The sequence below is a fragment of the Canis lupus genome, chromosome 12 (assembly GCF_011100685.1).
Source record: "Canis lupus familiaris isolate Mischka breed German Shepherd chromosome 12, alternate assembly UU_Cfam_GSD_1.0, whole genome shotgun sequence".
NCBI lineage: Eukaryota > Metazoa > Chordata > Mammalia > Carnivora > Canidae > Canis > Canis lupus.
The window spans coordinates 2,831,071-2,965,060 of NC_049233.1; the positions used below are offsets into that span (position 1 = coordinate 2,831,071).

Sequence of the window (133,990 nt, forward strand, 5' to 3'; positions counted from 1 at the left end):
CCTGTTTCCGTCGCCCTTCGTGCCCCCACCCCGATCCGCCTCAAATTCCTGCGGCTTCTCAGTTCTCTGCCCCGCTGGCAGAGGAGTCAGCCTCGGTGCGACCCACAGACCCGAGGGCGCCCCACCCCACGCTTGGGGTTTCCTGGTTTTCCCCTGGTCCCTAGGACCTTCAGAACCGACCGGGCATCTCCCGCCCGCGCAGGTCCCGCAGCCCTGGCGGCCCGGAGCTCACCCCCGCGGCCCTCTGGCCCTGCAGACAAGGACACGCGCTTCACCCTTGCAGGAGCCCCTCCCTATACCCTCGCCCGGGAGGGACCCTTGACCCCGGCTCCCTCCTCCCCAAGCCCAGCGTTCCCGGGACGGTGGGGCGCGGGAGGGAGGTGGGCGTCGCTCCCGGAGTTTCGGAGAGAAACAGCCGCGGAGGAGTCGGGAAGGATACCGAGGCGGAGGATGGAGAGTAGGGAACGAGCCCGGCTTCTCCTCTGGCTCCAGGGACTGCTGGGAGTCACCCCCTCACTTTCCTCATTCTCTCCAGGCCTGACGGACCCGCGGCCTCTTCTGCCTCCGTTCCCGCCCTCCCCTGAGTCCTGGAACAGCCCGCGGCCCCTCGTCCCTGTCCCGGCCCTCGATCCCTCCTCGGACCCCACACAACAGCACCCCGCCCTCCCCTTCTCTCCACTTCTCACATTTCTGCCGCTTGTCCCTTCTCTGCAGCCCCCAGGACTGCACTTCGAAGATGCGCCTGTTTATTTCCGTGACATCATGTGGGAGACAGCCCAAACTGTTGCCCTAGGTGTCTCCCTCACCCACGCAGGAAGGAGAAGTAACTACCCTCCTTAAGCAGGTGTTCTCCTTCCCTAGTGCCGGGAGAAGGAACTGTTGGGGTGGGGGGGAGCAGCAGCTCAGATTCTCTTGCACCCTGAGCTTCCCTGGGTTAGTTTCCCCAAATCATTCATGTCTCATGTCAGTTATGCCCGCATATATAGGCGAGGCAAAGCCAGAAATACAAAGTACACAAAAAGAACTGGACTATTTTGTTGAGGACCTAGATACATGCAGGAGAATAACGTTGCAAAGGAGCAAGGTAGAGAAAGAGAGGTCACTGGAGGCAGGGTGGGATTAAATCTCCACCCTGCCAGCATGAAACTCGGGGTGGGGGGACATTATAACAACCCCTCCCGGGGATTCTGATGTGCACCAAGGCAGAGAGAAGCAGTAGAGCAGATGCTCCATGACATGTTAGCTCTGTCCTTAAAGGGTGAACGCAAGTGCCCCATACAGAAGGGGCTCCACACCTGTGGAGCAGGGGGATCGCTGGGAACCCTTGGGGTGGCTGGGAAGGGCCTCACAGAGGAGGTGGGATCCAGCCAGGATCCACGTGAAGGGAAGAAGAGAGTCTGGAGAGGGTGGGGAGCCTCTCTCTCCCTTACTCTTCCATAATCCCACCTCTTCCCTCCCCCGGGCTTCTCAGTCCCCAAACCATAGCAGATCATGTGTCTGGACGTGGCAGTGAGAGCACTGTGTGAGACGACACACATGAGACATCTCAGAAAAACTTAGGACCGCCTCGGCTACAAATGTCGCCAGGGAGACGGCTCATCCCTTCTTCTGTTTTCTCCCCACCCCCACCCCATGTTGTCACGCTCCAAAACTAGCACTAGCACTTCCTGCCCTGCTATTTGTACTTCTTCTACAAAATTGTTTGCTCACTGTCCTCTTCTCATGCTGGGCAACTGATTTTGGCCAGTCAGCAGGAAGTCCCACAGAAGTGTCCCTCCAGATGGTGCCCCTGGCCCCAGCCTGGTGCCGGGGAGGATGCTATTACCATTCACCCTTGTAGAAGGTTCTGTTGGAGGAGTTACTCCCTTGGGCAACACTCGCAGTGACATTATTGTTACTATTCATGTTAAAAGATAAGGTAGATCTGAGTTCTTGCATTAACTGCCCCTAAGTATACTCTTTAGAATTTGGAAAATTTCTCCCTACTGAGGCATCCAAGAGGCTGATTACTGACTCGTGCAAGGACTGAAAGAACTTTAGAGGTAAAAGGATCACCTGGGAGACGACTAGTCAGTTTCACCTTTTCAGGAAGTTCTACTGATGCCACCACCTAAAGGGGGCTGTTCTGGGACCTGGGGATTACAAACAGGTGTCTGATTGGCCCCTGCCCTGGAGGGATGGGATGTAGAGGTGTTCGTAGTGAGCATCTCAGTACTGAATCCACCTGCACTCCGATCAGTTGTATCCACTATACTATCTCTCAAGTCTGTTCCCCTTCTCCGTCCCTCCACTTCCCTGGTCCCGCCACCAGCTGAAACATCTGGCTCTCCTGAATCCCCGCGGTAGTGAGAGAGCCTGGGAATGGCCATCTCTAACGCGTGCCGCACACCTGAGTTAGAGGCCTTTTTGAAATGCAAATCTGATTGTTTTAGGCTCTCTGCTTAACCCCAGCCAGCGGCTTCCCATTGATCTTAGGTTAAAGACCCAAGTCCTTACCCTGGCCCCTAAGGCCCTGTCAGGTGTAGCTCTGCTGGTCTCTCCAGATTCTTCTCCCGTCACTCTCACCCTCTGTGTGAGGGTCCACTTCCTGTCTGCCCAGTGCTTCCTCCTGCAGAGAGCATTCATGCAGGCTGGGCTCTCAGCCTGAGAGCCTCTTTCTCCCATTTCTCTTTTAGCTAGCTCCTCTTCATTCTTCAGATCTCAGCGTCTCTGCCACATCCTCAGGAAAGGTATCCTGCCCTTCCTTCCTGGATCAGATTCCCCTCTTCTGAGCTCCCACACCAAGGGGCACCTTCCCTCCGAGGCACTTGGCGCGACTGCAGTTCTGTATTTGTTCATTATTTGATGGAGGCCTCTTTTCCCCAGAGGATGTAAGCTCCCTGAGGGCAGGGATTGTGGCTGCAGATGCTCACTCTTGTCATACAGGGGGGACCCTGAACTGGACACTCCAAAAATATTGAGTCGAAATATTGGTTTAATGGAGGCATGGGTGCCAGGATCCGGAGTAGAGGGCCAAATATTCCAGGATCTCAGAGACGATGGTTTGAGGCCATGATTTTCCTTCCCTCCAGCAGCTGCAGCCCAGGAGTTCCATATGCCATTTTCTTTCGTCTTTCTTTCTTTCTTTCTTTCTTTCTTTCTTTCTTTCTTTCTTTCTTTCTTTCTTTCTTTCTTTCTTTCTTCTTTCTTTCTCTTTCTTTCTTTCTTTCTTTCTTTTATGACATCTTATTTTGTTTTTTAAAAAAAAGATTTTAGGGACGACTCGGTGGCTCAGTGGTTGAGCATCTGCCTTGGGCTCAGGGTGTGATCCTGGGATCTTGTGATCGAGTCACACATTGGGCTTCTCATGGGAAGCCTGCTTCTCCCTCTGCCTGTGTCTCTGCCTCTCTCTGTAGGTCTCTCATAAATAAATAAACAAAATCTTTTAAAAAATCTAAACACACCATCACCTGGAAATACTGGATAAAATATGGGGAAAGGTAAGCAAGACTGAGTTCTCAAAAGGAAACTAAAATCCCAAGTGCTAGACAAAGAGAAAACTGAAAGCCAGAGAATAAGCGGATCATGGCAATGGTTGCTAGAAGGGGACTGGGAGAGAATTGGTTCTATTAACCAAAAAGTGTTTTAACTAGCCACCAAAGGATGAGAGATGAGGTCTTGGTTCTTTTTTTTTTTTAAGATTTTATTTATTCATTCATGAGAGAGAGAGAGAGAGAGAGAGAGAGAGGCAGAGACACAGGCAGAGGAGAAGCAGGCTCCATGCAGGGAGCCTGATGTGGACTCGATTCCGGGTCTCCAGGATCACACCGAAGGTGGTGCTAAACTGCTGAGCCACCCAGGCTGCCCGAGGTCTTGGTTCTGACGAGGTGTAGAAATCAGATGACAAGTGATCAAAGTTGTCTCAAGAACTAGAAAACCTGAGCAGATCTATAAATTCTAACAAATTGAATGAGAGGTTAAAACACACACATGCCCCCATCTAGATGGTTTTATGGATGTATTATCCTGCCAACTCTTTTTTTTTTTAAGATTTTTATGTATTTATTCATGAGAGACACAGTCAGAGGGAGAAGCAGGCTTCCTGCAGGGAGCCGGATGTGGGACTCGATCCCAAGACCCCAAGATCACCACTGAGCCACCCAGGCATCTCTATTTCTTTTCTTTTTTTTTTCTTTTTTTTTTTTTTAAATAAGCTCTATACCTAATGTGAGGCTTGAACTCACGACCTCAAGATCAAGTCACATATTCCACAGACTGAGCCAGCCAGGGGTCCCTATCTTGCCAACTCTTAAGAACCATTTGTTTATCTACTTATACAAACTGTCACAGACAATGGAAAAAAGGGACAATAGCACTTATAAGACTAAAATCCTAAATAAGATATTAGCAAACTGAATGTGGTGGAGTTTGTGCAAGTCTGTGTGTGTGTGTGAGAGAGTGTGTGTGTGTATGCTTGACCAAGCAGACTTTACTGCAGGAATGCAAGGATGGTGTACTTTAAAAATCTATTAATGATATTTATATTTTTTCATACTAAAGGGAAAATATGATTGTCTCAGTAGGTGCAGAGAACATACTGGGTAATGTTTAACACGAATTCATTTTTCTTAAATCTACCTAAGATTCGAAAATAACTTCCAAAGTCAAGTATACTAGTTTTTACTATTTCTTTTTTTAATTTAAATTCAATTAATTAACATATAGTGTATTATTAGTTTCAGAGGTAGTGTTCAGTGATTCATCAGTTGTATATCAAAACACTTAATTCTTTTTAAAAAGTTTTATTAATTTAAGTAATCTTTACATAGACCCAACATGGGGCTTGAACTCATGACTCTGAGGTCAATAGTCACTTGCTTTTCTGACTGAGCCAGCCAGATGCCTCCCTAGTTTTTACTGTTTCTATTCAACTTGTGCTAGCGGGTGTGAAATGGAGCAATAAGAAAAAGAAGAATCAGGGATCCCTGGGTGGCGCAGCGGTTTGGCGCCTGCCTTTGGCCCAGGGCCCGATCCTGGAGACCCGGGATCGAATCCCACGTCGGGCTTCCAGTGCATGGAGCCTGCTTCTCCCTCTGCCTATGTCTCTGCCTCTCTCTTTCTCTCTCTGTGACTATCATAAATAAATAAAAATTAAAAAAAAGAAAAAAAAAAAAAAAAAAAAAAAAAAAAAAAAAAGAAAAAGAAGAATCAGGAGGATCCCCGGGTGGTTCAGCGGTTTAGCGCCTGCCTTCGGCCCAGGACGTGATCCTGGAGTCCTGGGATCGAGTGTCTGGATCAAGTCCCTGGATCGAGTCCCGCCTGGTTCTCCCTCACTCTGCCTGTGTCTCTCCCTGTGTCTCTGCTTCTCTCTCTCTCTCTCATGAATAAATAAAACCTTTAAAAAAAAAGAAAAAGAAGAATCAAAGTCGTCATTATACATAGATAATTAATTAATGACAAAATTTACGAGAAGCCACAAACAATTAGAACTAATATATCCCTTTCCAGGGACAAGATAATATGCAAACATCAATTTGTCCATACCACACCAATAAACAAATAGAAGATTCTGTCTTAAGAAAATGCCGTTTATAATAGCAACAAGGACTATAGAATACTGAGAAGTAAATATGACAAAATATGTGCATGATCTTTATGGAGAAAATTATAAAACCTTATTGGAGAACATTTTGAAAAGAAGACAAAAAAGAATGGAGGGATATTCTATGCTCAAGAAGAGGAAAATTCAATATAAAGCTGGTAATTTGTCTCAAATCTATAAATGTCAGTTCAATTCTAATTGAAACCACAACAATATATTTCATGGCACTTGACAAACTGTTCTTAAAATTCTTATAAAGAAGTAAATGGCCAAGAAAAGCCAACATGAGTTTGAAGCAGAAGAATACCAGAGGGGCTACTCATGCCGTATATCATATATCACAACTTTGCTATAGAAAGCCAGAGTGATCAAAGCATGTAGTCCTGGCACATGGGCAAGTACATAAACTACTGTTACAGAGTAGAACTTCTTGACTCAGACCTTCAAAGATATGAGAACTTGGTATATGACAAAAGTGACATAAATCAGTGGAAAAAGATGGACTGTCTGTTAGATTATCTTGGGTCAGGATCCCTGGGTGGCGCAGCGGTTTTGGTGCCTGCCTTTGGCCCACGGCGCGATCGTGGAGACCCGGGATCAAATCCCACGTCAGGCTCCCGGTGCATGGAGCCTGCTTCTCCCTCTGCCTGTGTCTCTGCCTCTCTCTCTCTCTCTGTGTGTGTGTGTGACTATCATAAATAAATAAAAATTTTAAAAAAGATTATCTTGGGTTAATTGACTATGCAAATAGAAAAAAAAAACGACAACAACAGATCCCTACATTACAACATACACCAAAATTCAGATAGCTTAAATATGTGAAAAACAAAATTTTAAACTGCTTGAAGAAACTCTAAGACAATATATTGATGGTATCAGAGTAGGGAAGGATTTCTTAAGATACAAAGAACAGAAGAAATAAAAGGAAATATAGACACATATGACTCTATCTTTATTTTTTTTTAACTTTTACAAGATAAGAGACATCACAACAAAATAAAAATACAAGCAAGCCACAGACTTGGAGAATATTTACAACCTAAAAGATTAATGAAGATTTGGTATCCAAGATGTATAAAGAACTCTTGCAGCTCACTAGGAAAAGGACAAGGCAGTAGAAAATGAGCAAAAGCTACATACCGGCAAGTCACCAAAAAAGGAAACCCAAATGATCAATAAATACATGAAAAGATGCTTAACTTCATTAGTAATGAACAAATGAGAATCAAAACCATGAGACAGTATTTTACACATACTAATTCAGCAAAATTAAAATCTCTCTGATAGGGGCGCCTGGCTGACTCAGTCCATGGAGCTTGCAACTCTTGATCACAGGGTTATGAGTTCGAGCCCCAGGATGAGTGTAGAGATTACTTAAAAATAATATCTCTGAAAAAACAAAATAACTCCGAAAACGCCAAGAATTGACCAAAATGTGGGACAATTAGAAACTCCCACATTTTGGGTTGAAATGTAGACAGCTACGAGACATTTGAAGAGAAATGTGGCTATAAATATAGTTGACCCTTGAACAACACAGCGGTTAGGGTTGCTGACCCACCACACAGCGGAAGACCCACATACAACTTCTGATTCCCCAAAATTTAACCTCTACTAATAATAGCCTACTGTTGACTAGAAACCTTACCAATAACATAAACAGTTGATTAATGCATATTTTGTACAATCTTTCTTACAGTAAAGTAAGCCAGAAAAAAGAAAATGTTATTAAGAAAATCATAATGAAGAGAAGATGTATTTACAGTATATAATGTAAAAAAATCTGCATGTAACTGGACCCACACAGTTAAAATCCACGTTGTTCAAGAGTCAACATACTTAACGCTAAAAATACACATATCCTAATACCCAGCAACCTTGCTTTGATATGTGTTCCCCAGAAAAGTATTTCTACACGTGCACAAAAAGGCAAGAATCAGAATAGGCACAGCAGGATGATTTCACTGTCAAGAAAAGTGAGCGGAGGTATCCCTGGGTGGCGCAGTGGTTTGGCGCCTGCCTTTGTCCCCGGGCGCGATCCTGGAGACCCGGGATCGAATCCCACGTCGGGCTCCCGGTGCATGGAGCCTGCTTCTCCCTCTGCCTGTGTCTCTCCCTCTCTCTTTCTCTCTCTCTCTCTCTCTCTCTCTCTCTCTGTGACTATCATAAATAAATAAATATTTAAAAAAAAGAGAAAAGTGAGTGGAGGGCAGTCCCGGTGGTACAGCGGTTTGGCGCTGCCTGCAGCCCAGGGCGTCATCCTGGAGACCCTGGATTGAGTCCCACGTCGGGCTCTCTACGTGGAGCCTGCTTCTCCCTCTGCCTGTGTCTCTGCCTCTGTGTGTGTGCGTTTCTCTCTGATGAATACATGAATAAAATATTAAAAAACAAAAACAAAACAAAAAAAAAAAAACAAGACTCTGATGCCTGATGCTACGTAGGTGGAGAGAGCTGGCATCCCTACCTATTCTCATCTCCTCTTTTACCACATGAGGTCTCACTCCTATTTATGCCTGGTAATCTTAGGCAAGTTGCGTCATTGCTACATGCCTCAGTTTCCTCATCTATAAGATGCACATGTTAAAAGTGCCTGTCTCCTAGCTTTGCTGTGAGATTTAAGTAGGTTAATAGAGCTTGGAACAGTTCCTAGCTTAGAGTAACTACACTAGAAGGTGGTTGTTGCTGTTGATGATGATATTAGTGTTCTTGGGGATCACCTTCAGCTGCATATAAATTCTTTTTTAAAAAAAGATTTATTTATTTATTTGAGAGTGTACTCATGCAAGCAGTGAGGGGGGGTAGAGTTGGGGAGCAGCGGGAGAAGGAGAGAGAGGCAGAGAAGCAGACCCTTTGCTGAGTGCAGAGCCCGATGTGAGGCTCCATCCCAGGATCCCAACATCATGACTTGAGCTGAGACCAAGAGTTGGAGGATTCACTGACTGCCCATGTGTAAATTATTTTTTAATCTCAGGTTTTATTTATTTTTAAATATTTTATTTATTTATAGAGACACAGAGTGAGAGGCAGAGACACGAGCAGAGACATGGGCAGAGGGAGAAGCAGGCTCCAAGCCTGACATGGGACTCGATCCAGGGTCTCCAGGATGATGCCCTGGGCTGCCGGCGGCGCTAAACCGCTGCGCCACCTGGGCTGCCCTAATCTCAGGTTTTAAAATCTCTTAAGAACCTTATATTGCAATGAAAGTGCCCGCTATCTGAGATGCCCCAGACTCTGCCTTCAAGGAGCTACATTAAGGCCTGAAAACTCCCATCTCTGTGAAAGCCAGGCAGGTAATGTGCCAAGTGCAAGGTTGTCCAGAGAGGCAACAGCTCGTGGTTCGGTGTTGCCTTGTAGGAATTCAGAGCTAGCATTGCCACATTTAAAACTTTTTTTTTTTTTGCAATACTATAAGTCCCAATTTTTCTGTAAAATTTCTCCATTTTGAAGTGTTGCAGTTAATTCAAAAGAATCATAAAAGCACATTGTGAACCAGATGAAATATTTGAGTGGGTTGCCAGTTTCTGGGCTCTGAGACGGAGGCTACCACAGAGATAGATGTAGGAGCAGGTCTTAAAAATACAGTGTAATTAGGGAGATCCCTGGATGGCTCAGTGGTTTAGCGCCTGCCTTTGACCCAGGGCATGATCCTGGGGTCCCGGGATGGAGTCCCGCATCAGGCTCCTGACGTGGAGCCTGCTTCTCCCTCCTCCTGTGTCTCTGCCTCTCTCTCTCTCTCTATCGTAAATAAATAAAAAATAAATCTTTAAAAAATACAGTGTAATTAAAGCTACATAAAGGCAAGTGACGAGTGCACTCAGAGCATGGGGGATTGAAGATGGCAGCAGATTCTTTGTCACTCTTTCCATTAAGATGTACAGTCTATCTTCCCTTCTCTTGAGTCCAGGCTGGCCCTGTGACCTGTTTTGACCTACAGAATGTGGCAGGAGTGAATGTGTAACTTCTGAGATTGGGTCTTATGAGGTCTGCAGCTTCCACTTTTGCCACCTGGAACATTCTCCTTGGAACCAACCCAGTCACCATGCTGAGAGGAGCCTGAGCAGCCACCGAGAGACCCATATGAATTAGACCTAAGGCCCCCAGATGCCAGCAGTGGCTGAGCTGCAGCTGGCAGCCAGTATCAACTACTTGCCAAGTGATGAGGCTGCTTTGGAACATGCAACCACCCCAGGGCCCTGGCCAACACTTAGTGAAGCAGAATTGCCCAGGCAACCTGCAGAATTGTGAGAAACAATACACTTCTGTTAAAACACTAATATTTAGGGTGGCTTGCAGAACAGGGATAGATAACCAAAACAAGGCAGCATTAGAAAAAAGGTGTCACTTTACCTAGAAGAGTCAGAGATGGGTTCATAGCACTTGAGTTTTGAGCTAATCCTTGAAAAAGACATACATTGGCCCTTTGTGCGGAGGGGGAGTGGATCAAAAGTAGTGAACTTTCCAGAAGGAGGAAAAAGCATGCCTACAGCATGGACAACGAAAAGCATGACATACTCTGTGATTCCCAATTAAGTCAGTTTTGCTGATTGGAACATAAAGTGCAAGGACTGGGGTGGGGGAGGCGGGCAGGCAGGGAACAATCACAAACATTTCTTGAGCACTTACTACCTGCCAGGCTCAGTGACACACACTTCACAGAATCATAAATCATGAGTCCTGGGATGCCTGGGTGGCTCAGCGGTTGAGCGCCTGCCTTTGGCTTAGGGTGTGATTCCAGGATCTGGGATCGAGTCCCACATTGGGCTCCTTGTGGGGAGCCTGCTTCTTGCTCTGCCTGTGTCTCTGACTCTCTCTCTCTCTCTCTCTCTCTCTCTCTCTCTGTCGTTCATGAATAAATAAATAAAATCTGTTTAAAAATAAATAAATCATTAATCCTCACAACATCCCTATCTCCATTTTACACATGAGGTTGCGGTCCAGACTAACTTATCAAAGATCACAGAGCCTAGAAATGGCAGAGCGAGGTTTAAAGCCGCTCGTAAAAAGTGTGCTCTTCCCACCATACTTCATATAGTAAGTCAGATCCTGAAGGTCCTGGTGTGCCAGGTGAACAAGTGGGGATTTTACCTGAAGGGGAGACACAGCCATTAAGGAACTGTGAGTAAGTGAGAGGCTCTGGCTTTCACTTTAGAAGCATCTCTCTAGGGCAGCCCAGGTGGCTCAGTGATTTAGTGCCACCTTCAGCCCAGGGCATGATCCTGGAGACTAGGGATCGAGTCACATGTCACACGTCAGGCTCCCTGCATAGAGCCTGCTTCTCCCTCTGCCTGTGTCTCTGCCTCTCTCTCTCTCTGTTTCTCATGAATAAATAAATAAAATCTTTTTAAAAATGATTTAGAAGCATCTCTCTAGCAGCTGGGAAGAGCAAGGGCTAAAGAGGGGGTGGCAAACTAGAAGCAGAGGACCAAGTAAAGAGACATCTTCAAAGGTCTGGGTGGGGAGTGCTGCATTCCCTCCTCATGGGGACTAGCAGAGGACACCTGTGGCTGACCAAGTGGCTAAGTTGGGGGCTAGGTTCAGGGGGAAAAGTAGGATGAAGATTGTCTCCGAAGCTCATAGAACACTGAAAACCATGCCACAGTCCAACAGTGAAAACTGAGTCAAGCCCTAGAATCCAGAAGTCCAGAGATGAGATTTAGGTTGGAGCTCTAGAGCTGAGAGTTAGAAGCTGGAAAGAAGCAAGACTGGGGGAGTAGGTGAAGAATGACCAGGAGAGGGGCACCTGGGTGGCTCAGTCAGTTAAGCTTCTGCCTTTGGCTCAGATCATGATCCTGGGATCCTGGGGTCCTGGGATCAAGCCTCACATTGGGTTCTCTGCTCAGCGGAGAGCCTGCTTCTTCCTCTCCCTCTGCCTGCCGCTCCCCCTGCTTGTGCTCTCTCATGCTCTCTCTGTCAAATAAATAAAGGAAATCTTTTAAAAAAAATGACCAGCAGGGGTCCTAAGCAGAGGCCCCAAAGCCCAAGGAGAGCTTGTGATTCATCTGTGAAGTGGGTGGGCACATGGTGCTAGGGGCTTGGGGAAGGCCAGAGGTTGGTAGGCAGGCAGTGGCAGCAGGGTTGGTAATGTAATGATATGCTGATTAGCTAGACAGTAAAATCACTAGGACTTGGTTATAGAATGGGAGTGGGATGAGGTGAGTCAAGAAAGAGTGTGACTTGGGAATCCTTCCAGGTTTCTGGCATGGGCAACTAGGTGGTTGATGATTCTGTCAACTGAAACCAGGATTAAGGAAGAAGGAGCAGGTGTGGGAGAAGGCACAAACTGCAAATTAGGGAATGTCTGCTCAATAGGTTGAAACTGAAACATTAATTTTTAAGCAACTGGGGACAGTCAAATGGAAAGATTCATGAGAATCTGATTCATGAGAATCAGGTATTTGAGAGTAAAGGTCAAAGGAGAGATCTGGGTTAAAAATACACATTTCAGAGTCAACCAGCATAGCAATGGGCATGAGAGTGCCTAGGGAAAATGTGCAGATGAGGAGAGAAGAGAGCCTGGACCAAGAGATAGAAAGTAGCTTGAGAAAGGCTGGGAAGACAGGCAGAAGGACAAATGAGAGGAGAGAACACAAGAGAGTGATTTTACAAAAACCAGCAGAGAAAAGAATTTTATAGGGTAGTCAACAGGGTCAACTGCTCCAAGAAAGAAAAACAAAACAAAGGTGAAAAAAATGTCCATTAGATTTGCAAAGAGAAGATCTACTGTGTGAAAGCAGGTTCAGTGGAAGGGAAAGAAGTAGAGTGGATGACAGTGAATTGAGGAGGTTGTATTAGTTACCCACGCAGCATAACAAAGTAACAAACAGTAGCTGGTTACAACTTAATAGTTTACAACAGCAATAACCATACATTATCCTGTGGATTCTACAGGTAGGAATTTGGGCAGGGCATAGCTAGGGCCTCCTGTGTCTTCCCTACAATGTCCTGGGACTGCACTGAAAGTGACTGGACGGCTGGGAGCTAAATTGTCTGGAGGCTTTTGCTTGCATGTCTGCCAGCCAATGCTCGTAGTTGGTTGAAACCTTAGTTGAGGTTGTAGGCTCCCACCCCTGATGGCTGGGTTCCTGGGGAGCAAGCCTCCTGAGGGGAAGAGAGAGAAGTTCTGACATTTGAGGGGGTACAGATAAAGAATATGAAGTTGCAAGGACTTAATCTTCTGGTTCAGCTTGTGGATTTGAGAAAAATGAGCAAGAAAATGATTTTATCAAATCTACAGCTTGAACAAATCAGATAAAATTACACAACTTCATATTCTTTATTGATTTAGTTACAGATCACAACAATGAAGATACACATGGTCTTCATTTGTACTCTTTTCTCACTTTTTAAATATCTCAGTAAATTGCTTCCTTGGAGATGCTCCATTTTTCTTTGAGTTCCACATTCATAGTTTCTACTTCTATCTTTTTTAAAAAGATTTTATTTGCTTATTCATGAGAGACAGAGAGAGAGAGAGGCAGAGACATAAGCAGAGGAAGAAAGCAGGCTCCATGCGGGGAGCCTGATGTGGGACTCCATCTCAGGACTCCAGGATCACACCCTGAGCTAAAGGCAGACACTCAACCGCTGAGCCACCCAGGCATCCCTCTACTTCTATCATGATTTGAAGGTGTACTCATTCTCAATCATCTATGATTTAAATATATATATGCATATAATTATAGCCAACGTTTACAAAATTTAAATGTATTTTTATCAAAATATGTAAATGTAAAAAACTTAAAATCATTTTAGATGTTATATTTTCTTCTAAAATACTCAAAATTATGAATTGAAAAAGGCAAAATAAAAATTATAACTAATGACTATTAATATTCTAAATCAAATTAATTTAAATAAACTCTTTTCTGCTTACTTTAAAAATCCTATCAAATAGCTTTATAGAAATCAAACTATTTGCAATCTAGTATTCAATGTTCATTCGCTTACCAAACAGAAAATCAATATGATACTGCACAAAAGTTATGCCTAGACATACATGTATACTAGTTTAACAGTAATAAAAATCATTTAATATTGCAAAATGTTCCTCAGTTGTCATTTGCAACTGTCATTTGTGAATGCAGCATAATATAAATCAATACCTCTGGAACACAAAGAGAAGCAAGAAAAATGGATACTCAACACTATTAAAAAATGATACTTTATCATGCCATTTGAAAGCTAATATTTGACAAATTAATTAAGTTGCATTTTCTCTTACCTAAGTGTTTCTGCCACTTAAATCCTGCTTACACAGCAACCCAGTGTGCACCTCTGAATCTGGCAGAGGCATAGCCTAAATTTTCACAGGACTCAGTTGTGGTCATCTTTTGTTTCCAGGATACAGGGCAAAAGATTGCAGAAGCATTTCCCTGGGGCCCAGATGGTGTTAATTATTGAGAGCAGATGTTCAGGGTTTCAGGTTGTGCTGTGCCAGCACTGAGGGCCAGATTCCAAGTGCCTGGGTGTCATTTAATAATTTTTGTGTGTGATAAGGACCCCTAAAGTATGTGGGCCAGGGCAAGGCCCTTGTGGTCCAGATATGATGATGACACTGTGGGGGAAGATCATGATTTAGTTTCAAATATGCTATGTTTGTGGTACCTTTGAGACATCCAAGTAGGGTTCCCAATGTAAGCAGTCAGATATACAAGACTGGAGATCAGAGAAAAAATACAAATTTTAGAGTGATCAGCTGATAGCAGTTGAAGCCATGGGTCAGGTGTGATGAGTCCCCTGGAGGGAGGATATAGCATGAGAAGAGGGATTTGGGACTCACTGCCCTTGATGAATTCTACTATGGCTAGATAGTGCAGGATGAGCCCACAAAGAAGCAAGGAGAAGCCAGAGGGAAAGGAAGAAAATCAGAAAAGTGCTCAGTCCTAGAAACTAAATGAAGATAATGTTTCAAGAAAGAATTGGTCAACACAGTTGACTACTGGGATGAATTCAAGCAGGGGAAAACGGGAAAAATGGATTTAATGGCAGAAATCATTGCAAAAGCAGTCAAGTGGCATGAGAGAGGTGGACACTCACCTGCAGGGGTTGAGGAATGAGTGGAAGTGAGGGAATGGAGAAGTTTTTCCCAATTTTTTATCATGAAAAGTTTCAAACATAGATAAAAGGTGAAAGTATACTACAATTATCATTTGTGCGTCCACTACTTTACTTAGATTTAACAGTTCTTTTTTTTTTTGATTTAACAGTTCTTATTTATACATACATACAAATATTTATGTGTTTATATACTTTTTAAAAAGATTTTATTTGTTTGTTTATTTATCTATTTGAGAGACAGAGCGTGCACACAAGTCAGGAGAGGAGTAGAGGGGGAGGGAGAGAGACTCAAGCAGACTCCGTGCTGAGTGCAGAACCCAATGTGAGGCTCAATCCCAAAACCCCAAGGTCATGACCTGAGCTGAAACCAAGAGTTGGACACTTAACCAACTGAGCTACCCAGACACACCAGTACTTATGTATATTCTTGAACCTTGTGAAAACTTAGGAAATCATGAGCCTTCACACTTTAATACTTCAGCATATACATCCTTAAACTGGAGACTTTCTCCTATGGTAACCACAATGCCATCGTTACAATAGGAAAATCACCATTGGTCCCTAATATCATCTCATATGCAAAATATATTCAAATTCACCCCAATTCACCTGCAAATGTCTTTTGTCCCCCCCCACCCCCAACCAGGATGCAATCAAGGCACACACACACTTTGTGTGAGTCAGGCTGGATAAGGTGATTAAAAGGTGCTGGGAATAGTGGAAGGAGAGGGGGAGGAGAGAGAGGTTGAAGATAAAGGAAGGGGAAAGGGATCCAGAACATGGTAGAGAGACTGGCCTTGGGTGGGAGAAAGGCAGCTCCTCTACATCAGTGGTTCTCAAAGCGGGGGCCCCACACCAGCAGCCATAAGCATCACCTGGGAACTAGTTACAAATGAAAATTCTAGCCCCCCTCGCCCAAACTAATGAAACAGAAATACATGGTTAGCATGCCCTCGAGGCAATTGTGACACACAGAAATTGAACTTATGCTCTCACGTGAGGAACAAGGGGATAGTATAAATTTGGTAATGGATGTTTAAGGGAGTTCACCTCTGAGGGCTTCAATTTCCCCCATGACATAAGTGAGATTATCAAGTGAGAGAGATGAGACAGAGGAGAGCTTCACAGGTCCCAGGATCCGGGAGTTTAAAGTAGCCACTGACCAGTGCAATGTGGTTGGATCACTAAGGAATGCTGGGGCTGGTGGCCACGAATAAGGCATGGTAACTATTTCCCAGTTGTGCATCTTCCTTCAATGTTTCTGGGCCATCAGAGTAAAATCCTGAAGAAAATAGATCCCTGGACTCATCTAGGGGTGGGGCTTTGCCAGGTAGGAGCAAAAGGTGAAAATATAAGAGGGGCAAAGGAGTTCGGGACATTGTCAAGACAGTTGCTGAAATGAAAGGCCATGCAGGGACGCCTGGGTGATTCAGGTGGTTGAATGTCTGCCTTCTGCTCAGGATGTGATCCTAGAGTCCCGGGATCGAGTCCCACATCAGGCTCCCTGTATGGAGCCTGCTTCTCCTCCCTCTGCCTATGTCACTGCCTCTCTGTGTGTCTCTCATGAATAAATAAATAAAATCTTTAAAAACAAAAAGAAAAGAAAAGAAAGGCCATGTAGCTGAAAGTGAATAGGACGGACTGATGGGTTGGAAGAAGGGAAATATCATTGACCTGAAGGTACCGGGAGGCTGAGAAACGGTGGTGAGGGGCTAGACAGGGTGATGGCTGCAAGGTCAGAACATGGAGGCCACATCATGCAGGTTGCTTGAACAAGGGATTTTCAAAGAGGGGCTCCTTCAGATGTCCGGGGTGTGACAAAGGGAGTGGTGGCTGGCTTAGAGTGCAGAAGGTCCTGGGATGATGTCATTGAGTTGCTAAGAGGCCAGGTGGGGAATGGGTCCTCCGTGTGGGCAATGAGATGGGAAGACACAATCCACTGGGTGCCAGTGTCCCCTTGAGAGAGGTAAAGCGAGGTAAGGTGGTCTGGCAGGTGGCAGATGGTAAGCAGAGAGGAGAGGGCAATTTAGTTGAATGCCCGAGCCACAGAAGCAGAGGGTAATTTTAAATTCAAAACTGGAGCCTGGAGGAGGTATAGTTTGGAGGCAGCCATCTAGAGCAAGGAAAGTACCCTCACCTATAAGAAAATAAACAGCTCTTATTTCAGAAGACAGCAGAGGAGGTAGTGCCCCCAGGGGAGAGTTATGTTTCATCCAAAGCCGGGAACTGAAGGGAGCCCTCTAAGGAGAAGCTAAGGGAATGAGGGGGTCTGCAGTTTATAAGAGCCCATGAGGGTAGCTCAGGGAGGGGCAAGTGGAGAGCTGGGTCAGGACCAGAGTACAGGGTGTCATGGAGACAAAGACACTGTAGTGTAGAGTAGGTGGGCCTCTCTATAAAATGGAGATGACAAGAGTACTGACCTCAGTGGGCTGCTGTGGGGATTAAATGACTTGCTGTGCTAAGTCTCTGGGTAGTTGCCTCACATACACTTGGCTGTAGCTCCCAAACTGCTGGCACAGCAGCCTGTTTCCCCACTTGGACCCTGCCCCTGTGCTAGGTGGAAAGCACAAGCGGCAAGCACTTGGATTGGAAGGACAAGTTGCATGAGCAGTTGGGAATGCAAGAATTACATGGAGATATCAAGAAGATCCTAATGAAAAGATGGATTCTTTCAGGTAGCAGCTGGCTGATACCTCCTATAAGTGGGATCTGGATGAGAAGGCTTCGTTCCCTGAGAGCACAGGAGGTTATATTGCTACACATAAGGCCACTTGTGGCTTCTCCAATAATGATGATCATCTCTGTAGCTGTGTCCTGGGTTTCTCCCACCACAGCCCACCTCCCAGGAACAGTGTCAACCTCCTTTGACTCTGATCTGATCCTGAACTTAAAGTTGACTCTGATCCTAATTCCACTTTAGAGACAATAGGATATTGCAGTTCCATAGACACATGACTCCTTCCCTTCCCCAAACCCAGTGTAAGGTACACCCAAAGTGTGTTAAAATACACAAAACAGAATTCAGCAAAGTTAAATGAAAAAAAAATCCATGTTCATAGTGTGTGACTTTGGAACACCATTCTCAATAACTGATAGGAAAAAAACACAAGGAAAAATCAGTAACTGTATAGAACATCTGAAGAACACAATTAACAACTTGACCTATTCGACAAATATACAACACTTCCCCCAACAGCAAAAAAAATCCACATTCTTTTGTATATTGAATTTTACTTACTAAAAATAACCCCATGCTATGTCACAGAACAAGCTTCAAAAAAAGTGTCAAAGGATTGAAACCATTCAGTATATGTTTTCTGGAAGATAGAAATCAAGAATAAAATTTTTAAAATACTGAACTGCTCAGATATCAAGCCACATACTCCTACATAATCCTTGCATTATGGAAGCCTTCACAATAGAAATTAGGAAATCTATTGAACTGAATAACAATAGAAAGAGATAAAAGATATAAAAACTTGTGAGATACACCTAAACAGTGTTTAGAGGGAAAGGTTATAGCATTAAGTCCTGTTAGAAAAGGAGACGGGGCTGACAACCAATGATTCGAAATTCATCTTAACTAAAAAAAAGACTAGCATATCAAACTCAAACACAGCAAATTGAAGAAATAATAAAGAGATGGCATTAATAAAATAGAAAAAGCAATGTCCGATGAAGAAATTCAACAAAGTGGGGGAGAAAAGCAGTGCCTTGTAAAGAACAAGCCCTGGATATGTGGCAGTCACATTATTATCACTCAGGACAGGTGGACACGAGGCTCAAAGACAGCTTGGATCCTAGCCCTGGAGTAGACTGGTCCAAAAGCCTACAGATCCCACCCTGAGTGGAGTGAGATGAGATTTGGGATGGGGAGGTTGAAGGAGGGAAAGAGAAGTCTCAAAAGGGTGTGTGTGTGTGTGTGTGTGTGTGTGTAAAATAGACACTGTTAATTGTTAAACCCCTGTGTGTGCAGTGGGATACCAACTGAGGTGAAGTGGAAGAGGGCAGGACCACAGAGAGAAGTGTTTTGTCACTAACACTGTTATAGAATCGTTGGTGCATGATGAGAACAATAAAAAGTGAATTTCAGTATTATTTTAACATTTTCTTTTTTTTTAATTTTTTTAAATGTTTATTTATTTATGATTGTCACAGAGAGAGAAAGAGAGAGAGGCAGAGACACAGGCAGAGGGAGAAGCAGGCTCCATGCACCAGAAGCTCGATGTGGGATTCGATCCCGGGTCTCCAGGATCGCGCCCTGGGCCAAAGGCAGGCGCCAAAACGCTGCACCACCCAGGGATCCCTATTTTAACATTTTCTACAGACAACACATCCTCTTGCTCCTGCACTGGAGCAACCTCTCCCTCTGCTTGCTGTCAGTAAGCTGCAGCCCAGGTGACCCATGTGAATAAACAGTCCATCTCCTCTACCAGATTGGGAGTCCTTATAGGAAGCCATGTCAAGTGAGGATTATTTTGCACGTGATGGCATAGTTCCGAGCAGCAAAAATAAAAAATAAATTTAAAAATGTGTGATATATAATAACATTCAGTGTAGGTCTAACCACTATCAAAACTATAAAGCAATGATGAGCACACATGACATTTTAAGATTTCTGCAACTGGAAGGTGATGTGATATAAAAGCATCTGATTTCTATTGATGACAGTCACAGATACTGCTAATTCTGCTGTGGTTTGTTGTCTACACTTTTCATTGGAGGAAATGCTACATTTCCATTAGAGGTTCGTGAAAATAATACGTAATTTTTTCTAATTCTCAATCACAGAGCCTTTAGGATCTTGGTTAAGAGTCCTGCATGAGGGACACCTGAGTGGCTCAGTGGCTAACTGTCTGCCTTCGGCTCAGGGCGTGATCCCGGGGTCCTGGGATGGAGGATTCTGCATCCGGCTCCCCGCAGGGAGCCTGCTTCTCCCTCTGCCTATGTCTCTGCCTCTCTCTGTGTCTCTCATGAATAAATTAAATATTTTTTTAAATGCTTCTAAAAACAGCTTAAAGGGGGTGTGGAGTGGGTGGTTAGGCTGAAGGAAAACTCTCTCCGTCCTTTCAGAGAGATGGGAGCCCTGGGGGAACCTTCGCAGCCACCTGCCGCGAGACCAAGCAGCCCGGAACAACTCCATCTCCTGGTCGATGCTGCCCCCTGGAGGTCTGTGTGGGTACCGCGGCTCCCTTTCACCCCATTGCGACTTCGCGGGTCCTTGAGAGTCCGTTGGAGATCTCCCGGGTGCCCGGGGAGATGGATGTCCCCAAACACTGTGAGCTACAATAAAATGGGAATGCCTTCCGGCTCCCTAATCAAGAGCTTCCTCAGACTCCGGCACCGCCCCTCAGCCCTGCAAAATGACGCGCTTACCGGTTGTTTGAATATTTATTTGCATTCGGGAATGGACAGGAGTGGCCTGTACCGAGTAAAGTCAAAGTGCCTGCCAGCGCAGCCCTTCTCCCACGGGAGCGTGAGAGGCTTTCCACGAAGGCGTCTATCTGGGAGGTAGTCTCCCTCGTGGGGGATCCGGAGACCTTTGCTCTGGGAAACTGCTCTTTGTCAAAGCCGCCCGTGCCGCCTCCGTCCCGAGTCCCAAACCCTGAGCGAACCTTCTCCTGAGGCTGGAGTCGGGTCATACAGGAGAACTGGCTCCCCCAAGGTTGAAAGTAGAAGCAGGGGAGGGTGTAGGTGGGCGGGAGAGGCAGGCAGGAGGACAGAAGGTCCCGGGGCGAGCTGCGGCCCTCGAAGCCCAGCGCACCTCCGCCTAGAGCGCGGCGGGCCTCGGGGAACGGCTGGGGCCGAGTCAGGCGCGGTAACGCTGGAAGGGCGCCCGGAGCCGAGGGAGCGGCGGCGCCGGGAGGGGTCGGCTGAGGACACTGCCCCGGCCCGCCCCTGAGGCGTCTGGGCCAATCAGGAGCCGCCCATGCCCCCCGCCGCCCGACACCCGGCGGCCTCGGGCGCCAAGGCTCCCCAAACTGAGGACGCCGCTCGGCGGTCGGCCTCCCAGTCGCAGCGCGGTTCCCGAGGGAGGGGGAAGGCGCCCTCCCGCCACGCCCCCGCCTCGCGGCAGCCAATCGCAAGAGCCCGCCCGCCGGGACCGCCCTGGCCCCGCCCCACCGCCGCCGCCGGCCTAGAGGCACCCTCTCCTCCACCCCGCCCCAGGCCCGGCTCGCGTCCAGAGAGCCCGCGCCGGGGGTGGAATTCTTTTTCCTTCAGTAGCTCGCTGGGACTTGGGAAGCAATGCTCGGGCCATGTGGGAGAAGGAAACAGAGGAAACATCCCCAAATTACCATTTTCTCCCGACTGCCTGCGCCTTTCCCGTTAGGACTAAAAAGGCGCCCCCGTGTCTCTTCTGTCTAGAGTCTGAGTTCAAACGAGGTGTAGGGGTGCAGTAGGAAGCAAACACAGAAATAGATGAAACAGGCACGCTGCAAACCTGTCCCACCCCCGCCCTGGTGTGAGTGCTACAGCCCTCCAGCCCCCCATGCAAGTTAAGCCCCTGTTAGGGAATCAAGGTAGCCTGTGGAACAGTGCCTGAGGCTGTACAACCGTGTTCCCAGCCCTTGAGGGATCTGCCCTTTTTTTTTTTTTTTTGAGGTATTTGCCATTTTTAACCAGGGGCCACCTTCCTCCACCAGGCTGGTTACTCACGACACAGTCCCCTCCCTAAAACCAACGCTGCTACTTCTTTGGCCTGAAGCAGCTAGAGATTAGAAGTTACTATCTGTACCCCTTCTTCTGGACACCCACCAGAAGGGAGATAAGCCCAGGAGAGAGCCAGAACAAAAAAGTGATCCTGGAGCAGAGGTGGGGGCCACTTGAAGGCCCCAGGAAGAAGGAGGAAGGAAATGAGAGAAGAGTATTATGTCATATTAAATATTTATTGTTTTCTGCAGACTGACCTTGGAGTAACTCTCAAGCCAGGAGAGGTCTTGTTAGTGTTCAAGTTGCTGAGATCTTAGGTCAAAAAGCTACAGAAAAGAAATCACTGAGTGAAAGGGGAAAAAAAAAAATCAATGACTTGCCTTGCCACCAATTCCAAGAGTTGAGGCGTTGCACCTCAGGCCATGGTGACAAGAGTTGAGACTGAAACAGTAAAGATTTTACTGGGGGAAGAGAACTTGGGTGTGGGGGAAGGGGTGGTGAAATCAGGGAAATGATAAAGGCTTTTGGAAGCCCGGGGGGAGTGGTCCTGGGAACCCAAAAACAAGGTGATCCAGCTTATTCTGATGAGGCAGGGTGAGGCATGTCAAGGACCTGGGAGGCAGGTGGACAACTGTTAAGGAAACCCCAGATGAAGAAGAGTCTGGGATGGGGTACGGAAGTCCATGGAGAAGGCGGGTGGATCCCAGGGTCTGGCGCATCAAAAGTTGGGCTTGTGCTTCTTGAGCTCCACCATAAGGTGATGAATGTTGATAAGCTCTGCCCGGGCAGGGAGAGCTCGGAGCTGGGGCTGAGAGAGTACCCGGTGGAAGCGATGATAGAGCTGGATCAGCTGGGTCAAAGCTCCCTGGTCAGAGAAAGTCATGAAAGATCAGGCTGTGGAGTGGTGCTAGAGATGGTATCAGGAATCAGGCTAGGGCTCATCCAGAACTTTGGGCATGCTGGTAGTTGAAGGTCATGGGTCACCTGGATGATGCTGAGCCCAGAGAAAACAACTAATGATAGGGGTTGGAGGGAAGGGAGGCCTGGAAGCTGCAAGTTACCTGGATGATACTGGTTCCATTTCTGAAGTTGGTGAAACTCCGCATTACATCCTGACTCAGAGACTCCACTGATGATTTCCAGGAACTACCAAAGCCACGGATCAGTTGAGTAACCCGGGCTGATGGCAGGAGCAAAGAGAGAGGGTCTCAGAAAAGGACTTGGCTAGGTGATCTTTAACCCTTACGTCCTCCCCAAGGCACAGCCCTCTTCCACATCCAATCTCATTTTCCTGCTCTACCCCCTCCTCATGGAATCTGCCTCCTCTCATTTTTCTTTTCCACTCCCCTTACCATTAACTCCACCACCTGACCACATCATCTGCATACCTTCTTCCCCTCGAAGTCGCTCAGCCTGTCCACGTTCAATTAAAGCCTCGGCTTCCTTCACAAATGCCACCAGACCCCCAAAAGGGGGAGACAACAACTCTTCAATGAATTCCTGTAGAAATAAGCACACACACATACACATAGTCAAATGTCCTGGTATCAAGACATTTTCCCACTTCTGGCATCATGAATGACTAGATCCTCAGAATATTGCCAGAGCAAATTACATACTTTAAGACACCAATGGTCCCAAAACACTAAACTTGAACTGGGGAGCAAAGCACAAGTAATTGGGATCAGAGCCAGAACCAGAAAGGTAGGAAGCTGGGAGAGGCAAGGCTGCCAGAAGACAAATGGCGATGGCAACTCTGCTATCTGGAATCTGAGCCTGATGCCAGACTCAAGTGGAGAAGCGGAGCCTGGGCCTCTTGTGAGAGCCTCAAAGGGGTGCTGACATAAATCGAGGTGGATTAGGTCTTTCAGTAATTTGCCTACCGTAAACGCAGAGGCAAATCCTCTTGACAGAAAAATATCCTCAATCTCATTTTAGGCCCATATGACTCCCCCTGATTAAGACAGAGCAATGAACTCAAAGATCGTCAGACACATATGAAAGGAAACTACCATGAGAAACAGTATAAACAATAAGCAATGGACTTAGACTGGTATACCAAAGACTGCCAACATCAGAACTGTCAGATACGGGCAGCCCTGGTGGCACTGCGGTTTGGCGCCGCCTGCAGTCTGGGGTGTGATCCTGGAGACCTGGGATCGAGTCCCACATCGGGCTCCCGGCATGGAGCCTGCTTCTCCCTCTCCCTCTGCCTGTGTCTCTGCCTCTCTCTCTGTGTCTATGAATAAATAAATAAAATCTTTAAAAAAAAACTGTCATATACACAGCAGTTGTGAGTTCTGTATGAAACATTCAAAGAATTAAAAATATAGACACAAAGATGACGACTCAACAAGATGAGGAATGGACAGACTTGAAACAAAATGAAACTTTCAAGAGATGACTTAAAAATTAAAAGTCTTTAATTTTAAAAAGTCAACAGGTTATACAGCAGATTAGAAATACCTGAAGAATGATACAGCAAATTGAATTTTATAATTGAAGAAATGACTTAAAATGTAGCACAGATGAGATGGGAAATTTTGAGACATTGAGGGTTATGGAAATCTAGTTCATGGATGTAGGCAGTGATCACTGATGGCTATTGACAGAAAAGGAACCAAGAAACCATTATGTGCCCCCAATGGAAGTACATACCACTAGCTCTCAACTATCCTTGGGGCAGGGGGGGGCGGGGGGGGTGGGCAACTAACTGCAAACTGATCAAGACTTTTCATCTAACTACACATTTATGGAAAAAAAGAAAAAAGTCTAGCCATACCATGGAATGCAATCTGCAAAATCTAGACTGTATTCTGTTATTCTAACATGACAGATGACTCAGTTACTTGGTTTCTTCCACAGATAAATTGCAGAGGAGGTAAGCAAAGATGGAAGGGCACTCTATAGATCACAAAGAGACATATGTATGTACCATACATGGATGTTAATTTGAACTATAAAAACCATTTATGACTGAGAAAATCTGAACACTAGCTCTTTTAAGATCATTTTTTTAAAGTGTGATAATATATTGTGGGTTTTCTTTTTTTAAAGATTTTATTTATTCATGAGAGACACACAGAAAGAGAGAGGCGGAGACACAGGCAGAGGGAGAAGCAGGTTCCATGCAAAGAGCCTGACGTGGGACTCGATCCCAGGTCTCCAGGATCACACCCTGGGCTGAAGGCGGCGCTAAACTGCTGAGCCACTGGGGCTACCTATATTGTGTTTTTAAAAACACATCCTGACACAGATGAAATGATGATGTATAAGATTTAATCCAAAATAACGGGGGCCGGGGGGAATCCCTGGGTGGCTCAGCGGTTTGGCGCCTGCCTTCGGTCCAGGCATGATCCTGGACTCCAGGATCGAGTCCTATATGGGGCTCCCTGCATGGAGCATGCTCCTCCCTGTGGGGAGCCTGCTTCTCCCTCTGCCTATGTCTCTGCCTCTCTCTCTCTTTCTCTCTCTCTCTGTGTGTCTATCACGAATAAATAAATAAAATCTGGGGATCCCTGGGTGGTGCAGCGGTTTGGCGCCTGCCTTTGGCCCAGGGCGCGATCCTGGAGACCCGGGATCAAATCCCACGTCGGGCTCCCGGTGCATGGAGCCTGCTTCTCCCTCTGCCTGTGTCTCTGCCTCTCTCTCTCTCACTGTGTGCCTATCATAAATAAATAAAAATAAAAATAAATAAATAAATAAATAAATAAATAAATAAATAAATAAATAAAATCTTTAAAAAAAAAATAACTGGGGGGCAGGCACGGAAGGATGAGCAATGGGTGCTGATAGAAAGGAATAAAACTGTCCCCAAGTACTTACTGATTGAAGATCTGTGATGGTACTTGGGGGTGCGACCCCTGGGAGAGGACCCCAGGGGATCCACTATGCTATTAGTATGTGCATTTGAAATCTCCCACAATAAAAAGTTAAAATTGGGGTGCCTGGCTGGTTGAGTCAGTAGAGCATGTGACTCTTGATCTTGGGATTGTGAGTTCAAGTCCCATGTTGGGTGTAGAGATTGCTTAAAAATAAAATCTTTAGGGGATTCCTGGGTGGCGCAGCGGTTTAGCGCCTGCCTTTGGCCCAGGGCGCGACCCTGGAGACCCGGGATCGAATCCCACGTCAGGCTCCCGGTGCATGGAGCCTGCTTCTCCCTCTGCCTATGTCTCTGCCTCTCTCTCTCTGTGTGACTATCATAAATAAATAAAAAATAAATAAAAATATTAAAAAAAAAAAAAAATCTTTAGGGGTGCCTGGGTGGCTCAGCCAGTTAAGCGTCTGTCTTTGGCTCAGGTCATAATCTGAAGGTCCTAGGATTGAGCCCCGCACTGGGCTCCATAGTCAGCGTGGAGCCTGCTTCTCCCTCTCCATCTGCCACTCCCCCGGCTTGTGCTCTCTCACTGTCAAATAAATTCTTTTAAAAAAAATAAAAATAAAAATAAATAACCTTTAGAAATTTTTTTAAAATGGCAGGGCTGAATGAAAGCAGAAACCCAAGCTTGATAGTAAGATCTGGTAGGGTGAAAGTGAAACTTTTAAAACAATTTCCATTTAAAAATAAAATCCTTGGGGTACCTGAGAAGTTCAGTCAGGTGTTTGGCTCTTGATTTCAGCTCAGGTCATGATCTCGGGTTGTGGGATAAAGCCCTGTGTTGGGGCTCAGTGCAGAGCCTGCTTGGGATTCTCTGTCCCTCTCCCTTTGCCCCTCCCTGCTCCCCGCCTCACCCCTACTTGAGCATGCTCTCTCTAAAAAAAATAAAAATGAAAAAATATTTTTCTACTCTTCCCACCAAAAATCCACTTACATCACTGAAGAATGTCCAGTAATTAATATGAGATGGGGAAGACATTCCTAAGAACGGATCTTTCTATAACTGAGGGATCTTCATTTGTAATGTCATTTTGAACAGAGATTAAATAACCAAATTCAACCTATTCCAGTCGCCCAAATGCAATAACCCACTTTTAACAATATAACAGTGGGGAGGCACAGGGAATATACTGCAAAAGGAAGTTCAGCTAAGAGAGATGAGCTGTCCTTTTTTTTCTTTTTTTTGAGATGAGCTGTCCTAACACAGTAGCCATGACTCACATGTAGCTATCAATCACTTAAAATGTGGTTAGTTAGGGCACCTGGGTGGCTCCGTGGTTGAGTGTTTGCCTTTGGCTTGGGTCCTGATCCCGGGGTCCAGAGATCTAGTCCTGCATCGGGCTCCCCACAGGGAACCTGCTTCTCCTTCTGCCTATGTCTCTGCCTCTCTCTGTGTCTCTCACAAATAAATAAATAAATAAATAAATAAATAAATAAATAAATAAATAAATAAATAAATAAAATCTTTATTTTTTTATTTTTTTAAAGATTTTATTTATTAATTCATGAGAGACAGAGAGAGACAGAGGCAGAGACACAGGCCGAGGGAGAAGCAGGCTCCATGCAGGGAGCCCGATGTGGGACTCGATCCTGGGACTCCAGAATCACGCCATGGACCGAAGTCAGGCACTAGACCGCTGAGTCACCCAGGGATTCCCATAAATAAAATCTTAAAAAAAAAAAAAAAATAGCATTTTTTTTTTAAGATTTCTCTATTTATTCACGAGAGACACACAGAGAGAGAGGCAGAGTCATTCGCAGAGGGAGAAGCAGGCTCCCCACAGGGAGCCTGAAGTGGGACTCGATCCTGGATCCTGGGATCACGCCCTGAGCCAAAGGCCGACGCTCAATTGCTAGGCCACCCAGGCGTCCCCCAATAGCATTTCTATATGGCAGTTAAAACAACAAGAAAATTTCTTTCTAAAATGATACTATTTAAGTAACAAGTTTATTTAAAGGACAAATTCTAAAAGAATAGATCAAAAAGCCTAAACAATTAGAAAAAAAAAGTAATTCTTCCTGGTAAGTCCTAGTACTCCTAGTAATTATCCCTAAATAAATGTGGATTTATTCCTAGTAGGAATAACTACAGTAACAACTAGCACACTAGGGATTGAGAAGAATATTCTTGACCAGATAAAAGGCATCTACAAAAACACTCACAGCAGTGTTACTCCTAATGGGGAAATGAGGAAAGCATTCCCTTTAAAATCAGGAACAGGATAGGGGTTCTCACTATTACACTTCTATTCAACTGCTCAACATTGTCAGAGAGATCCTAGCCAGAACAGTAGTAGATCAAAGACGTAAGAAACTAAAGACAAAGGATTGGAAACTATATATTTACTCCTAGGAGGGTGAAATCTACATAATCTACATATTACATCTAACTAGGAATAACTCTGGCCAAAGATTTGCAATGTTTTTGTGTTGAAAATTACAAAAGGTTGCAAGAAGATATTAAAGAATATCTTTAAAAATGGGAAGCCCAAGTTCATGGATGAGAAGATTCAACATCATAAACTATCAATTCTTCAAAATTGATCCAAACTGATCAATGCAATTCCAATCAAAATCCTTAAAAGTTTTTTCAATGTGAAAACTTAACAGCTAACTATAAAATTTATATGAAAAAATCAAGAGGCCAATATATTCAAGGTATTCCTGAAAAAGATAGAATTTGCATAATTATATAGCATAATGTTTGCATAGTTATAAAGCATTATAATTAAAACTGCACGACAGGTCAGACAAATTAATCAATAGAATAGAATAGAGGGAAGACACATATATTTATAGTTTTGCTATGTGACAGAAGCACACTGCAGATCAAGTAGAGAAAGGGATTTTCCATAAGTGCTTCTGGGCCCATCGTTATCTATATTAAAACATTAAATTAGGTTCTACCTCACATCATACACAAAATCAATTCCAGGTAAATTTAGAGCTTAAACATAAAAAGCAAGATTCTACAACATTAAGAAGAAAATGTAGTATAATGTTTTTCTGATGTTAGGATGATATGAGACTTTTCTTTTTTCTTTTTTAAAGATTTTATTTTATTTATTTATGAGAGACACACAGAGAGAGGCAGAGACACAGGCAGAGGGAGAAGCAGGCTCCATGCAGGGAGCCCAACGCAGGACTTGATCCCGGGACTCCAGGATCACGCCCTGGGCTGAAGGCAGGTGCTAAACCACTGAGCCACCCAGGCGTCCCTGAGATTTATTTTTTAAGATCTTATTTATTTATTTGACAGACAGTGAGTGAGAGAGAGAAGAGAGTGCATCAGCATGGGCAAGGGGCAGAGAGAGAAGAAGCAGGCTCCCCACTGAGCAGGGAGCCCAGTGTGGGGCTGGATCCCCAGGACCCTGAGATCATGACCTGAGCCAAAGGCAGACGCTTTACTGACTGAGTCCCTCAAAAGCCCAATACAAGATTTCTTAAATGAGACAGAAAAATCAAGAAAAAATCAGTAAAGCCAATCACATTAAAATTAAGAATTTGTCCATCATGAGACAACATAAATAAAAATAAAAAATAAAGCTCTGAAATATATCTGCAACCTATACAACCAAAAAATTGGTTTCATAAATATATTTTAAAAATCGTATAAATCAAAAAGAAATACACAACCCAATTTTAAAAAGGCCAAATGCTACAACAGATATTTTATGGAATAGAAAACTTTGTATAACTACTTAACATTTGAAATGATGCTCAATTTCAATAGTAATCAGAAAAATGCATATAAAGACCCCTAAGGAGATACCTATACCAGAATGGCAAAGATAGTTTGGTAATACCATGTGTTGTAGAAAATATAGCTCAATGAGAATTCTTACACATTGCCAGTAAAGAAAAAACTAGTATACCACTTAGGAAAACTATATGGCACTGTCTCATAAGGTTGAATGCTGGCAAACCCTACAAGCAACAAGCCAAGTCCTACTTCCAAGAGAAACTTTTATAAAACTTCTCTCCATCTACATGCACTAAAAAACATAACTGTTCATAAAACAACTCTCACAGTTGCAAAAAACTAGAAATAATCCCAAGGTCCACTTGCAGGAAAAAACGTTACATTCACACAATATAAAATTATATAAAGTAAAAAAGAAAAAGCTGTAGCCATATGTCATAATATGATAATGTTGGAAAAATTATGCATGAAAAAAATCCTGTGATTGCTTTTATGTCACTCAAGAATAAAAATAAAAATAAAAATATAATACAGGTGGGGAGGTACCTGGCTGGCTCAGCAGATAGAGCCCACAATTCTGGATCGCGGGGTCATGAGTTTGAGCCCCATGTTGGGCATGGAGACTACTTAAAAAAAGAAAATAAATAAAAAATAAAAACGTTAGAAATAAATAAGTACAACTAAGTTAATTAGTTGCCATACTTACAGCTATATTTTTGAAAGCAAGAGCATGGTAAACACAATACTTAGGTCAAGAAAAGACTTAAAAGTGTGATGGGCAAGGAAATGGGCTGAGGAAGAATTCATTGTTTAATGCTGGTTATCGTCAAGGTAGGTGAAGGCTTCAGGGGTATGTGTATCGTTAAAAAAAAACACAAAAGGAAAGGAAACCAGTAGTTCCAATTCTGGGTACATGAAGCCCTTTACCTGCCACTCCCTAAACACACACACACAGAAGAGAAAATAGCACATGAGACTCTCCCTCTCTTCTTCCCCACCCCCCTACCTGTGTCCGAGCATTGAGCAGCTGCTGGAAACTCTCAACCTCTTTGCTGTCATCTGCAGCCCGCTCCTAAGGGAAGACAAAGGGAAATCTCAAGTGTGGGAGAAGCAGCCCTTGACTTCAGGATATCCCCTTCCTTCCACATTTACTGTACTTGGCCAGGCAATGCGCCAGATGCCAAGAATAACTTACGGAACAAGACCAAGCTCTGTCCTCACAGAGCAAACAGAGCAGTGGGGGAGGCCAAACCCTCTGGGTAGGGAGGAAGAGAGAAATAGTGTCTGTACCATTAGCACGCCCAGCATCATGTCATAGTTGTTGATCAAAAACACAAGTTGCTCCTTCCTTGAGGAGAACTCAGCTGCCACTCGGAGGACAAAATTCTCCACTTCCACCTGGAAAAGCCAGAAGGAAGAGGTGACATGAGAAGGTGAGGGCACACAGCGCTCCTCACACTGCAGGCCACTGAGGCAGCCCAGCCACTGGGAAGTCTCTCCTGCCCACCCTCACCTGTAGCTGTCCTAGCAGCTGCATTGTCCGTTCATTGGGAACTGTCTGATTGATGCTGACAAGAGCAGACGAGAACTCTGCATATCGGCGCGTGATCTTGGGAAAAGAAAAGTGGTAATAAAATCACACCATCCCCCTGACCCAACCAAAGCAATCTTGCAAGTCCCTAGGAGCTGGCCCATCAACCTCTGTGACTCCCACCCCCAATCACTATAATAAATGATGCCAAATTCACCCTGAATTCACATACTCCTAGACTGCCCCACACACAGAGTGTGCCCCAATATCCAGCCAGGCCCACAACACAACTGGGAACCCGACCAACCCCCATAGTGAAGCTAGAGCCCTGCCTTTTGGGAACCCCTTTGTTACCCTTGCCCTCTCTCACATAGTGGGGCCGAGTATCCAGCCCCCCTAGCCGCTGAGGGTCAGTGCTTCGGACACTCTGGACATTCATCTCCAGGATCAGCTCAAACCGTGGCCACAGCAAGGCAAGCACTTGCTCCCAGTACCTGCAGACTTAATCAGAATTAGAGATCAGCTGGCAAGAAATGTGAGGGTCGTGATGAGCACTAGGTGATACATGCAAATATTGAATCGCTATTATCATACACCTGAAACTAAGAGGATACTGTATGTTCACTAACTGGAATTAAAATAAAAATTTAAAAGGCCAAAAAGAAATCTGGGAGGACGGAGGTAGGGTTTCTGTGGGGGAACCCAGCTGATGGCTGATGGAGGTTGGACTAGTATGAATGGTGAGGCAGAAAGCAGTACTGTCCCCAGGCAGATGAACGGGAGTAAGAGTCAGGTGTCTGGTCAGCAGCAGCCCAATGGTCAGAACAGGACCATGTAAAGCCAAGGGTTCAAGAGCAATGGGGCATCAAGGACCAGAACTCAGTGACCTGTCCAGGGCAGGAACATCCCTCTTCGCTGCAATGTTACGGAACCGGAGGACGATGTGGATACAGAGAAAAACAGCAATGGCATCGTAGCAGTCCGTGAGATAGGACTCCAGGTGTTTCTACGATTCAGGGATAGAAGAATTGGAAAAGAGCGTTCGTTATTCTGTCATTCCTAGTGGCTACAGACAAATGCATGTACTCCTCTGGGGATGCAGCCCTGGGAGGGAGGGTAGGGAGCTCTCAGGAAATGCCTCCTCCTTCCCTGTCCACTAGCCCCTCAGGTGGTCCTGCTGCCTTGCCCATCAGGATTTAAGATCACAAGCCCATCACAGCAGAATTCAGGGCTGAGCACCATTTCAGGGGCCCCTCCGTTTTCAGATGCTACTGCCTGGCTATGGGTCAGTAGTAGGGGTACCTCAGGGACCCCAAGCTTTGAGGGTTTCATATGCTCTGTGAGTACAAGGCTTAGACATTTTAGAATTAGGGGGGGCCTGGTTTCAGTACTACCAGAGCTATGACCCCCTACAGTGCTGCAGAGGACTGAGGACAAAGGGGTCTAAGAGCACAGGAGCTGGGGATCTTACCAGGGTCATGCCAAGGGTGCGACCCATGACAGCATGGAAGAGATCATGTGCAGCCGAGCCGGATACAACAAAGAATTCGCAGATGAAAAGATATTCACGGCAAGAATTGTCTAGGAGGGCGTAGTGCTGGCTGCGGAAGAGGGCCTCAAATGGATACTAGGATGGGAGAGGTGAAGAAGAGGGACAGAAGGGATGGACCCCAATGCTGACTCTCCATAGATATTGCTGGAAAATCAGCAAGCCTGGGTAACGAGAGCTCAGGTCTTTCCCATCTAACCCAGGTGCAGGCTGTGAAGGAGCATCCTGAATGGGTACTGAAAGGGGTAGAGGGACGAGGGGCTCAAGAGAAGAACCCACCCCCACCTGCTGTTATTGCACCACCCAACTCTACAACCTACCCCAAGATGTTCCCTTCAGCCAATCTCTCTCTATATATGTCCTGAAGTCAACGGTCTCAACCCTCTTCACATCACAGAACACTTGGGTGATCCAAGAAGGTCATTCCCCGTTCTAAGGGGATTGATACAGGGGACTGCAGGGCGGGAAGCTTTGCCCAGAGGTCTGGCCTCTCCTACCCATGCCCAGCACACCCTCATGACTGACTCTCATCCCTTCTCCTACCCTCTGTTCTCCCCGCTGGGCAGTGTGGGGCACCAGGATGGGGGCCTCCAGTTCAGTGGGGGAGATGACAGAGCCACGGGTCCCCAGGGTGAAGATGGTGTTCCTGCTGCGGAGGGAAGGCTTTGAGAAGAATCGTAAAGGATCAGAGTCAGGGAAAACAACTAGATCACAATGGTGACAGACTCAGAGGCTCATTACCTCCAGGGACCGCAGGCAGCCAGACACAGCCTAGATGTCCCTCCTTCCCAGTACCTTGGCCCCACTTCATCTGACACCCGGGAACGGGCTTCAGAGAGCTCCTACCCTCCCTGCCATCACATGTAGAACTATGTGTCAAAAGGATGCATGCCTTTTTCGGGCGGCAGGGGGGGAGGGGGATAGCCATTATCACATTCTCAAAGGTTTTGGTCCCAGAGAAAAAGACAAGAAGCAGTGCCTTTGAGGCACTGTCACTATCAAGGCCTACTACGTGGGTTCCTCAGTTCTAGGATATCTTTCTTTGCTGTGTCTTCCACACCCATTAGATCATCCTTCTCGGCAACTTCCTCATACTAAGAAAAAAAGAGAAAAGGGAACCAGTAAGCATCTCCTCCCCTGTTGTGATAAAACAATTTTTCCCCACTGTCCAGCCCTGCCTGGGGGTGGCCCCTCTTCCCCAATCCTAGCCATGCCTCCCTCCTTGGCCTCACCTGCACTTTCATGAGCCGCCCTAGGTAAGAGCGATAGTAAGACAGGTAGATCTTGCTCAGCGTTTCCACATACTCATCCCTGATTTCCTTTGCCGTTGCCCGTTCATTGCCCAGCAGAAACTGGTAGAAGAACCTGGAGAGGCCAGGGACAAGTCAGTCTCCCCACCTTCCCCAAGAAAGCAGACCCCTCACCAGGCTGACTGATGGCCCAGAGGCCATGCTGAGCCTTTCCTTTGGGCACTGACCTGTACTTGAGCAGGGCCGTCTGGGGGATCTGATAGTTGGTCATTGGTTTTCTGAAGGAATAAATCTTCTGAAGGATGAACTCTCGGATCTTCGTCACCGCCTGGACATGGGGGGAGGAAACAAACACAGGGCATGAAGCTGCAACCTTATGACTGTTATGGAAATGGTGGGGGGAGGGTCACATTTCAAATACAGGAGGATGGAGGTTGGAGAAGACCTCATCAGTATTTCTGAAAGTGTTCAGGGGAACCTAGAGATGTGAAGATGAGCTCTGCCAGTAAAGGCAGGGTGAAATTCTTGGGGATGGGCTACAGTGAGCGCTGCTGGGGAAACCCAGGTTGAAGGTGTCAGGGAGGCTGGTTCTAGTAATCTTGGGGGTATCATCCCCACCCCTCACCTTCACCCGTAGCCGGTCAAGTATGCCTCTGACATCAGCACAAGCCGCTGTGCCTCTAGCCTCCTGCTCTCGGACTGCAGCCGCCTTGGCATCCAGTTCCTGCAGCTGCTCCAGGAACCTAGGCTCTGTCACTGGTGCCTCCAGAATTGCCCTGGGTAGCAGGGACAGGTGGAAGGGGTTATAGGAGGGAGACCCAGACATCAGTAGGTCCCAAACTATATTCCTTACATCCAGCCTGTCACCTCTCCCTTCACACGCTAAGTCACATAGTCAGGATACGTGTACAAAGTCTCCTGTTCCTGGAACCTCCCCCAATCCCACGTCCATAAAGCCTTAAACCTCCCAACTAAACCTCCCAACTAAATGCCTGACTCTGGATATTCCTAATCTTTGATGCCTAAAGCATGCATCAAGGTTGAGTTGTCAACCACCCATCAGTTTCTGGAAGGTGCTTGAAGAGCTGAGGCCAGGAGACCCATGTGGTAGGTCATCCTAGACCATCTACCTGCTATAGACATTGTAACTCTTCAAAATGGCAACTTACATGATCAGAGCAGAGGGCACTATCAGACCATCGACAAGTTCCCCAAGTTTTCCCCGAACTGCCTGGCGGTTTCGAAGCCGAATATTCATGGCTCCTGACTGTTCCTGCAGTGTCCGGATCTCAGAGCTAATAGAGCTGAGGTCACTCTGAAAAGCTCCCAACATCTGCTCCATGCGCTGGGGGGAGGACAGAAGATGTTGTTGGAGCACCAAAGGGTTGGCAAGGGACAAATGGGCCACCTAAGTTTATTGGTAAAGTCTTCAGTATCAGTCCTCGAAGGTAGGTGATGAGGTAAGAAGTACCCAAAAGGTCACTGGCAAATAACATTAGTTATGGCAGTAGCAACAAAAAGGTCTGCTAAGGTCATCCTGAACGTGAATCTAACTATCCCCACCTGAGGATGATGACTTAAAGAACAACACCAGACCATGATCTGGTTCAGGGTTAAGAGGGATCACAGGTCATGGTTACTAACCTCAAGAACAGCATCGCAGGCTGTGATCTGGTTGTGGAGAGACGCTATGTTCTCACTCTCCTGGATATCTAATCCACAAAAAGTCAAGGGGCCTCACCATAAAGCTGGAGATTCTCAGACCTGTGGGACTATTCCCATTTTTCCCAGAGATGACAGAAACTGCCATGAGAAGATGTCAGCCCCTGCTGGGCTGCATGCACCATGCTCCGCAAAATCTCTATTTTAATAACATCACCCTTTTTCTCTACTGGAGGATACAATCTCGAATGGATTTCTGCTCAATCTGCTGTAGTTCCAGCTCAACCTGCTTTGAATAGTGACGGAGATCCACACCCTAGGGGAACATTAACACAACAGGTTAAGAGGAAGTGGCAGTGAAGAGACCCTAGAAAGAATCAATAAAGGACTAGAAGGTGAGACACCAGGGTGATGTTGTAAGAGTGAGAGACTGTCCTTTTTTTTCCTCTTTGAGGGGAGGGTAAGAGGAGGGATAAATCAGTACAGCAGAAAGCCTCACCGTTTTAAGAGCTTCCTTTACTAACTCATCCTCCAGATTTGCCTGAATGTGAACTGGAAATAGAAATTTATCATAAGGGTCCAGCTCCCGCAAACGAACATCTGTACACCATTCCCCACCTTATTACTTCCAGCACCATACCTCTTGGATCACAAGCAGTTTGCATCCACCTCATGCCATCACTTACCATCCACTTCATCCAGAATAAATTCATCAGAGGAGATGTCCAATTCTCCAAGTGGCAATGGCTCCTGAAGACCAGGGCCACCCCCCTGGAGAGGGACAAGTCAACAGGAAAGGGCACAGTAAGAGAGAGAGAGAGAACAAATATAACGGGATAATCCACAGACCTTCAAGGTTTGGGGAAGGTGGGGCTGGGCTGGGTTTTTATTGGGAAGCCATGGGCACTGGGTCAAAAAATTCCAAAAGTCTCACACTGTCCCCAATCTGCTATTTGGGGCTCCTAGGTAGGGAATATAACAAAAAGACTCAAAAGTCACCACAAGAGTAAAGGAGGAGTTGCAGAGGACAGGGCTAAACTTACAGCTGAGTGTAGGATCCCCAGACTCCTGCTATCTTAGGTGTTCTATCACAATCCCTGTGGGGATCACCTGCCCTTCTAGAAATGTCAGCTAACAGTGTTTACCTGCGGGCCAGGTGCCATTTTTCATACATTCATTCATCTAATCATAACCAACAATTTCTACGGTGAAGTCTTATCATTTCCTTCACCTTATACGTGGGGAAAGTATAACACAGAGAAACTGATTAACCCGCCCAACGACACACAGCGTGCAAGAGGCAAAGCTGGAATTAGAACCCAGGCGATCTGACCATAGTCACGTTCTTAACCTTTACACTATACTGCCGCTGTATTCTGCCCTCAGATCTGGAAGTTAACTGAAATTCTGCCACTGGCACCTGAGTCGGCCATTCTGACTCCAGGGCAGACTCAGACCCGACTCCAAGGACGGATACGGAAAAACACACAGGGAGCATCACCGTTAACAGCCGCTCGCCCACTCTTCTGCCTAAACCCAGCCCAGGCCCTTCTGACGCGAGGACCCCCGGACAAGACTCCGGAGAGAAAGAGCCCCACGTCCGCACCAGCGGGCCCTCCTCCTCCTCCATATCCGAGGTCCCGGCTCTCAGCAGCAGCTCTCGCGCAGCCGCCGCCATGGTCGCAGCAGCTGCCATTCTGCGTAGCCTCACTTCCGGCAGCTGTCCAGTCGCCGTAGGTCCGTCCCTGGGGTGGACCTACAAATCCTAGAGGGTCTTGCAGAGAGCGAAATCGTTCCCAGATATTTGAATTAAGTTGTTGGACTCCAGCCTTCCCCTTTCAGCCCTAACCACTTGACCCAACTGCAAATGGGAACTGGATATCTGAAGCACAATCGCACCCCGGAACCTTTGCTGCTCTCCCTCTTAAGGACTTTACGAACATGTAAAGAGAGGCCGCACCGGAAGTTCTGGTAAAGAAGAGAGATTCTCATAGTTGAATTAGTTCTGGCACCAGCGGCTTCCGGAAGCGCTCCTGCGTGATCGCTCCGCCTCTTCCGCTGATAGCTATATAAGCCTAGTATGTCACTTCCGTTCTCTCTTCCACGGGAGGCCCGCACGCCGCTGCAGAGGCTGCTGCCATGGTAAGAGTGGATTTCGTGCGGGGATCCGGCGACATCGGAACCGGGACACGGAAAGTCTGCTGTTAGGGATCAGAAAACGCCCTGTTTTAGGGGTTAGCAACTTTCTGTGTGAATCTTTGGAGCGCACCCCTGGGAAGGAATGACTGAGGACTTCCAGTTCTGTGGAGTAGGCCAGAGGAAGAGTCACTCGAAACCGGCGAAAAGGCTTGGGCGTGAATGGGGACCTGAGGTCTCCGCCTCTCAGTGTACTTTTGGGAACGGGCAGAAGACTTGCCCCCTCCCAGAGGTTGCGTTTTCCCGAGCTTGAACACTTAAGGTTTTGCGAGCGGGACTGAAGGGGGGAGGGTTGTTGCTCCCGGTGTGACAACCCGGACGTTCCTCTTGACGTTACTGTTTGATGGTGGTTGACGGTGTCCTGTTTCTCCCCCTGTCTCTGCCAGTCTCTAGTGATCCCTGAGAAGTTCCAGCACATTTTGCGAGTACTTAACACCAATATCGATGGGCGGCGGAAAATAGCCTTTGCCATCACAGCAATTAAGGTAAGGTAGGGTAAGGAACGGAGCCTGTAAATGAGACAGGATAGCTGTAAGTGAGGAAGGGTCCAGGAGACATGTCCCAACCAGATCACCTTAGCTGCTGGGTAAACTAAAGAACGGTTAAAAGAGTGACTAGTCCTCTGGTCTCTTACATCATTTCCACCAAAAGGTAAGTAATGAAAGCCAGAGAAGAGTCGCACATCAAGCCAAGATACTCTAGATGGGGAGTGGGTTCCCTCGGCTTCTAGAATTCACTAAAAGTTTGTTGGACCGTCACCTGTTGTCATCCTGTGAAGTTCGTTCTAGGTTTGGTTTCTGCTTCTGCTCCCCACTGCAGAGCATCGTGACAGCTACCCTTCCTGTGATCTACATGCCCTAGAAATTTTGTAATCATACATGGTGGGTAGTCGAAATGCCAACAGACTGCCAAGTGTGAAGAAACCTATAGTTAGGAAGTGGGAGGAGTATCATTACATCGTGAACAGTATTTATTCCAATGTCAGAGGTGAATACAATGCATTTCCCCTTTCTACCTCATAGGAACCATCGGTATTTGGCTCATATTATGCCTTAGGTCGGTGAGCATAAGTTTGGGTGTTTTCTTTCACTGACCTAATGAACTGGCCTTCCAGTTGGGGTCATTCCATCATTTTGTTTTGTTTTTGTTAGTATATGTAATTGTGGATATGGTTGAATGTGGTTTTGCCAGTGTGTGGACACCGTGGGAGCAGGGATAGACAGGGATAGAACTGAACAAAACGGGGTAGTCCTATTTTGTTCACAGTTCCCAGCTCCTGGTGCATAATAGGTGCTCATGAAATGTTAGAAATGGATCCAGGGATGCTGTAGCCTGGTTTCAAAGAATTTAAAGGAAACATAAGTATTAGGTAACTTGACCAATCAAAGCTATATGTTCTAGCTTTGGTTCATAAGATTGATTAGATTTCTTTGGTTCTTTTGTTTTATTGCAGGATGTACAATTTTCACTTGTTCTTAAATGGTAAATAAGAAGATTGCTTTTTTCTGTTTTTTTGAAACTAGTAAGGCAATATAAAATATACTAGTACTTTTAAAGATTGCTATGAGGCTTAAATGGGATAGTGAATAGACCTGCATATCACAGGTCTATATTGTAGGTTCAGTTCTAGGCAATAAAGTGGGTCAAATATTTTGGTTTCCCAGTGCATATGCAAGTTATATTTACTCTAATCAGTATTTCAGTATTGAATGTGTAGTAATGCATTATGTCTTTTAAAAGCACATGCTTTAATTTAAAAATACTTTATTGCTAAAAAATGCATATCATTGTGAGCTTTCGAGGAGCCATGATCACAAGTCACTATAACATAAAATAATTAAAAGGTTTGAAATAACGTGAGAATTACCAGAGTGCCATGAGCACATAGTGAGCAAATGCTGTTGGAAAAATGGCACTGAGACTTGACACAGGATTTGCCGCAAGCCTTCAGTTTGTAAACAAAACCAGGGTATCTGCACAGCGTCCTTAAACAAGGTGTACCTGTATTGAAGATGGTTGCAGTTAGTGGGATGCTTGTGTTAAACCCTTTCTCTTTGTTTCTGAAAATTAATTGGATTTGTATTTACTTTCATTAAATATGTCATAGCCTTTGTAATCCACTTAAAACAATTTAACCAAAGGACTTTAAGGTACTTTATGAACTTTGTAATAAGTCTCTTAGGGATCCCGATGCTTATCACTGGGAAAGGTTATCCCTAGAGATAGATTATACAGAGATTATTGCTGATTGTGTGGAGAGCCAGCAAATTGAGGTAGCTCTTCCTCTGATGATAGAACTGAAGCTTGAACAGGAGGGGGTCTTTTTTTGTTGTTGTTAAGGATCCGGAAAGGAGGAGGGGTAATACTTGGAAACTGGAACAAAGTGCAGTGTGGGGAGCTGGGGATGGGGAGGGATTCCTCAAAAGATGTGGTTAAAGAGTGGTAAGCAAGATTAATTGCCTAGGGAAGGATGAAGAATGGAGTGGAAGTTGACAGTAAGTAGAAGAGAATGAGCGAGAATACAGATCCTATTAAGATTATTTTATCCTGTGATCCCTTCCTAATTGTTTTGTTTCTACTTGTAGACTTTTCGCTATGGCTATTTAAGGTTGGCTGGTCTTCTGCCCTTCTCTAAATCAGGGTGACACTGCTCTATGGGTTATTTGGAAACCTGGAAGGGAGAGGTTGGAGTTGGGCATAAGAGAGATGGTCCCCTGAATATACTTACCCTTCTGGATGGAGGAAACAGGTGGTCCCCTTGGAAAAGGGATCTAATTTAGAAAGTTGGCAGGTCCGTATCAGTCAGCAAACAACGCTATCAAAAATCTTAGCCACTTAGGGTGGCTCTGTCAGTTAAGCATCTGTCTCTTCATTTTAGCTCAGGTCTTAATCTCAGAGTCAGAGTCCATGCTGGGCATGGAGCCTACTTTTTTTTTTTTTTTTAAGGTAGTTTACAGCAACTTTTTAAAAACTTTATTATGGAAAAATTAAAACGTTTGAAAGTAGAGGGAAGAAAATTAGCCCCTATGAATATCACCTAGCTAAAAACTTGCAATCTTGTTTCATCTATATTCACTATCATTTAAAAGTAAATCTCAGGGCCACCTGGGTGGCTCAGAGGTTGAGCATCTGCCTTTGGCTTGGGTTGTGATCGCAGAGTGCTGGGATCGAGTCCCAGATCCAGTTCGCTGCAGGGAGCCTGGTTCTGTCTCATGAATAAATAAAAGTCTTTTTAAAAGAAAATCTAAATCTCAGACATACTATTTTATCTATAAACTCTAATGTTGTTTTTGGGTTTCAGGGTTTTGTTTTTAAGATTTGAGAGAGAGTATATGTGTGAGCAGAGGGGCAGAGGAAGAAAGAATCCGAATGCTGAAGAAAACCCAGCATGAAGCTCAATCTCAAAATCCTGAGATCATGACCTGAGCTGAAATCACGAGTAGGACACCTAACTGAATAAACTACCCACGTGTCCAAGAGACCTAATCTCTTCTGAATCAACCTGTAATTTGATTTTCTAGGTCAATTTTTTTTTTTTTTTTTTTTAGATTTTTATTTGGTGGGGAGGGGGAAAAGCAGATTGACCACTGAGCAGGGAGTCCTGCATGGCCCTAATCCTAGGACCATGAGATCCTGACCTGAACTGAAAGGCAGATGCTTAACCAACCCAGGTGCCCCCTAGGTCACTTTTTACACAGAGGAAATATCTCTCCATTTCTTGAGGCTGCTGAAACAAGTTACCACAGACTTGTTGGTTTAAAACAACAAAAACTACCATAGTTCTGGATGCCAAACATAGAAAATCAAAGTGTCAGCAAGGCCATGCTCTTCTGGGAATCCTATGTTCTGGTGGCTGTCACCCAAGGTTATCCTTTCTGTTGCTTTTGTTTGCTGCATCATTTCTCCTGTCACATGGCCTTCTACTTTGTGTCCTCTCCTTTTAAAAAGATACCAGATATTGGATTCGGGGCCTGTCATAATCCAGTGTAACCTCACTGTAACTAATTATATTTGCAATGGCCCTATTAAGGTCACATCCTGGGATTCTAGATGGACCTGTTGGGGTAGGTGGGCAGTACTATTCAACCCAGCACATCATTCTTCACAATTCATATGTGTTTTCTTCATGAGTTCAGGTAGCAAGGAGAACCGGTATTGGTGCTGACAGTGCCACCAGTTTAAGCATTAGTTCCTTTTCAGTTTCGTTTGGGCACTTAGCTCCCTTTTCCCTGGTCATCTCCGGACACTGACAAAATCAAGTTTGTGATCTTGGGAAACTGTTCATGATGGCGATGGGGTGATCTGCCCAAAGAATTATGACCTTTACAGACCCAGAGCACCACATCAGTTTTGAGATGGTACCCATCAGTTTTGAGAGCCAAGCCCTTTGTCCTCCACAATGCAGAGACTAGAAGATACTGTACTGTTCTTAGGTGCTGTTGCAAGTGTCTTTAACAGTCAACATCTGATGGCTATATATGCTGAGCAGTGTGAAAAAAGATTCTTTTTTTTGCCCGACCTACCCCTGAAAAAGTATTTAATAGTTAGATTCTGTATTTAGAAAAGTATCACACTGGGTGGTTGCAGGCCCTACCTTTGTGTCCTCTTTGAATAGTCGGGCTATAAAGGGAACCAAAAACAGACTCAACCCCAATTCCAAAACCTCTCCACAGGGTGTGGGGCGAAGATATGCTCATGTGGTATTGAGGAAAGCAGACATCGATCTCACCAAGAGAGCAGGAGAGCTCACTGAGGATGAGGTGAGGAGGGAGGGCGGGTTGGATTGGGGCCTGCCTTGGAAGGGAAGCCTGTACCTGACTTTTTGTCCTGCCTGCCAGGTGGAACGTGTGATCACTATTATGCAGAATCCACGCCAGTATAAGATCCCTGACTGGTTTTTGAACAGACAAAAGGATGTAAAGGATGGAAAGTACAGCCAGGTGTGTATTAAGATGGGAGAGATAAGAGGCAGGGTGTGTCTAGTCAGAATTTGTCCTAGGAGGTCAGAGGATAAACATTCTTCACCCCCTCTTCCAAATCCAGGTCCTGGCCAATGGTCTGGACAACAAACTTCGTGAAGACCTGGAGAGACTGAAGAAGATTCGAGCCCACAGGGGGCTGCGCCACTTTTGGGGGTGAGTGGGGGTCCCTCCCTGCCCCTAGGCTCCCAGAGCTTTGCCATGCTCTGCCTCCTTCCTTCGCATTGTGTATAACCTGTGGCCCTTCTGTTTTCTCACCTGCAGACTTCGTGTCCGAGGCCAGCACACCAAGACCACAGGGCGCCGTGGTCGCACCGTGGGTGTGTCCAAGAAGAAATAAACCTGTAGGCCTTGTCTTGTTAATAAATCGTTTATACACCTAAGGCTTCCTTCTGTGTGTTTCTCTTCTTTCTCCTGGGGGGGGGGGGCTATCAAACCGGGCCCTGTGGCTGTTTGTCCTCTTGTGGGGTGGCCTCATTAAGCTGCCCCGGGTGTGGGCTGAAGCCGTGGCATTGCCAATCGCCGCCCTACCTGAAGCGACCCTGTGGCGCCTGCCCACTAACGTTAGAGGTAAATTAAAAATCACTCGACCTTGAGGGTGACCCCAAGCCCGTTTGTAGACAACGGAGGTCCCCAGAGGTTTGCGCAGCGGCGTGGCGGGCGTGTCTACCCTGAGCACTGGATGGCCTGGGGGGTATTTACAGGCCTTAGGCGCCCCTGGCTTGCTTTAAAAAAAAAAAACAGGCCCGCGGAGGCCGGAAGTCGCGGGCTGCCGGTAGGGATAAAATCCTCCAAATCTCTGACCCGGAAGAGCTGGGCTCCGCGGCCCAGCAAGGGGGCGCGCGTGTGGCTGAAGAGGTTCGCCGCCACCGGGAGGCTGCTCTGCGTCCGCGGAACGCTGCTCCGGACTCCGCTCCCGCCGCCGGTGCTCCGCCTGCCGTACCGCGTCCGCCGCAGCCGCGAAGCTTCGGAGCGGCTTCCGGGAGGCGGGTGTGCGCGCGGCCCCACGCCCTCCCCGGGAGGGAGGCGGGCCCAGCCGCCACCGCGGGCGGGGGAGGGGCGGCCGGCGCTGCAGCTTAATCTCGGAACCGAGCTCGGGCGGCGGGGCCCCGACGAGGTAACCTCCCGCAGTCCTGGCTGCGGCCCCCTCCGGCACCGGTACCCGCCGCGCGCTCCAGCCGCCCGCTCCAGCCTAGGCGTAGCCGGTTAGGGACCCGGGGCTTCCTCCCGCTAACCGCCTTCGTGTTTCCCTCCAGGTCACTTCTGATTACCCCACGCCATGCCCCTCAGCCTCTTTCGGCGCCTTCTCCTTGCTGCCCTGCTGCTGGTGATTATCTGGACCCTCTTTGGGCCCTCGGGCATCGGGGAGGAGCTGCTGAGCCTCTCTCTGGCCTCCCTGAGCCCGGCTCCCGCCTCCCCGGGGCCGCCCCTGGCCCTGCCCCGCCTCCTGATTCCCAATGAGAAGGCGTGCGGGGGTCCCGGCTCCCCACCCTTTCTGCTCATCCTGGTGTGCACGGCCCCAGAGAACCTGAACCAAAGAAATGCCATTCGGGCTTCGTGGGGCGGGCTGCGCGAGGCCCAAGGGTTCCGGGTGCAGATTCTCTTTCTTTTGGGAGAGCCAAGCTTGTGGCATCCTACCAAGGAACCCCACGACATCGACCTAGTACGGGAGGCAGCGGCCCAGGGGGACATCTTACAGGCGGCCTTCCGGGATTCCTACCGTAACCTTACTCTCAAGACCCTCAGTGGGCTGAACTGGGCAGACAAACACTGTTCTATGGCCCGCTACATCCTCAAGACAGATGATGATGTGTTTGTCAACGTCCCCGAACTGGTATCAGAGCTGATTCGGCGAGGGGGCCATTGGGAACAATGGGAGAAGGGCAAGGAGCCTCCAAGAGCAGTTAAGGCTGGAGATAAAGAGTGGGAAGAAAGGCCCATCTTGAAGAGCCAGCCAATGCCTCTTCTGTATCTGGGCCGTGTGCACTGGCGGGTGCACCCCTCTCGGACACCAGGGAGCAAGCACCAGATATCGGAGGAGCAGTGGCCTCCCACCTGGGGCCCCTTTCCACCCTATGCCTCTGGTACAGGGTACGTGCTGTCAGCTTCTGCTGTGCAGCTCATCCTAAAAGTGGCCAGCCGGGCACCCCCTCTGCCACTGGAGGATGTCTTTGTGGGGGTGAGCGCCCGACGAGGAGGTCTCACCCCAACCCACTGTGTTAAACTGGCTGGGGCCACCCACTACCCCTTGGACCGGTGCTGCTATGGGAAATTCCTGCTGACATCCCACAAACTGGACCCCTGGAAGATGCAGGAAGCCTGGAAGCTGGTGGGCGGCTCTGACGGGGAAAGGACTGCACCCTTCTGTTCCTGGCTTCAGGAAGTTTTGGGCATCCTGCGATGTCGGGTAATAGCCTGGCTTCATAGCTGAGAGTGCCATAGTAGAGGAGTGAGGAGCTGAGGGTCGAGCCAGCACACCCACAACCTTCTCTGGCCCAGGCCCAACACAGGGGGCCCTGACTGGCTGCAGCTGATCGGTTTCCTCTATCAAATGCTCCATCTATCACTGAAGATGGAGGGACACAGGAGAAATCCAGGGGCCTGGCCTGCCAGACCTAGTGATGGTCACCAGGAAGAGCAAAACAATGCCGGGATTGTTCTCTCCAGCTATGGCGGGGAAGGGGCACAAGCTCCTCAATAAACTTGTCTGTCTACCTCTTCGAGTGCAGCGTAGTCCTCACCAGGAGTCTAACAACGCAAACCTGGGGAGCCTGGAGGCTGCCAGACCATTCTGGATGGGAAGGACATCTCCAGGGACATGGGAAAGAGGAAGGCCCCTAAGGAACAAGGCTGAGGTCATAGTGACAAGATAGGGGGTGAGGGTAAAAGCAGGATACCACGACCCCCTCAGTTCCTAGAGTAGTCCCATGCTGGGCAAAGGGAGGGGAACAGGTCCCCAGGACGATCTACACACATTATCCAAAAAAAACAAAACAAAACTACTTTCTTCTTTAATACCAACCCTGCCCCAGAGCCAGCAGTCTCTCTCCAGCTGAGGAAGGGGCACAGTGCCCTCTCCTTATTCCAAGGAACAGGGTCATTTCCCCAGAGGCAATCATGGGGACAGATGGCATTCTCAGGCCATCCTGGAGCACGGCTCAGCGTACAAATCTGTCCAGGGCAGATGGCCGGGCCTTCAGGGGCTTGGCTTTCTTCTCTTGCTTCTGTGGCTGTTGCTCAAGGCTCTGCCGGACTTTGTCCTGGGTAGGGAGAGGGGGCAAGATGAGATGTGTCAGGCTGGCAATGGCAGAGGCACTAGCAGGAGGATGCAGCCAAGTAGGATGCCTAGCCCCCCCCCCCCCCCCCCCCCCCGGCAATGATCATTTACCCGGTGCTCCTTATCCATGACCTTCCTCCTCCTCTTCACCAGGCTTGCTGTCGAGCTGCGGCCCTTCTGCTTTGGCTTTGGCTGGAAGGGAGCCTTGGCTTCAGGGTCGTAGCCCTAAGGGAGGGACAAGGGTGAAACCTAGAACAGTCTCAGAGGCCAAGAACTGTGGCAGCCCCCATCTCCTGTGCCATACTTCTGGGGACACAGCATGGGGGAGGGAAGTTGTAGAGGTGAGAAAGGTTTGAGCACCAGGGCCTTGCTCCATACCAGTCTCTCTATCCGCTCCTTCTTTTCTTGCTCCAAAGAGATGACATCAACCTCTGCCAGGGCTCTTGGATCCAGACAAATGAGCTCTGCAGGCACCTGAGGTGTCACAAAGGGACAAGAACAGGTCAAGAGCCATAGGAGAGTGACCCAAAGAAGGACAGAGGCCAGGGCGCTGCTGAATCCCACTCTTCCCAAGACTTGGGACACGGGAAGCTTTCCCCAACCCCAGCCCAAAGCACACACAGCACAGGCTCACCTTCTCCAGCAGGGCCTTCACCTCCCACTCCTGGCGCTGCTTCTGGCTCCTGTAAGGGTTATTCTCCAGGCCATCAAAATTGGGCTCAGCAGCCCCTGGAGGAAGGGAGAAGCATGGAGCCATAAAAAGAACCCAGTCCAGCAGCTCCAGCTCCACCAAGCCCTTTGCTCTTGGCTGTCTTGAGCAAACCCAAACTTCCAACCAGAGTTCATCCACGTGGATCCCATCCCCTAGCCTACTCACCAGGGACCAGCATGCTGGTGATGCCCCCACTGTGCCCCAGCCCCAGCACATCTTCAAAGGGGCAGAAATGAAGACCATGCACGTGGCCTGAGAGCCGATGGGTGAGGTAAGGCTGCTCCAGGGACGGGGGGCTGGCCATGCCCTGCCCCATCCATATGTTGACCACGTCACTCATGCCCGCAGCCAGCAGTCCCCGCTGAGAAAAGGCCAGGTGCCCCGCTCCCTGGGGCAGGGTCCGAGCACTCAGAGGCTGGAACATCCCTCGGAGGTCAAAGATCTTCAGCTGGTGGTCCAGGCCAGAAGTGGCCATGTACCTGGCGGAGAAGAGGTCAATTAATCTGTCGTGTGGGCTTACTGAGCAGGGCTATGGCCAAGTGCGGGCATGAAGTCTTGTTGGGGAAAAACAACTTTTATTCCCCTTTTACAGATAGGGAAACAAGCTCAGAGAAAGAAGACTAGGGTGAATGGTATGGTAGAGCTGGAATTCACGTCAGGCTAGAATTCAAGACCCTTCTGTTTGTCCTCTTGACCAAAGTTTACGGTGCACAGGCCCATCTATACCAAAACGTGATGTTCTAGCACACACACAGTGCAGTGGCTCAGCAAAGAGAAGGATTGACAACAGTGGTCAGGGAGGACTTCATAATAAAACTGGGATTAGAGCTGTTCTAGCTCATTCTCAAGAAAACCAAGAAACATATACAGCAGGTAAAATGAATGAACATCAGAGTGTGGAGGTGGTAAGATGGAAGCAGAGGTCTGCTTTCAGGACTGGAGGGACATGTGGTCAGGAGGATGACGAGGAGACAGATTCAGGGGGCTCTTTAAACTGAGACTGAAGACCCAACCCTGAGTCATCAACACTACTCTCTGGCATTGAGACCATAAGCTGAAGACTGCAAGGACCTGAGAGAAGCTGAGGAAGCAATGACATAACGTGCTGGAGGATCCTGCCCCACCCTGTGTCTCCCCAGAAGAAGGGAAGGCACAGAGGTTTTGTCTGTTTTCAGAGGTTAGGAGTTTCTATGTTCAAGTTGTTCCTCAGAGACGGAGGCTGACGGAAGACCAGGCAGGCCAGGGGATGTAAGTTTGCCAATAGGCCATGGACTCTCTTCTTAGCTTTGGCTGGGAACCCCAGAAGAGGGGACTGAAGGGCTCCTACGAGAGGGACTAACCCTGTGATGGGGCTGAAGAGAGGCCCAGCTGGATATGACTCCAGACACGACAAGACAATCAGGACCCCAGCTCCAACAGATGGAAAGACATCAGTGCTAACCAGGAATTACTGACGGCTCCCGAGACACGGGGTCATACCTTTCATTCAACCCACAACACAAGGGCACATGCTAGCTTCTCTCCCCACACATACCCACCTTTGGGATCCCCTGCACAAATACCACCAGCCCATTGGCCAGAAGATATCCAGGGTACACTACCACACTTCTAAACTGGCAGACAACAATTTGGCTCTGAGAATCCAATCCAATCCTACTGCAAGCTCCCAGAATGCCTCGTAAGGCAGACAGTAAGCCTCATCTCTGGAGCCCCTGTGGCTTGTCTGAAGCACTCCTGAGGAGGACCAGAGATAAGAAGAGGTGGGCTCAAGATCAAGGACCAGAGCTGTTCTCAAGGGGTTGACCAAATCTCAGGGAACTTAAGGGGTGAGGCCTTGGGCACAGCAGTACCTGACCACAGCAGCCCAGAGGGAAGGCAAACCACAGCTTAGATTCAGTGGCCCACAGAAGGCACTCTCCTAAAGCCAGGTTGGCAAAAATATAGAATAAAAATGGTTGAAGCAAATCACTTGTCTCCAAAGATACAACAATTGTGGAGAACAAAGAGGGTCTGAGCATGTGGAAGGTTTTCATAAAACCCAACTTTTTTTTTTTTTTTTTTAAGATTTTATTTATTTATTCACGAGAGACACACAGAGAGAGATAGAGGCAGAGACACAGGCAGAGGGAGAAGCAGGCTCCGTGCAGGGAGCCTGACGTGGGACTCGATCCTGGGTCTCCAGGATCACACCGGGGCTGAAGGCGGCGCCAAACCGCTGAGCTACCAGGGCTGCCCAAAACCCGACTTTCTTTAAAACCTTTCCTGACTTTAAGACTACTTAAAAATAAAGTTACATAGTTTATACTTCATGTAGAAGATTCCGGTGCAGCAGTATAAAAGGAGGTAAGTAGCTTGTGGGAAAGTCAGCCAAGTAGCTTGTGGGAAAGTCAGCCTAGGCCACGCCTCGAGGAAGAAGAACCAGAGTCTGGAAAGTGGCTGTGAGCATCGTGGGTGTTCACAGGAGACAGCAAGGACGGAGAGAAATAGACCTTGGAGGGGCTCTCGGGAGGAAAGCAGCCAAGACTTCATGGGTCACAGGCAGTAATGAAGTTCTGTCACCAAAGCAAGGAGCAGAACCTGGGCACTCAGAAAGCACCCAGATAGCCGAAGACTATAAGGCTATGTAGCCAGGTGACAGGAAGTCAAATTCTAGGTGACAGGAAAATACAGTAAAAAGAGAGCTAGCAAGGAGGAATCTGCGAGTGGGCTGACCTATCCCAGGATGGACACATTAAGTCTGGTGTGACAAGTGACAAAAGACAACTCAGCAGAAACTAAATACACCTCCTGGCTAATTATTTCCATAAACTACAGTCCCTGTCTCTGTTCATAAGGTGGAATACCACACCATGGCAAGTTCCATGGCCCCTTCATCCCTGTACCCCTCAGAACTGCAGCAGAGTCCAGCCCACAGCAGGTCCTCATATGTGAGTGCCTAACAGGGGTATTAAAGGAACACCAACTAATCCCATCAGAGGGAACTTGTGTGGAACAGTGTACCAGGTATACACATTAATACATACACACACATGCATGTGCACGCACACCTCACACAGCCCAGCAGGGCACCTGCAAACTCCCAAAGAGTAGAGATTCAGAGCATGCCCACCACTCCTACCCCTCACATCACCAGCCAGGCCTAAAGAGAATGATCACTTCTGATACCAATGGTGAAACCCAGTGCTCCATGCTCCCTGGGCACCATGCCTTAACTCGTGTTAATGTCTAGGTCCCCAGGGCTTGGGACCTACAGCCCATATGCCAGATCCAGCCCACCACCTACTTCTGGACGGCCCTCAAGCTCCAAATGTTTTGGACATTTTTTTAAGTGCCTGGAAAAAATTCAAAAATATTTTGAAATAGGCGAAAATTATATAGGAGATTCAAATTTCAGTGGCCACAGAGGAAGTTTTATTGGAGCACGATCACACTCATTCTTTGGCTTCTTCTGTGGCTGCTTTGTACAACAGCCCGGGAGAGCAGTCAAGACCCAACATCACGTATGGCATGTCATCTCTTTACACCACTGTGGGTGCACTACAACTCAGTGACATGGTTACAACTTGACAGTGTTTCATGTGCCACCTATCTCATCGCTTGTGTGAAAGACGTTTTCAAAGACTAAGTAAAATCTCTCCACAGACTGACATTAACAGATAAACATTTGCAACTGAGTTTGCTGATTTAGAACACTAACTATGAACCTCAACTGAGCAAAATGTTATCCTCAAAAAGAGAAATCCAATTCTTCCCATTAGTAGACCTGTATTATAAAAATAGTTACCTGTACTCGGTAACTATTATATTTTGAATTTCATCACTTAAAAATTCGTGATGCTTTCTCATTACTTAAGTACCTATATAACACACTCGAATTTGCCTCTTGGCCAGCAAAACCTAAAATCTTTTTTTTTTTTAATAGTTTAAATTTTTTTTTCAATTTTTATTTATTTATGATAGTCACAGAGAGAGAGAGAGAGAGAGAGGGGCAGAGACCTAGGCCGAGGGAGAAGCAGGCTCCATGCACCAGGAGCCCGATGTGGGATTCGATCCCAGGTCTCCAGGATCACGCCCTGGGCCAAAGGCAGGCGCCAAACCGCTGCGCCACCCAGGGATCCCAAAACCTAAAATCTTTACTACTTGGCTCTTTATAGAAAAAGCTTTCTACCTTTGAGCTAGATACTCATCCATACTCTTGGGGTAAGGAAAGCATGTAGCACACAGAGGTTCTGGAATGTGCCCACACTTACATGGTCAGTCAGTGGCTACCATCACGATTTATTTACTTTATTATTATTTTTTTAAGTAGGCTCCACCAACACAGGCTTTGAACTCACCACTCTGAAACCAAGACCTGAACTAGATCAAGAGTCAAACACTTAACCAACTGAGCCGTCTGGGCTACCCAACCAGGATTTACAACCTAGACAGCCTGACTGTGAGTCTGTGCTCCTAAAGGTACACTGCCTTCTATACCTTTCTACCCAGCTGTGACGTTCTCAGCACCTCAGGACCAAACAAGTGACTTACGTGCCTGTAGAATCTACTGCCACAGCCCGGACTCCACCCCGATGACAGAGAATCTTTGCCAGCGGCTCCTTCATGGCTGGACTCCATAAGGACACAGTACCTAGATGTCAGGGGAGAGGAGCCAAAGTCACTAACAGGCACTGAGGTGATTACCTCTGGGAAAGACAGGGTCTCAAGACCAAGAGGTAACGAGAGGGAGGAATAGGGGCTACTTGAAGGAACGTGCAAAGTACAAACAAGGAAGCAAAGCAGGTCAGGATGGTCAAAGAGTCAAAGCTCAGCTAGAGACCAACCATTGCTGTGTCCGAGATGGATGACAGCATTGTAAGGGTTCTTAGTCATGACGTCCAGCCGCCCAGCCCGAGCATTCAGAGCTGCCACGATCTTTCCCACTGACACATCCAGGTAGGTCAGAAACCCTGTCTCTGACTGAGAGAGAGAGAAAGAATGAGTCCTGATTGCCCTCCATCCTTCTACTGAGATCCCAGAGAAGAAACAGTTTTCTCAAGGGCTGCCACCCAGTCTCTTCACTCCAGAGGCACTCACAGCCGTGGCCAGAAGGAAATGGAAAGGCAAGAACTCCAGCCGTGTGACTCGGTCACAGCGGCGGATACAGTGGAGCTCGATGCCCTGGTTGTCATAGATGTGAAGCCAGCGATTCTGAGCGACAGCAAACAGTGCCTCTGAATGCAAAAACCTGGAAGGAGGAGAAGAGTGGTTAAGAGGGAAAGAGGGTCAAGGGACTGTCATTCAGTCAGGAAGGAGATGCCCCACCCCCACTGACCGGATGTCCCGCACTGCCTCCATGACGTTGATCTCACACATGAGCCTCTTTGTTACCCAGTCAAGGGTGGCCACATGACCCCGGTGCCCTCCAAAAGCCAGGTGTCTGTTGGAGGTGGGGGACAGGCAGCATGTCAACACAGGGAAGCACCCTGACTCAGACCATGAGGTCTTCCCCCCCACCGGCCCCGCCTCTCCGGATAAGGAGATGCTTTACATGCTCACCCTCATATGCAAACAAATCACAGAACCATCCCCACTTCATCAGCCTAAACATATACCATATGGCTGAGGTGAGTGTGGCTGAAATGGTTAAGGAGATGAACCACATCCTAGTTCAAGAGTCACTGATATCCAATCTTACCTCCCAACTGGGGAGTAATTCAGTCTGTAGGGTCCAAACTGCCTCAAGTTTAAATCAAAATGCTGAGAGAGGGAAAAATGAAAAAAAAAAAAAAAATCAAGGAAGAATGGGCTCCTCTTGGTAATTTCCACCTCTAGTTCCCACTTCTATCTGTGCCACCAGTGGCCCCTTTTCCAACCTCAGACTCACCTTGGCTGCACTTGCAATATCCACAGCCTCCACAATCTCAGCCTGGCGTATCTTTGCTGTGTCCTCCCCATCCTCCCCTTCCAGAAACCTAAGGGTGAGCACTAGGGTTGCAGTAAAACTTACAAATACACGGTGGGTGTACCAACGTAAAAATGAGAACGAGAAGCCCCATCAAGCAGGGCCTGGGGAGGTCCACATTAGGATCCACTTACCCAGGTTCCTCAGCAAGAAGCAGTTCAGAACGAGCAGCTTTAATACTTATTTCCTCTTCCTCAGCTTCAGCCACCTCTAGTCGGCTTCGTGTTTTCGACTTCGAATGTGGCAGCTATACCAGCGTTGGCAGGAGAGTAATGAAAAAAGAACCAGGTGTTATGTGGGGTGCCAGGAGAGTCACACAGTTCCTCTTCATCCAACTCACTCATATGCTCTCCCAAGCTGCAATCCCTCCTCACTCCCAGCTGGTCCTCACCTTTTTGGATTTGTCAATGCGACGGAACTTGCGAGCCACTTCCTCAGGGATGGGAGCAGGGCCTGGAAATGGATCCTGGGCCTGGGGAAGGAGGAAGCAATTAGCAGACAGGTTAGGGTTGACCCCAACCATCGCACCTGCAAAGTACAAGGCAACTTGCCCCACCACCTTATCAGGTCCCAGGCTCACCCCGGACAAATTTCTCTGAGGCTCAAGATTTCTCTGTTCTCGAGGTTTCTTCGGGAACTGAGGCTTCCCGGGGATCCGAGACTTTTTTGGGAGGTTAATGTTCTTTGGCCTCTGGGGGCGGAGCTCTCGATTCCTTTTCTTGTTACGAGGGGGCCCTGGAGAGGCTCCGGCAGCGGTCAGAGTGGCTTCCTTCTCCCAGTACCTCCGCGGTTTCTACGGGCAGATCACAAGCTCTAACACTCCATAGCCCTCGCCCCCCCACCCCCGGGACCCCGCAGCTAAAAATTTCCCTTCCACCCTAGCGAGGTCTCTACCTTCTTCTTGGTCTGAAGTCTGGCCTTCTTGGGCTGGACATCTCTGCCGGGTTTGGAGGCTGTTTCCATCTAGCCCACCGGAACGACGACCCACGTGCAAACTTCTCTCAGCTGTCCACAGACGGCTCGGAAACTCCCGGAAGCCCGCCGGCCCTCGTCCAATCAGTGCCTACCAGGTCTGAAGCCGTCTGAGCGCCATCTTGAATGAGGGCCCACTCTCTCTCGAGGGGCGGGGCAGGTCTTGGCTCCGCAATCCCGAGCAGCCGCTTATGCCCGAGTAATGAAAGAAAGGTAGTCTGGGGCTGGGGACAAAGTAACGGTGCAGTTTTTTTTTCCAGCTCCGTTTCCCTGTCTTGCCTAAAACCTCCCGGGTCCAGTTTTCTGGGGGAACACCGTTCACTAAACGTGCCAAAACTACAGTTCCCGGCATGCGTCAGAAGACAGCTTCCGGCGCCTTCTTTTCCCAGCATTCTTTGTTTACTTCCAGGTTTAGTAATAGTGAAGCGAGAACGTGAGTATGGCTGGGTTACGGTTGAGGGGCTTGGGGTCTTGCTGCGCCCGCCACCTCCTGGGGCCTGCGTGGAGGGCTCTCTGGGACGAGGAGAGGCTGTGGTGCCCTGGGAGGCTGCCTCGCAAGAGTGCTGTCCTTTCCGCAGGCCGGGCCAGAAAGGGGAGTTTAGGTACCTCCCAGAGTGAGACCCAGCGCCCGCTCCCACTCCCCGCGGGCCTTCGTCCCCGCCATGGCTGAGCTAATCCAGAAGAAGCTACAGGGAGAAGTGGAGAAATATCAGCAGCTACAGAAGGGTAAGGGAGCAGCGTCGGCGCGGCCTCGCCCCAGACCCTTCACTTACAGCCCAAAGCCAAACCAAGATAATATGTTGTGCCCCACTAGAGGCCCCGCGTGCAGCTCCTTCCCCATCTCGGAGCTCGTCCCCACCCACTGACCTGTTGCCGCCTCCTTGTCTACTTCCTCAGCTCCGTTTTCTTCTCACCAGGATTGGGGTTAGGCGGCACATGTGATGTGTTTAATCAACCCTTTCTTCCTAACCCCCAGACTTGAGTAAATCCATGTCGGGGAGACAGAAGCTTGAGGCGCAGCTAACAGAAAATAATATCGTGAAGGAGGTGAGAGAGGGATATGCCGGGCCAGAAGGGACCTGACCTGGAAGTGATTCTGATCTTGTATGTCCCATCCCTCCATCAGGAGCTGGCCCTGCTAGATGGATCCAACGTGGTCTTTAAACTTCTGGGTCCTGTGCTGGTCAAACAGGAGCTGGGAGAGGCTCGTGCCACAGTGGGGAAGAGGCTGGACTATATCACAGCTGAAATGTGAGTCTTTGTTCTGACACCCTGCAAGGCACCGGACGCCCCCAGCGTAGAATGTCGAGGAGCCGTTGGAGTAGTTCCAGGGTAGCCCTGTCTGATCTGCTTCCTCAAACCCTCCACGGGGAGTCCAGGAGAGTCCAACCCTTCAGCACCCTCAAGAGTAAATCCCATCAATTTCTCATTTGCTTGTCTCTCTTGCCTCTCTTCAGTAAGCGATACGAATCCCAGCTCCGGGACCTTGAGCGGCAGTCAGAGCAACAGAGGGAGACCCTGGCTCAGCTGCAGCAGGAGTTCCAGAGGGCCCAGGCAGCCAAGGCAGGGGCTTCTGGGAAGGCCTGACCCCATGGGGGGGGGAGGGAATGAGGCAGCTCAAGGGTCTATGCTGTAGCTAATAAAATGTGAAAACCCCTGGCTGTTTTCTGACCAGCCACTTCCTGTCATGATGGTCTCTTCCTTGGGCCCCTTCAACTTTATATATATGCCACCTGCATTACTCTGTTCGGTCCCAATTCTCGTGACTGGAATTGCCACAGAGTAATCCTCCTTTTTTCACTGAGACTAAAATCTGAAACGTCTCACACCTACTTGCCTATATACACTACGCTTGCCTTGGTTGGCATGCCCCTTAGGAAACATGAGAAGAGCATTTACCACGCAATGATCATTGGGAAGGCCAGTTTAACTACAGAGCTCACGGTAATCTAAACTGAGACCCCAGGGTGAAATGTGGTGACCCTCTTGCTATGCTTTCTTGTCATCCTCCAGAAAGCCCCAGCATCTTAGTCTCATTCTAGAATTTGTTTGAATGAAGTTTAGGCTGATTTAAAATCCCAGCATGGAACACTTTGTGATGTTGTAAGGCCCTCAAGTTTATACGTTATCCACAAAGTCATTCTTCCATTTCTTTGTCCTAAAATTGTTTCTTACAAATGTCCAACCACGGATTGTTCTTTAATCTGCTCACTTTAATTGGTGACTGGTACTTGCTATGGGTCTGTGACAACTGAGAAGAAAAATAGCAAATAGAGGGAGCCAGCAGAGAGGTTACTGGGGAGAAGGAAACTGTTGTGAGGAAACTGTTTTCGCCAACGCTTCATTTTCAGCAATGGGGACAGAAAACATTGGGCCCCTTGTTCTTTGGTGTCTACCTTTGGCCATCTCCCCACCGCCACTCCCAGAAGCTAAACCATACACAATTCAAGGACAGGGGAGTAGAATGTAGGTAGTGTTTTGATTTATTATCTTAGTGTTGTCACAGTGACAGGAACACCCAGAGTAGGAAAATAAACTCCTACTAGATCCTACTTCTTGCCATCCCCTCTCCCCAGGGCTCAGAGCCTCTAGGCTTTTCCTCTCCCTCCTCCTTGTAGGCCTCTCCTTGGCCTTAGAATGCTAGGATGTGGCCAGGAACCGGGAACTGATCCCTTTTTCCAGTACTGGCCATGTGCTGCATTCATGGAAAGTAGGGAGCTATACACAGGTATCCCAACTTGGTTACCAAGATAACCAGTTCTCACAAAGCTGAATCTCTCAGCCTTCTGGTTAAACCAGTAGCACTTCACTGCCCCAGGGTGGTTGGCCACCTTTCTGGATTTCTTCCCGGTGCAACATGACTGCCACCACTCAGGATGGCAACCCACATTGGTGTGGCCACCATGAGTTCTATTGAGCTCGCAGGGTTTCTTCCTCAAAACAGTGCCCGGGCAATCTTCCTCCCTGTGGCCTTGATCCTGGGAAAAGAACCCCCTCCTCCCTCACTTGGGGGAGTTCCTGAGGCTGAGGGGCTGCTGGTGAGACCCAGTGTAGCAGTAGAGGGCCTTCGCCGCTGCCGTAGGAGGAAATCGTGTGATGCTCCATCCATAGCATAGAAAACATTAGCCGAGGGTGGGATGGTCAGCTCTGTGTGTTCAGAGAAGGAACATCAAGAGCGACATGATCATTGCCCCCACAACCAGTTGGCTATGGAAGCACCACTCTCCTCCCAAGTCTGCCTTCCCTCACGGCCTCTTACCTCGCTCCCCTGGTAGCAGCTGCACTAGCTCATATTCCGAAGCCACCGCAGAGTCACGATTGTTTTTCTTAAGGACACGACTGATGACACTTGGAGCCTTGTCTTGGCTTGTCACCTGGCAGGACAGGAGACCAAAAGAGCAATAAACTGGCCATTGCCTCTGCTTTCCATCCGTTCAGCTCTAACTGCTGATCCCAACTGAAAATGGTGACCCATGTCAAACACTCTAGAATGAACAGGGAAGCACTATGTAGTGGTTACCTGTACCCCACAGTGTCCAGTGAAATAGGACTGCTTCCCTAAGAGGAAACTGCTATGGATTCTGAAGATCTAATATGGTCCCCAAAGTTCAAGCTGCAGCAGCTAATGCCAAGTAGCCTTTATTGTTTTTTTAAGATGTTTACTTATTTACTCATGAGAGAGACAGGCAGACAGAGGCAGAGGGAGAAGCAGGCTCTCTGCAGGGAGCCCGATGCGGAACTCGATCTCAGGACCCCACGATCACACCCTGAGATGAAGGCAGATGTTCAACCACTGAGCCACCCAGGCGTCCCACCAAGTAACCTTTAAAACAAAATAGCTGACGGGTGCTTGGGTGGTTCAGCTGGTTGAGTGTCAGACTCTCAGTTGTGGCTCAGGTCATGATCTCAGTTGTGAGGTGGACAGAACCCACGTCCAGCTCTGCGGTACTGGGTGTGGAGTTAAGATTAAGATTCTCTGTCTCCCTCTCCCTCTGCCCCTCCCACCCCACTTGCTCACTTGCTCTGAAAAATGAAAAACAAAACGGCTATCATAAGCACAGGTCAGAACCAAGGCTAGAATCATCCTCCCATTTGGCTATTCAGGACAACATCTATAGTCCCACAAGGCATCATCCTTCAGCCCCACTGCACGGGGCAGCTTCCTCACCAAGATGCTCTTGTAGACACTGCCATCTTCCCCCAGCTCCATCTGGACTCGGATGATTCGGCAATCAGAGGCCCCTGGCCCAGATCCCCCACCCCTGTATTCAGTCCCCTTGGAGGCCCCTTCTGCACCCCCACTGAGTGGGGAGCCACAGGAGGCGGAACGGCGGTGACCTCGAGAAGGCCTGGGAGAGGAGGCTGGGGGAGAGAGGTGGCTGGGGTCCGCCAGACTGTGCAGGTATGGAGTGCTTTCCAGGGCAGAGTCCAGAGATGAGACAGATGGCCACTTCATGTGCTAGGGACAAACAACATGTGGGACTGGCATGAAGGCAGAGAGGTCAAAGAAGAAACATTCACAAAGGCAAGGTCAGTGTTGAGATCAGAGGTCAGGAACAGAGCTCACCTGGGCCAGCCTGGTCAACAGAGGAGCAGGGGTTCCAGGTACCTCCTCTCCCCCCACACTGGGCCGGTCCCAGGAGACAAGGGGGGTGGGTCCCCCGACAGAGCCCAGGACCCTGGAGCAATAAGGCATTAAGAGGGTCAGAGGGAGAAGGGCTCTTCTCCCAAGGAGCTTCCCCATGGCACTACCCTCTAACTGCTGACACCCTTACTCTGTCCATTGCGAGATGACCAGTGTTGGCCGAAGCACCCTTGGGGCAGGAGGGTCACTGGTACCAGGTGGCTCCACCTCACAGGACACTCGATGGCTGTGAAGAGGTCCAATGGACAGATGTCAGGACAGGACACACCGATCCCCACACTCAGCCCTAGGTCTGGAGTCCCAACCTCACCCAGCCAGTCACCTCTGGGCCTCTGTCAGCGGCCGAAGCCCTCGCAGCCACTGCTGGATATCAGGGTCAGGTCGGAGGTCATAGCCACGACATTCGTTCTGGAGCCGCCGCAGCTCAGAAAGGACAGCAAACTCCTAAGAAGGAGCCCACAGACTGCAGGAGCCGATCTCAGGGACCCCTGACTTTCCCCACCACCTCCCCTTGTCGGGACATGGTTAGAGAGGTCTAGCATCCCATGCGTGCACTACCCTCACCTTCCTCCGCTTGTCAAAATTGATGTATCCGTTCTGCAAGAATATTGGGGATGGGGTGAAGCCCAGTTCTGCCACAGAGAGAACATACCCTCTTCCACACACACATCCACATCCAACTTCTCAAGCATTTCACCCACTAGGCCTCCGAATCCTCTGTTCCTCCCCAGCTCCCCCTCACCTCTGCCCTGCCCCAAGCTCTCTACCTTACCCTTGAAATTGAATATCACAGGTAGAAGTGGTGTCCATTCCACAGATGGGAAAATTAGGGCTCAAAGACAATGAGGAACTTGCCCAAGATCCCAGTTTTTGTTTCTTTAACAAATGCTACATACGCTAACACTGCAGACACGCTCTAAGCACCTGCTGAAAAGTATTTCATTTAATCCTCCTGACAACAGACTGGCATTGACATGGTCACCGCGCTCTCACTTACAAATCGCTGAGCCACAAATAAGTTAAGCTACTTGCTCAAGTAACAGAACCAGAACTCCGACAATCTGGCTCGAGCCCTGGAGTTTGGTGCTGACGCCCTGCAACACCTTTCTGGAAGGTCTATCTAACCCTGAGGCCCACCTGTTCCCTCATCACAATGCACACAACGACCTTGCACACCACCCACCTCCAGCTCATCCTTGGAGGCTGCGTCCAGCATCACGAGGTCCTTCAGGAAGGTGCCAAGATATGGGACCACGCCCTGAGGTCAGAGGTCAGGATCAGATGCCCACTCCTGATCTGAGGGCTCTCCATCCCTCTGCCCTTGCCTATCCCATCCCTCCCTCCTGCCATGCCTCCCCTTTCCGTCCCTCTGAATGCCTCCCCACTCCACTTCTCACTCTTTCACAACACTCCCCCCCACCCTACCCCACCCCACCCCCCGCTAGGCTAGTCACTCACCCCACCCCGGGAGCCAGAGCCAGACCTCGGAGCCTTCTTGGAATTTGACTCCAGAGAGGGCTGCAGCTTCACCTCCTGCTGGTGACAGGACAGGGAGGTAGGGGTGCCTCAAGGGGAGCAGGGATGGCTGGGAGCACCATGGAACAGGGACTCACCTGCAAGAGGAGCTCCCGGCTCTGGGAATAATTATCCTCCTCGGAGAAGATCTGGCAGAGGCTGGAGAAGACTCGGAGGCTGTCCCTGGGGGTGGGGGGCAGCAGCCTTGAGGATGGGCCAGCCTGCCCCACGCCCCCTCGGCGCCAGGCAGGTGCCCCCGTGCTCCCACCTGGTGGCTTCCCCCCAGGCTGCTCGAAGCCTGTGGATGGGGCTGGACTGCAGGGCCGACACCACAGCATAAACCGAAGAGAAGTTTCGGAGCAGACGACACTCCTGGGGGAGGGGAGGGTCACAGAGGCAGGCCAGAGCTCTGGGCCCACTCTCTCCACACCAGGGTCCCCAACAGAGCCAAGCCTCTCTCTTACCTCTGCCACACGGATCCACTTTTCCAGGAGCCGGGCCCTCTGCGGAGGACGCAGTGGCCGAATGGTCACCTCCCCGGGCCCCTCTCCAGCTGAAGTAGCTCCCAGGACAGAGCTGACCACTGCCCCTGCCACCTTGTTGAACTGTGTGACAGTAGCTCGGACAGATGGGCAGAGGTGGGAATGTCCCGGCCGGTCTCTGTGACCCCACAGGCTCCCCAGGCACTGAGAGGGGACCAGATGGAGAAACAGCTCCTGTGGAGCAGAGGACAGAGATCAAGGTTCGGAGTCAAGTGGGCTCAGCCTTCCAACATCAGGGGCGTGAGGATCGCAGGTGGCCAAGGAACCAAAGGGGAGCGGGCTTTGAAGGGTAACAATCATGGGGAAGGGGGAAAGATCAAACAGAGTGGACAGGGGAAGCTGGGAGCTTGTTTAGGAAGGGCTAGAAACAAGGAGAAGGCTCTGGAGTCAGGGGGAGTAGTAAGGGGACAGGGGGCACAGGGGCAGAGGTCAGGGTCTCACCGCATCTAGCAGGGTCAGCTGTTCGGCCAAGTGGTCAGCGAGGAACACCAGGACATCCGTGGGGTCAGCAGGGGGATCGCCGGGGAGGGCCAGGGGCTTAGGAAGGTCGGGGGCCTGGGGGTCCACCCGGAACCGGAGGTTGCGGATGAGGTCAGCGCTGCCCCCCCCAACACCCTCCCCTGCTGCATACCCTGTCCGAAGCAAGAAGCTCTCAAGCCGGTCAAGCTGGCCCTTGACCTCAGAGCCAAAATCCTCAGGGTGAGAGGCCAGCCAGGTTGACAGTACAGAGGTGGCTACCCTGGGAGAAGGGGAATCAGCCAGGGGTCAGCTATCAAGCTGCAGCTCAGCCAGAGGGGACTGTGAGGTTAACAATCAGCGGTCACTCACCCTATTGTCCTCTCTAGTTCATCAGTAGGATGAGATTCGAGGGCTTCCAGCCTAGGAAGGAGAAGAGATTCGATCTGCCCATTTTCCCCAAGCCCCCAGTGGCTTTGACTATTCTGGGGGGATTTTCTGGCTTTAAGAAGTCCAGACACCTCCATGATCCTTGGTCCCTTATGACCCTGACCTGTCAGCCACAAGCCCTAGCAGGGCAGGGGTGGAAGTGAAGGCCCTGTGGGTGGCCAGGAAAGCTGGTGTGAAGGTCACGTCAGCCCCTGATGTCCGGGCATCCAGCAGGTGTCTGACCAGGGCCTCCAGAGTGCCAGCTCGGAGCCTTCTGGAGGACCGAGGGGGAGGCGTCGGGGCCTGGGGGAGACAGAAGGAAAGTCACTGACCCTGTTTTCAACTTAGCCCCTAGACCTCTGGGGAAAATCCCAGACTCAGGAAATGCTGGGGGCTCGTTATACGAAGATTCAGAGACGGCCAAAAACTTGATTGACCAAAGTCACACGGCAGAGTTCAGGTCTCCAAAGAGTTGGCCAGAGGACAGGAGACTGGGAGGTCATGGGTCAGAGGTGAGAAGCCAAAGTTAGGATCTCACCAAGGGATCAAGAGGCCGATACTGGCGGCTTGTGACAGTAAAGGTGGCACCATTCTCCTCCTCATCCCAGACAGACACAGGGGCCTGGCAGAGCAAGGAAGGGGAGGTGAGACAGTCCCACGCCACCCCCTACTGCCCCCAGCCCTAATCCTCCCTCTGTACCCCTCACCTGTGGTGGCGGGGAACAGTACCAGCGAGTGCGAGGGGTGGGGGGGGCTGGTGACCCCAGGTCTCCCCCACTGGGGCCTAGACAGCCCCCCCCAAGCCGCCTCAGGGCCCGGTGGAGTCGAGGGGGTGGCAGTGGGGGGGTGGGTGGAATGCAGGAACCCTGGGCCCGGAGACCTCTGTCGCCCTTTCCCCCCAGAGCTGAACCCCAACACAGCAGAGAAGCAAGGTGCGAAGGATAGGAGGGGGAAGCGAGAAAGGCAGAAAGCCAGAGGCAGAGGCCTTGAAAGCTGGAACCTCAGTCACGGGCACAGCCGCAAGCTCCGCCCTCCCCCGCAGGAACTGACCGAGCCCCAAGAGTTACTCCTTCAGGGGAGCCCCCCTTCCCTGGTCCCTCAGTGCTGGGAGACCCCCTCAAGGTGGCGGCTCCAATGCCAGTACAGGAAGGAGAAGGGGAAGTCGGGATGATGGGGAGGGGGGTTGTGCAGCCGACTCAGGGTCACGTGGCCCCAGCCCCTCCCGCAACCGATCCCGAAAAACCAGCCCTGCCAGTCACCCTGCCCTCACCCAGGCTCTGGACCCAGGAGTCCTGGGCCTCGGGGCCCCGAATCCAATTTCTGGCCCCTTCTGGGGCCCCGGATCCCGCTCCTGGCCACCACCATTAGTCCCGGCGGAGAGCAGGTGACCCCCCCGGCCCAGCCTGGGATGTTCCCTCCAAAGTCCGAGAACCCGGGCTTCCCGCCTCCACTCGCGGCCCAGCGGGAGAGGGGGAGGGGTCACGAAATCGAAGGGTTCCCTCCCCAATCCCGGAGTCGGAGAGGCCGGTTACTGTGGAAACAAACCCCACCCCGCCAAACAAAAACACGGAGGGCGACGGGGACCGAGACACGACGGCCGGAAAGGCTGGCGCCCTGGGGCCGGGGCGGGGAGAGCCAGGGAAGGTTCCCGCGGGCCAGTGCTGAGTCCCACCGCCAGCGGGAGCCCCAGGAACTCCGGGACTCCCCGCCGGGCCGACTGGCAGACACCCAGCAGGAGGCCGGAGGGAGAGAGGAGGGACAGAGACCCGAGGGCGAGGCAGAGCGTCTCCGACATGTCCACCTCCCGACTTCCCACCACTCGCGTCTCACCTCGTCTTCTTCCTCCTCCTCCTCTTCCTCCTGCCCCCCGCCCACGCCCCGGCCACCTGGGCCCCCACCCTCTTCGGGGTCTCGGCTCCGGAAGCTGCTCAGCACGACTCCCCCGGGGGGACTCGCGTCCCAAAGCAGCCGCAGGGGCCGCGGGAGCATGGCCGAGTGAAGGAATCAGCGGGGTCGGGCCATGGGGGCGCCTGGGGAGAAACGGGGGGGCAGGTGGAGAGTCAGGTGGGCGCGGGGGATCGGGGAGGGGAGGGACGCGGGTGAGTGCCCAGGTGACCGTACGGGAGTTTGGGGAGGGAAGCAACACAGGAGTGGGCTATGGGGGTCCCTGGTGCATCTGGGGTTTGGGGGTCACGAGTACGGGAACGGGCAGGGTCACAGGGTGCTCAGGCTCTGACCTGCTCGGGAACGGTGGGAGCAGCGCGGGTCCCGGGCCGCTGTTCCCGTCGGTCTCCGGTCCCCAACCGAGTCCCTGGCCCGAGTCCCCTCCTCGGCTTTTCCGCACCCCCGTTACCGCCCGCCAGGCTCCCGGGCCCTCCCGCCCTTTCCGCTCGCCCCCTCCCCCCCCCACGTCCGCCTGCTCCAACTGCAGGAGCCAAAACGGGAAGGAAGTGAGGACAGGAGCCAGGGCCGCGGACTCGGGGAGCGCCGGGCGCCCAGCGGCCAGGCCCCAGCAGTCACGGGCCCCCGCCCGCTGTCCTCGGAGCCCCCGCTCAGGGATCCTGGAGCCCACGCCGCCCCGCACTCAATCCGAGTGGATTCCCGTCTCCCGACCCCGAGGGAGGATAGGAGCCGGATTTGACATTCCCCTGCCCCCCGACAACACCGAAGCTAAAACTCCCGGGGGAAGCGTTTTAGGCCGACAGGGATCGCTTACTCCCCCTGACGCGGTTACACTCCCCACCCGCACCCACGCCTGTAGCGGACCGGAATCCAGTCCGCGTTTTCCGAGAAGCGCGGGGTTCCCGCCCTCGCGTAAGGGGGCGGGGCAGGAAGCCGCCACTTCCGGTTCTCGGTTCCTCTGTCCCGCGTTTCCGGCGCTCTGCGTGGTACGTGCGCTCCCTTGGGCTCGCCCCGCCTTCCCCGGAGCCCGCGGCACCGGGCGTCTCGCCCGCCGCTGGTGGCCCCCGACCCTGCAGCGTGCCGGGGACTGGGGTGTCGCCAAAGCGTTTGAGCGCTCGCGGTGAGGGCAGCCCGGGTGGCTCAGCGGTTTAGCGCCGCCTTCAGCTCAGGCCCTGATCCTGGAGTCCGGGGATCGAGTCCTGCATCGGGCTCCCTGCGAGGAGCCTGCTTCTCCCTCTGCCTGTGTCTCTGCCTCTCTGTGTCTCATGAATCAATAAATAAAATCTTTAAAAAAAAAAAAAAAAGAGAAGGGACCAGAGGTGGTTGTTAAGAGCCTGTGCTCCCTTGCCAGGGGGACCCGTGGGGTGGAAGGAGACACCCTGTTGGGAGCATAGGACACAACTTTATTCCCGCACGATTAATTTTTTTTTTTTTTTTATTTATGATAGTCACAGAGAGAGACAGAGAGAGAGGCAGAGACATAGGCAGAGGGAGAAGCAGGCTCCATGCAGGGAGCCTGACATGGGATTCGATCCCGGGTCTCCAGGATCGTGCCCTGGGCCAAAGGCAGGCGCTAAACCGCTGCGCCACCCAGGGATCCCTATTCCCGCACGATTAGACCCGCTTCGGTCTAATTGACCGTCCTCCCTTGGAGGTCCCTAGTCCGAGCTGCCACTTCCTTCCTCCAGTAGTTACTTCGTCCAACACTGGCTTTCAAATACAGAGGACGAAAAAAGGACTAATGTTTGCGTTGAGCGCCCTCCAGCGGGCACCGGGCCTGTGCGGGAGCAGGGACCACGCGGCGGACGGACGGACACGTTCCTGCCTCTGAGGAACCGGCAGTCCCGGGAGCGGACCTCTAACAAGGATTCGCACATCTAACAAGGACATCTAACAAGGATTCGCACAATCATTCAAATACAAGTGTGGTGAACCGCACAGGAGGGACACGCGGCGGTGTGAGGGAATGAGGCTGACCTGGTCTGCAGCCCAAGAAGGGCGAGGGGTGGACCTGACATACGGAACAGACGGGGAAGGTGGGAGCCACTGGAAAAGAGAAATGACGTTCGGTGAGATGAACACTGAGGAAAGGGCTGGAGGGCACCAGGTGGGGTTGTAGGGGCAGGCAGTGGCTCCAGCCCCGGAGATGCATAGCAGGACAAGAATGGGTTTGGCTTCTAGGGCACTGGTTCTCAGGTGTGGCCCTTGTCCCAGAGGTCCTGGAGACTATTTCAGTGGGTGTGCAAAGTTAAGACTATTGGTAACAATACTAAAATGTTCCTTGCCTCTTTCACTCTCTCCAAAGAAATGCACCCTGGAGCTTTCCAGAAGCTGCATGCTGATATCCTTGTCCTCACAACTAATGGAACATGTTCTTGCGTATTCTTTTGTTAAATTTTTCTCCGTTGTAAGTTCTGGTAGCATAAATATCTGTAGTTTGTCACCCACATAACCGAAAGCTCTTTAGCGTCCTTGACGCTTTTTAAGCAGTCCTGAGACTTAAAGAATTTGAGAACCACTGCACTGCCTTAGCACTCTAAGAAAGGAAATGCTACAGATTTGTATCCTCTGAAAAAGCATTCCAGCCATTCTGTGGAGAGAGATTGGAGGGAGCAAGATGATGGTGTACAATTTGGGGGAGCTACTCCAGTAGCTCAGGCCAGAGATGGTGGCAGCTTCCCCAGGATGGTGGTGAGTGGCCTCACTGTGCTTTCTGGAAGAAAAATAAAACGAGGTGAGGAATTCCAGGTTTTAGAAAGAGAGGTGAAATTGAAATGCTCATGATCAGGGTCACCTGGGTGGCTCAGTGGTTGAGCACCCTGCCTTCAGCTCAGGGCATGATGCCAGGGTCCTGGGATTGAGTCCCACATCGGGCTCCCTGCGTGGAGACTGCTTCTCCCTTTGCCTGTGTCTCTGCCTCTCTGTGTGTGTCTTTCATGAATAAATACATAAAATCTTTGAAAAAAGAAATGCTCACGATCAGTCCAGAGGTAAATGAACCCTCGTGAGCACAGAGGGCAGCAGAACGGTCTCTGTGGGTTTTCTGCTTGGCACACACAGCGCCGAGTGATTTTGCCTAATCCTCCCAACAGCCCTCTGAGGCTCTGCTGTCTGTACAGTAGCCACCACCCACATGTGTCTGTGCAACATTCGAAATGTGGCCAGTCTGAACTGACAGGAGCTGACAGTTTATTTTTTTATTTTTTAAAAAGATTTTATTTATTTATTCATGACAGATAGAGAGAGAGGCAGAGACACGGGCAGAGGAAGAAGCAGGCTCTGTGCAGGGAGCCCGATGTGGGTCTCGATCCCGGGTCTCCAGGATCATACCCTGGGCTGAAGACAGGCGCTTAAACTGCTGAGCCACCCAGGGTGCCCAGGAGCTGACAGTTTAAAAGAAGCACCTGTTTTAGGTGACTTAGAACAGAAATACTAAAATTTCTTATATTGAGTACATGTTACATGATAACATTTTGGATATATTAGATGAAATAAATGGTATTATTAATATTACCTGTTACTACCTTTTTATTGTGGCTACTAGATTATTTAAATTAACATACATGGCTGGCATCATACTGTCGGACAGTGCTGCCTAAGTAATTTTTTTATCTTGACACTCAAGGAACTGAGGTATGAAGTAGAATACTTAAGGTGGCAGGAGTTAACCCAGGTCTGTGAATTCCAAGTTCTGCCCCCCCCCACCCCATGCCAGCAGGCTCCCTCCATGGGTGAGAAGTTCCAAGAGGAGCTCAAATGACAACGGAAAGAAAAGGAAGAGGCCTGTTACCTTCTCCTTTGGATCTTTTGAAGTAGATCTGGAGGCAGCTGTGGAGAGAGATTAAGAAGGGTTGGGATGGAGGTGTGGTAGGGTAGATAGGTGTCAGGCTTCTGGGAGTAGGCAGGGACTGTCACTGTGGCAATGAGAGTCACACTTACCCACCCAGCCCAGCGCTTTGATGAGCCCGAGGAGGAGAAAGGCAGACAGGAAGAGGCCCACGCTGTCCTCCAGGGAGGGCCCAGAGAGTCCTGGCAGGTGGAAGTGGGGAAGAGTAAACTCTGTAGTATCCTCCTGAACCCCTGGACCCCCACCACCCCACCCCTGGCTGCTCGATTACCCTTCTGGCTCCTACCTGCCACCTCCAGGGTGACTTCTGCACTGCGCCCCAAGGTGGGCAAGGTTGGGTGGTGGACACGACAGGCATAGCGCGCTCCATGGTGCTTGGCTGTGACTGGGATGGGCTGCAGGTGCGCAGAGAGGCTGACAGAGCCATCTGAGTGGTGGCGCAGGGCGGAGAGCCAGCTCTGCCCCTCAGCCTTCTGAAAGCTGCCTTCTGGGCCACCCCGGAGCTCCCATTCCACCTCCAGGCCCTTGGCAGGATAGAAGCGGGACACAAGGCAGAGCAACTCGGGGGGTGCCTCCCCAGGGGCAGCCCAGACAAGAGGTGCCGGTGTCAAGGATATTTTGGGGGGCTCTGGGGAGAAAATAGGAAAGGAGCATGGGGGAATCAATCCACATTTGTCTCTATCAGTTTGCCCTATGGCTTCCCCCAAACTGAGGTGGTTTGGTTTTTTTCTTCCAGGATGGGGAACCCACAGTCTCCCCACTGGTGCTTCACAGGAAACCCCATGCTGAAACCCATATTCTCAAGGATCCTGTTCCTCATATTTGGGAACCTTCATCCCAGTCACTTAAATTCCCAGGGACCTCTACCCATTGCCTTTCTGATTCCCAAGGATCCCAGTCTACCTCCTGCCATTCACCCAGCACCCTCTTCTCCCCCATCCTTCCTCCATTATGGTATGGCCATTATCAAGTGCCCACCTTTGCTTTACCCATGGGGATCCCTGTACCCCAACTCACTCTGTACAGAAAGCTCCAGGGCAACCTGCCCTTGCAGGTATGGCAGGTGTACAGTGGCCAGATAGGTGCCCTCCTGGAAAGGCTGTACTGCAGGCAGCCAGAGGGTCCCGTTTCCAGTCCATGGACCCCATGGATCATCATCATCCCAGGCGGCAAATGCCACTGCCCCGTCTTGGGCAGCTGGCATCTGCTCATGCAGCCCTGGAGTTGCAGCCAGGAGTAGGTGCCCTTTTCCCAGGTGCTGGCGTCGCCATTCCAGCCCAAAGGGAGGGGGACCTGGGGCCAGTGATGCAGCAGCCTCAGAGATGGAGGGCATGTAGGCAAATCTCAAGTCCAGCAGAGCATCTTGTCCCAGTTGGATCTGAGCGATGGGGCTGTAGGTGAGGACAGTCAGCACAGCTGGGGAAGAGGAGGAGAGGAGGGAGTAGAAGGGGCATGAAGGAGAGAAACAAAGAGGAAAGAAATAGAGAAACAGAGTTATAGGGAGGAGTACCCAACTCAAATTCACCCACCCCTCAGAGGACCCCTCCTTTTCCGATACCAAACCATCTTCTAGTCTTTCTTCTAGTCTTCCCTGCAAATCCCCTTTGTTCTGGGCCTGCGTGCAACCCAGAGCGGCTACACATGAGCAGACAGGTCTAGAGGTGATTAGGAGCAGTGAGTGGATACAGCCTTTGAAGGCTGGTCTGAGCACCCAGCCCACTCAAGTTCTGGGGACAGTGGGCTCTGAGTGCACTTCCAACACAGCCTGAACCAGTCCAGTCTCCATGCACCACCTGTGAAGAACCAGGCCTTTCTTGGTTTGCTGGTAAAGACTGTGATGACTCAGGGCTGTCAATCCTCTGGTGCTGTATAGAGTACTTATTGACTCTGGAAGGTTCTGGCTCTAGCCTAGACCCAAACAGACATCTATGCTCTACTGAGGCAGGGTATGCCAATTAAGTGCCTGGAGCCCGCCCTCCCTGGTTAATCCCAACTCTGCCGCTATTTATATGACCTTATAGGCTAGTTATTTTTTTATTTTTATTTTTTTTAGCTATTTTTTTTTAATTTTTATTTATGATAGTCACAGACAGAGAGAGAGAGAGGCAGAGACACAGGCAGAGGGAGAAGCAGGCTCCATGCACCGGGAGCCCGACATGGGATTCGATCCTGGGTCTCCAGGATCGCGCCCTGGGCCAAAGACAGGCGCTAAACCGCTGCGCCACCCAGGGATCCCTTTAGTTATTTTTTTTTTTAAGTTTTATTTATTTATTCATGAGAGACAGAGAGGCAGAGACGTAGGCAGAGGGAGAAGTAGGCTCGATCCTGGGTCCTGGGATCACGAGGCCAGTTATTTCATGTTGCCATGGCTCAGCTTCATCTCCTAAATAATGAGATAATAATATGATAATAATACGTATCTCATGGCATTGTAATGCAGGTTAAATGATTTAATGCCTCTGGTTACCCAGATTTATTCAGTTCCTGATTCTGGATAACAAAGACACCTATATGTGAAGTGCTTAGAACAGTACCTAGAATACAGTAAGTCCACCAAGTGTTTGCTGGGATTACACCTAACCATCTATTAGACCAACTTAATGTGCCCCAACTCAACAGCATCTCTGCAACATTCCCTCACCCCGCTCCAAAAGTCCACTCTCCCTGCCTTGTGGAAAGATCAACCCCTACTCTGGACGCTAAGGGAAAATACTTAGAGTCACTCATTCTCTCACTCAACTAATACTTACTAAGCACCTATGATACTCAAGGTAGAGGACAGCAGTGAATGAGACAGGCAGTCCCTGCCCTCATGTTTCTTACAGTTTAGTAAGGGAGACAGATGAGCAAATTGCCAAATATAACATACCACCTGCTGTCCCCACCAGGCCCTAATTGTCTTCCAGATAGATTCTCACCTCTGACTCCAACTCAAGTTCTCACCAACATTTGTTAGGACAATGACAACCTCCTCTTGGGTCTTCCTTATCTTCAGTCTCTCTCTTCTTCAATCCATATTCTGCACAGTGTGACTACAAGTCTAAGCCGTTCACATGCCTGTTTAAAAAAACCGAGCTACCAGGATGCCTGGGTGGCCCAGGGTTAAGCGTCAGCCTTTGGCTCAGGTCATGAACAGGACCCATCTTTAGAATATGCTCGATCAATGTTAGGTGTTGCTATTTTCATTACTGCCACCATCATCCTCGTGGACTTGCTGGGTATCTCAGCAAAATCATTCCATCTGTATTTTTCTCATTAGTCCAATGATCTGTTCCTTGCCTACCTTTGTAAGAATCAAGTAAAATAGGGGATCCCTGGATGGCTCAGCGGTTTAGTGCCTGCCTTTGGCCCAGGGCGTGATCCTGGAGTCTCGGGATCAAGTCCCACATCGGGCTCCCTGCATGGAGTCTGCTTCTCCCTCTGCCTGTGTCTCTGCCTCTCTCTCTCTCTCTCTCTCTGTGTGACTATCATAAATAAATAAAAATTTATTTAAAAAAAAGAATCAAGTAAAATAGCAGGCTTTTGGGGAGATGGCACGTGCCAGCACACACACACATTATTATACATAAGACTTCTGATAGTTCACTGTCACCTATAAAGCCCAGATCTCAGGGTATTTGATGATCCAGCCCAGGCCCCAACTCACCTTTCCAGACTTCTCTTGCATCCTAAGAACTGGCTCCAAAGAATCCCTTTCTTGAAACTAGTAGAAATTCTAATCATAAGGCCTTTCTTTGCTTTGGTCTAACTCAGTTCCCTGCCTATTGTCTCCCAAACATCTAAGTATTCCATGTCCCCCAAGGTCAGTTCCATAACTACTTCTTCCCCGAAATGTCAGTCCTTCCTGTAAAAGTAGTCTTTCTTCTCTTGTGACACTGTAATTTTTAATCCTAGTTTAACTCCTACAAGGTTAAACTTCTCTCAACCTCATGGGACAGTTTTTTTCAATAAACTAAAACCAGGGGTGCCTAGGTGGCTCAGTCGGTGAAGCGTCTGCCTTTGGCTCAAGTCATGATCCTGGGGTCCTGGGATCGAGCCCTGCATAGGGCTCCCTGCTCTGCTTCTCCCTCTCCCTCTGTCTCCTGCTCCTCCTGCTTGTGCTCTTGGTCTCTGTGTCAAATAAAGAAATAATCTTTTTTAAAAATAAATAAAAAATAAACTTCATTTCTCAAAATCCAGACACAAATTTTAAATTATTACAAATGATTCATGAGATGAATAAACAAAATCCGAAGATTTTACAGTTTAACCCTCAAGCTAACAGTGCTCTTTAATGTGGGTTGAAGGAGCAATTTTAGACCTGCATCCCACAAACCTGTCTTGAAAAATACAAATGTTAAGCACAACAGGGCCAGAACACGAAGGAAATCTGTACCTGTTTTTACATCACAGAGATTTTCGCTTTTCTGTTAATAAAGTGAACGGTAGACAACTATTATAAAGTGTTAGTGAAAAAAAAAATGTAAGCTCAAATTTAATCAAGTTTCTAGAACTGTCAATTGGCAGGAAGTATGGAGGACAGGAATAAGAGGAAAATGACACAATGAGGAGACAGTTGACCAAAGACAGAACATGGGAAGTTCTGCTGAACAAGTGATAAACCACTAGCATTTAGGGAGTGCAGGGCAATTATAGAATAAAGGAGACTTGGGCAGCCCAGGTGGCTCAGTGGTTTAGCGCTGCTTTCAGCCTAGGGTGTGACCCAGGATCGAGTCCCACGTCGGGCTCCCTGCATGCAGCCTGCTTCTCCCTCTGCCTATGTCTCTGCCTCTCTCTGTCTCTCTCTGTGTCTCTCATGAATAAATAAATAAAATATTTAAAAAAAAAAAGAATAAAGGAGACTTAGACAAAATTGCTGTGAACTGAGTTCTGTGGGACCCCCTCAAGTTCGTATGTTGAAGCTTTAATTCCCATGTGACTATACTGTTGACCCTTAAACAACACAGGTTTGAACTGCAATGGTCCACTTATATGTGGGAGTTTTTGTACAGTACAGTACTACAAATGCATATTCTCTTCCTTATGATTAATTTTCTTAATAACTCTTTTCTCTAGCTTACTTTATTATAAGAGTACTGTATGTAATATATATAACATATAAAATATGTGTTAATCAACTGTTTACATTATTGGTAAGGTTTCCAGTCAACAGTAGGCTATGAGTGGTTAAGTTTCGGGGGAGTCAAATGGATTCAGATTTTCGACTGCTGGGGGTGGGGTCAGTGCCTCTAACCTCCCACCATACACACATGCACAGTTATTCAAGAGTAAACTGTATTTGGAGACAGGGGCTGTGAAGAGGTGATCATGGTCAAATGAGATCATTAACACAGGGCTCTAACCTTATATGCTGGTGTTCTGTTAAGCAGAGGAAGAAACAGCAAAGCTCACTTTCTTTCCTTCATGTGAGGACACAGCCAGAAGTGGCCATGTGCAACCACAACGGGAGAGCTCTTATCAGACACCAACCCTGAGAGCATTTTGATCTTAGACTTGATCTTGGACTTCTAGCCTCTAGAACTGTGACAAAATAAATTTAAGGTATCCAGTCGATGATATTTTGTTATGGCAACCCAAGCAGATGCAAGAACCAAATGTAAAATATAGAGACCTGTTTGGTTTGCTATGACAATATTTTTTAAGCCCTTATTTGATAGAGATTCTTACTGAAGTACTTATGAATAAAATCATATGGTGCCTGGTATAAATTTCAAAACAAGAAAATAGGTGGGAGGAGGGTCAGCAAAACAATGTGGTAAAGCCTAATAACTACACAAGTGAGTGGGTGATTGGTCTATGGGGGTTCATTAGACCATTCTCTCTACTTTCATGTGTCTTTGAAATTTTCCATTACAATGTTTTAAAAGAACAATGAGATTTTAAAAACCATACACGTGAAGTATAGTAGGACAGTGTATTTGTCAATAAACATTTTGAAGTATTTGATAAGAAATACTGTATAAATGTATATTAGGAAAAATACCAATGATCTGTGCCCCTAGGAAGATTCCTTTTTAAAATTTACATTAAAACAACAACTTTCATTTTCTTCAATCTCTAATCAAGTAGAAATGCTTGAAAAGGAAGACCGAGCACAGCAACTAGTTTTTACCCCCAGGTTTGGGTCTATAAGAAGCAGAAAATTGTCCCACTGGGCACTCCTACGGCTCCTATCTGCACTTCTCTTATGGCCCAAATTGTCTTCCACTCTACAATTAGCCATTATAAATCTACTGAGAACCTTGAGAGCAGAATCTGATCACCTTCGTGACCCTTAAAAGTGCCCAAGGCCACCTCAGAGATTCTGATTTAATTTGCCTGTTGTGGGACAATTCAGTGTCATTTAGAAACTTCCAAGACAGGGGCATGTGGGTATTTAAGTTGGTGGTTAAGTGTCTACCTTTGGCTCAGGTCTTGATCCTAGGCTCCCTGCTCAGCGGGGAGTCTGCTCTCTCCTTCTGCCCTTCTTCCTGCTTGTGTTCTCTCAATAAATAAAATCTTTAAAAAAAATAAAATAAAATAAAGAAAAAGAAAGAGAAACAAACAAAAAAACTTCCAAAAGGACTCTTACTTGCAGCCTGGATTGAGAACCAACTGGGGCCTAATTTCTTCTTGGTGCTAATAAATATTGAACCAGTGAATTAATTAACCAAGTGTCTCCCCTGAGAGTCACAACAACAGAAAAGCAGCAGGAAATAGCATCCACATTTTACAGTTGGAAAAACAGACTCAGAATGAAAAGCCTCTTCTCACCCCCACCTCAGTGAAGCCAGCAGGCCTGGGAGATACTCCTCCCCACTGGAGAGAGCTATAATCCCCATAGTTTGCCTCTGCCCTGCCCAGGGTGAGGCCTGGCAACCAAGAACGTCAATGTAGACAGAGGTGATGGGTGGGTGCTGAGTCCCTTTCCCTGGTCCTGTGGGTGATTCACTCTCTGGGCGGGGGTAGGGGGGGTGGGCGGGTGGGGGGGGGGTGGGAAGAAGGTAGTGGGGGGGGAAGGGAGGGGTTAGCTTGCCAGTTGTGCTGTGTTGTTTACAAAAATCATACAAGAGGCATCTGGCTGGCTCAGAGGAGCATGTGGCTCTTGATCTCGGAGTCTTGAGTTTGAGCCCGGCGTTGAGTGAAGAGACTACTTAAATACATATATACATACATAAACTTTAAATAAACTTTAAAAAAGCTCACAGGACTGCGAGAAGCCAATGACTGTTCATATCCTACCCACCCTCTGCCATGAGAAGGGTGAGCTCCGAGGTGCCCCATTCCTTTTTTTTTTTTTTTTTTTTAACATTGTATTTATTTGACAGAGAGAGAGGGCACAAATAGGCAGAGAGAGGGCAGCCCCGGTGGCGCAGCGGTTTAGCGCCGCCGGCAGCCGAGGGTGTGATCCTGGAGACCCGGATAGAGTCCCTTGTCGGGCTCCTTGCATGGAGCCTGCTTCTCCCTCTGCCTGTGTCTCTGCCTCTCTCTCTCTCTCTCTCTCTCTGTATGTCTCTCATGAATAAATTAAAACACACACACACACACAAGTAGGCAGAGAGAGAGAGAAGCAGGCTCCCTGCCTGGCAGGGAGCCTGATGCAGGGCTGCATCCCAGGACCCTGGGATCCAGACCTGAGCCAAGGCAGAAGCTAACCCACTGACCCACCCAGGCGCCCCCTAGGCACCCCATTCTTGCTCTATCTGCCCACTCCCTCCTGCCTCAGCTCGGCAAACCGCCTTGCACCGTGCAATAAGCAGCGCTTGCAGTGGGAAGCTGTCTCTCCGGCCCAGTGCAGCCCCACCACTTGGCGGCCACAGACTCAGGGCATCCGCACGAGCCATGGAAAGGGGCTGGCAAGGAAGGCCCACGCGCTAGAGCGCTAGAGCGCTAGAGCCTTTGTTGCTCTGCGGGGTGCCACAGTTCCAGAAGCGGGCACGGGCGGGGCTTGACCGGTAGTTTCTGAAACAGGGTTAACCACCAAGACGGCAGTGTCTACCTAGCAGGACACAGATCTGGGAGGAGAAGAGAAAAAGAGTTCCTTCTTTTGGGGGGCTTCTGAGCCCCTCAACCCCATCCCCATACAAGTTCCTCAAGGTAGCAAGGAGTCCGACTCTGTCCGAAGCCCCGTCCCCAACAGAGGGTTGCGCTTGTTTGCTCGAAACCCCTCGGGAGCTAGAAGCGGTGGAGACCGCAGCTCTAATCGCAGCGGAACCGCCTCGCTTTACCAATCAGGAAACTAAGCCCCGATTGGGCGAGGGGGCTCGCAGCGCGAGTCCCGCCAGACCCAGGCCCTCAGCGGCCCGCGTTCCTCCCACCTCCCCTCCCCAGCTACCTGTCGCCGAAGTGAAGAGCGCAGGCTCGGGCTGAGGCTCGGACTGCGGTCTCAGGAGGCAGGAGAGGCTGAAGATCGGGCTGAGCACACTGGCCATGAGCCACGCCCCGTCCAGGGCCCGCGGGCAGCTCCGCCCCGGGGTCAGGCCACGGGCCCACCTCGCCGAGGCGGGCAGCGGGATGAAGCGGCTGAGCTCGCAGTGTGGCGGGGGGGCGTCCGAGGGGTACCTCCTGACGGCGGCCTGGAGGGTTCCCGCGGGGTCTGTGCGCGGAGAAGGGAGTCGGTGCCGCCGTTCCCGCCGGCAACGGGCGGGGAGGGCAGGTCCCGGGAATTCCAAACGCACAAACTGCCCGGTAGCGAGAGTTTAGAGGCAATCTGACCTCACTTTACAGGGGAAACTGAGGCCCGAGGTCACAGCGCGACCTCAAGGGCAGGGACAGAGCGGAGGGCGAGTCCGGAACGACTCACCGTGCACTTTGAGGTAGAGCTCGGGTTCGAGGTCCGGCCGCGGGGGTGGAGTGCCCGGGCCCTGGCGCAGCAGCAGGGCCGCGGGTTTCTTGGCCAGGCGGCCCCCGCCCGCATCCTCCACCATCCAGCACTCTATCACCGCCGGGCCCGCCGAGACGGCCGTCCCCAAGGCTGCGGAGAGGGGCGCGGGTGAGGGGGCGCCCCACGCCCTGGGTCCGAGGCTGGCGCGCGGTGGGCTCACCTCCCTCCGCCCACCCCTGGCTCTCGGGCAAAGGGTTTCGGGGTTCGCTCACCCGACGCCACGGCGAGGAGCAGAGATAGGGGCTTCATGGCGCCGCGATCAGCTCAGCCCCGGAGCTTCCACTTCCCCCTTCACTTTCGCTTTCCTTGAAAGGGCGGGGAGAGGCGGAGAAATACCCGCTCCGGTCCGGTGAGGGCACGTGGGCGGCAGGGCTCCCCAAACCTTATCTCCCGCTCGAGACCGGAGACCTCAGCCCCGCCCCGCCCTCTTGGGCCACAAGACACCACCCAGTCCAAGAGCCCTCCCCAACCCTAGGCTCCCCCTCCGTCCCCACCACCCCACCAATCCACTTCCCGGAGTACGGAGACTCCGCCTTCCCCCACCTGCGCCGGGTCCCCAGCAAACACAGAGGGGCTTTCGGTAAGCCGAGTGAAATGACCAATAAATATTTTAATCACCATTTAAAAAAAATAAGATTTAAAATAAAAACCTTATATTCTTACGTCTTCACTCCCTCCTCAATGAGAATCCAGTTGGGGTGGGGGGGGGCCCAAGGAGGAATCGGAGGGATGAGGGTAGAAATATAGGGCACGTCCTTAGGGAAGTGGGGTAGGTGCTAGGACAAAGGCCTGGTCCCCACAACAACACAAACACAAACTTCAGGTACAGACTACAACCACCTGACCCTTGACCCTGTGACTCCAGGATGCTCCATGGTCCCCCTTTCCCTCCCCCCCACCATATGCGTCCTAGTCTGGAGCTGGGGCTTCAGTGTACCCATCTGAGGGGAAGGAAGGACTTAGTTCCGGGGATACTTCGTGGGAGAGGGGCTGAGGAATGGAATGGAGTGGCTAATGGTGCAATATGGTTCCCCCTCCAGAATATATACAAGTCTGTAGAGATAAGGAAGACATTAAGTGAGGCGGGAGATCACCTGAGGGCCACGGCGGCCTGGCTCAGCCTCCGTTTCCTCAAACCGGAAAGCTACCTCCAGAGCTGCCCCTTCAGTTTGTTCCTCCACCTCCACCAAAGCCCATCTCCACCTTGTGGACGCTGGGTGGGGACCAGACCCTGCGGCTGGACTGGGGCGTGGCCCCACTTGCCTCGTCACCGCTGCCCCCGCCCGCTCCAGGGGACTCTCTCTTGAGGGGCAAGGTTGGCCCGGTGGGCCCCCCGGGTCCTGGCCCGCCCCCGCCCCCGCCCCCAACCAGGCGGTGCCTTCGCTCACAGTGTCCCCGGTGGCGCATGAAGCTGTCTCGCCACATGAACTTCTTGGCGCAGACACCACACTCGTAGGGTTTGAGGCCTGTGTGTGTCTTCATGTGCTCCGTTAGGTGGTGCTTCATCTTAAACTTTTTGTTGCACACGGGGCAGTCAAAGGGCCGCAGGTTGAGGTGCATGTTCACGTGCCGATCACGCATGCTCTTGTGTGAGAACGCCTTCCCACAGTGGCACAAAAAGATCTTATTCCCATCCCCACTGCCTGTCCCTCCGGGGGTTCCCCCAGGACCACCAGGCATGCCCAGGGCCCCTGACGACGTGCCCCCCAGGGTCACCGCCCCGTGTTCAGCCTGGTTCCCTGGTGGCTGGCCTGGAGCCTGTGAGGAAGAGGAAGAGGAAGAGGAGGACGAAGATGATGGGAAAACCAGGATCTGGTTGCCCTGCATGTCCAGGGGAAGCAAGGGCCTTGGAGGGTGGGAGGGGGCATAGGAGGAAGGGGTTGGCCCCCCTGAATCATCAAGCCCTGCTCCAGGACCCCCACCGTCATAGGAGCCAAAGTCATTGGAAGACTCACAGAAATTGACCTGCTCCTCTCCCTTGTCCGGAGGCTCAGTCAGGGTGCGGACATCACTTATGCTTAGGGTGGCCTCCCGTCCTCCCGCCTCGGGAACCCTGGAGCCACCCCCCAGCTCTTCATCTTCATCATCCTCACAGGTCAACACCAGGTCTTCCTCCTCATCCTCTTCCAGATCTGGGTCTTGGGGAACCAGGGGTGCTGGTGCTGGGCTATTTCCACCCCGCTTCACATATACCCAGTGTTTCTGTGGCATGATGCTGGGGGGTGCGTAGGTGGGCCGCCGGAGCCCAGCCCCAGGAACCACAGGACCCCTCTCGTCCCCGCCGTCATGGCACAGCTCATCTGCCTCCAGCAGCAGCTTCCCAGAGGTAGCCCCCCCACTGCCAACCACAGGGGCTGGGAATACAGGGCCACCTCCTCGACGCTCCCCGCTGCCCACCGCAGAAGCTGGAAATGCCTCTTGGGAGGAAGATGAGAAATCAGTGGACTCTCGGGGGCTGAAGTAGTTGCTGCTGCTGGGGGACTGATTCTCACTGGCCCGGCTGGAGGCATGGGAGCGCACGGAGCCCACGGTGGCAGGGACCACAGTGGCCCCACTCCCCGATGGGACCCCAGCACCAGGAACAGTGGCAGAGGTGGCTGCAGCAGGGGTGATGGTGGTGGTAGTGGCTGAGGCCCGGCCTTCGCGGAGGAGTTCAGTGCACTTATCCACGATGTGCCACATTTGGAGCACCGACCCCACTGTGAGAAAGTTGACAATGTCAGCAGCAGCCATGCTGAGACGGCCAGTGTAAGCCGAAGCCAGGACAGTCTCGAAGGCGCCTGGGTCCATGACGCTGGGCAGCGAGATGGAGGTCATGCCCTTGAGTAAAACCTGGTCGTGGAAGTAAGGGGAGGAGGCAGCCAGGACAGCACGATGAGCCCTGAACTCTCGGCCCTGCACACGGATGGACACGTCGCAGAGCTGGCCCTGTAGCCGCTGCTGATTGAGGGACTCCAGAAGGGCACTGGTTACCTCAGGAAAGGACACGTGCACCACTGCAGCTGCAGGCAGGGGCAGTGGGGGCGGAGCCAGTGACAGAGGCAGGGGGAGTGCTGCCCCACTGGGAGAGAGAGGAGATGGCTCCATGGCGTGGAGGGAGGGGTTACCCCCCCAGCCACAGGAACAAGGGAAGGAAAAGGGCGGCCGGGGGGGTCTCTGGGAAGAAAAAGAAAGAAGAAGGATAACATTCCATAATGACACAGCCCTTCACTTTACAGTTTAAAAACATGTTCGTACCCTTTATCTGAGTAGTTCCCCACAACACCCTAAAGTAGGCATTCCTCTCAACCCTATTTGACAGATGAGCAAACCGAGGCTCAGATTACGAGATTATCCAAGATCACACAGCCAGTAACTGGCAGTGCCAGCAAACGCAGATGTCCTGATTCCAAATGCAGTGCTCCTTCCTTGGATATTAAGAGAAGTAAGGTACTCTTGGGGAGTGGGGCGCCTCTCCTCAGAACTCCCCATTTGCCTGAGCGCCTGACTTTCCCAAATCTACCTTACTGGTGTTTTGCACCCTTTTCTTGGGAGGGGGCAAGTCTGTTCCTGTACTAAGAACATCCCTCCCTCCGGATCTATGCCCCCCAGCTCTTTCGCGAGCCAAAGCCCCCCTTTGCCCCCCGGCTTACCTCTAGCCCCGCCCCTTCAAGACACGCCCCGTGGGCTTTCGGCCCCGCCTCTTCAAGACCCACCCCCGTGGCCCTCTCGGCCCCGCCCCTTGTCTACCCCCGCCCACGCTGGACCCCGCCCCCCTCTGCTCCGCCCCAAGCGCTACTTCGACCTCCTCTCCCACCCGGAAGGCGCCCCCAACCCCGCGCGTCCCCGCTTACCGGGCCGCGCGCCCCCGGGCCCCCCCGCCCCTCACTCGGCGGCCAGAGCCGCAGCCTGGGCCCCTCCCGCCGCCATCTTGCGCCGACTCCCTCCGCCCTCCGCCTCCGCTCCGCCTCCCGCCCCTCCGACTTTAAAGGTACAGGCGGGCACCCCTGCCCGTGCCACTAGGCAATACTCGGCCGACTCGTCCACTTCTCCTTTAAAGAACAGCCGCCTCATTCCACCTTAAAGGTACCAGGCCTCTTCTGCCGCTGAAGAACTCAGGACTTGGTGGTTCGGCCGAAGCACTCATTCCCCTTTAATTCTGTAAGCCTGCCCTTCCCATTGGCGAAGGGTCTCGGCCGTCGCTGCTTAGGCCCCGCCCCTGAGCTGTGGCCTTTAGTGGGCTTGCGGGATCTAATCGCCCTGCTGTCCCAGCTTCTGACAGTCCCCCCTGAAGTCCCGCCCCCTTCCTCCGGGCACGGATTGGCCAAAATAACCTTGAGTCGGCCCCTGATTGGCCTTTTTACTCCTACCGCTCGAAGTGAGAAAAGTAAAGCGAGTTTGGGAGGCTGCAGCAAGTTGATTTTTTTTTTTTTTTTAAGTGCCTGGCCGAGGGCTAGGGGAAGGTCTGAGGGCGAGGGAACTCCGGGAGGCGAGCTAAAGACAGGCTACAAAGGACAGCTCCAAGGGGTAGCCCAGGACCAAGGTTAACCCTGAGCCAGAGAACGACTGGTGCCGAGCGGTGAACGTAGAAGGACAAGGAAAAAGACAGGGATACAATAAGAAAAGAACTTTATTGTTTATTAATGTTTCTGTGTAAAACTTAAGTTTTTGTTGGTTTTTTGTTTTTGTTTTTTAAAGAAACACCACCAAAAAGGGGATTAGCTCAGTCAATCCCTTCCTCAGTCATCAGCTTCCCACCATCCTCCAAATACTATCCCAAAACACTTTGGAGGCTGGGAGTGGGAGGAGAGGCAGCTAATCAGAGTCTGAGAGCACGATGATCTCCTCTGGATCGCACTGTGTGGCCACACTCATCTGCAGGGGAGTGAGAGACAGAGTCAGAAAGCAGCGTCCGGAATATACGGAGAGGAGGAGCAGAGGAAAGGACTTATCCGAGATTAAAAATTGGGGTGAGAAAAAAAGGAAGAGAGAGGATGTGGTGTGTGCAATATTCAGATGAAAATCCTGAAACTGAACAGACAATGAAAGAGAATTAAGTCAGGGAAAAACTGCCTCCCCCTCTTACCTTGTAGGTACCAGGTCTGGAGGGCTGTGAATGAGGGGTTTGGGACAACCGGGCTTGAGATGCGCTACAGAGGGAGCTGGTCACCAGGCCATGGCTAGGAGAATCCACCCTCGTTGAGGAATCCGCAACTGGGGCCATGGAAGTCAAGGGAGAAGGTGGGCTGGGCAGAGTAGGTATCTTCCTTCCATTCTTTTCATGCACTGACCTTTGCCTTTCCACATAGCTAGGGACAGAAATGCAAATATGTAGGGAGGTATGGAGAGCCTGAGGCTAGAGGGGGAGTGTCCAGTTTCTCCCAGCAGACCCAGTTCCTCAATATTCCTCTCAGAAAGCCCCCTGTAATGTCTCCTTGGCCTCCCTATTCTTCCTCCTTGTTGTTGTTACCTGTTTCCTAATGGCTCTGCTCCAGTTTCCTTCTCCTTCCGAGACTTCTTGCAGGGGGGACAGGAATCTCCCCAGGTGTGAGGAGACACCCCTCCATTGAAGGAAGTGGAGGTGACCATGGCTGCTCCATTCTCCAAGACAGTGGTGAGAGGTTCCTCTGACTGCTTCCTGGAAGAGGAAATGTCCCTCTCCTCAGGGGAAGGGGTAGTATCCAGGGGCAAGGCTTCGATCTCTAGCTCAAAGAGCTGAGATATAGGGCTCTCTTCCTCCAGGAGTAACTCCTCAAGGTTTTCTCCATTGCTTTCAGCATCTATGCTGGAGGGGGCCAAGGGCTCTTCTGATGATGGTGACACCGTGAATTCTTTGTTTTGCTGCTCCCCCATAGACCTGCTGATCCCTTTGCTAGGTTCCAGATTCTTTTCAGTGGAGATCCGTGGTGGGGACATAGGGCTCTTGTCTCCATCCTGACCTGGAAAAGAAGAAAAGAGGGGAGAGGGAGCATGAGAACTTGGGGAAAGAATACTGCTGAGAGTAAGAGGAAGAAGGGAAGGGTCTCAAACAGGTGGTTCACATCCAACAGAATGGAGGGAACTGACACAAAAAGGAACTGTTCTTGACATACCTGCCTCCTCCTCCTCCTCCTCTTCATCGTCCCCCTGACCTTCTTGCATCTGTTCGAGATCCTCCTCTTCTTCAGAATCTGTGGCCTCCTCTTCTTCTTCCTCTTCTTCCTCCTCCTCTTCCTCTTCACTTTCCTCATCTTCTTCATCATCTGTCTCAGGCTTGGAGGTGGTAGGGCACTCCTGGGATGCCATTCCACTAGGGCCCTGGGGGGACAAAGGAGTTTCTGTAAGGAATCCCTTGCCCCAGAGGATCTGGTTCTCGTGTTCCTTCCACACTCTTCCCCCTCAATGACCCTGAAATCCTTGTTGGCCAGTGCAAGGAAAGGACAAGGTCTGTCTGAAGGGTTTATCCCTTCCATACCTCACCAGAATCCAAGGAGGCTTTGAGGGGGTCTGTAGAGTGGGAAGAGGTAGCTTGGGGAAGCCGAGCTCTCCTCTTCTGCCTCTCACCCTCCTCACTCTTGTCTTGCATCATTGCATATTTGGAGATGACCTCATCCAGCCGGCTCATAGCCAAGCTCCGGTTTTCTCGCAGGCGCCGGGCTAGGGCAGGATCTGACAGTGCAGGGTCAATGCCTACATGAGAAGATATAAAGTCAGAGTACTCAGCCCAAACCCTAGAAGAAGGGACTAGAGAGATGCTCCCTCCACCAAACATCTGACATACAAGGGTTACCAGTAGGCATCTCACTAATCCCTACCTGGCCTGTAGTCATCTGTGAGGTGACAGCCAAAGTTGTAGATGAGATCAAGGTGACGTCGCTCCTGTAACCTGATGCCCACGTCTCGGAAGGCATCCTGAGCCATGAGCTGGAGCTGCTGTCGGGGAAGACCAAGGCTGTGCCGAGCAGCTGCCTTCTCCACAGCCCGCAGTACATCTCCATAGTCAGGGAAGGTATCTGGCCCTGGTTTGTTGATGAGCCGCTCAATGCGCCTGTTAACCTCTGGGTAGCGGGTGCCACGATAGGGAATGCGCTGCTCTATGACACGGCCCGTCAGGGAAGAGCAGTCTTTGAGCTCACAAAGCCGCCCAAAGAGGCGGATCAGCTTACGCTTCAACCTTGCCTCCTGCAGGTATGTGGAGTCTGGGTCGTCCAATTCTGAGAGATCCAACTCTTTTTCCTGCAGCCGCCGGATCTCTGCCACATAGAGCGCTAGCAGCTGCTCCAAGCGCTGGATCTGCCGCCGGGAACCACGGGTCCTTGGTGCCTCAGAGGCAGTGGTCTCGGCATTTGTGGGGTCCGAGGAGGGGTCTGTGGGAGGGTTATTCCCAGAGGGTTCACTAGAGGTGGCAGCAGGGGCCAGGTTCAGCTTCTTCTTGGCTGAATGGGCCTTGAGAACAGTGCAGAGCTCATTAATGTAGACATAGAGCTTAGCTGGCCGGCTCTGGGCCCGGGATAGGACCCGAGAGAGGATGTTGCAGAACTCCGCCGAAGCCAAAAACAGAGAGTGGGCACGCTGCTGCCGGTTATAGAGGAATGGGACCACCTCAGGGTGGTCTGCTGTCTGCATCTTACAGAGTTCAAGGAACTGGAGGTTTCAGGAGAAGAAGGGAGGGGGGAAGAGACAAGGGGAGGGGTTGAGAGAAAGAAGGCAAGGCGGGATTAGTGGGGAAGAAAGGACTACAGAGCCAGTCAGCCATCCCCCTCCCTGGGGCACAAGAATCTTCTCCCCTAAAGCTCACCTCTTCAAACAGCTTCTCATTCTCCAACTTGTAGCATTTCTTGCCGCCAGAACTACTGCTTCCTCCAGCCCCATGGGGCTGGGAGGAGCCAGGGGCTTCTGCCTGGGGTGAGGCCGGATTGGGGGGTGGGTGGGAGGGCCCTGGCTGAGCAGCTGCTTCATCTTCGTCATCATCATCCAGCACGATGATGCTGTTAGCGGTGGCCATGGGGGATCAAATCCCCCGGAGGAAGGAAGTGTTGGGGATTTCGGAATTCCTGCTGGAAGGGGATGGGGCCTCAGAAAGAGCCCCTCCAGCATAGCCCCTCCCTTCATCTCACACATTTTCCAATCTTCTTGGGTTTCAGTAACACCCAGCCCTGCTCAACAGTGTCCTCACTGCCTAACTTCAGCAACCACTAGTACCAGACACTTTTCTGACCTTTCACTACCTGAAACCACCTGAAAACCTTAAGTCCCCACCCCCAGCTCTACCCCTTCTGTCGAGATCCAGTTTCCCCACTATCTCTCATACTTGCCAAGTTGACTTTTCCAATCTCTCGACCACCTCCTGCACGTGTGCACTCTGGATTTCCTCGACATTCCCTCGCACAGATACCACATCCCCGTCAGCACCACCTCACCAGCCTTCCCCCTTTCGCTCTCAAACACGTCAAATCCACACCCTCATCCCATCCTGAAGGATCACCCCCAACTCCTAGACTCTCAGAGGCGAAGGAGGTTCTCTCCCAACAATCCACTCCCGTTTCCCCTCCTGGGATTATTCTCACATTCCACCCTCTGACGGGTCTCCTCAAACCGGGACGTTAGGTTGGAGAGATCTCACCTCAAGTCCCCTCCCTCTCACCCCACCCGAATTCCCCCATTCTCTCTCTGTGACCTGTAACCGATTGTGAGCCCAGTACTGAGCTCTCCGGATTCCTCTCAGATCCCAACCCCGCATCCGACCCCTTCCCCCGAATGAGCTTCCCGCCAAGTCCCCCTCCCCCAGTTCAGCCCCCGGCCGCCCCATTCCCCTTCAGGGATTGGAAGGAAGGTACCACAGCTTGCACCTCAGACTCAGCGCCTGGGACTCCCCAGTACCTCTCCCTCGACATTCCCGCCCCTGCCTTCGCTCCCCGCACGGTCCGGCCCCCACCTCAGAAACGGTCTCTCGAGGCGACCCTCGCTGCTGATCTCAGAACCTCGCAGGGTTCCCTCCGCCTTCCTTCCCCCACCCACCGCAGGCCCTTCTCTGGACCGGAAGTCGCGGAGTTTCCGCCTACGGACACCTAGACGCGGCCATATTTTCGTACGGCGCCCGGCCCCCCTGAGGCAGGAAGTGGCGGTAGGCCCGCCCCCCCGCCCAGTGCCGCCCACAGAGTATGCCGCTCTCTTTCCTATGACCAGTAGAGGGCGGGCTTGTCCCCGCAGGACGTCCCAAAGTACCTGGGGGCCGCCATCTTGCCGTACGGTACTGGCTACGCCCGAACTCGGGGGCGCCACCGACGGAGCTCTTTTCGCCCGGTGCTTCTGCGACTCCACCAATCAGAAACTTCCTGCATCCAGCCCAACCGCCGGCGGGTCGCGTGCTGGAAGGACTGAGCCACCTTTCCAAGTAGGGGAGGGGAGGACGGAACAGGACAGCTAAGGAATTGGGCCCTCCAAGACTGTGCAGGGGTGCATAGGAGAGCGAGAATCTCCTAAGAGGGAAAAAAACCCTCTTCCTTCCGCTGGGCCATTGACCAGCCTTCCGGCGCCGCTTTCCTACCTGCCAGGTACCCTTTCCGCGGCTTCATCTACTGCGCCTGCCCTTTCCTTTCTGCAGGCTGCGCGCTCCCCAGCCGCTGTCCAGCAGCTACTTCTACTTCCCCGTGCCCACACCTCCCAATAGTGAAATCATAACACATGCATACAAACGAGCACAATTCGCTACACAAATTTGTTATTATTATTATTACTATTGTTATTGACTTCGTTTTAAGCGCCTCCAAGGAACTAATGACCCACCCAGCAGGTGAGACCTAGGTGGTTCTCCGTTCCTTTCTGGTGGGGTGCCCGAGGTGCATGCAGTGATGACCTGGAGGCCGTGCCTTGTCCAGGAGCTCCAGGGCCATAGGACCGCGATGTGGGGCGGGGGCTTTGAGGAGAATCTGTGCAAATTGCCGCTGTTGGATGAAATGAGACTTGTAAAATACCTTGAGTCTCCACTGGTCTCTTCCTCTTCCTCTGGGAGAGCTGAGAAAAGAACGGGGAGACAAGAAACTGACTGACGCCCCCTCGCCCACACCCGCACCTCACCCAACTTTAAAGAGGCCGGAAGGACTCGTGGAGGCCACGTTGGGTCCAAATACGAGCTTATGGGGAAGTCACACCGGTTAACACGGAGATTCTCCTCCCCTGCGTCACATTCCACAAGTGGTGAGTATCTTGCCACTTTCTAGGACCACAGAGTACCAGAACCTCAAACCCTCACTGCCATTAAAGAATCCCACACCATATGTAAGCCTACAGTCTTCAAATTAGGGAATACGAAAACTCCCCAAAAGGGTACGCAGACTTAGGAGACATAGGAATTTAATTTACAGATTCTCGACTTTCCCAAAATTGATCTGAGTAAATGCCTGCAAGTAAAGGTTTTCTTTCTTCCGGTTCCCTTTTATAATAGACTTGCTCCCTCTTAAAAAAAAAAAAAAAATGCATGCAAGCATACCTCCTTTTATTGTGCTTCACAGATATGTGTTTTTTACAAATTGAAGATTTGCATCAAGCAAATCTATCAGTACTATTTTTTCCTTTTTTCAAGATTTTCTTTATTTATTCATGAGAGACACAGAGAGAGCTGAGACAGGCAGAGGGAGAAGCAAGCTCCCTTTGGGGAGCTCAATGCGGGACTCAGGGTCACCACCTGAGCCAAAGGCAGATGCTCAGCCACTGAGGCGCCCCTAAAGATTTTATTTTTAAGTAATCTCTATACCCAACATGGGACTCAAACTTACAACCCCCAAGATCGAGAGTCGCATGCTCTATCAACTAAGCCAGCCAGGCGCCCTTATTGGCATCCTATTTCTAGCAGCATTTGTTCATTTTGTATGTCTGTGTCACATTTTGGTAAGTATTGCAATATTTCAAACTTCTTCATTACTTTTATATTTGTTACCGTGATCTGTGATCAGTGGCTTTTTGGTGTTACTATAGTCTTAGTTTAGGGGGACCACAAAAATGACACCTATATAAGACAGCGAACTTAATAAATACTGTGTGTTCTGACTGCTCCACTGACCAGCTGTTTCCCCATCCCTCTCCCTCTCGTCAGCTTTCCCTATTCTTTAAGACATAACAATATTGAAATTAGGCCAATTAATAACCCTACAAAGACCTTTAAGTGTTCAAGTGAAAGGAAGAGTCACCTGTCTCTCACTTTAAATCAAAATCTGGAAATGAGGGATCCCTGGGTGGCGCAGCGGTTTGGCGCCTGCCTTTGGCCCAGGGCGTGATCCTGGAGACCCGGGATCGAATCCCACATCGGACTCCCGGTGCATGGAGCCTGCTTCTCCCTCTGCCTGTGTCTCTGCCTCTCTCTCTCTCTCTGTGACTATCATAAATAAATAAAAATTTAAAAAAAATTAAAAAAAAAATCTGGAAATGATTAAGCTTGGTGAGGAAGGCATGTTGAAAGCATGAGATAGGCTGAAAGCTAGGCCTCTTGTGCCAAAAGTCAGGATGTGAGTGCGAAGGAAAAGTTCTTGAAGGAAATTAAAAGTGCCTCTCTGGTGAGCACATGAATGATAAGAAAGAAAAACAGCCTTATTACTGATATGGGGGAAGCCTGAATGGTCTGGATAGAAGTCAAACCAGCGACAACACTCCCTTAAGCTACAACCTGACTCTCAGAGGTCCTAAGGCTAAGAGAGGTGAGGACGCTTCAGAAGAAAAGTTTGAGGCTTGCAGGGTTGGTTCATGAGGTATAAAGAAAGAAGCCATCTTTGTAACATAAAAGTGCAAGATGAAGCAGCGGGCACTGATGTAGAATATGTAGCAAGTTATCTAGAAGATCTAGCCGAAATAAGTAATGAAAGTGGCTACACTAAACAACAGATTTTCAGTGTAGATGAAACAGTCTCATATTGGAAGAAGGTACTATCTAGGACTTCAATAGCTAGAGAGAAGTCAGTGCCCTGGCTTCAAAGCTCCAAATGACAGGCTGACTCTTGTTAAGGGCTAATGCAGCTGGTGACATTAAATTGAAGCCATTGCTCCTTTGCCATTCCAAAAATCCTAGAGGCCTGAAGAATTATGCTAAATCTTCTCTGCCTGTGCTCTATAAATGAAACACCAAAACCTGGATGACAGCACATCTCTTAACAGCCTGGTTTATTGTTAATGCCTACTGCTCAAAAACAAAGACTCCTTTCTGTTAGTGCTTATTAAAAATGCACCTGGTCATCCAAGGGCTCTGATAAAAATGTACAATGAGATTAATGTTTTCATGCTTGCTAACACAGCACCCATTCTGCAGACCATGGATCAAGGAATAATTCTGACTTTCAAGGGTTATTATTTAAGAAATACATTCCATAAGGCTATCATTGGCATACATAATAATTCTTCTAATGGATCTGGGTGAGGTAAATTGAAAACCTTCATGAAAGGATTCATCAGTGTAGATGCCATTAAGAACATTCATGATTTATGGGAAGAGGCCAAAATATCAACATTAATAAGAGTTTTGAGAGAGTTGATTTCAACCTTCATGGTTGACTTTGAGGGGTTCAAGACGTCAGTGATGTCAGTGGGGGAAGTAACTCCAGATATGGTAGAAATAGTTAGAGAACTAGAATCAGAAGTGCAGCCTCAAGATGGGACTGAATTGGCTGTAATCTTAAGATAAAACTTCAAGAGATGAGGAGCTGCTTCTTGTGGATGAGCAAAGAGAGTGTTTTCTTGAGATGAGATCTACTCCTGATGAAGATGCTAAGATTATTGAAATGACAACAGAAGACTTAGAATATTACATAAAGTTAGCTTATAAGGCAGCAGCAGGGTCTGAGAGGATTGACTCTAATTTTGAAAGTTCTTCTGTGGGTAAAGTCCTATCAAACAGCATCACATGCTACAGAAAAAATAATTTGTGAAAGGAGTAGTCAATTGATGTGGCAAATTGCATTGTTGTCTTATTTTAAGAAATTGACACAGCCTTCAGCAACCACTACCCTGTTCGGTCAGCAGCCAAAAGCATCTAGGAAAGACTTTTCACCAGCAAAAAGATTAAAACTCCCCAAACACTCAAACGATGTTTGGCATCTTTTAGCAATAAAGTTTTTTTGGTTTTTTGTTTTGTTTTGTTTTGTTTTTGAGAGAGAGTGCATGCATGCGCATGGGGAGGGAAAGAGAGGGAGAGAATGCCAAGCAGGCTCCACACCCAGTGCAGAGCCCAATGCAGGGCTCCATCTCATGACCCTGAGATCAAAACCTGAACAGAAATCAAGAGTCAAATGCTTAACTAACTGAGCCACCCAGTTGCCCCATAATAAAGTATTTTTCAATTAAGATATGTATATTGGGTTTTTTTTGACATAATGCTATCACACACTTAATAGACTACACTATAGTGTAAACATGACTTTTATATGTACGGGGAAATCAAAAATGTTCCTTTGACTTGTTTTATTGCGATATTCACTTTATTGTGGTCATCTGGAATCAAACATGCAAATTTCCAAAATATGCCTGTAAATCATGAAATCTTACCTTGTCTTAAATACAGAAACATATAGTGGGGCACCTGGGTGGCTCAGTCGGTTAAGCATCTGACTCTTGGTTTCGGCTCAGGTCATGAACTCAGGACCCTGCGACCAAGCCCTGCGTCGGGCTCCCTACTCAGCGGGGAATCTGTTTCTCCCTCTCCCTTTTCCCCTCCCCGCAGATTATGCTTTCTTTCTCACTGTCTCTCAAATAAATACATAGAACCTTTAAAAAAATAGCCTATTTCTTTCATCAAGGTACCATAAGCACCACCTTTCCTATCTCATTAAAAATGTACTTCTAGGGATCCCTGGGCGGCGCAGCGGTTTAGCGCCTGCCTTTGGCCCAGGGCGCGATCCTGGAGACCCGGGATCGAGTCCCACGTCGGGCTTCTGGTGCGTGGAGCCCGCTTCTCCCTCTGCCTGTGTCTCTGCCTCTCTCTCTCTCTGTGACTATCATAAATTTAAAAAAAAAATTAAAAAAGTACTTCTAATTTTTTAAAAAGATTTTATTTATTTATTTATGAGAGACACAGAGGCAGAGACACAGCAGAGGGAGAAGCAGGCTCCCTGCAGGGAGCCCAATGCGGAACTCATCCCAGGACCCTGGGATCATAACAGGAACCAAAGGCAGACACTCAACCACTGAGCCACCCAGGTGCTCCTAATTTTTAATTATTTTAAAAATGTGTGCAATCTTTATGCCATTTAATCAGTTCTGTCCTTATAATAATTGTGATATGGAGAAGTTCTAAAAAAAAAACTGCTGTCCGTGGTCACAAGAAAGGAAAATACTTTGCATTTCAGTTAATATATATATATGTATATGCAGGGAAGTATGATAGATTGGTCAATAAAAGACTTTCACATATAAAAGCCTAAAATTGTCTGTAGGGAAGTGGACTGATAATAGGTGTTTGAGGAGAAAAGATTCATGAAAGAAGGAAAGGAATAATCCCAATTGTTAAGAGCTTGTTTATCTTTAAAAAAAAAATGGGTAGTGGTGACTATCCGGTCACTTTGATATTACCATTCCCCTGGACATTTAAAGGGTAATATGTTTTATTTTTAAATGTAAATGTTTTGGGGGTGCCTGGCTGGCTCAGTTGGTTAAGTGGCTGCCTTCCGCTCGGGTCATGATCCCAAGGTCCTGGGATCAAGTCCCACATTGGGCTCCCTACTCAGTGGGGAGCCTGCTTCTCCCTCTCTCTCTGCCGCACCCCCCCACTTGTGCTTTCTCGCTCTCTGTCAAATAAATAAAATATTTTTAAAAAGTGAATGTTTTTAATATGCCAGAAATTACATCCTTGAAACAATTTTAATTTATGATGAAGATTTTTAGATGGCTCCTTAAAAATATGCAAGAAGTACAAACTTTTTCAAAATTATTTTCCAGAGTATAGGTGCAAAAAAATTTAAGACAGCTGTTCTAAGCTATCCAAGTGTCCCCTGCACAGCCCCCAGCAGTCCCATTTCCCTCTTGCCTCCCCTCTCACCTCTGTAGCAGGGGAAGAGAATATTTATAGGAAAGGTGGTCACAATTCCAGCTCCTCCTCCTTCTGAGGTGTTCTCAGGAGCCAGTCCCCAAACTTTGTCCATGGTAGCAGCCACAGCAGCTTACAAACAGCCTCCAGTGTCAGTAGTGTCAGGATGAGAAACAGGAAGACAAGGAAGGCTTTGTCCAAGGCCCTACGGAAGGGACTCCTTGGAGGACAGGGACCCTGGGCAAATGCCAGGAACACATCCTCCTCGTCCACATCACCTTCCTCCTCAGCCATACTAACTCATAGTCTGAGAGCTGACAGGATCAGGGAAGACTGGGATGGAAGCCCTTGCTCAGCAAATTGAGGATTAAGGGGCATGGCCACAGCAAGTCTTACACCTGCTGAGCCTGACCCTAATTCCCCCACCAAAGAGAGAGAAAGGAGAGAGAAGCCTCTGAGCCTTTGAAATCATCATATGATCATCCAGTGCAATGTGAATGGTCCAGACTAAATGATACATAAAGGCTGTCCACCTTTACTGTAACTGTGACCTGTCAACTGAAGGCCCAGCTGAGAGCTATGCAAGCTGGTCCAGTCATGTCAGGTCCCTAGGCTCAGGGCCCAGCGTCTTGGGCCCCTACTGACAAAGGGTGAACAAGAGGAGCTAGTATGAGCCGGTAAGCCGCTGTCAGCCCATTCCAGCTGTCCAATGGGAGGTGAGAAAAGGCCTAGGGGAACTGAAGCGGGGGTGCAAGAGCAGCAGCAGGCTCCAGCCTGCACAGGCCTACCTCTCCCTAAGTCTGCAGACCCGTTGAAACCCAATGCACTCTCCTCCTCATTTCTGGGCCATGCTGTCCAGAGGACAACTATAATTGGAGGGCAGGGGCCCAAGGGAACGTCTGTAAAAAGAGAAAGATAGTGACTGGTCAGCAGAGCCGGAGAGTAATTAGGACTTAAGTGTTGGGGCAATAATGAGAGCAGGAGTTCTGAGGAAGAGTTGCTGACTGGGAGTGTCATCCAGGAGATTGTCACTGGGGCAAGGGTTGAAGGCCATTTCTTGTCCCTGTTGCCCAGGCACTGGCCGGAAAGTCCATAACAGAAGTGGAAGCCCAGTGGAGACCTGAGGATTCCCCCACCCCTGCGATAAGTGGGGCAGGGGGTAGGTAGGGCAGCCAGCAGAGGAAGCAGTGTGTGGTGGTGGACCTCATACCCGGAGCCTTTAGGGTCTCTTACTTACCTTAATAGGAAGACCTTGTTCACCACCGAAAGGTACAAATGATATCACAATTTTATGTAGAGTCAACTTATGTTATTATTTGCTGTTGCCCCAAGAGGGCTGTGTTAAGAGTCAAAAAACCTGGATGGGTTCAAACAAATTACTTTTGAGGTATGTTAAATTTTTGTTTAGTATATGTACTGGCCAAGTGAGGACTTATGTTAAATTAATTCAACAAGGAAGCCATTAGACTGAGGTGGCACTAATGGCATGGTGGCCTATATTAGCAAATCAAAACCTAAGCTTGTAAATTCCTCAAGGATAGGAAACCAAAACACTGAGGACAGTCACAGCCATCTAGGCTTTTTTTTCTTTTTTCAAGATTTTATTTATTTATTTTTGAGAGACACAGAGAGAGACAGAGACATAGGCAGAGGGAGAAGCAGGTTCCTTTCAGGGAGCCCAATGTGGGGGTCAATCCCAGGACCCTGAGATCACAACCCCAGGAACACACCCGGAGCAGAAGGCAGACGCTCAACCATTGAGCCACCCAGGTGATCTGCCATCTAGGCTTTAAGCTATATAGCCAGTCAAGTAATTGCCTTTCTTTTCTTCTGTACTTTATCTATATAAGTCTGTCCCCATGCTCTGTCTACAGAGCATGCCTAAGCACTTCTGATCTGCTGCTGCCCCATTCAAATTTAAAAATTCAAATTTTTTAATTTAAAAAAAAAATATTTACTTATTTGACAGACAGAGAACACAAGCAGGGGGAGGTGCAGACAGAGAGGGAGAAGCAGGCTCCCTGCTGAGCAGGGAGCTCCATAGGGCTCAATCCAGGACCCTGGAATATGACCTGAGCTGAAGACAGATGCTTAACCAACTGAGCCACCAAGGTGCCCCTAGTTTTTTAAATAAAATTAATAAATCTCTCTCCTCACAGAATTGTTATAAGGAGAAAATGACGTCAGTTTTTTTTTTTTTAAGATTTTATTTATTTATTTATTCATGAGAGACACAGAGAGAGAGGCAGAGATACAGGCAGAGGAAGAAGCAGGCTCCATGCAGGAAGCCTGATGTGGGACTTGATCCCGGGTCTCCAGGATCATGCCCTGGGCTGAAGGAGGCGCCAAACCGCTGAGCCACCAGAGCTGCCCATGTAAGGAGTTTTTTGTTTGTTTTTACTTTTTGTAAATTGTGAAGTGCTATATTAATATATTAATTTCTGATACCCTCACTTACATTTCAGGCAAGTTTACAATAATGCTACACAAACACCTTTATCTTTCCTTCCACATGGTAGGTTCAGCACCAATGTCTTGTATGATATATAAACCTAGCACTTCATAGGATTTTTTTTTAATTTTGAAATAATTTCAAGTTTACAGAAAACATTTAAGAATGGTTTCAAGAACTCTAGTATGCAGGGGTGCATGGGTGGCTCAGTCAGTTAAGTGTTCGACTCTTGATTGTGGCTCAGGTCATGATCTCAGGGTCATGTGATTGAGCCCCACACCAGTCTCTGCATCTCCTGGCACCCCTCTCCCCCCCACACACTCACAGGTGTTCTCTCTCTCTCCAAAAAAAAAAAAAAAAAATACTGGTATCCTTTTCATCCTACTTCCCCACTTGTCTACATTTGGGTAAATTTACTCATTTCTCTCAACCCCAATATAACCATCTGTTATGGGTTGCATTTTGACACACAAAATTTGTATAGTAAAGTCTTAACCCTCAGTATCTTAGAATGGGACCTTATTTGGAAATAGGGTGATAATAGATGTAATTGGATAAATTAACATGAGTCATACTGCAGGAGGGTATATACCTAATCCAAAGTGACTAATGTCATTATGAAAAGAGGAAATTTGGACACAGACCTGAATATAATGAGAACACCACGTGTGCATGAAGGTAGAGAGAGGGTTGATGTGTCTGCAAGACCAGGAATGCCAAAGCTTGCCAGCAAACCACCAGAAGCTTGGTGGAGACTCATTGGATTAGACTTCTCTCTCACATTATTGTTTAGAAAGAACCAACCCTGCCAACACCATGATTTCAGACTTCCAGCCTTTAGAACCATGAGGCAGGGATGCTGGATGGCTCAGCAGTTGAGCTTCTGCCTTTAGCTCAGGCCGTGGAACCTGGGTCTGGGATTGAGTCCCACATCAGGCTCCTTGCAGGGAGCCTGCCTCTCCCTCTGCCTATGTCTCTGCCTCTCTCTGTGTGTCTCTCATGAATAAATAAATAAATAAATAAATAAATAAATAAATAAATAAATAATAAAATCTTTAAAAAAACCCATGAGGCAATAAATTTCTATTGTTTAAGCCACTAAGTTTGTAGTACTTCATTACTACCCTAGTTTGCCCTAGCAAACTAATACACTATTCTAAATAGGAAATCAGCACCACTGTTCAAATCCTGGATACCATTCAAATTTCACCAGCTGTCTCAATAATATATCTAATAATATAATTCTGGCCTTTTGGGTCCAGAATTACATATTGCATCTGGTTGTCACATATCTACAGTCTCCTTTAATCTGGGCAGATCCTTTATCTGCCTTGGCTTTCCAGAATCAGTTTTAAAGATCACAGGCTTTGGGTGCCTGGATGTGGTTTCAGCTCAGGTCATGATCTCAGAATCATGAGACTGAGCTTCACATTGAGGTCAGGGCTCAGCATGAAGTCGCTTGAGATTCTTTCCCCTCCCTCTCCCTTTGCTTCTCCATCTGCCCCCCTATCTCTCTCTCTCTCTCTCTCTCTCTCTCTCTCTCTCTCTCTCTCTCTCCTCTCTCCCCCCCTATATAATAAATAAATAAAATCCTTTTTAAAAACCCCAAAACTGGGGCAGCCCGGGTGGCTCAGCGGTTTAGCGCCGCCTGCAGCCCACGGCGTGATCCTGGAGATCCGGGATCGAGTCCCACATCGGGCTCTCTGCATGGTGCCTCTCTCTCTCTCTGAATAAATTAAAAAAAAAATTAAAAACAAAACAAAACAAAACTGGGATCCCTGGATGGCTCAGTGATTTAGAGCCTGCCTTCAGCCCAGGGTGTGATCCTGGATACCCGGAATCGGGTCCCGCGTCGGGCTCCCGGCATGGAGTCTGCTTCTCTCACTGCCTGTGTCTGCCTCTCTCTCATTCTCTCTCTCTCTCTCCCCCCCCCCCGACTCTCTCTCTCTCTCTCTCTCTCTCTCTCTCTGTCTGTCTCTCATGAATAAATAAATAAAATCTTTAAAATAAAATAAAAACCCCAAAACTAAAGAGCACAGGCTTTTCATTTCTGCAAGGTGTCTCTCAACCCAGGTGCCACATAAGAGCAAGAGAAATATGATGTTGTGTCTTTTCAGTGCACCAGTGAATTACATCAAGAAATGCAAGAAGGAGGGATCTCTGTGTGGTGCAGCGGTTTGGCGCCTGCCTTTTGGCCCAGGGCGCGATCCTGTAGACCCGGGATCGAATCCCACATCGGGCTCCCGGTTCATGGAGCCTGCTTCTCCCTCTGCCTGTGTCTCTGCCTCTCTCTCTCTCTCTCTCTCTCTCTCTCTTTCTCTCTCTCTCTGTGTGACTATCATAAATAATAAACAAAAATTAAAAAAAAATTAAAAAAAAAGAAATGCAGGAAGTGAATGCACCTCACTCCTGTACTACCAACCCAGTTTAGCAGGTTTCTCCTTCATAAAGTCATCACTTGTCTGTCTATAATTCCTAAGAATCTGCTACATCATCAGATCTCTATCTATTTGCCTTAGCATCCATTGATAACCCCCATTGGAATAATCTCCATGATAATACTTATTAAATACTTATTTTTAACTCCATCATTTCCTCTTCAGCTTTTAGTCAACAATCTACTATGAAAGAGAGCATTCCCTTCTCCCTCATTTATTCATTTATAATGGATTCCTATCTTACTCAAATGAACTAAAATCCATTACTCTCATATTTATTGTCTGGACTGTGGATTTCTATTTTACTTAATGAATTATAATCAGTTACTATCATTATTATTTTGATGTGCAAATTATCCCAAATTTAGCTAATGAAATAGCCTTTCAAGCTGGATCCTGTGTCCTTTTGAAATTTTCTCAACATTATTTGAGTGCTTCCTTACTTTCTCGACAAGAGGTTATCCATGCTCTCAATCTGTACTTTTGCTGCTTCAGCCCAAGAATCAGCTATGTCTTTTTCTGGCTTCTTCGAATAAGATGGTACTTGGAAACCCAAATCTGGGTGGTGGACGTCATTATTGCTACAGGGATGCCATTGTTTCTAAGCCCTTCTGTAAACCAAGCTAGGAAATATGTGAACATACACACACACACACACACACACACACACACACTATTCCAGTTACTACTGCTGCCTAACATACCCAAAACTTAGTGGTATAAATAACCATTTTATAATGCTTGTGGAATGATGTCAGGAATTCAGGAAGGACACAGTAAGACAGCTTATCTTTGCTCAGTGATGTCTATAGAGATCCTCAGCTGGGAAGACCTTAAGGCTGGGGGTAACTTAACTGCTGAGGTGGAATCATGTGGAGGCATCTTCTGACAGTTCATGCTAGCTGTCAGCTGGATCTCTGCTGGAGCTCTTGGCTGGAACACCCATAGGAGTCCTCTCCACAGAGCCTGGGCTTCTTCACAACATACTAACTTTGGGGTAGTTAGAATTCTTATATGGCCCTCATGGCTCCAAAAACAAGTGTTGCAATGAAAAGGGCAGAAGATGCATCACCTTTTAGATCTAGCCTCAGAAAGTGTACAGCATGACTTCATTGCATCTTATGCATTACACGAGAGTCATAAACCTGTTCATATTTATAGGGAGGAGATACAGATCTCATAAATCCACCTCTTGATGGAAACAGTGGAGAGAGTTCAAGAGAGAGAATGGTAGGTGAGTAAGAGGAGAACAAGAGCACAGCCAGCTCTTTCAAAGAATGTTGCCCTAAAGGGAAGTAGAGAAATGCAGGAGATATATAGGAGATATGGGATCATGAGGAAGGATTTTTTTAATGGTTATATTATACCCAACATAGGGCTTGAACTCACAGCCCGAGATCAAGAGTTGCATGCTCCATAGACTGAGCCAGCCAGGTACCCCTCCACCAGTGGATAGTTATTAAATAGAAGATGACCAAAACTATATTATGTGATGTAAATTTAATTTGCATATATTTCTAACAACACGTATACCTCAGATAGAACACGTATTGGGGCCGTGCATCTTCTATGTGTGCTATTGCCTGTGATTCAACCCTGAACCCAAACTGACACAGCCCCGCCTTCAGGGAACTTAGAGTCAATTGGAGAAGAAACAGACCTTAAATGCCATTCCGTTTAAACACTCCACAGTAGCAGGTGTGGCATAGAAATAAATTATAAATTTTAAAAGATGTAATTCAACCTTGGTTCAAATCAGTTACAAATGAGAGTGATGTCTAATGGGAAAGTGTTGCAAGAAAAGCACTTTGTTGACATGAGGTCTTTCAGTGCGGCTTAGGTACAGGCACATACAGGTAGAGCTATAGCTATAGACAATAAATATCGGGATCCCTGGGTGGCGCAGCTGTTTGGCGCCTGCCTTTGGCCCAGGGCGCGATCCCGGAGACCCGGGATCGAATCCCACATGGGGCTCCCGGTGCATGGAGCCTGCTTCTCCCTCTGCCTGTGTCTCTGCCTCTCTCTCTGTGTGACTATTATAAATAAATTTTAAAAAATTAAAAAAAAAGACAATAAATATCAAGCTAGACTCCAGGTTGCAATGGACCAACATCTGGCCAAGGGAAGAAGCTTTTACAAAATTAGTTTTGGGCATGCTCTGTCTGCAGTTAAAGAGGAGCTACCATTTCATTTTATTTTTTACTTGTTTTTTTTTTTTCATGTCATTTTAAAAAGTGGGAAAATGTGGAATTTAAGAAACAAAACAGAGGATCATTGGGAAAAGGAGGGAAAAATAAAATAAGATGAAATCAGAGAGGGAGGCAAACTGTAAGAGACTCTTAACTATAAGAAACAAAGAGGAGGTTGCTGGAAGTGAAATGGGTGGGGGATGGGGTAATGGGTGATGGTCCTTAAGGAGGGTATGTGAGGTAATGAGCACTGGGTGTTAAATGCAACTGATGAATCACTGAACACTTTATTTATTTATTTATTTATTTATTTATTTATTTATTTATTTATTTATTTATTTATGGCAGACACTGAGAGAAAGGCAGAGGCACAGGCAGAGGGAGAAGCAGGCTCCCTGCAGAGAACACAACGTGGGACTTGATCCCGAGGCTCCAGGATCACACCCTGGGCAGAAGGTAGCGCTAAACCGCTGGGCCACCCGGCTGCCCTGAACACTATTTCTGAAACTAATGATACACTATTTGTTAAGTAATCGAATTTAAATAAAGTAAAATTTTAAAAAATAATAAATAAATAAAAGGGGGATAAAATCAGGTAGCCTCTCTGATAGGCTACTTCTAACTCCAGAAATTATAACCTAAAATTTAAGGTTTTGTTTTCTTTTATTGTAGAAAATTGAATTTGTCATAGCGAAGTATGTGTGTTCACTTCAAGTTAAAACTATATTTGTTATATGAAGTTACATTTGCCCATTGACCTTATATTGATAACACCAAGTTTGAGACCTTGCTGATTTTGTTATAATTAACCATATCTACATATTATCTTGCCAAGTTAGATTCTAAATCTAGCTTCCTTCCTTGTGAGTTATTCAAGTAAAAAAAAAAAGTATAGCATATTTGCTTTCAAAAACACATCACTACATCTGGATTCTCCACAAAGGAAAGCATTTAGGGTGTTAGGTACATGAAGAAGTTCACCCCCTTGCATATACACTACATTCAAAATTGTGTTTAAGAAAAAGAGCATGCCTAAGAAAAAGAAAAATAATAAAAATGCAAAACTTTTCACTATGTTTTCAAATGTCATGTAACATGGTTATGATACCTAGGCATGAAAAGTTATTTTAAAAAGGTTTCCCTGAAAAAAAAAAAAAAAAAAGGTTTCCCTGATGGGCGCCTGGGTGGTTCAGTCCATCTGCCTTCTGCTCAGGTCATGATCCCGTGGTCCTGAGATTGAGTCCTGAATCCAAGCATCTGAGGTCCCTGTTGGAAGGACCAACAGTGGGAAGCCTGTTTCTCCCTCCCCCTCTGCCTGCTGCTCCCCCTGTTTGTGCTCTCTCTCTGTCAAATAAGTAATTAAATCTTAAAAAAAAAGTTTTCCCGGATGGAGGATTAAATCCCTGCCCCCTCCCCTCCATGATATTCATTGAGATGTTTTTGAGGACAGAAAGATTGGACGGGGAACATGGCAAAACTCCTGTTTGCATTTTTCTACCCAAAGACCAATAGAGATTTTTAGTCCATGTGGTACTTATTCTCCCAATAACTTTCCAGTTCTCAGAGTGATAAGAGAGCACCCAGCATTAACTACAAACAGACGGCTGGATTCTCTTTTGCCATCTCATTCTTCCCCGTTCTCACGGACTATCCAAACTCAGCTAACAGCACAGATGTGGAATTGGAGGGGCAGCGGGATGGGGGATGAATTCTCATATGACACTGGGCTGGAGGGCACTTTCAGAGGCCAGGCACCATCTAGATTCCAATTCAAATTGCTACAAGAATGCTCTTTTCTACCATATGTCCGGATCACAAAATTCCACAACTACAAACCATATTGAATGGACATCCTAGAGAGTTTCTCATAATGGAAGATTTCATATCCAGACTGGGAAATATTTGGTCACATAAGTAGGGTAGAGGTTGTGTTAGAAGAAAGAAATGGGGCTTTCTATATTTTACTGTCATTTCTTTGATGAGAAATGCAAGGTGTTAAATAAAAAGAGGGTGAATGCTCATGATCCCGGCCTGTAGAGCAGACCTCCCTCTTCAGTCTCCAATTGCCAAGGAGGCATCACTAAACACCACCACACCCTCTCTCCTCACATATAGGCTTCACAGGAGACAGACACTCCCTGGAGTGAGGTCCACTATCGCTCTGCAAAGCAGTGTCAAAGATTCAGGGAAGATACACCCTTCAAAGTAGGTCTAAGGAGCCATTTTCCTTTCTTTGATCAGTGCTCCTCAGAAAAAATTAGTCATAAAAGAAGAAAGAGTGTTACTACACTTAAAAATGTCTTGCTCCATATTTTTAAAGATTTTATTAATTGAGAGAGAGGGGGAAAGAGAGAGCATGAGCAGGGAGGGGGAGAAGAGGCAGAAAGAGAGTAACAGGCAGATTCCGCACTGAGCAGGGAGCCTGATGTGGGGCTCAGTCCCAGGACCCCGAGATCATGACCTGAGATGAAGGCAGTCTCCGAATTAGTCACCCAGGTGCCCCTGTCTTGCTTCATGTTTATGCAGGATGCAAATTCAGTGTAAGAAGCACTCCAATCCTTAACTGCTTCTTCAGAAAGGGAGCAGTTGGTGGTCTCTGTCCCCCTGGACTTTGAAATGTGTTACCTGGTTAGCTTGGGCTTGGGTGATGCCAAGAACATCAACATTCAAGGGCCTGGAAGCTGTAAAATGCTGCACTCAAGTGTATCTGGAAGCCTATACCTTAGTCTTGACAGTAGGGAAGAAAACCCTGGAAGAGCATGGAAGAAAATTGATTCTTGCTGATAGGGAAGAAGTGGAACAAGAAGCAGATAATATTTTGAAGGATGCTGATATCAATGATGTTGCTTTCCTCATGGTTGATAATCCACTTGGGGATACAATACACAGTGATCTTATTCTGGGAGGAACAAAACTGGGAATCTCTTATCGAGTTATTCAAAATGCTTCCATAATAAATGCTGTAGGCTGCTGTGGTTTACAGTTGTATAAATGTGGAGAGAAAATTTCTATTGTTTTTTGGACAGACACTTGGAGACCAGAAAGCTTCTTTGACAAAGTGAAGAAGAATAGACTGAACAACACACACACACTCTCCTTACTAGACATCGAAGTAAAGGAGCAGTCTTTGGAAAATCTCATCAAAAGAAGGAAGACCTATGAACCTTCTTAGTATATGAATGAAATCCAAGCAGCACAGCAACTTCTGGAGAATCGATACTCAACAAGGAGACACTGTGTTGGCTTAGCCAGGGTTGGAGATAAAGACCAGAAAATTGCAGTTAACTCTTGCAGCAAACATGTACTATGGATTTGGGAGGACCGTCACACTCCTTAATTATCACATGAGACAATGTGCATGTGCTGGAGATGAAGATGCTAAGTCAGTCAGTTTTCCATACTTGAAAATACCTCAAAATCCCCAACCATTGATGGACTCTGAACATAGACATGTTCTATTGTTAGGTGGTTAATTTCAGCCATGTATGCCTCTACACATGTTTGTAAAACCAACTCAACAGTTCTTTTGGTTTATCTAATAAGTATAAAACAAGCGACCAAGAAGAAAGCTGTTGACTCAGCAATTAAAACAAACACAAGAAGCCAGGTCAGTTGTGGCACGGAGTCAGGGGCTGTGTGCATGTGTCATACTGTGCTGGATGCTGGGCTCACGGCAGAGACAGGACAGACTCGTCCCTGCCTTTTTGGAAGTTCTCAACCAGTGAGGAGTACAGATAGATGAGCAGATACAGAGGCAATGACAAAAACAAGAGATCATGGATGTGACAACCTCAGCACAGTATGTACAATCATACGCATTCTCTTCCCTTTGGATGCCACAGTCTTGAGAGCAGTAAGTGCAATGCAAAAATGAATTCACTTTGAGATTTGTATTTAGCTTTTTGAAGTTTTCCAAGTCCAGTTAGTGAGCCCTTTGCTAACTAAAAACAGATTTCCTAGGCAGCCCAGGTGGCTCAGTGCTTTAGCACTGCCTTCAGCCCAGGGCCTGATCCTGGAGACCTGGGGTCGAGTCCCACATCAGGCTCCCTGCATGGAGGCTGCTTCTCCCTCTGGCTCTCTCTCTGTCTCTGTCTCTCATGAATAAATAAATAAAATCTTTTAAAAAATAAAATAAATAAAAACAGGTTTCTATCCTTCAAAGAAAAATTTATATCTGATCTTATATTTTCTTTTCTTTTTTAAGAGTTTATTTTTAATAATCTCTACATCCAACCTTTGGCTTGAACTCACAACCCAACATCATGCAGTGCTGACTCTACCACCAGGTGCCCATTATATTTTCTTTATAAAGAAGGCCTTTTACAGGGGTGCCTGGCTGGCTCAGTTAGTGCCTGGTGACTCCTGATCTTGGAGTTATGAGTTCAAACCCCATGCTGGGTATAGAAATTACTTAAAAATAAAGTCTTTGAAAAAAGAAGGCAGGCTTACATGTGTATTTCTGTCATCATGGCTTAAATGGTCCAGTGCGCTGCCCATGTCCACGTGGCCAGACTTCTCCTGGGCAAATCCAGCTGCAAAGCTTTTTTAAATTCCTCAAAAATGGACGATGTTCTCTCACATCCAGGCCTTCACATTTTTTAAAGCCTAAAATGATGTTTTCCCCCATCTCTTTCTTTTTCAAAATAAGGAGCTCTCCATCTGACCACCACGGTGCTGCCACTGTGGACACAAGCTGTTGCAGCCCATCAAGCTGACCAGGACCAGGAAGGTGCTGCAGGGACTGTGCAGGCGGGTGTGCGTGCAATTCACAGAGGACACCAGCCTCTCCACTCTCCGCAACCGCGACGGCAACGGGAAAGGCCCGGAGGCAAGGATGACTGCTCACCCTATCAGTCAGAGTGAGAGGCTCAGGGGTGGCGCAGGACTCATGGTGGGCCCTGGGTGTCTGGCCCACAGGGATGATCAGCGATTGTTAATAAGGTGTTTATATTATTATTTTTTAAGATGACATTCTTTTAAAAATTTTTATGTTTATTTATTTATTTTTAAAGATTTTGCGTATTTATTCATGAGAGACAAAGAGAGAAGCAAAGGCATAGGCAGAGGGAGAAGCAGGCTCCTCCCAGGGAACCGCATGAGGGACTGGATCCCCAGACTCAGGATCACACCTTGAGCCGAAGGCAGACGCTCAACCGCTGACCCAGGCGTCCCGACATTTTTTTTTTTTTTAATTTATTTATGATAGTCACACAGAGAGAGAGAGAGAGAGAGGCAGAGACACAGGCAGAGGGAACAGCAGGATCCACGCACCGGGAGCCTGACGTGGGATCAATCCCTGATCTCCAGGATCACGCCCTGGGCCAAAGGCAGGAGCCAACCGCTGCGCCACCCAGGGATCCCCCGACATTCTTTCTTAAAAAAGATTTATTTATTGCTAGAGAGAAACCACTAGTGTGGGAGGAGCAGAGGGAAAGGGGAGAAGCAGACTTCTGCTGAACAGGGAGCCCTACCCGGGTCCAGGCTCCTCTGGGGACCGTAGGATCAGGACCTGAGTCCAAGGCAGATGCCCCAAGTTGAAACCCACCTCCCTCCTTCTTCTCTGCTCTTTCTTCCCTCTCCCGCGTTCTCTTCTGTCTCTTTTTCGTTCTCTTTCTCTTTCCTTTTATTTCTCCTTTTCTTTCTTTCTTTTTTTTCTTTCTTCTTCTTTCTTTTTTTTTTTTTTTAAGATTTTACTTATTTATCCATGAGAAACACACAGAGAGAGGCAGAGACATAGGCAGAGGGAGGAGCAAATTGAAATTCTTAAGTAGAAAACCAAGTAACAGGGACGCCTGGGGGGCTCAGCGGTTAAGCGTCAGCTCAGGTCATGATCCTGGGGTCCTGGGATGGGTCCCACATGGGGCTCCCCAGAGGGAGCCTGCTTCTCCCTCTGCCTGTGTCTCAGCCTGTCTCTGCGTTTCTCATGAATAAGTAAGTAAAATCTGAAAGAAAGAAAGAAGAAAGAAAAGAAAAGAAAAGAAAAGAAAAGAAAAGAAAAGAAAAGAAAAGAAAGAAAGAAAGAAAAGAAAAGAAAAGAGAAAAGAAAAGAAAGATAAAACCACACAGCATGGCAATAATGAAACCCCACGGAATCACCACCCCCTTTCCGACACTAACAATTTGCCCCCCCTCCTTTTTTTTAGTAAGTAAAATGTTGTAGAGTCAATTGATGCCCCTGTGTCCTCCTTCCTGATACCTTCCCTCTCCCCAGAGGTAACCTCCAGCCTGAATCATTATCATTCCCATGAATTATTTTGTACTATCACTGTATTTTTATGTGTCTGTGAGAATATACAGCATTTTAATGTGTTCAAACTGGATATATTTATTAGCTAATACATTACAGTTTTGTCTTGTGTTCACATTACATTTTTCTTACCAGTACTTTCACAACTTTTTTAGTCACAGTTTCTCAGTTTCACGTGAAACAAATACAAAAGATTGAGCAGGATCTTGCTGTAGAAGTTTCAATGAAAATATTCAAATTTTGCGTTCTGTGGAAATTGTAAAATATCACAGAAAGGAAACACAAGGTTATTTTTTTAGACAATCTGGTGGATAGGTTTCAATAAGTAACCAGTAAATATGGTTTTGCCAAACTCCAAAAAGGCTTTACATGCCTTAAGTGTTTTTCTTGAATTGGTTGGAGCCAGAATTTATTTTATTATATTTGAATAGATGATACAATTGCATGGTTCAGAATTTAAAAGAGGCAAAGGATGTATATGAAAAGTCTACCAACCACTTCATCCCTCACCACACACTTCACATCTCTGAAGGCAATGGATGTTATGAATTTCTTCCAAACCAGTCAAATGAGAGGATACTCTAAGTGTACAGGCAGCTTGCTGGCTTTTTCCTATCAATATTATATTTTTGAAACATATATTCTGAAACATATAGACCCGGATGACTCATTTTATCTACTCTATAACATGCTGTCCAACAGAACTTTCTGCAATGACGGAAATGTTCTATAACTACACTGTCCAGTATGGTACCACACTGAACAATTGATATAAAACTAATGTGATTGAGGAACTAAATTTAAAATTTGAAATTTAAAACATAGAATTAATTTAAATATTTAAATTTAAGTTTATGTAGCCCCATGTCGCTTGTGGCTACCATGGGGAACAGAACACCACTGTTGTATTCAATTATATGAATATACCACAGATCAGGGTGCCTGGGTGGCTCAGTAAGTCCTACCTTGGGCTCCCTGCTCATCAGGAAGTCTGCTTCTCCCTCTCCTTCTGCTGCTCCCCCTGCTTGTACTTTCTTCTCTCCCTGTCAAATAAATGAATAAAATCTTTTTTTTTAAGGGTCCCTATTGCCCCATAGAGTCACCAACATTTGCTATTACCAGACTCATCTTTGTTAATTTGATGGATGTAAAATGTTATCTCATTGTTATTTTAATTGGCAGTTTTTGTTTTTCCTTTGAGGAATTGTCTTTTGTACCATTTTCACTTTTTGTGTTGGATTTATTGTCTTTTTCATATTGATTTGAAGGCGTTCTCCATAAATTCTTCTTGGTTATATGCCTATATATGATGTCTCCTATAGTGTGCCTTTTGTTATTAGCTTAATTTTTGGAATAGCAATATATTCACATGTATTTCAAAAGGCACACAATGATAACCAGGGCTCTTTCAAAAGTTAAATGCAGAGTTACCATATGACTGGAAAAGATTCTCTCCTTGACCAAACTCCAACCAGGCTCCTCTAAGCCCTTTCCATCTAGCTCTATAAAGACTTAAACTAATACCAGCATCATTTCTAATAGCTCAAGGCCACAGCTCTAGGATGATCCTTGCCCCTCCTTTAAGTGCCTACCTGAGAAAACTCAAGGCTGCCAAAGGAACTTACTGTTTAGCCAACGCCTAAGGTTATCACCCCTGCCTCCCAGCCTCTGTGGGAGGGTAGGAGCCTAACTTGGATAAGCACCAGTTAATAAACTCGAATGGATTTCACATGGACCAAACCACTGGGATTCCTGCTTTTTAAATTTTTCATTTCCACTCTACTAAGTTGCCACTCACTCCCCTTTTCAATGCCCAGTTACCTCTGTATCAAAGTTGAGTTTCATTCATGCTGGCCTCTTTTCCCTGCTGCAACAGTATCTTACTGACTAAAGTTTGTCCTTACCACTTTAAGGAGGGTCCAGTTTTGTTTATGTTGACACAAACCAGCAATTTTACCTGAGAAATAAAAGCATGTGTCCACACAGAAAATTGTACAAGAATGTTTATAGCAGCATTATTTATAATAGCCAAAGGCAGAAACAACTTAAGTGTCCATCAACTGATGAATAAACAAATTATGATATATACATAGAATGAAATAGTTTCAGCCATAAAAAAGGAATGTACTACTGATACATGCTACTTTGATGAACTTTGAAAACATGCTGAAATAGGAAGCCAAACACAAAAGATCATATATTGGGTGATTCCTTTTCTTTTCTTTTTAAGATTTTATTTATTTATTGGGGATGCCTGGATAGCTCAGTGGTTGAGCCCCTCCCTTTGGCTCAGGGCATGATCCCGGGTCCTGGGATTGAGTTCTGCATCCGGCTTCCTGCAGGGAGCCTGCTTCTCCCTCTGCCTGAGTCTCTGCTTCTCTCTCTCTCTCTCATGAATAAATGGATAAAATCTTAAAAAAAAAAAAAAGATTTTATTTATTTACTTAAGAGAGACAGAACCGAGATAGCGATGGAGAGAGCACGAGTGGGAAAAAGAGGAAGAGGGAGGCTCTCCTAGAACAGAGAACCCGATGCAGGGCTTGATCCCAGGACCCTGGCTCATGACCTGAGCAGAAGGCAGATGCTCAACCGACTGAGTCACCCAGGAGTTCCTGATTCCTTTTTTTAAAAAAAGATTTACTTATTTATTTTAGAGAGAGAGCGCGAGAGTATATGAGGCAGGGGTGGGGGTGGGGGGAGGCAGTAGGCAGAGGGAGAGAATGGGGAAGCAGATTCTGCACTGAGCAGAGAACCTGATGTCAATGCCAGGAGATCTCAAGACACAAGCAGGGGGAGAGGCAGAGGGAGAGGAAGAAGCAGGCTCCCACTGAGCAGGGAGCTGACACAGGACTGGATCCCTGAGCCAAAGGAAGATGCTTAACCGACTGCACCACCCAGGTACCCCATAGAATAGTTTTTTGTGTTTTTTTTAATTTTTTTTTAAATTTATTTATGATAGTCATACAGAGAGAGAGAGAGAGAGGCAGAGACACAGGCAGAGGGAGAAGCAGGCTCCGTGCACCGGGAGCCCGACGTGGGATTCGATCCCAGGTCTCCAGGATCGCGCCCTGGGCCAAAGGCAGGCGCTAAACCGCTGCGCCACCCAGGGATCCCCAAATAGTTTGAAAGTATACTCTTACATACTCTTTCTCTTCTCTGGGAAAATGTATGTTTTTTTTTTTTAATGTTTTTGTTTTAATGTTGGTTATAACTCTGTATCCATTTCATGGAGCATTTTTACTTTTTCTTTTTTAAAGATTTATTTATTTATTTATTTATTTATTTATTTATTTATTTGAGAGAGACAGCGCGCGCGCGCGAGAGAGAGAGAGAGAGAGAGAGAGAGAACTATCTGAGGGAGGGGCAGAAGGAGAGGGAGAAGGAGACTCCTCATTGAGCAGGGAGACTGACTCAAGCCTCGGTCCCAGGACCCTGAGATCATAACCTGAGCCAAAGACAGACACTTAACCAACTGAGGTTAATGTCTCACTAAATGTAAATATTTTCAGCTGGGCCACAAGTTGCACAGAGGAAGGGACCTACAGTTTTGTTAAGCACTACTCCAGTGGTTAGCACACTGATGGCACAAAATTGGCCATCAATATTTGCTGACTGTTTGATTACATGAATGAATAAAAGAAATAGCCTCAAAATGGAATATGAACCAAGTTATTCTTAAATATGGGCAAATTTGAGCTCCCTATGAAGGCCTTCTACTTCAGAGCAAGTAAAAGATAAGAACTGGGAAAGACCATATAGCCCCAATTATGAAAGCAGAGGGTTGTAGATGGAAGTGGATGCCTCATCATGGTCCCTCTATGCAGAAGCCCAATATAAAAAGATAGTGATGACAGAGATGTGTCAGTACCAGGGACCCCATCATCACTGGAGGTCTGCTAGAACCCTGGGCATTCATCATGCTATCTGAGAGCCAAGTGCTATGTAGGTTCTTGGGGAAGACTCTGCAGATACTCTCACAGACAGGAGACTGGGCCTTAGAAAGAAGTAGATTTCTTAATAGAAAGAAGAGTCCCTCAAAATACCAACTTAAATTATATATTTCTTTTTTTAAAATATTTTATTTATTTATTCATGAGAGACAGAGAAGAGAGAGAGAGAGGCAGAGACACAGGCAGAGGGAGAGAGCCCATACAGGCTCCATGCAGAGAGCCCGAGGTGGGACTCGATCCCGGGTCTCCAGGATCAGGCCCTGGGCTGAAGGTGGCACTAAACCGCTGAGCCACCTAGGCTGCCCATATATTTCACTCTGTAACAAAACTGTATCCAAAAATAGATTACACTTACAAAATTCCCCTATCTTCTCGAGGCAGAGGTGGCTCAATGTCTTCTATGGGGAGCCAGAGAAAGCTTACTCACCATGTCCTCACCCCTCTGACTCATGCTCAGTGACTATCATGTTTATTCTGCATCTATATGTCAATACTAGGAAGTGCCTTGGACAGAGGTATGAGAAATCTATTCCCTGGAAAGATATTATATCCTAGGTATCCTAGCCGATATGTCTCACATGACTTTGACTAGCATCAGTTAGCCCTTTAGGTTCAATTACCAAATACACTGGCCAACAGATCTCTAGAGTTGCAGTAAGGATCATCACAAATCCCAGATTGTGATTTGTTCATTCATTCAGTACACTTGCCTGAGCACCTCCCGTGTGGGATATAATTGTTGGGTCAGTCCCTGGTATCTACCTAGACAGCTATTTCCACATGACCCAGAAATCTTGATCTATAGAATAGATTTGAAGATTGATGGCTTAGCCTGCTATTTGCCAAATTTCCTTTTTGTTGTTTCAAAAAAGAACAGAGGGGATGAAGGGAGCAGGAGTTTGAGAGAGCTTGTTTTAAATGTGCAGGTTGATTAAATTGTTGAGTGGGGTCACCATCACATGACACCTCTCCTGCATAAAACTCAGGGAAACCCCAGGACTCTACATCTGAGTAGAGCTCTATATTTGAGTAGCCTCTGGTGCCTGGTCCTGGCTCTTCTCTGAGTTGTTTGGCTACAGGGCCAGACCAAAGCCATGTTGATATTTTTTACTGCTATGACCAGACTTTCTGCTTTTTCACCATGGAGTCATTTAATTGCATTATCCTTTGAATCAGCTGCCATGTATATTAGGGGCGTCAGCCCCACACAAGACTTGGAAAGTAAGGTATCATAGTAAGGTAAAAAAAGGCATGTGCTCTACAGACAAAGCTTGGGTTCAAATCCAACCTTCTGCACTTACTTCTCTAGGCCTTATGGAAAAATAGGGCTAATAGGAGTCCAGTATCAGTTGGATGTACTCAACTGAAATCTACAAAAAACTCAGCTAACAATAAACACATCAAATTGTTTCGTATTACAAAAGTCTAGAAGTAGGTGTCTGCTAAAAACATTCAACTCGGGGATCCCTGGGTGGCTCTGCGGTTTAGCACCTGTCTTCAGCCCAGGGCATGATCTTGGAGTCCCGAGATCGAGTCCCACATCCGGCTCCCTGCATAGAGCCTGCTTCTCCCTCTGCCTGTGTCTCTGCCTCTCTCTCTCTTTCTCTGGGTCTCTCATGAATAAATAAATAAAATCTTTAAAAACAACAACAAACAAAAACACACATTTAACTCTATCATCCAAGACCCAGGCTTTCCTCACTCTGCCCCATCATGCTTGCTGTGCTGGCTTTCGGGGTCTTCTGTGATGTTCTACTGATACTCTTTGCTCAAGGGAAATATTGCTCCTAGATTTCCTAGATCAATTTGGGAATACTGCTGTTTTGAGGAGGGAAGAAAGAGTAGGTAGGGGACAGTGGTCCTGTGATGGTTTGGATTGTTATTCCCCATACTTTGCTTCCTCTTTAAGTACACATTCATGCCCTTTGGTATGTGACTCTCTTGGACCAATGGAATGTCATGACATGATATAACCAGATACTTTAAATGTGCTTTTGTGACTTGATTTGGCCTCTTACACCTCTGTGATGTGTCAAGAGAAAAGCAAATTCTATATATCCACTGCCCCTTTAGCTTGGCCCAGGTTAAATAACTGAACATAACCAGGAGCCTGAAGTTCTACCATTCTCTGTTAAGCCCAACATGGATAAGCCAAACCATAGCCAACTTCTACCACCAAAAGCATGAAAATAGGTGATTGTTATTGTAAGCCATTGAGAGCTTGGAGTTGTTTGTTACACAGTAAAAACTGAGTATTGCAGGCCATTTTGAGGGCCCCACCAATGTCTAAGCTCTTTAGTAGGATCAATTATCTTACACCACAACTCAGAGATGTGAGGAGAAATAGTTTATCTATAAGTAATGTGGTTTTTCTTACAACCTTCATTCACTAGGTAGCATGAAAAGCTGGAGTTGTTTCAGTGCAATACCAAAGAATAAGTGGGTGTTCAGATACTTTTCAGTCTCTCTAGATAAAAATGCTCAGAGTCTCAGATCTCTCAGACGTCTTCCCTGCCCCCAGGCTTCTTGCTAAGTTTCTGTTGGGGGTGCATGAAGAGAGAGATGAGGCTTAAGTGATCTCCTCAGGGATGGGTATAAGAAGGGAACTGGGGTTCTCATGCTTTCAGTATGTCCTTTGGTTTATGGGCCAATATGCGCTTGGTCATGTTCACCCTGCCGGCCTTTGACTAAAGTCAGCACTTAGAGTATCTCACATGTCTCTCTTGGCTAGACCTGATCTCATCTCTCTGGCTGACTCAACCTCCCTATAGCTCTGCAAAGCCCAGTGGGCCCCTTGAATTTCCACTATGTCCCCCATCCAGCCCCTGACCCAAGCTGTCCAAACCATATGCCTCCATTTCCTTTGCCATCCTCCTACTCCACCATGGCCCATGGCAGGCCCTTGACTCTCAACTAAATGCTCATCATTGGGGAAGGACTGACAGTACAAATTAGACACTATCTCTCTGACAGTTCACCCTGATTTGCTCAGTTATCTACATTGGGTACCAGTTTATTATAACTTCAGTGATTTCTTCTATTTTCTGGGTATTTCTGAAGCCATTTCCCCAATTCCAAGTTAAACCTCTTTGATTCTTATCTCATTCTCCCCTCCCAGATATCTTCTTCAATGTCCAAGACAGGAAAGGGCAAGCTTCTCTTTTTTTCCTTCCATATCATATCCTTGGCTTGCTGACTCTGGTTGCCACTTTAGAAGACAGAAGTTCCTTTTGGAAAACTTTCCCTCTTTCCTGAGGTATTGTTGTTTTGTTCTCCCCTTCCTGGTGTGTCTGTATCGGCCACCCCGCCCCGTAGATATATTTTTGTGCCTCCGTTCTGCTCCACCTCCTTGGCGCACTTTGCCTCGGGGTTGGGTTCTTGATTCATCAACTTATTCGCCAGGTTCCTTTATGTAGTGTCACACTCTCTCTCCCCCGAGCTTGGTTTTCACAGCATATGTTGGTGAAACAATTTGAATTTCACTCAGATCTTAGTCTTTTCTTTTCAAAACTATTTTATTTCTGCTCTTACCTTGCGAAGTAGAGAGTGGCCGCGGCGACGGTAGATCCATCCCTATGAGTGGTGTTAGCTGCCAAGCCCCCGGGTAGAGGTGGCGCTGAAGGCGCGGACGAGCGAGTGCGAGGACACACGGATCGCTGAGCTCTGCCTCCACCACCCTTGGCTGTCATATGTCACCAGAGCCCACCCAGGGTGATCTTTCCAACAGGGATTCTAGTGATTGCACCCGCCCAACACAAGCATGCAGAAGCTCAAGTGTGCCAACTGAGCACTCCAGGGCTTTCTCCCCCCCCCCCAACAAGATCATTTCTTTATTTTCGCGAGCAGGCGAGCGAGGCGCGGCATTGTAACTCAATAAGCACCGAAGCCCCGACGTGGTGGGGCCTGACCAAAGCCTGCACGTCCATTAGTGAGCCACTATCCATAGCGTCTCCCCCAGCCCCTTCCAACCCCACTTGCGCCCCATCTCCACTTTTGATTTCTTTCGTTCGTTTAGCATTTACCCTCCCACTGCGCCACCCTCTCCCCAGCTTGTGCCTAGTTACCCTTAGTATGGACCGATAGGTATGTACGAGACATTGCGTGAGTCGCGGACCATAGATGGATACAAGTATCACGCTGTTTATAGAGTTCTCCTAGCGTTATGGGTCCCCGCTCGCGTGGATCCGCGTGCCTTTTTTTGTTTTTTTTTTTTCCCTTTTAGCGCCCTTGGCCCCGGGTGTTTGAACCGGGGAGGGTCCCCTCGCGCGGACCCTCCTGGAGGCGTTCTTTGGTGATCCCGCCTGTGGTGGTGGGGTTTCTATGGCATCCGCCCCACTTTTCTATCATACACCCCACATAGCTACCATCCACTATCCTTTCTGTCTTCCTTTTCCGCACGTTCTGAGAGCGCTTTTCCTTATTATAGTCCTGTGTAATATACGCTTGTTCCTTTCAGCGCGACGAAGACTGGACTCACCCAACCACAGCGCCAGGTGTTTTGCCTCGGGCAGGGTAGACGCCGGCTCCCAGGTCCGGTCATCTTCTGGCCCTGTGTGGCCGTTTGGTTCCCGGTCCAACCCTGGGGCACCGGGGCTCCTCCCCGTGTGTGGCCCCGGGGTTCCTAGTATTGTAGTGCAACACCCTACACTTTACTGCGTTCTTCCCTCGTGCCCACCCTTAGCACTTGATTTCTATTGACCTCTTCCCCTTCCACCCGTTGGTTTTCTGGCGGTTTCCCGTGGTGGTATGTTGTACCGTATCCTCGACGCCGCATTGTGTTCTGTCTAAGGTATATGTACACCCCACAGTGTGGGGTTTCGCCCCTTTTTGTGGTTGGGCTTTGGTTTCCTTGATTTTTCTAGACTGCCACTGCTCTTATCGGGCTTGGCACTCCCCCCCCTTTTGGGCTCTGGCCTTCTTCGGGACGTCTGGTCTGCCTCTTTTCTTGTCTCAACTGAATAATGCTTTGTGGGGTGGGTGGGGGGCGGCTCGCGCACCGGCGTCGTTGGTTCGATCTGCGGTGTTTTTGGTCTACCACTTCCTGCTCTCACTCCCGTGTGGCTTCCAGCGGGGCTTGTGTTCGTGGACATGGGGGTTCGCTCTTCTTTGTGTTCTCCTTGCTGTTGGGAGGTCCACCAGTGCGTTGTTTCTGTATCACATCATCCCATCCAAACTATTTTTACCACCGGCAACCATTGTTACATCTGCTCATTGCCTTCCCCCCTTTCAACCTCACCGCTGTCTTGAACCCACGGCTCCGTGGAGCGCAGCCTAATTCTATACTTAGCTCCCTGTTCGGCACCCGTGTAGTGTATTTTTTTGTCAGCACCATCACCCGACTGTCTACTTCTCCCCCGGCGGGCGAATCACCTTCGTGCTCTTGTCTTGAGTTTTTCTCCTCTTCCGGATGCGGCTACTGCTACACGCCGTACTTCCCTTCACCAAGCATGGTGCCACGACGGCACCTCTTTATGTGGTCGCAGGTTGTTAGACCTGTGGTAGTTTCACCACCCCGAGCTGTCCCTGCGCCCGGATATGCTTATGTGCGGCCTTAACACAGGCGCACGTTGCCCTTTTGTCGGGCCCTTGACCGACCTATTGGGTCTTTTGGCGGACGAACCGGGTCTCTCCCGCCCCAGCACGGGGGCTTGCGCTCAGTGTCCCTGGGTTCCTGTGGACTTGGGGCCCGCGCTTCGTCATCGGCCCATCCTCATCTATGTCATCGACGCCCGACCCCTGCCGCCTTCCTACTGGTCCCGCGCACAAATAAACACAGCACCATCAGGCTAACCAAGGCGCGATTACGGGACTAGGTGTGTGCGCTTTTCGTCCCCGTATTGTCAACTCTTTTGCCTCTTAATCTCTTCTGCCCCGAGCCTCAGCCTCAATACGCCGACAAACGCCCTCTGAATGGGATGGCTGAGAGTCACCCCCGGGGCTGGCCCTCACCGCACAACTGGAAGGGAATATGGTTTGGACGTTGCGCCAGCTACGGCGCGCTGGAGGGTGGGAGATCGGTGGCAAAATATTGCAGGAGCACAGCCCACTAGGCTATCACGACAAGGGAAGCGTATAGGGCGGTTTTTGAGTGTCGCAGGCAGCCGCAGCAGACGCGCGGCCCTCCAGCACACAGCGGTATTTTGACAGCGATGTTGAGATTCCATGAACTAGGCCCGTAATGCTCGAGTAGACCCTTGTCAGGTGGGCAAAGGCCAGGACAGGTGGTGAAACATAGACCAAACGCGACATATTGGACCAATGGACAACCAAGCAGGACACATACTTGAAAAGAATGTCTGAAGAAAAAACACCCGAAAGTATCCACTTATAGTAATAACCAACATTCACCGAGGAGATCACATTAAAGGCCTCATGTCTCCTTTCATGCAAACCGACCAACCCACAAGACAAGAACGAAGCTTAGCAAGAAGCGGGGGCCAGGGGAGACGTCTGAGAGATCTGAGACGTTCTGAGAGATTTTATTAGACGATAGACTGAATAAGTATCTGAAACACGCCAAATTGTCTTGGTTATTTGCACTGAAATCAAATCCAGCTTTCATGCTACCTAGTGAATGAAGTTGTAAGCAAAAAAACCACAGATTATAGATAAAACTATTTCTCCTCACATTCATGAGTTGCTGGACTGTAAGAAATTGATCCTATAAAGAGATTCAGACATTGGTGGGGCCCTCAAAAAGGGCCTGCAATACCCTCAGTTTTTACTGTGTCACACACGAACAACTTCACAAGCTCTCAATGGCTTACCAATACACAAATCACCTTTTTCATGCTTTGCGTGGAGAAGTGGGCTATGGTTTGGCTTATCCATGTTGGGACTTAATCAGAGAATGTAGGAAATTCAGGCTCTGGTTATGTTCAGTGTAATTAACCTGGGCAAGCTAAAGGGGAGTGGATACTATAGAATTTGCTTTTCTCTTGACACATACACGAGGTTGTAAGGAGGCCAAAATCAGTCACAAAAAGCCCACATTTAAAGTATTGGGTTCTATCATGTCATGACATTCATTGCGTCCAAGAGAGTTCACATAGCCAAAGGGCATGAATTGTGTACTAAAGAGGAAAGCAAAGATGGGGAATAACAATCCAAACCATCCACAGGACCACTGTCCCTACCTAATCTTCCTCTTCCCTCCTCAAAACAGCAGCATTCAAAATTGATGCTAGGCAATCTAGGAGCAATATTTCCTGAGAAAAGAGTATCGTAGAAAACTCACAGAAGACCCCGAAAGCAGCAAGCAAGCATGATGGGGCAGAGTGAGGAAGCCTGGGTCGCTGGGATGATAGAGGTAATGTGTGTTTTTGTTTTGTTGTTGATTTTAAAGATTTTATTTATTTATTCATGAGAGACACCAGAAGAAAGAGAGAGAGAGAGCAGAGGACATCAGCAGAGGGGAGAAGCAGGCTCAGCAGGGAGCCATGGGACTGATCTCGGTACTCCGATCAGCCCTGGGCTGAAGAAGGTCTAAACCTGCAGAAGCCCTCCAGGGAATCACCGAGTTGATTGTTTTTAGCAGGGACACATAATTCTAGACTGTTTGTAATACGAAAACAATTTGAGGTGTTTATTGTAGCTGGTTTTTGTAGATTTCAGTTGAGTACATCAACTGTACTGGACTCCTATTAGCCCTATTTTCCATAAGCCTAGAGAAGAAGTTGCAGAAGGTTGGATTTGAACCCCAGCTTGGTCTGTAGAGCACATGCCTTTTTTAGTTACCTATGATACCTTACTTCCAAGTCTTGTGTGGGGGCTGACGCCCCTAATCTACATCTGCAGATGATTCAAAGGATAATGCAATTAAATTGAATCCATGGTGAAAAAGCAGAAAGTCTGGTCTAGCAGAAAAAAGATAAAATGGCTTTGGTCGGGCCCTGTCGACAAACAAAAAACTCAGAGAAGAGCCAGGACCAGGCACCAGAGGCTACTCAAATATGAGCCTACTCAGATGTAGAGTCTGGGGTTTCCATGAGTTTTTTGCAGTGAGAGGTGTCAGTGGATGGTGACACCATTCAACAACTTTAATCAACCTGCACATTAAACAAGCTCTCTCAAAACTCGCTCCTTATCCCCTCTGTTCTTTTTTGAAAACAACAAAAAGGAAATTTGGCAAATAGCAGGAATAAGCCATAATCTTCAGAATTATTCTCTAGATCAGATTCTGGGTCAGGTGGAAATAGCGTCTAGGTAGATACCAGACTGACCCAACAATTATCCCACACGGGGGTGCTCAGGCAAGGTACTGAATGATGAACAAAATCACAATCGGGATTTGTGCTGATCTACGGCAACTTAGAGATCTGTGGCAGTGTATTTGGTAATTGAAACATAAAGGGCTAACTGATGCTAGTTCAAAGTCATGTGAGACATATCGTAGGATACCTAGGATATTAAATATCTTTCCAGGGAATAGATTTCTCATGACTCTGTCCAAGGCACTTCCTAGTATTGACCTATAGATGCCAGAATAAACATGCTAGTCACTGAGATGAGTCCAGAGGGGTGAGGGGACATGGGAGGAAGCTTTCTTGGCTCCCAATGAAACATTGAGCCCCACTCTGCCTCGAGGAAGATAGGGAATTTGAAGTGTAATCTATTGTGGATAAGTTTTTTACAGAGTGAAATATATGGGCAGCTGAGTGGCTCAGCGGTTTGGCATGCCCTCCTTCAGCCCAGGGCTGATCCTGGAGACAGGGATCAGCGTCCCACCTCCGCTCTACTGCAGGAGACCTTCTTCTCCTGCCTGATGGCTAGCCTCATCTATCGGGGTTGTCTCTAATTGAATAAATAAATAAATAAAGATTTAAAAAAAAAAGGGGGGGCAAAAAAATTATTAATTAATTTAAGTTGGTTATTTTGAGGGACTCTTCGTTCTATTAAGAAATCTACTTCTTTCTAAGGCCCAGTCTCCTGTCTGGGAGAGTATCTGCAGAGTCTTCCCCAAGAACCTACATAGCACTTGGCTTCAGATAGCCTGATGAATGCCCAGGGTTCTAGCAGACATCCAGTGTGATGTGGTCCCTGGTTACTGACACATCTCTGTCATCACCACCTCTTTTTAATTGGGCTCTGCATAGAGGGACCATGATGAGGCATCCCTTCATCTACAAACCTCTGCTTTCCCATAATTGGGGGAATATATGGTCTTACCCAGTTCTTTTTTACTTGCTCTGACGTAGAAGGCCTTCATAGGGAGCTCAATTTGCCCATATTTAAAGAAATAACTTGGTTCATATTCATGCTGAGGCTATTTCTTTTATTCATTCATGAATCAAACAGTCAGCAAAATATTGATGGCCAATTTTGTGCCATCAGTGTGCTAACCCACTGGAGTAGTGAAAAAAAAACTGTAGGTCCTTCCTCTGTTGCAACTTGTGCCCAGCTGAACATATTTACATTAGTGAGACATTAACTCAAGTTGGGTAAGTGTCTTGTCTTTGGCTAAGGTTATGATCTCGGGTGCCGGGCCGAGGCTTGAGTCAGTCTCCCTGCTTCAATGAAGGAGTCTCCTTCTCCCTCTCCTTCTGCCACTCCCTCAGATAGTTCTCTCTCTCTCTCTCTCCTTCTCTGCGCGCGCGCGCTGTCTCTACAAATAAATAAATAAATAAAAAATAAAATAAATAAATAAATCTTTAAAAAAGAAAAAGAAAATGCCCATGAAATGGATTACAGAGTTATCCCACATTAAAACAAAAAACATTAAAAAAAAAAACATACATTTTCCAGAAAGAGAAAGATATTCTCATACTTAAAATATTCTGGGGATCCCTGGGTGGCGCAGCGGTTTGCGCCTGCCTTTGGCCCAGGGCGCGATCCTGGAGACCGGGATCGAGTCCCACGTCGGGCTCCGGTCAGGAGCCTGCTTCTCCCTCTGCCTGTGTCTCTGCCTCTCTCTCTCTCTCTCTGTGACTATCATAATAATTTAAAAAAAAAATTTAAAAAAAAACACAAAAAACTATTCATGGGGTACCTGGGTGGTGACACAGGCGGTTAAGCATTTCCTTTGGTCAGGGGATCCAGTCCTGTGTCAGCTCCCTCTCAGTGGGAGCCTGCTTCCTCACTCCCCTCTGCTCTCCCCCTGCTTGTGTCTTGAGATCTCCTGGCATTGACATTCAGGTTCTATGCTCAGTGGAATCTGCTCCCCATTACTCTCCCCTGCCTACTGCCTCCCCCCCACCCCCACCCCTGCCTCAATATACTCTCGCCTCTCTCTCAAAATAATAAGTAAATCTTTTTTTAAAAAAGGAAATCAGGAAACTCCTGGGGAATCAGTCGGTTGAGCATCTGAATGTCTGCTCAGGTCATGCGCAGGGTCCGGGATCAAGCCCTGCATGGGTTCTCTGTCTAGGAGAGACCCATTCCTCTTGTTCCACTCGTGACTCTCTCCATCGTATCTCGGTTCTGTTCTCTCTTAAAGATAAAATAAATAAAATTTTTTTTTTTTTTAAGATTTTATCCCTTATTCTGAGAGAGGAGAGAGGAGAAGAAGACTCAGGCAGAGGGAGAAGAAAGAAGAAAGGCTCATGCAGGAAGCCGGATGCAGAACTCAATCCAGGGACCCGGGATCAGGCTGAGCCAAAAGGAGGGCTCAACACGGAGCTAACGGCTCCACAATAAATAAATAAAATCTTAAAAAGAAAAGAAAGGAATCACCCAATATATGGACTTTTGTGTTGGGCTTCCTATTTCAGCATGTTTTCAAAGTTTCATCAATAGTAGCAGGATCAGTAGACATTCCTTTTTTATGGCTGAAACTATTTTCATTCTAGGTATATATCAAATTTGGTTTATCATCAGTTGATGGAACTTAAGTTGTTTCTGACTTTGGCTTTATAAATAATGCTGCTTAGAAAAACATTCTGTACAATTTTCTGGGTGGACACCTGCTTTTATTTCTCAGGTAAAAGGGTTGTGTCAACAAAACAAAACCTGGACCCTCCTTCAAGTGGTAAGGAACAAAACTTTAGTCAGAAGATACTGTTGCAGCAGGGAAAAGGGCCCGCATGAATGAAACTCAAATTGATACAGAGGTAACTGGGCATTGAAAAGGGGAGTGAGTGGCAACTAGTAGAGTGGAAAATGAAAAATTTAAAAAGCAGGAATCCCAGTGGTTTGGTCCATGTGAATCCATTCGAGTTTATTAACTGGTGCTTATACAAGTTAGGCTTCCTACCCTCCCACAGAGGCTGGGAGGCAGGGGTGATAACCTTAGGCGTGGCTAAACAGTAAGTTCCTTGGCAGCCTTGAGTTTTCCCAGGTGGCACTTAAAGGAGGGGCAAGGATCATCCTAGAGTGTGGCCTTGGCTTTAGAAATGATGTGGTATTAGTTTAAGTCTTTATAGAGCAGATGGAAAGGGCTTAGCAGGAGCCTGGGTGGAGTTTGGTCAAGGAGAAATCTTTTCCAGTCATATGGTAACTCTGCATTTAACTTTGGAAAGAAGCCATGGTATCCTTGTGTGCCTTTTGAAATACCTTGAATATATTGCTATTCCAAAAATAGCTAATAACCAAAGGCCACACTATAGGAGACATCATATAAGGGCAAAAAACCAAAAAGAAACTTTATGGAGAACGCCTTCAAATCAATATGAAAAAGACATAAAATCCAACACAAAAAGTGAAAATGAGTACAAAAGAACAATCCTCCAAAGGAAAAACAAAAACTGCCAATTAAAAAACAATTGAGATAACATTTTAATCCTCAAATTAACAAGATGAGTCTGGTAATAGCAAATGTTGGGGACTCTATGGGGCAATAGGGACCCTTAAAAAAAAAAGATTTTATTATTTATTTTGACAGGGAGAGAAGAAAGTACAAGCAGGGGGAAGCAGCAGAAGGGAGCCGGAGAAGCAGACTTCTTTGATGAGGCCGGGAGCCAAGGTAGGACTTACTGAGCCACCCAGGGCCCATGATCGTGGTATTCATATAAGTGAATACAACAGTGGTGTTTGTTCCCCATTGTAGCCACAAGCGACTGGGGATACATAAACTTAAATTTAAATCATTTAAATAATTCTATGTTTTAAATTTCAAATTTTAAAATTTTAGTTACTCAATCACATAGTTTTAATCAATTGTCAGTGTCGGGTACCATTACTGAGTGTAGGTAGAACATTTCCGTATTGCAGAAAGTTCTGTTGGACAGCATGTTAGAGTAAGCTAAATGATCATCCGGGCTTATGTTTAGAATATATGTTTCAAAAATATCATATTGATAGAAAAAGCCAGGCAAGCTGCTGTACTTAGAGTCTCCTCTCATTTGACTGGTTTGGAAGAAATTAATAAATCCATTGACCTTCAGCGATGTGACGTGTGTGGTGAGGGATGAAGTGGTTGGTAGACTTTTTCATATACATCCTTTGCCTCTTGTAAATTCTGAACATGCAATTGTATCATCTATTCAAATATAATAAAAAGAACTTTCTGGCTCCAACCAATTAAAGAAAACACTTAAGGCATGTAAAGGCCTTTTGAGTTTGGCAAAACCATATTCCTGGTTACTATTTGAAACCTATCACAAGATGTCTAAAAAAATAAACCTTGTGTTTCCTTTCTTGTGATATTTACAATTTCCCAGAACGCCAAAATTTGATAATTTTCATTGAAAACTTCTCAGCAGATCATGCTCAATATTTTGTATTTGCTTCACGGAAAATGAGAAAACTGTGACTAAAAAAGTTGTGAAAGTACTGGTAAGAAAATGTAATGTGAACACAAGACAAAAAACTGTAATGTATTAGCTAATAAAATAATCCCAGTTTGAACACATTAAAAGCTGTATATTCTCACAGCACATAAAAAATACAGTGATAGTTACAAATAATTCATGGGAATGATAATGATTCGGCGGGGTTACCTCTGGGGAGAGGAAGGATCAGGAAGGAGACCAGGGGCATCAATTGACTCTACAACAGTTTACTTACTAAAAAAAAGACAAAGGCACTTCCCTCCTTTAAAAATGAGGGGGGGCAAATGCTTTAGTGTCGGAAAAGGGGTGGTGATTCAGTGGGGTTCATTATTGCCATGCTGTGTGGTTTATCTTCTTTCTTTCATTTCTGTTCTTTTCTTGCTTGTCCTTTCTTTCTTTTCGTTGATTGGATTTTCGTTTCTTGTCTTCTGGTAAGGTCTTCTTTCTTTCGGTCAGATTTACTTACTTATTCTGAGAAAAGCAGAGACAGTCTGAGACACAGGCAGTGGGAGAAGCAGGCTCCCTCTGGGGAGCCCCATGGTGGGACCCACCAGGACCGGATATGACCTGAGCTGAACGCTTAACCGCTGAGCCCCCCAGCGTCCCATGTTACTTGGTTTTATACTTAAGAATTTCAATTTGCTCCTCCCTCTGCCTAGTCTCTGCCTCTCTTGTGTGTTTCTCATGAATAAATAGTATAAAATCTTAAAAAAAAAAAGAAAAAGAAAGAAAGAAAGATAGAAGAGAAGGAAGAAAGAGAAGAAGAAAGAAAAGAAAGAAAAGGAAGACAAAGAAAGAAAGAAAGAAAGAAAGAAAAGAAAGAAAAAAGAGAAAGAAAAAAAGAAAGAAAGAACGAGAAGGTGAGGAAGAGGAAGAGGGGAAGATTGGAGGACGAAGATGATGGGAAAACAGGACTGGTTGCCCTGCATTCCGAGGGGAAGCAGGGCCTTGATTGGAGGGTGGGTAGGGGGCCATGGAGAGGAGAGGGTTGGCCACCCCGCTGAATCATTCAAGCCCGCTCCAGGACACCCCACCGTCATAGGAGCCAAAGTCTTGGAAGACTCACAGAAAGTTGACTCCGTCTCCTCTCCTTGTCCGGAGGGCTCATTCAGGTGTGCGGCATACACTTATGCAGGGTGGGCCTCCTCCTCCCGCCCTCGGGAACCCTGGAGACACCCCCCAGCTCTATCATCTTCATCAAAAAATTCCTCACAGGTACACAACAGGTCTTCCTCCTACCTCTTCCAGATAATCTGGGTCTTGGGAACAAGGGTGGGTGCGTAGCTGGGCTATTTACACCCCGTTCACATCAAAACCCAGTGTGGTTGCTGTGTGGAGTGATCTGAGGTGGGGTGGGAGAGGATGGGAAAGGGCGGGCCCGACGAGACAAGGAACCAACAGGAACACAGCAGTACCCACCGAACACGACCCGCGTCATGGGCCACCAGCTCTCTGCCTCCAGTCAGCACTCTCCGAGTGCCCACCCCACCACTTGCCACCACCAGCGGGGTCGGGCATACAGGGCACCTCCTCGCCGCTCCCCGTCTGCCCACCGCAAACAGTAGAAGCCCTGGAGTGAGAAAAGAGAAGAAAGCTCAGAGTGAGAATAAGATGGCTATACGGGGGGGAGCTGAGTGAAGTAGAAAAATTAGGTGTGACTGCTGCTGGGGGACTGATCTCACTGGCCGGCTGGAGGCAGGGGAGGCGCAACTGAGCCCCACGGGGTGTGGCAGGGACCACACAGTGGCCCCCACTCCCCTGCTGGGACACACCAGAACACAGAACAGTGTGAAGTGGTGCTGCAGCAGTTTTCGGTATGGTGTGGTATGGTCTGTTCTCTCTGCCGCGACCTCGCGAGAGGAGTCATTGCACTTATCCACGATGGGTGGCCCATTTGGAGCACCCGACCCCACTGTTGAGAAATTGACAATGTCAGCAGCAGCCATGCTGGAAACGGCCCATTGGTTAAGCCGAAGCCAGGAATTCTCAAGGCGCCTGGGTGCCATGCACGCTGGCGGCAGCGAGATGGAGGTTCATGCCCTTGAGTTAAACCTTGGTCGTGGGGAAGTAAGGGAGAGGACAGCCATGACATGCGAGGATGAAGCCTGACTATCAGGAAGGACGGTAGGATGGACACGTCGGCAGAATGGAGCCTGTAGCCGCTTTGGCTGTATTGAGTGACCTCATAGTAAACTGGTTCCTCAGGAAAGGACACGTGCACAACTGCAGCTGGAGGCACGGGCTGGTGCGGCCAGTAAGAGGCAGGTGGGAGTGCCTGCCCCACTGGGAGAGAGAGGAGATGGCTCCATGGCGTGTGGAGTGGAGGGGGGGTTTTCCCCCCAGCCACAAGGAACAAGGGAAGGGAAAAGGAGGACGGGGGGCGGGGTGGGGGGGGTCTCCTGGACTGAGAGAGACAAAAAGAAAAGAAAAGAAGAAAAAGACAGAAGGTGAAAACATTCCATAATGACACAGGCCCTTCACTTTTACAGTTTTAAGTAAAAACATGTTTCTGGACCCTTTTATTGAGTAGTTCCCCCCACAACAACCCTAAAGTCAGGGCATTCCTCTCCACACCCCTATTTGACGATGAGCAACACCGAGGGCTCAGATACGAATTATCAAGATCACACAGCCAGTAATGGCAAGTGCACAGAACGCAGATGTCCTGATTCCAAATCGCAGTGCTCCTTCCTTGGATATAAGAGAAGTAAGTGACTCTTGTGGAGTGGGGCGCCTCTCCTCAGAAACTCCCCATTGCCTGAGCGCCTGACTTTCCCAAATCTACCGTTACTGGGGTTTTTGCACCCTTTCTTGAGGGAGGGGGCAAGCTGTTTCCATTTTTTTTGTTAACTAAGAAAACATCCCTCCCTCCGATAAATCTACTGATGCCCCCCCCCACTCTTTCGCGAGCCAAAGCCCCCCTTTGCCCCCCGGCTTACCTCTAGCCCCGCCCCTTTTCAAAAGGGGGGGACACGCCCGTGGGCATTTCGGCCCCGCCTCTTCAAGACCCACCCCCGTGGCCCTCTCGGCCCCCGCCCCCTTGTCTACCCCCGCCCACGCTGGAGCCGCCCCCGCCCCCCTCTGGCTCCGCCCCCCCAAGCGCTACTCTACCATTCGACCTCCTCTCCAACCCGGAAGGCGCACCCCAACCCGCGCTCGTCCCGTTACGGCCGCGCGGCCACCCGGAGGGCGACCCCCCCGCCCTCACTCGCGGCCAGAGCAGCAGCCTGGGCCCCTCCCGCCCGCAGCCATCTTGGGCCGACTCCCTCCGCCCTCCGCCTCCGCTTCCGCCTCCCGCCCCTCCGACTTAAAGGTACAGGCGGGCACCCCTGTGCCCGCGTGCCACTAGGCAATATCGGCCGACTCGTCCACTTCTCCTTTAAGAAACAGCCGCCTCATTCCACCTTAAAGGTACCAGGCCTTTCTGCCGCAGTGAAGAACACTCAGGACTTGGTGGTTGCTCGACGCAAACAAGCAAAGCCTCATTCCCCTTTTTAATTCGTGTACCTTCCTGCCCTTCCCATTGGCGAAGGGTCTGAAAGGAAGAAAGGAGGGGCCGTGCTGCGGTATATAGGGTAGGATGGCGACAACCGCACTCTGAGGTGTGGCCATTTAGTGGGCTTTGGGGGGCGGGATCTATCGCCCTGATCTGTCCCATCTTCTGACAGTCCCCCCATGAAGTCCCGCCCCCTTCCTCGGGCACGGATGGCCAAAGTTGCCAAATAACACCTGAGTCGGCCCATGATTGGCCTTTTTACTCCTACCAAACCGCCGCTCTGAAGGTGAGCAAAAGTAAAAGCGAGTTTTGGGAGGCCTTCAGCAGCAAGTTGATTTTTTTTTTTTTTTTTAAGTGCGGCCGAGGTAGGGGGGAAGGTTGAGGGCGGAGGGAACTCCGGGAGGCGAGGGCTAAAGTACAGGCTACAAAAGGACAGCTCCAAGGGGTAGCCCAGGCACCAAGTGTTAAACCCTTGAGCCAGAGAACAGACTGGGTGCCGAGCGTTTGGGTGAACGAGATAGAAGAAGGTACAACGGAAAAAAACAGGTGATACAATAGAAAAGAAACTTTATTGTGTTATTAATGTTTCTGTGTGTAAAACTTAAAGTTTTTGTTGTGTTTTGTTTTTGTTTTTTTTTTTAGAAAGGGAAACACCAACCAAAAAGGGGGGATTACTCAGTCAATCCCCTTCCCTCAGTCCATCAGCTCCCACCACCCCTCCAAATACTATCCCAAACACTGTGGAGGCTGGGAGTGGAGAGGAAGGAGAGCAGCAGCAATAGAGGTCTGAAGAGCCACGCTGATGAGTCCCCTGGCTGCCTCACTGTGTGGCCACCATCACTCATCAGGGGAGTGAGAAGACAGAGCACAAGAAAGGCAGCGTCCGGATATACGGAAGGGACGAGGCGAGGAAAGGACTTATATCCGAGATTAACAACTGGTTTGGGGTGAGAAAAAAAAGAAGAAGGAGGATGTTGGTTGTGTGCACTCTTCAGAGGATTAATTGATGAAAATCCCGTGAAACTGAACAACATGAAAGGAGAATTAAGGGGAAAAACTGCTACCCCTCTTACACTTGTAGGTACCAGTCTGAGGCCGTGTGTGGAAATGAGGGTTTGGCGACAACCTGGCTTGAGATGTGCGCTTACAGTAGGGAGTGGTCACCAGCCTGGCTAGGAGAATCCACCCCTCGTTTAGGATCTCAACTGGGGCACATGGAAGTCAAGGAGAAGTGGGCGGGGCAGAGGTAGGTTCTTCCTTCATTCTTTTCGATGCACTGACCTTTGCCTTCCACATAGCTAGGACAGAAATGCAAATAGTGTAGGGAGGTATGGGAGAGCCTGAGGTCTAGAGGGGAGTGTCGTGTTTCTCCGCAGCAAGACCCAGAGTTCCTCAATATTCCTTCGAGAAAGCCCCCTGTAATGTCTCTTGGCCTCCCCTATTCTGGGCCCCTGTTGTGTGTTACCTGTTTCCTAATGGCCCCTCTGCCTCAGTTCCATTCTCCTGTCCTCCTCCGAGGATTCTTTCAGGGGGGGGACAGCGAATCTCCCTCGGTGTGAGGAGGACACACCCTCCACTTGAAGGAAGTGGAGGTGACCATGGCTGCTCCATTATCTCAAGACAGTGGTGAGAGGTTTTCCCTTGACTGCTTCGCTGGAAGTAGGAACATGTCCCTCTCCTCAAGGGAAGGGTGGTAGTATTCCAGGGGAGGCTTCGATCTCTAGCTCAAAGAGAGCTGGGAGATATATAGGGCTTTTCTCCAGGAGTAAGATCCTCAAGGTTTTCCTCCATTGCTTTTCAGCAATCTATGCTGGGAGGGGGGGCCAAGGGCTCTTCATGATGGTTGACTACCGTGAATTCTTTGTTTGCTGACATCCCCCATAGACCGCTGATCCCTGTGCTAGGTTCCAGTATGTCTTTTCAGTGGAGATCCGTTGGTGGTGGGACATAGGAGCCTTGCTCCATCCTACATGGAAAAGAAGGAAAAGGCGAAGAGGAGGGGAGGAGGGGAGCTAGGGACGGAAACTGGGAGAGGAGAGGGGAAAGAAATACTGTGAAGTAAAGGGAAGAAGGGAAGGGTCTCAAACAGTGTGGTTCACATCCACCCGAAAGGGAGGGAAACTGACACAAAAAGGAAAGTGTTTTGACATAGACCTACTCCTCCTCCGCTTTCATCGTCCCCCCCCTGACCCTTCTTGCATCTGTTTCGAGATCCTCCTCTTCTTCAGAAATCTGTGGCCTCCTCTTCGTTTTCTTCCTCTCTCTTCCTCCTCTCTTACCTCCTCACTTCCTATCTTCTAAGCGATCGGTCTCAGGGCTTGGAGGTGGTACCGGGGCACTCCTGGGGAGCCTTCCACCTGGGGCCCTGGGGGGGACCAAACGGAGTTTCTGTAGGAATCCCTTGCCCCAGGGATTGGTTCTCGTGTTTCCTTCCCCACTCTTTCTCCCCTCAACGCCGAAACCTTGTTTTGGCTGCAAAACTTCTGCTGACGTTTTATCCTCCATACCGTCCGGAAGGCAAAATGGGATGGTTTGAACGGGTCTACATCGTCCAAGAGGCTTGTGTGAGAGAAGAGGTTAGCTGGGGGGAAGCCCAGCTTCCTCTTCTTGCCTCTCACCCTCCTCACATCTTTGTCTTGGCATCATTGCAAATATTTGGAGATGACCCATCCCAGCGGCTCAAGCCCAGCTCTCCGGTTTTTCTCGCAGTGGCGCGGGCAGGGCAGGATCTGTACGTGCAGGTGTCAATTCCTACATGGAAGATGAAAGTCGTAGCCTCTCAGCCCAAACCTTAGAAGGAAGGGGACTGAGAGGAGAGATGCTCCCCTCCACCAAACAATCTGACATAACAAGGGTTAACAGAGAGGCCATCTCACTAATCCCTACCTGGCCTGTAGTCATATCTGTGAGGTGACAGCCAGTAGTTTTGTAGATGAAATCAAGGTGGTGACGTCGCTCTGTACCTGATGCCCACTCTCGGAAGCATCCCTGAGCCATGAGCTGGAGCTGTGTACGGGGAACGAAAAAGATGCTGTGCCGAGAGCTGCCTTCTCCAACAGCCCGCAGTACATCTCCATAGGTCAGGTTTGAAGGTATCTGTGCCCTGGTTTGTTTGATTGAGTGCCGCCAATGCGTCCTGGTTAACCTCTGGGTAGCGGGTTTTGCCCACGATGGGAATGCGCTGACTCTAATGACACGGGCCCGTCATGGGAAGAGCAGTCTTTGAGCCACAAACGCCGCCCAAGAGGCGGATCAGCTTAAGCTTCACCCTTGCCTCCTGCAGGGGTAGTGGAGTGTGAGTCTGGGTCGTCCAATTCGTGAGGATCCAACTCTTTTTTCCTGCAGATCCTGGCCGGATTCCTTTCTTGCACACATAGAGCGCTAGCAGAGCTGCTCCAACCTTGCTGGATCTTGCGCCGGGAAACCACGGGTCCTTGGTGGCACTCGAGGGATGGAGTGGTCTCGGCATTTGTGGGGTCCGAGGGTAGTGGGTCTGTGGGAGGGTTGATTCCCCAGGGGTTCACTAGAGGTGGCAGCAGGGGCAGGTTTAACAGCTTCTTCTTAGGCTGAATGGGCTGCCTTGAGAAACAGTTGCCAGAGCTCATTAAGTATAGACCAAGAGCTAGCTGGCCGCTCTGGGCCCGGTGATAGGGACCCGAGGAGGACTTGTTTTGCAAGAAACTCCCGCCAAGCAAACAAAAACAGAGAGGTGGCCGCTGCTGCCGGTTAATAGAGGAATGGGACCACCTCAAGGGTGGTCTGCTTGCTGCAATCTTACAGGTTATCAGAAGGAACTGGAGGTTTCGAAAAGGGAAAGAAGGAAGAAGAAGAGAAAAGAGACAAGGGAGGGTTTGAGAAGAAAGAAGGCAAGGCGGGATTATGGGGAAGAAAGAAAACTCAGAGCCAGTCACCACCCCCTCCCTGGGGCACAATCTTAATCTTCTCCCCTAAAGCTCACCTCTTCAAAACAAGCTTCTCATATTCCAACTTGTAGATTTCTTGCCGCCAAAGAACTACTTGCTTCCTCCGCGCCCAATGGGGCTGGGAAGGAAGCCAGGGGCTTCTGCCTGGGCGTGAGGCGGATTGGGGGGTGGTGGGAGGGCCTGGCTGAGTCAGCGCTTCATCTTCGTATCATCATCCAGCACGATGATGCTGTGTTAGCGGTGCCATGGGGATCAAATCCCCCGGGAGAGGGGATTACGCCAGCCAATGATTCCCTTCTTTTCCCATTTCGTAGGATTTCGGAATTCCTGCTGAAGGGTGGAAGGGGATGGGGGCTCGTAAGAGCCCCTCCGGCATAGCCCCCCTCCCTTCATCTCACACATTTTCCAATCTCTGGGTTTCCAGTTAACACAGCCCCCTCCTGCGCACAGTTGTCCTCAATGCTCCTAACTTCAGTCAGAACCTAGTAACCAGAACACTTTTCTGACCTTCACTACCTGAAACACCGGACGAACTAAAAAAGAAAAAGTATGAAGGCCCACCAGCTGAAACTACATTTTCGGTCCATCCCACTACTGCTCAAGTACGCCAGTTGACTTTTCACATCTCTCACAACTCCTGCACTGTGGCCAACTCTGGATTTCCTCGAAATACCTGCCACGATGAGAGGCCAGATACACCACATCCCCCCGTCAGCACCACCTCACAGCCTTCCCCCTTTCGCTCCTCCAAAACACTGTCAAATCCACACCCTTTCATCCCCATCCTGAAGGATCACCCACCCCACTCCTAGACTCCTCAGAGGCGAAGGAGGTTCTCTCCCAACATCCACTCACCGTTTCCCCCTCCTGGGATTATTCTCACATTCCACCCCTCTGAGGTCTCCTCAAAACGGGACGGTTAGGGTTTGGAGAGATTCCTCACCTCAAGTCCCCTCCCTCTCTAACCCCACCCGACTTCCCCCAGGAGGAATCGAAAGTGCATCCTTGAACCAAGTAGAAAGTCTATAGAAGACGTAACTGAGGCTATCGGATTTCCTCTCAGAATCCACCCGCCGCTCCGACCCCCTTCCCGAATGAGCTCCGCCAAGTCCCCTCCCAAGTTCAGAAAACACCCGGACAGACACCACATTAACCTTCAGGGGATTGGAGGAAGGTTACCACCAGTCTTGCACCTCAGACTCAGCGCCCTGGGACTCCCCAGAGTACCTCTCCCTCGAACATTCCCGCCCCTGCCTTTCGCTCCCCGCACCGGTCCGGCCCCCAACCAGAAACGGTCTCTCGAGGCGCCCTCGCCTGATTATCAGTCAAACCTCAGGCCAGGGGTTCCCTCCGCCTCTCCTTCCTTCCCCACCCCCACCCAAAGAGAGGAAATCAAGAATGGGCAAAAGAAAAAGGAGAGGAAGGGGGGGGTGGGAAGGAAAGAAAAATAAAGGAACAAAAGAGAAAGATAGGGGAAATATTTTATTTAGTTATTAGCGGAGAAAGAGGGAAAAAAGGAACCGGAGAGGGCAGGGGACAGTGGGAGGGAAGGAACAAAAAAAGAACACAACCTCTAAATACAAAACGTCAAAATAAACGAGAAGAAAAGAAAAAGAAGTGGAGCGAAGACGGGACATCACACAAACCGAGCAAGTCAAGCAGTTTCCCAGAAGAGTGTATCCATGTCTAGGCCGACCTAATTCACGGATTGTAGCGAAATAAGGCCCTCCGCAAGAGGGCGTCAGGAGGGAGGAGAGGAGGCAAAACGCAGAGCAAGGAAACAAGGAAAAAAATCGGAGGGAAGTCAGGAAATGGGGGAAGAAATGATTGCAAGCGTAGGGTAAGGTAAGGCGATAAGAAACCGCACGCCCCGAACTCGGGGGCGGGGGCGGGGGCGCCACCGGACGGGCTCCTTTTTCTGCCCGGGCGGGTGCTTCTGCGACTCCACCAATTCAGAAACTTCCTGCATCAAGCCAACCGCCCGGCGGGTAGAAAGTGATGGAAGGGGACTGAGCCAACTTTCCAAGTAGGGGAGGGGAGGACGGAACAGGAAGATAAGCGAATTGGGCCCTCCAAGCAATGTGCAGAGGGTGTGAATAGGAGAGCGAGACAGAGAGAAGAAGAGAATGAAGACGCGGGGGAAAAAAAAAGAAAAAAAAAAAAAAAAAACAAAAAAAAAAAAAAAAAAAAAAAAAAAAAAAAAACAAAAAAAAAGAGTACTGTAAGCTGGGAAAGGGAACAAAGACCAGTGTCAGAAGGAAAAGAAAGAAGATGAAGAAAATGAAACAAGTACTATAAAATTAAGAGGAGATTAATATACTGCCGCCGACAATGTTACCTTCTGCAGGGCACTAGCCGCTCCCCAGCCGCGTGTGTCCAGCAGCTACTTCTACTTCCCCGTTGGCCCACACCTCCCCCCCAATAGTGAAATCATTATCACACACATGCATAAACAAACGAGCAAATTCGCTACACCAAATTTGTTTATAGTTATTATTGATACATTGTATTGGACTTCGTTTTTTTTTATTAAGCGGCCCCCTCTCCAAGGAAACTAAATGAACCCACCCAGCAGGTGATGATGTGAGACTAGGTTGGTTCTTCCGTTCCTTTTTCTCTGGTGGGGTTTGCCCGAGGTGCATGCAGTGAATGAACTGGAGGGCCGTTGTTTTTTGCCTTGTCCAGGGAGCTCAAGGGCCATATCAAGGCTTAAGCTTCCAGGGGGCCATACATCATCATAGGACCCGCGATCCGATTGGGGGGCGAGGGGGGATCTTTAGTTTTTTTTCTTTTGGCTTTGGGCTTTTGAGGGAATCTGTTTGCAAATTGCCGCTTGTTGGATGATTGATTGTGTGTTGTTTTTTGTATTTGTGAATTTTGTGAAATGAGACTTGTGTAATGTGTAACAAATTACCTTTGATGTTCTTCCCTCAACTGGTCTCTTCCTCTCCTCGGGGGAACTAGAGAAGGAGAAGAGACCGAAAGAGGGGGAGGACGGAACAAAAGGAGGGGAAACGCATACCAGAGGGAAAAGAGCGGAGCGGGATGAACAAGAAGGGGGGACACGAAGAGTGGGGAAGTTAAGGAAGGAGGCGAAGGGAGCAAAAACGGGCAGGAAAAAAGCAGTGCAAACCCCCAACGAAAAAGAACAACGGGGAGGGGGGGGACGGAAGTGAAGCGCGAAAACACCGCCAGCGAAAACCGAACACAGGGGGAAAAGCAAGAAAAGAAAAGGAAAAGGGGGGAGGGGGGAGGAGAGAAGAAAAGAACGGGGGAGACAAGAAGAAACTGATGACGCCCCCCTCGCCCAAAACAGCAAAATTAAAATAAGTTAAGAGGGAAGGACTACGTGGAGGGCACGTTGGGTCCAAACATAGAGCTTTATGGGAAGTCACACCGGTTAACACGGAGATTCTCCTCCCCTGCGTCACATTCCACAAGTGGTGAGTATCTTGCCACTTTCTAGGACCACAGTAGTACCAGAACCTAAACCCTCACTGCCATTTAAAGAATCTCCACACCATATGTAAGCCATACAGTCTTCAAATTAGGGAAACGAAAACTCCCCAAAAGGGGGTACGCAGACCTAGGAGACATAGGAATTAATTTACAGATCTTCTCGACTTTCCCAAATTGATCTGTAGTTAAACTGCTACCTGCAAGTAAAGGTTTTTCTTCTTCCGGTCCCTTTTATAATAGACTTGCCCTCTTAAAAAAAAAAAAAAATGCATGCAAGCATACCTCCTTTTATTGTGCTTCCACAGATAGGTTTTTTTACAAATTGAAGATTTGCATATCAAGCAAATCTATCAGTACTATTTTTTCCTTTTTTCAAGATTTTCTTTATTTAGTCATGAGAGACACAAGAGAGAGCTTGAGACAGGCAGAGGGGAGAAGCAAGCAGCTCCCTCTGGGGAGCTCAAGGCGGGACTCAGGGTCACCACCTGAGCCAAAGGCAGATGCTCAGCCACTGAGGCGCCCGCCTAAAGATTTTATTTTAAGTAATTCTCTATACCCAACATGGGACTCAAACTTACAACCCCCAAGATCGAGAGAGGTCGATGCTCTATCAACTAAGCCAGCCGGCGCCCTTATTGGCATCCTATTCTAGCAGAATTTGTTCATTTGTATGTCTGTGTCACATTTTGGTAATAGTATTGCAATATTTAAACTTCTTCATTACTTTTATTTTGTTACCGTGATCGTGATCAGGTGGCTTTTTGGTGTGTATATAGTCTTTAGGTTTAGGGGGACCACAAAAATGACCAACCTATATATAAGACAGGAATTAATAAATACTGTGTGTTTCTGACGCTCTCCACTGACCAGCGCTGTTTCCCCATCCCTCTCCCTCTCGTCAGCTTTCCCTATCTTTAAGACAAAACAATATTGAAATTAGGCCAATTAATAACCCTACAAAGACCCTTTAAGTGTGTCAAGTGAGAAGGAAGAGTCACCTGTCTCTCACTTTAAATCAAAATCTGGAAATGGGGATCCTGCGGTGGCGCAGCGGTTTGGCGCCTGCCTTTGGCCCAGGGCGTGATCCTGGAGACCCGGGATCGAATCCCACATCGGACTCCGGTGATGGAGCTGCTTCTCCCTCTGCCTGTGTCTCTGCCTCTCTCTCTCTCTCTGTGACTATCATAAATAAATAAAAATTTAAAAAAAAAAAATATTAAAAAAAAAAAATCTGGAAATGATTAAAGCTTGGTGAGGAGGAAGGCTGTGAAATGTTGAAAGCATGAGATAGGCTGAAGTAGGGCCTCTTGTGCCAAAAGTCAGGATAGATGTGAGTGCGAAGGAAAAGTTCTTGGGAAAGGAAATTAAAAGTGCCTCTCTGGTGAAGCACATGAATATGATAAGAAAGAAAAAACAGCCTTATTACTGCTGATATGGGGGAAGCCTGAATGGTCTGGATTAGAAGTCAAACCAGCGCAACACCTACACACACCCTTAGCTACAACCTGACTCTCAGAGGTCCTAGCTAGTACTTATCAAAGGGTGAGGACGCTTCAGAAGAAAAAGAAAAGTTTTGAGGCTTGCAGGGTTGGGTTCATGAGGTATAAAAAAATAAGAAAGAAAGAAGCCATCTTTGTAACATAAAAGGGCAAGAGTGAACAGCGGGCACTGATGTAGAATATGTAGCTACGTTATCTAGAAGATCTAGCCGAAATAAGTATGAAAGTGGCTACACTAAACAACAGATTTTTAGTGTATGATGGAGATGAAACAGTCTCATATTGGAAGAAGGTACTATCTAGGACTTCAATAGCTAGAGAGAAGTCAGTGCCCTGGCTTCAAAGCTCCAAATGACAGGCTGACTCTTGTTAAGGGCTAATGCAGCTGGTGACATTAAATTGAAGCCATTGCTCCTTTGCCATTCCAAAAATCCTAGAGGCCTGAAGAATTATGCTAAATCTTCTCTGCCTGTGCTCTATAAATGAAACACCAAAAACCTGGATGACAGCACATCTCTTAACAGCCTGGTTTATTGTTAATGCCTACTGCTCAAAAACAAAGACTCCTTTCTGTTAGTGCTTATTAAAAATGCACCTGGTCATCCAAGGGCTTCTGATAAAAATGTACAATGAGATTAATGTTTTCATGCTTGCTAACACAGCACCCATTCTGCAGACCATGGATCAAGGAATAATTCTGACTTTCAAGGGTTATTATTTAAGAAATACATTCCATAAGGCTATCATTGGCATACATAATAATTCTTCTAATGGATCTGGGTGAGGTAAATTGAAAACCTTCATGAAAGGATTCATCAGTGTAGATGCCATTAAGAACATTCATGATTTATGGGAAGAGGCCAAAATATCAACATTAATAAGAGTTTTGAGAGAGTTGATTTTCAACCTTCATGGTTGACTTTGAGGGGTTCAAGACGTCAGTGATGTCAGTGGGGGAAGTAACTCCAGATATGGTAGAAATAGTTAGAGAACTAGAATCAGAAGTGCAGCCTCAAGATGGGACTGAATTGGCTGTAATCTTAAGATAAAACTTCAAGAGATGAGGAGCTGCTTCTTGTGGATGAGCAAAGAGAGTGTTTTCTGAGATGAGATCTACCTCCTGATGAAGATGCTAAGTTATTGAAATGACAACAGAAGACTTAGAATATTACATAAAGTTTAGCTTATAAGGCAGCAGCAGGGTCTGAGAGGATTGACTCTAATTTGAAAGTTCTTCTGTGGGGTAAAGTCCTATCAAACAGCATCACATGCTACAGAAAAAATAATTGTGAAAGGAGTAGTCAATTGATGTGGCAAATTGCATTGTTGTCTTATTTTAAGAAATTGACACAGCCTTCAGGCAACCACTACCCTGTTTCGGTCAGCAGCCAAACGCATCTAGGAAAGACTTTTCACCAGCAAAAAGATTAAAACTCCCCAAAACACTCAAACGATTGTTGGCAATCTTTTAGCAATAAAGTTTTTTTTGGTTTTTTGTTTTGTTTTGTTTTGTTTTTTGAGAGAGAGT

General features: G+C 48.3%; 10 protein-coding genes and 1 pseudogene across 16 annotated transcripts; 4 read left to right on the plus strand and 7 right to left on the minus strand.

The window, feature by feature from the left end:
• Positions 1–21,501: 21,501 nt before the first annotated feature.
• On the minus strand, positions 21,502–36,829 carry VPS52 (VPS52 subunit of GARP complex). The gene is given in 20 exon segments (NM_001048088.1): positions 21,502–22,154; positions 22,351–22,469; positions 22,678–22,789; positions 29,876–29,941; positions 30,160–30,267; positions 30,383–30,478; positions 30,771–30,894; positions 31,288–31,406; positions 31,872–32,027; positions 32,493–32,626; positions 32,986–33,043; positions 33,182–33,314; positions 33,427–33,527; positions 33,825–33,975; positions 34,369–34,544; positions 34,844–34,911; positions 35,102–35,177; positions 35,361–35,413; positions 35,548–35,632; positions 36,468–36,829. Coding segments are annotated over 20 exon segments (2,172 nt in total). The 5' UTR covers positions 36,558–36,829; the 3' UTR covers positions 21,502–22,007.
• Positions 36,830–36,955: 126 nt separating this feature from the next.
• On the plus strand, positions 36,956–42,419 carry RPS18 (ribosomal protein S18). The gene is given in 6 exon segments (NM_001048082.1): positions 36,956–37,003; positions 37,444–37,542; positions 41,731–41,817; positions 41,896–41,997; positions 42,101–42,192; positions 42,301–42,419. Coding segments are annotated over 6 exon segments (459 nt in total). The 5' UTR covers positions 36,956–37,000; the 3' UTR covers positions 42,377–42,419.
• Positions 42,420–43,081: 662 nt separating this feature from the next.
• On the plus strand, positions 43,082–44,759 carry B3GALT4 (beta-1,3-galactosyltransferase 4). Its single transcript, NM_001080722.1, is given in 1 exon segment — positions 43,082–44,759. A coding segment is annotated over 1 exon segment (1,152 nt). The 5' UTR covers positions 43,082–43,315; the 3' UTR covers positions 44,468–44,759.
• A 255-nt stretch (positions 44,760–45,014) lies between these two features.
• On the minus strand, positions 45,015–53,247 carry WDR46 (WD repeat domain 46). Its single transcript, XM_038553704.1, has 15 exons — positions 52,864–53,247; positions 52,550–52,762; positions 52,361–52,441; positions 52,104–52,216; positions 51,892–51,979; positions 51,703–51,764; positions 51,340–51,444; positions 51,102–51,252; positions 50,849–50,984; positions 50,556–50,655; positions 46,191–46,504; positions 45,948–46,042; positions 45,692–45,787; positions 45,425–45,538; positions 45,015–45,296 (listed from the first exon to the last, which is right to left on the minus strand). Exons 1-15 carry the CDS (start codon positions 52,930–52,932, stop codon positions 45,195–45,197), a joined length of 1,839 nt encoding a protein of 612 aa, XP_038409632.1. The 5' UTR covers positions 52,933–53,247; the 3' UTR covers positions 45,015–45,194.
• Positions 53,248–53,332: 85 nt separating this feature from the next.
• PFDN6 (prefoldin subunit 6) lies at positions 53,333–54,629 on the plus strand. Its single transcript, NM_001048089.2, has 5 exons — positions 53,333–53,374; positions 53,520–53,667; positions 53,918–53,988; positions 54,068–54,192; positions 54,399–54,629. Exons 2-5 carry the CDS (start codon positions 53,604–53,606, stop codon positions 54,526–54,528), a joined length of 390 nt encoding a protein of 129 aa, NP_001041554.1. The 5' UTR covers positions 53,333–53,374; positions 53,520–53,603; the 3' UTR covers positions 54,529–54,629.
• Positions 54,630–55,401: 772 nt separating this feature from the next.
• On the minus strand, positions 55,402–62,926 carry RGL2 (ral guanine nucleotide dissociation stimulator like 2). 2 transcript variants are annotated; one of them, XM_038553702.1, is made up of 18 exons: positions 62,766–62,926; positions 62,359–62,558; positions 61,067–61,150; positions 60,653–60,831; positions 60,472–60,522; positions 60,085–60,382; positions 59,566–59,817; positions 59,370–59,473; positions 59,200–59,284; positions 59,045–59,119; positions 58,770–58,844; positions 58,151–58,183; positions 57,909–58,030; positions 57,717–57,812; positions 57,509–57,620; positions 57,110–57,400; positions 56,201–56,315; positions 55,402–56,088 (listed from the first exon to the last, which is right to left on the minus strand). In XM_038553702.1, exons 2-18 carry the CDS (start codon positions 62,515–62,517, stop codon positions 55,877–55,879), a joined length of 2,343 nt encoding a protein of 780 aa, XP_038409630.1. In that variant the 5' UTR covers positions 62,518–62,558; positions 62,766–62,926; the 3' UTR covers positions 55,402–55,876. The 2 variants fall into 2 exon arrangements, with proteins under 2 accessions (XP_038409630.1, XP_038409629.1); XM_038553701.1 differs by having other exon boundaries at positions 59,045–59,122.
• Positions 62,927–64,047: 1,121 nt separating this feature from the next.
• Positions 64,048–75,580, minus strand: TAPBP (TAP binding protein). Its single transcript, NM_001048101.2, has 8 exons — positions 75,353–75,580; positions 75,060–75,230; positions 74,592–74,852; positions 67,295–67,693; positions 66,564–66,905; positions 66,370–66,459; positions 66,221–66,258; positions 64,048–65,143 (listed from the first exon to the last, which is right to left on the minus strand). Exons 1-8 carry the CDS (start codon positions 75,387–75,389, stop codon positions 65,132–65,134), a joined length of 1,350 nt encoding a protein of 449 aa, NP_001041566.1. The 5' UTR covers positions 75,390–75,580; the 3' UTR covers positions 64,048–65,131.
• Positions 75,581–75,730: 150 nt separating this feature from the next.
• On the minus strand, positions 75,731–79,410 carry ZBTB22 (zinc finger and BTB domain containing 22). The gene is made up of 2 exons (XM_038553703.1): positions 78,974–79,410; positions 75,731–78,296 (listed from the first exon to the last, which is right to left on the minus strand). Exon 2 carries the CDS (start codon positions 78,225–78,227, stop codon positions 76,305–76,307), a length of 1,923 nt encoding a protein of 640 aa, XP_038409631.1. The 5' UTR covers positions 78,228–78,296; positions 78,974–79,410; the 3' UTR covers positions 75,731–76,304.
• Positions 79,411–79,731: 321 nt separating this feature from the next.
• Positions 79,732–84,462, minus strand: DAXX (death domain associated protein). Of its 6 annotated transcripts, none has more exons than XM_038553715.1 (8): positions 84,324–84,462; positions 82,897–83,155; positions 81,914–82,742; positions 81,574–81,788; positions 81,212–81,416; positions 80,590–81,058; positions 80,206–80,428; positions 79,935–79,994 (listed from the first exon to the last, which is right to left on the minus strand). In XM_038553715.1, the coding sequence occupies exons 2-8, from the start codon at positions 83,101–83,103 to the stop codon at positions 79,935–79,937; spliced, it is 2,208 nt and encodes a 735-aa protein (XP_038409643.1). In that variant the 5' UTR covers positions 83,104–83,155; positions 84,324–84,462. The 6 variants fall into 6 exon arrangements, with proteins under 6 accessions (XP_038409641.1, XP_038409643.1, XP_038409646.1 ...); XM_038553718.1 differs by having other exon boundaries at positions 82,897–83,152; positions 84,324–84,459; XM_038553714.1 differs by lacking the exon at positions 84,324–84,462 and adding an exon at positions 84,034–84,179.
• A 162-nt stretch (positions 84,463–84,624) lies between these two features.
• Positions 84,625–90,396, minus strand: SMIM40 (small integral membrane protein 40). Its single transcript, XM_038553369.1, has 2 exons — positions 90,115–90,396; positions 84,625–85,112 (listed from the first exon to the last, which is right to left on the minus strand). Exon 1 carries the CDS (start codon positions 90,394–90,396, stop codon positions 90,154–90,156), a length of 243 nt encoding a protein of 80 aa, XP_038409297.1. The 3' UTR covers positions 84,625–85,112; positions 90,115–90,153.
• Positions 90,397–99,797: 9,401 nt separating this feature from the next.
• Positions 99,798–100,740, plus strand: LOC119876845 (annotated as a pseudogene).
• The last annotated feature ends 33,250 nt before the right edge of the window (positions 100,741–133,990 follow it).

Bases quoted from the DNA above. Each gene is read 5' to 3' on its own strand.
- WDR46 (XM_038553704.1), bottom strand. From the start codon at position 52,932: ATGGAAACAGCCTCCAAACCCGGCAGAGATGTCCAGCCCAAGAAGGCC. The intron at 52,763-52,863 runs GTAGAGACCTCG...ATCTGCCCGTAG, and splicing joins GACTTCAGACCAAGAAGAAG to AAACCGCGGAGGTACTGGGA. The intron at 52,442-52,549 runs GTGAGCCTGGGA...CTCCTTCCCCAG, and splicing joins CTCAGAGAAATTTGTCCGGG to GCCCAGGATCCATTTCCAGG.
- PFDN6 (NM_001048089.2), top strand. From the start codon at position 53,604: ATGGCTGAGCTAATCCAGAAGAAGCTACAGGGAGAAGTGGAGAAATAT. The intron at 53,989-54,067 runs GTGAGAGAGGGA...TCCCTCCATCAG, and splicing joins AAAATAATATCGTGAAGGAG to GAGCTGGCCCTGCTAGATGG. The intron at 54,193-54,398 runs GTGAGTCTTTGT...GCCTCTCTTCAG, and splicing joins GACTATATCACAGCTGAAAT to TAAGCGATACGAATCCCAGC.
- RGL2 (XM_038553701.1), bottom strand. From the start codon at position 62,517: ATGCTCCCGCGGCCCCTGCGGCTGCTTTGGGACGCGAGTCCCCCCGGG. The intron at 61,151-62,358 runs GTGAGACGCGAG...TTGCTCTGCCAG, and splicing joins AGGAGGAGGAAGAAGACGAG to GCCCCTGTGTCTGTCTGGGA. The intron at 59,818-60,084 runs GTGAGACCCTGA...TCTGCTCCACAG, and splicing joins AGCTGACCCTGCTAGATGCG to GAGCTGTTTCTCCATCTGGT.
- TAPBP (NM_001048101.2), bottom strand. From the start codon at position 75,389: ATGAAGCCCCTATCTCTGCTCCTCGCCGTGGCGTCGG. The intron at 75,231-75,352 runs GTGAGCGAACCC...CCCTCTCCGCAG, and splicing joins GCTCCTCGCCGTGGCGTCGG to CCTTGGGGACGGCCGTCTCG. The intron at 66,460-66,563 runs GTAGGAGCCAGA...TCCACCTGCCAG, and splicing joins AGTCACCCTGGAGGTGGCAG to GACTCTCTGGGCCCTCCCTG.
- ZBTB22 (XM_038553703.1), bottom strand. From the start codon at position 78,227: ATGGAGCCATCTCCTCTCTCTCCCAGTGGGGCAGCACTCCCCCTGCCT.
- DAXX (XM_038553713.1), bottom strand. From the start codon at position 83,103: ATGGCCACCGCTAACAGCATCATCGTGCTGGATGATGATGACGAAGAT. The intron at 82,743-82,896 runs GTGAGCTTTAGG...TGAAACCTCCAG, and splicing joins ATGAGAAGCTGTTTGAAGAG to TTCCTTGAACTCTGTAAGAT. The intron at 79,995-80,205 runs GTAAGAGGGGGA...ACTCCCCTGCAG, and splicing joins CCAGACCTGGTACCTACAAG to ATGAGTGTGGCCACACAGTG.
- SMIM40 (XM_038553369.1), bottom strand. From the start codon at position 90,396: ATGGCTGAGGAGGAAGGTGATGTGGACGAGGAGGATGTGTTCCTGGCA.